Below are 126,878 nucleotides of genomic sequence, written 5' to 3'. Positions count from 1 at the left end.
CGGCAGGCGCGGGACGTGGCGCTGCTTTACCGGGCGCTGCTGGCGCAGCTCTGGGCAGTGCTGGGCGAAGCCGTGCCCGCCGGGCGCCCGTACCCGCCGTTACGCTCCGTGATCCGCGTGCTGGAGCGGGAGGAAGAGGCCGACGCGCGTCACGCGCCGGGCACGCTGGGACGACCGCGCGGCTTGCGTCGGCGGTGGCGCGAGGCGGTGGGGCGGGCGGCGGGCGAGAGGTTGGCGCAGGCGGCGGCGGCGGGCGCGGGGCTGGGCGAACGGCTGACGGCGGTGGCGGCGAGGATGGTGGGGGACCTGGGGGTGGTGCGGCGCCACGTGGCGCCCACGTACCCCCCCGCGTACGACGCCTTCGGGGTCTACGCCCGCGGGTACCACCGGGCGCTGGCGCAGCAGCTGGGCGCCGTGGCGCAGAGACCCCTCGCCGTGCCCGACCTCTACCTGCTGCTCGACTGGCACAGCAACGCCTACCCCAGGTGAGACACCCCCCCGGCACCCATGGCACCCCCCGGCACCCATGGCACCCCCTGGCACCCAACAGCACCCCCCGGCACCCATGGCACGCCCTGGCACACAACGGCACTCACTAGCACCCATGGCACCCACCAGCACCCATGGCACCCCCTGGCACCCACTGGCACCCCCCGGCACCCAACGGCACCCACTGGTACCCACTGGCACCCACCAGCACCCAACGGCACCCACCAGCACCCACTGGCACCCATGGGAACCCACAGGAACCTGCAGCATCCATGGCACGCCAGGCACCCACTGCCACCCCCCCGACACGCTGGGCACCCCAGTGCCCCCCCCGTCACCCCCCCCGTCACCCCGTGCCACCCCCTGTGTCCCCCCCCAGGCACCCCGAGGGCCGTCCCTGGGCAGAGGTGGGTGCTGGGTGCCCCGCGCCAGCCCGGGCGGGTGCTGTGAGGTCCCTGTGCCCCCAGGGAGGTGCTGGGGCACCCCGAGGTGGGGGCCCTGCTGCAGGCGCAGGCGCTGGGACCCCCGCTGCCCCCCGAGACCCAGCGCAGCCTCGAGAGCTCCTGCATCGCCGCCGTCAAGGTACAGGCACCGCGGCGGCACCGGGGTGGGCACTGGGAGGGGAACCAGCGGGCACTGTGGTGGCACTGGGAGGGGAACTGGTGGGCGCTGTGGTGGCACCGGGAAGGGAACTGGGACAGGCACCAGGGTGGCACTGGGATGGGAACGAGATGGGCACTGGGATGGGGACATGGTGGGCACTGGGGTGCACTGGGATGGGAACTGATGGGCAGTGTGGTGGCACGGGGATGGGGACCAGGATGGGGACATGGTGGGCTCCAGGGTGGCACTGGGAGGGGAACTGGGATGGGAACCAGTGGGCAGTGTGGTGTCACTGGGACGGGCACTGGGACGGGCATGGGGATGGGAACTGGGATGAGGACCAGGGTGGGGACACAGTGGGCAGTGTGGTGTCACTGGGATGGGAACGAGATGGGCACCGGGATGGGCACTGGGATGGGGACATGGTGGGCACTGGGATGGGCACCGGGATGGGGACATGGTGGGCACTGGGGTGGCACTGGGATGGGAACTGGTGGGCAGTGTGGTGTCACTGGGATGGGAACGAGATGGGCACCGGGATGGGGACATGGTGGGCACTGGGATGGGCACCGGGATGGGGACATGGTGGGCACCATGGTGGCACTGGGATGGGGAGCAGGATGGGGACATGGTGGGCTCCAGGGTGGCACTGGGAGGGGAACTGGGATGGGAACCAGTGGGCAGTGTGGTGTCACTGGGATGGGAACGAGATGGGCACCGGGATGGGCACTGGGATGGGGACATGGTGGGCACTGGGATGGGCACCGGGATGGGGACATGGTGGGCACCATGGTGGCACTGGGATGGGACTGAGATGGGCACCAGGATGAGAACCAGGATAGGGACATGGTGGGCGCTGGGGTGGCACTGGGATGGGAACTGGTGGGCAGTGTGGTGGCACTGGGATGGGGAGCAGGATGGGGACATGGTGGGCTCCAGGGTGGCACTGGGATGGGGACCACGACGGTCCCGGGGACGGTCGCAGGGCTGGGGGCTGTCAGGGGACCCCACGCCCGCCGTCCCCGGTGTCCCCAGGCGAAGGTGGAGGTGGCGGTGGCGCAGGAGCTGCAGCTGAGCGAGGACACGTGGGCGGAGGAGGCCACCAGCCAGGAGCTGCAGGAGGGACTGGCCACCCGCGTCACCGCGGTACGGGCACCTGCACCCGTGGGACACCCCACACACGTCCCCTGGGATGACCCACAGCCCCAGAGGGGTGCTGGGGGGGCCGGGCACCCCACGGAGATGCCAGGGTGCTCCAGAGGGACATCGAGGTGCCCCAGAGGGACCCCAAGGTGCCCCAAGGGGATGGGGGGTGGCCGGTGTCCCCCCAGGGTGGTGGCGACGTCCCCAGGGGACGGCGGGCGGGTGGCCGTGCCCCCACCCCCAGCCGTGCCTGTGCCCACAGCTGCTGCGGGCGCACGTGGACCGAGCCCCCCAGATCACCCCCGAATTTGGCATGGAGATGGCGCACAGCCTCCTGGGCGTGCTGGTGGCCTTCCTGCACAGGTGGGCACGGGGGGACACGGGGGGACATGGGGGACACGGGGGGGGGACGGGGGACACGGGGACACGGGGGGACACGGGGACATGGGGGGACACGAGGGCACAGGGATGGGGGGGGCACGGGGACGTGGGCACCGTGGGGGGACAGGGCAGAGCTGGAACGGCCATGGGGGGAGTGTGGCACCTGGGTGCTGGGTCCCTGGGTGCTGGGTCCCTGGGTGCTGGGGTCCCTGGGTGCTGGGTCCCCTGGGTGCTGGATCCCCTGGGTGCTGGGGTCCCTGGGTGCTGGGTCCCTGGGTGCTGGGGTCCCTGGGTGCTGGGTCCCCTGGGTGCTGGGGTCCCTGGGTGCTGGGGTCCCTGGGTGCTGGGGTCTCCGGGGTGCTGGGTCCCTGGGTGCTGGGGTCCCTGGGTGCTGGGTCCCTGGGTGCTGGGTCCCCTGGGTGCTGGGGTCCCTGGGTGCTGGGTCCCCTGGGTGCTGGGGTCCCTGGGTGCTGGGTCCCTGGGTGCTGGGTCCCCTGGGTGCTGGGGTCCCTGGGTGCTGGGGTCCCTGGGTGCTGGGTCCCCTGGGTGCTGGGTCCCCTGGGTGCCAGCACAGGTGACCCGTGTGGGTGCCTTCAGTTTCCAGCGGAAGGTGGAGCAGTTCCTGGAGGCCCCCGGCGAAGCCACCCCACCTGACGGTGCCACCGGCCGGGCCATCGTCCTGGTCAACTGCTGCCCCCCCTTCAGGTGAGAGCACCCCGTCCCCGGGTCCCTGGGGTGCTCGGGGTGCTCAGGGTCCCCAGCAGCACCCGCTGACCTCCCCGTGGCAGGACCTTCACCGAGCACCTGGCGCAGTTTGGGCACCCGGAGAGCGAGGAGCCCCGGCGCCAGGCCCACGCTGCCCTGGACAAGGTGACCCGGCTCTGCAACCACGTCCTCACCCAGCGCCTCTTCGAGGACCTCAAGGTGCCCCCGCGGCACGGGGCGGCCTGGGGAGGGGGCACCAGGGTGCTGGGTAGGGTGCCCATGGGTTGGGTGCTGAGCCAGGCGAAGCCCTTGGGTGCAATGGTCATGGTGCCCATGGGTTGGGTGCTGCCCCAAGGTGACACCCGTGGGTGCAATGGTCATGGTGCCCATCGGTTGGGTGTTGAGCCAGGGTGCCACCCATAGGTGCAATGGTCATGGTGCCCATCGGTTGGGTGCTGATCAAGGTGACACCCATGGGTGCAATGGTCATGGTGCCCGTGGGTTGGGTGCTGATCAAGGTGACACCCATGGGTGCAATCATCATGGTGCCCATTGGTTGGGTGCTGATCAATGTGACACCCATGGGTGCAATGGTCATGGTGCCCGTGGGTTGGGTGCTGATCAAGGTGACACCCATGGGTGCAATCGTCATGGTGCCCATTGGTTGGGTGCTGATCAAGGTGACACCCGTGGGTGCAATGGTCATGGTGCCCATTGGTTGGGTGCTGATCAAGGTGACACCCATGGGTGCAGTGGTTGTGGTGCCCATCGGTTGGGTGCTGCCCCAAGGTGACACCCATGGGTGCAATAGTCATGGTGCCCATCAGCTGGGTGTTGACCCAACGTGACACCCATAGGTGCAATGGCCATGGTGCCCATCGGTTGGGTGCTGATCAAGGTGACACCCATAGGTGCAATGGTCATGGTGCCCATCGGCTAGGTGCTGACCCAAGGTGACACCCATGGGTGCAATGCTCCAGGGTGGTCTCCCACCCCCTGGGCACCACCCGAGGTGCCACCCGTGGGTGCCGAGTCACCCACCCACCCCACCTATGCCCCCCCCAGCCCTACTTCAACAAGCTGATGAAGCGCAAGTGGCTGACGAGCTCCGACGCCTTCGACACCATCGTGATGCTCATCACCAGCTTCACCCAGAAGCTGCGCCCGCTGCGCCCCGAACCCTACCAGGTGGGCGCCGGGTTCAACGCCGGCGAGGTCGCTGCCGTCACCGGCGGCTTCTCCTGACCCCTTGTGCCGTAGGTGCTGGTGAGCGAGGTGCACCGACGGGTGCTCATCGAGTACGTGCGGCCGCTGCTCCAGGTCCGCTTGGTCTGCACCTCGGCCAAGATGCGCGCGCGGGTGGCCGCCCGCCTCGGCGACGAAGCCCGCCAGCTCCGCGAGCTCTTCAACCGCTTGGTGAGACCCTTCCCCACCCTATGCCCAGCACCCTTGGGTGCTCCTCGGGGGTTTCTTCTGGGGGGGGGGGTGCCATGCTGAAGGTTCCCCCCGCGCCGGGAAGGATTCCGCCTCGCCGTGGTTGGATTCGGTGGTGCCGCGGTTGAGGGAGCTGCTGGTGCTGGAGGACACGGCGGCGCTGCAGATGGAGGTGGGCGTCCTGGTGAGGGACTTCCCCGACGTCCGGTGAGTCGGTGGCACCCGCGGAGGGTCACCGGGGTGGGGGGTGGCGGTGGGGTGACGCGGCCGGAGGACCGGGAGCGCGGCGAGGTGAAGCCACCGAGATGCCACCACCCTGTAGGGACGGGAGAAGGACGCGGTGTCCCCACGGGGACCCCGATGCGCGGTGACAGGACGTGGCGTCCGTCCTTCCCGGCGGCCCCCGCCCCGTTGCCGGTCCCTCCTGGCCGCCCGCCGGGAAGCCACCGCGGCCACGCGCCAAGTCCCCTCCCCGGCCCCGTGTCCCACGCGCGGGCCTGGCAGGATGCGGCCATGGCGGGGGCGGGGGAGTGATGGAAGTGGGACCAGTCCTGGCTGCCACTGGGACCAGTTAAACCTGGGGGCAGGGGGGTGTGTAACGCTGCACCCCAAAAGGTGGGTGGGGTGTGGCACCCCCAAATCTGGGGGCATCGATGCGTTACGGAGCTGGGGGCGTTGCTGCGCCCCGAAGCGGGGTGTGTTGCTGCACCCCAAATTGGGGTGCATGCCTGTCCCCAAAGTGGGGTGCATTGCTGCATCCCAAATCGGGGTGCATGTCCACCCCCAGACACGAGTGCACGCCTCTCCCCAAATCAGGGCGCATCACAGCACCCCAAATCTTGGTGCATTGCTACACCCCAAATCGGGGTGCACGCCTCTCCCCGAATCAGGGTGCATTGCTGCATCCCAAATCGGGGTGCATGCCCGTCCCCAGACACGGGTGCACGCCTCTCCCCGAATCCGGGAGCGTCGCCGCACCCCAGCGCCGGGCACGCGGCTGCACCCCAAAACCCGTCTGCGTGCCTCTCCCAGGGCCGCGGGGTGCGGCGCGGCGAGCGCCCCGTCCCCTGAGCGTCCCCGTGGGTCCCCGCAGGAGGAAGCACGTGGCGGCGGTGCTGGACGTGCGGGGTCTGCGGGGCCAGGCGGCGCGGCAGGAGATCCTGGGGGTGGTGCGGGACCTGGAGCAGAGCGACGCCGAGCCGGGGCTGCCGCGCCAACGTGCCTTCTTCTCCGAGCTGGCGGTGACCCGCGAGGTGCGATGTCTCCCCTTCCACCTCCCGCGCCTCGCGCGCCTCTCCCACCTGCGCCTGCGCCGCCCGCACCCCCGCCCGCGGCCCTGAGCGCCCGCCAGACCGGGGTGCGTGCCTCCCTTGGACGTGGGTGCAACGCTGCACCCCAAAATCGGGGTGCAACACTGCGCCCAAAATCGGGGTGCGTGCCTCCCTTGGACGTGGGTGCAACGCTGCACCCCAAAATCGGGGTGCACGCCTCCCTGGGACGTGGGTGCAATGCTGCACCCCAAAATCAGGGTGCAACACTGCGTTCCAAAATCGGGGTGCATGCCTCCCTTGGACGTGGGTGCAACGCTGCACCCCAAAATCGGGGTGCAACACTGCGCCCAAAATCGGGGTGCATGCCTCCCTGGCATGTGGGTGCAACGCTGCACCCAGAATTGGGGTGCGTGCCTCCCCTGGACATGGATGCAACACTGCACCCAAAATTGGGGTGCGTGCCTCCCTTGGACGTGGGTGCAATGCTGCAACCCAAATCTGGGTGCAATGTTGCATCCCAAAATCGGGGTGCATGCCTCCCTTGGACATGGGTGCAACGCTGCACCTGAAATCGGGGTGCATGCCTCCCCCGGAGCTGGGTGCAACGCTGCACCCGAAATGTGGGTGCCTACCCCCCCCAAGCGGGGTGCATCGCCCCGGCCGTGCTCGGAGCCCCCCAGGACCGTGTATAAACGGTGTCGATGCTGTAAATTAACGCCGGGGCCCGTCCTCGTCCTTCGCTCTCGCTCCAGGGCCACGGGGAGGGGGGGACATGGGGAGGGGGGGGGGACACGGGGCCACCCCGTGCACGGGGGCAGGGGACACGAGGCCTTCCTCGTGCGGGAGCGTGTTCCTCGTGCGAATCCGTGCAAGGCCCCGTCCCGCGGTGGCCACTCCGGGTGGCGGGTGGGGGGGGGGAGGAAGGAAAGGGCCGCCGGCCGGGAAGCCACCGCGGGGGGGGACAGGGGGACACGACGGCCCTTCCCGGCACGGGGCACGGCGCGGGGGGACACACACACACACCCCCCCACCCACCCCCACGTCCCTCGGGCCCGCCGCCACCCCCAGCGCGCCGGCACTGCTGCCACGAGTTCGTCGGGTCTCAGCGCGTCCTGGCCAAGGGGGGGGCTGGGGGGGGGGTGGTGTGTGCCCACCGTGTGTCGTGACTGCGTGTCCCCATCGTGTCCCCCACACCCCCCCCGTGTCAAAAATAGGCGAGTGCCGGATCCGGCCAGGAAGGAGCGAGGGCTAAAAATAAGTGGCCCCGGCGCGGCCGTGGCGGGAGCGGGGCCAGGGTCACCGTCCCCCGTGCCGTGGGAAGGGGACGGCGGCGGCGGGGGCGGAAGCGGCAGCGCCGGGCGGGGGCGGCGGGAAGGGACGGGGACACCGGGGCGGGCGGGGGGGGGCACACGGGACGCGCGCGCGGAGCAGAGGGGGGGCACGGGGATGGGGACGGGGGGACGGGGGTGTCACCGTACCCGTGGGGACATGGGACCACGCAGGGACACGGGAACACGCAGGGACACGTGGGGACGGGGGTGTCATCATGTCTGGGGACGGGGATGGGACCACACAGGGACACGTGGGGACATGGGACCACGCAGGGACACGGGACACAGGAACACGCAGGGACACGTGGGGACATGGGACCACGCAGAGACATGGGACACGGGAACACGCAGGGACACGTGGGGATGGATCCCATCTCGTAGGGACACGTGGGGACATGGGACCACGCAGGGACACGGGACACAGGAACACGCAGGGACACGTGGGGATGGATCCCATCTCACAGGGACACATGGGGACATGGGACCATGCAGGGACACGGGACACAGGAACACGCAGGGACACGTGGGAACAGGGATGTCACTGTGTCCAGGTGCGTGGGGATGGGGATGGGACCACGCAGGGACACGTGGGGACATGGGACCACGCAGGGACACGGGACACAGGAACACGCAGGGACACGTGGGGACATGGGACCACGCAGAGACATGGGACACGGGAACACGCAGGGACACGTGGGGATGGATCCCATCTCGTAGGGACACGTGGGGACATGGGACCACGCAGGGACACGGGACACAGGAACACGCAGGGACACGTGGGGATGGATCCCATCTCACAGGGACACGTGGGGACATGGGACCACGCAGGGACACGGGACACAGGAACACGCAGGGACACGTGGGGATGGATCCCATCTCACAGGGACACGTGGGGACATGGGACCACGCAGGGACACGGGACACAGGAACACGCAGGGACACGTGGGGACATGGGACCACGCAGAGACATGGGACACGGGAACACGCAGGGACACGTGGGGATGGATCCCATCTCGTAGGGACACGTGGGGACATGGGACCACGCAGGGACACGGGACACAGGAACACGCAGGGACACGTGGGGATGGATCCCATCTCGTAGGGACACGTGGGGACATGGGACCATGCAGGGACACGGGACACAGGAACACGCAGGGACACGTGGGAACAGGGATGTCACTGTGTCCAGGTGCGTGGGGATGGGGATGGGACCACGCAGGGACACGTGGGGACATGGGACCACGCAGGGACACGGGACACGGGAACACGCAGGGACACGTGGGGATGGATCCCACCTCGTAGGGACACGTGGGGATGGGGGTGTCACCGTGTCCGGGAGCACGAGGACATGGAACCACACAGAGACACGTGGGGACGGGGGTGTCACCGTGTCCATGGGGATGGGGATGTCACCACGCAGGGACCCGGGGACACGGACCCACATTGTCCCCACGGTCCCTAAGTGCATCCCCGGGCACTGGGGACACACACACAGGACCCCCCCCGCCCTCCCGCAGGGTGTGCCCAGCGTGTCCTGGCGTGTCCTGGCGTGTCCTGGCGTGTCCCGTGTGCCAGCGCCGGCGTGAATCACCGGGCGCCTGACGTCAAGGCCTGGGGGGGAGGAAGGAAACTGCCCCCTGGCAGCGAGGCCGGGGGGGTCCAGGGGGACCCCCCCAACCCGGCAGGGCCAGCCCAGCCCCCCCACAGCACCCGACTGGGCAGGGACCTCCCAAACTGGGAAAGGACCCCCCCCAAACTGCTTAAGGACCCCCAAAATTGGATGAGAACCCCCCCCCCAAACTGGGAAAGGACCCCCTTGGACTGGGCAAGGACCCCCCCCCCAAACTGGGCAAACACCCCCCCCCCAAACTGGACAGGGACCCCCCAAACTGGTTCAGGATCCCCCAGAGTGGTTAAGGACTCCCCAAACAGCACCCCCCCCCAACCTGACCCCCCCCAACCTGACCCCCCCCAAACTGACCCCCCAACCTGACCCCCCCAAACTGACCCCCCCAAACAGCACCCCCCCAACTGACCCCCCAACCTGACCCCCCCAAACTGACACCCCCCAACTGACCCCCCCCAACCTGACACCCCCCCCAAACTGACCCCCCCCAAACTGACCCCCCCCAAACTGACCCCCCCAAACAGCACCCCCCCCAACCTGACCCCCCCAACCTGACCCCCCAAACTGACCCTCCCCAACTGACCCCCCCCAACCTGACCCCCCCAAACAGCACCCCCCCAACCTGACCCCCCCAACTGACCCCCCCCAACCTGACCCCCCCAAACAGCACCCCCCCAACCTGACCCCCCCAACTGACCCCCCCCAACCTGACCCCCCCAAACAGCACCCCCCCAACCTGACCCCCCCAACCTGACCCCCCCCACCCAGCACAGCCCCCCCCTTGGTTCTGGCGCCCCCTGGTGGCCACCCGCGGGGGTGCAGGAGTGGGGGCGGGGCTTGAACAGTGGGGGCGGGGCTTGAGAGGGTGTGGTCCTTGTATAGCCGGGGAGGGGGGAATGCCCGCCCATCTTTATCATTGATTGGCAGGCAGGTGGGCCAATGGGGAGACATCCCCCACAGGATCCATGTCCCCAAGGATGTGTGACCCATAGCTCCACGTCCCCAAGGATGTGTGACCCATAGTTCCATGTCCCCATGGCCCCATGTCCCCAAGGATGTGTGACCTATGGCCCCATGGATGTGTGACCCATAGCTCCATGTCTCCATGGGTGTGTGACCCACAGGCCCTGTGTCCCCATAGCTCCATGTCTCCATGGATGTGTGACCCATAGCTCCATGTCCCCATGGCCCCAAGGATGTGTGACCCATAGCTCCATGTCTCCATGGGTGTGTAACCCATAGCTCCATGTCCCCATGGGTGTGTGACCTATAGCTCCATGGCCCCATGGCCCCAAGGGTGCGTAACCCATAGCTCCATGTCTCCATGGGTGTGTGACCCATGGCCCCATGAGTGTGTGACCCACAGGCCCTGTGTCCCCATGGCTCCATGTCCCCAAGGATGTGTGACCCATGTCCCCAAGGACACGTGGCCCATGGGCTCCATGCCCCCAACCCACAAGGATCTCCCACCCAAGGGCTTCCTGGGGCACAAGCTCCACCATCTCCACAGCTTCATCGCCTCTTTGTCCCCAAGGACCCCATGACCCGCTGAATCTCCTCAACCCCAGAAGATTCCCCCCCGCCACCACCCCTTTCCTCCACACGAAACCCTTGGTGGCCACGGGCACGCTGTTGGGTTGCCGCCCTTCTGGCAAGAAAGAAGAGACACAGGGAGGGGTGGGGGCCGATCCGAAGCTGCTTTATTGGCCACGTTGGGATGGGTCGAGCGCGGACACAGGGGCCAAGCCGACCCCGGAACAGTCACAAATACAGCACAGGCAATAATAATAATTAATAATAATAAAAAATTAAACATCTCCTGGGGGTTGGTGGCCCCGCACAACAAAAATATATATATATATAATATATAGAGAGAGGACAGAGTCAACGCTGGCGAAGCTTGGTCACGAGAGAGGGACGGCGCGGGGTTGGGGACGCCGGAGCCACCGGCGGGACCCGTGCAGGGAGGGTGGACGGGGCAGAGCAGTTCACAGTTGGGTGGGGGAACGAGCGGGACGGGAGCCCACCCAACGTCGTGGGTGCTGGAGCGGTCACCTGGAGGCCCAGCATCAGCAGTGGGGCTTGGACCCACCAAAGGGGATGGGGACGCAGAGCGTGGGCACGGCGCACGGACACCCCACTCCCCAGGGGGATGGAGATTTGGCAGGGGCACCTCCAGGGTGATGGAGATGCTGCAAGGACCCCCACGGGATGGTGCAGATGTGGCACAGACACCTCTAAGGTCATGAAGGTGCCACAGGGACTCTCCAAGGGAGGTGGAGACACCTCTAGGGTGAAGGAGATGCCGCGTGGACACCCCTTCCGGGGATGATGGAGATGACAGACACACCTCCAGCATAACAGAAATGACACAGGGACCTTCCCAGGGTGAGGGAGATACAGCATGGACATCTCCAGAGTGATGGAGATGGCACAGGGACCCCTCCCAGGACAACAGATCAGGCACAGACACCTCTAAGGTGTCATAGATGCCACAGGGACCTTCCCAGGGTGATTGAGATCAGGCATGGACATCTCTGAAGTGAAGGAGATGCTGCATGAATCCCCATGGGACGATGGGGATCAGGGACAGACACCTCTATAGGTGATGGAGACACCACAGGGACATTCCCAGGGTGGTGGAAATCAGGCATGGACATCTCCGAAGGGATGGAGATGCTGCATGAACCCCCATGAGATGATGGGGATTGGGCACAGACACCTCTAAGGTGGTGGAGACAACAAAGGGACCTTCCCAGGTGGGCGGAGGTTGAGCAGGAGCATCTCCAAAGCAATGGAGATGCTGTGTAAAGCCCCATGGGATGACAGGGATTGGGGACAGACACCTCTAAGGTGGTGGAGACACCACAGGAACCTTGCCTGGGTGGTGGAAATTGGGCAGGAACATCTCCAGAGGGATGGAGATGCTGCGTGAACCCCCGTGAGATGATGGGGATTGGGGACAGACACCTCTAAGGTGATGGAGACACCACAGGGACTTTCCCAGGGTGGTGGAAATCAGGCATGGACATCTCCAAAGGGATGGAGATGTTGCATGAACCCCCGTGAGATGATGGGGATTGGGGACAGACACCTCTAAGGTGATGGAGACACCACAGGGACTTTCCCAGGGTGGTGGAAATTGGGCGGGAACATCTCCAAAAGGATGGAGATGCTGCGTGAACCCCCATGAGATGATGGGGATTGGGGACAGACACCTCTAAAGCATCTGGGATGCCGCAGGAACAATGGACACACATCACGGACACCTCCAACATCGCTGACGCCCCACATCCAGGCGCCTCAAGCTGCCCTTCTACCTCAACACCCCAACCTTTGGGCCAACTGATCAAAAAAAAAAAAAAAAAAAGGTGGTGGGAGGGGGGGAAAAAAGCCAAAAAACACCCAAAAAAGCCACCACCTGGGGAGGGAGGAGGTGCCCGTGCGTGACGGGAGTGGGGACCCACCACCCGCCCCGTTCACAACGCGAGGAGCGAGGGAGAATTCAAGGAGTCCGAGGACTGGTCGCTGCTGCTGCTCCGCTGATGCGAGGCTCCGCAGGTGGCTCCCTCTGGGTGGGTGAACACAAACGAAGACGTATAGGATGGGTTAGGTGGCCCTGAGGACACCCCGGGCGCGAAGCAGCAGCTGGGGAAGGGGCCCTGGGCGCTCGGCTGGAACGGACCCGGGGGGAGGAAGGTGACGGTCCCCGCCGACTCTTCCTTGCCCAGGGTGCTCACCTCGGCGGGGCCGGCACCCAAGGAGCCGACGTCCTCGAAGGGGAGCTTGCAGGCGGGGGCGTGGGCCACCAGGACAAACTCCAGACGTTCCTTCTCCTTCTGCAGCTCGGCGATCTCCGACTCCAGCTCGGCTTTCTCCTCCTCCAACTGGTCCGTCTCCTGGGGGGGGGGGGCAGCGGGGTGGCGTGAGACGGATGCCGCTGTCGTCGTCCCCCACCCTGACCCCGGGGACGTCACCCACCCATGGCCTCCAGGATGGGGTCCTTCCTCCCTCCAGCATCCCTGGGTGCCCATCTGTCCCCATCTGATGTCCCCTGCTCCTGGGGATGACATTGTCCCCCTCCACCATCCCTAGGTCTCCATCTGTCCCCTGCTCCTGGGGACGGCATTGTCCCCCTCCACCATCCCTAGGTCCCCCTCCCATGTCCCCTGCTCCTGGGGATGGCATTGTCCCCCTCCACCATCCCTAGGTCTCCGTCTGTCCCCTGCTCCTGGGGATGACATTGTCCCTCTCCACCATCCCTTGGTTCCCCTTGTCCCCTGCTCCTGGGGATGACATTGTCCCCCTCCACCATCCCTAGGTTCCCCTTGTCCCCTGCTCCTGGGGACAGCATCGTCCCCCTCCACCATCCCTAGGTCTCCATCTGTCCCCTGCTCCTGGGGACAGCATTGTCCCTCTCCACCATCCCTAGGTCTCCATCTGATGTCCCCTGCTCCTGGGGACAGCATCATCCCCCTCCACCATCCCTAGGTCTCCATCTGTCCCCTGCTCCTGGGGATGGCATTGTCCCCCTCCACCATCCCTTGGTTCCCCATGTCCCCTGCTCCTGGGGACAGCATCCTCCTCCTCCAGCATCCTTGTGTCCTCCTCCCATGTCCCTCACTCCTGGGGACAGCAATGTCCCCCTCCAGTGTCCCTCTACCGCCTTGCCCTCCATGTCTCCAGCTCCCAAGGAGATCATTGTCCCCTGCCAGTGTCCCTTGGTCCTGGGGACACTGTCATCCCCATCCAACACCCCCAGCTCCCAAGGACGTGCACCCGTAGGCATCATCCATCCCCTCCAGCACAGCCAGATCCTGGGGACATTGTCCCCCTCCAACATCCCTTGGTCCTGGGGCCACCACTGTCCCCATTTGATGTCCCCAGCTCCCTGGAATCGGGGTCTTCAGGCATCAACCCATCCTCCTGTGATGTCCCCAGCTCTGAGGCCATCATCATCATCCCCTCCCAATGTCCCTTGGTCTTCGGGTCACCACTGTCCCCATGTGATGTCCCCAGCTCTGAGGCCATCATCATCATCATCCCTTCCCAATGTCCCTTGGTCCTGGGGCCACCACTTTCCCCAGCTCTGAGGCCATCATCATCATCCCTTCCAAACATCTCTCAGTCCTGGTGCCACCACCGTCCCCAAACGTTCCTGGTGACCTGCCCCCACAGACCACGACCGTTGGGGACACGGCCACCCCTCCACCACCCCATAGACCCCCCCCCATCACCCCACCCAGCCGTGGTGACATCACCACCCACCCACCCCCCTCGGTGCGTCCCCGAGCTCTCACCGCCTGCAGCCGATCCGTCAGCTCCCGGCGCCGGTTACGGCACTTGGCCGCTGCCAACTTGTTCCTCTCCCGCCGCACCCGGCGCTTCTCCTCCTCCTCCGGCGTCAGCTACCGAAAGGCACGGCACCGTCAACCAGCCGTCCCCCACGGTCCCACCACCCTTTGGGTGCCCACCCCACCCCACAGGACCGGGGACCCCCCCCCCCGACACACACACACACTCACTCACCGTCTCCTCGCGGCTACGCCGGGGTCGTGCGCGGGTGGGACGCGGCGGTGGCGGCGGTGCCGGCGCGGTGGCGAAGGCGCCCATGCCCGGCGTGGAGTAACTGGGTCCCGGGAGGTCGTAGGGATCGACGGGGGCGGCGTGCGGGGGGTGCGCCATGGGTGCCCCCCCGGGGGGCTGCGACTGGGCCACCGAGGAGATGAGGGTGGGCTGCACCAGCCACTGCAGGTCCTGGCTGGTGGTGATGGCCGTCACCGTGGGCACGAAGGAGCCGGGCATGTCCCCCAGGCCGCTGCACTCCTGCGGGGACACGAGGACGGGGGGGGACACACACGGGGAGGGGGGGTCAGAGCGGCACGGGGGCACCCAGGGGCGGTGGGGGGCACCGCTGCCCACGCACCCTGCGCTGAGGTCTGGCGCCGACGCGCAAGAGGTCCTCGTGCGCCTGGTGCCGACGTGCAAGAGCTCCCTGACGCTGATTCACAACATCCTTGTGCCTCCGGCACCAACGTGCAAGAGGTCACTGGTGCCAATTCACAACATCCTTGTGCCCCCAGCACCAACGTGCAAGAGGTCACTGGTGCCAATTCACAACATCCTTGTGCCCCCAGCACCAATGTGCAAGAGGTCACTGGTGCCAATTCACAACATCCTTGTGCCCCCGGCACCAACGTGCGAGAGCTCCCTGACACCGATTCACAACATCCTTGTGCCCCCAGCACCAACGTGCAAGAGGTCACTGGTGTCAATTCACAACATCCTTGTGCCCCCGGCACCAACGTGCAAGAGGTCACTGGTGTCAATTCACAACATCCTTGTGCCCCCGGCACCAACGTGCGAGAGCTCCCTGACACCGATTCACAACATCCTTGTACCCCCGGCACCAACGTGCAAGAGCTCCCTGACACCTATTCACAACATCCTTGTGCCCCCGGCACCAACGTGCAAGAGCTCCCTGGCGCCGATTCACAACATCCTTGTGCCCTGGCACTAATGCACAACACCTTCAGGTCCCTGGCACCAACGTGCAACACTAGTGCCCCGGCACCAACGCACAATGCCCTCATGCCCCGGCACTGATGTGCAAGAGCTCCCTGGCACTGATGCACAGCATCCTTGCGCCCCTGGCACCAACGTGCAAGAGACCCCCAGCACCAACACACGACACACTCGTGCCCTTGGCACCCACATGCAAGGCTCCCTGTCCCCTTGGCACCCACGTGCGAGTGCCCCCCCCAGCACTGATACACGAGACCCTTGTGCCCTGTTGCACGAGGCCCCCAGCACTTGTGCACCAATGTGCAAACGGCCCCAGCCCACGAGTGACCCAGCTCCTGGTGCCCCCCCCCCCGGGGACACTCCTTCTGCCTCCAGCTGTTTGCAGCTGGCAGTGCCCCCCCCTTGCACGCTGGCAGGGCACACGGACCCCCCCAAATCCCCCCGGGGACCCAAATCTCGCGTGGAACTGAGTGGGGGTGGGCACACTGAACCCCCCCCCCGTTTCCCAATTGACCGGGAAGGTTTGCACTGGGACAAGTATACATTCCCCCCCCGCCACGGCTGCACCAGGACGTGCATGGGGGGGTGTGTGCATGTATCACCCCCCCCAATTTCCACGGGTGGGGGGACTTGAACCGCCCACAAACCGGCTGCGGGGGGGGGAGAGGGGACACGCACTCAGCACCCCCGGTTACACCGCGAGGAGGAGGGGGGAGGATTACGCGCTGCCCCCCCCCCCGCTTGCACCGGGCCCGGTTGCGTGGGGGAAGCACTAAACCACGCGTGAACCGAGCCCCCCCGCACCGGCAGAGGGGGAGATGTCAATCACCAGCGCGGGGGGGCGTGGCCAAACAATCAATCAGCGCGGGGAGGCGTGGCCTAGCGCCCGAGGGGGCGTGGCCAATCAATCAGCGCGGGGAGGCGTGGCCTAGCGCCCGAGGGGGCGTGGCCTCCCGTTCCTTAGCAACAAGGCGGAGGGTGTGGGGGGGGGAGGGGACGGGCGTCCGCCGCGTTCCAAAATAAACCCGCGCGCGCCGTACGTGCGCCGCGTCATCACGGAGGGTTCCAACGCGTCACGCGTTTACGCACGACCCCGCCCCCTCGGTGCCCGCCGCCGCCGCCTCCTCCCCCGGGCCGGGACTCACCTGCGCGGCCGCCGCCGCCGCCGCGGGGCTCCCGAAGGAATCGACCGAGGAAAGGTACTGGGATTCGGCCGAGGGAGAGGAGCTGCAGCGGGAACCCGAGTCGTAATCACCGGGGAAACCTTGGTACATGGCCCCGGGGGCGCGGGGGCCGCCCCGCCACGCCAAGGCTGCGGGTCAGGCTACCGGCATCCCGGGTTAACCGAGAGCACGGACAACCCCCCCCGCCCCGCTCCCCCTCCGGCGCTTCTCTCTGCTCCTCCCGCCGGTTTAGGGTGACGGTGTTGGCGGGGGGGGGGGGCGGGCCGGTGCGTGTGTCTCTCCGGTGGGAAGTGCCGGTGCGTTCGTCCCAGGCTCCGGTTTGCCGGTGCAAAGTGCCGGTGCGCCGCTACGAGTCCCGGTGTACGCGTCCCAGGCTCCGGTTGGCAGCTACAAAGTCCCGGTGCGCTGCTACAAGCTCCGGTGCATCCGTTCCCAGGCTCCGGTGCGCCTCTACAAGCCCCGGTTCGCCAGTACAGAGTCCCCGTGCAGCCGTCCCAGGCTCCGATTCGCCGCTACAAAGCCCCGGTGCAGCGCTCCAAACCCCGGTGCATCCGTTCCCAGGCTCCGGTTCTCCGGTACAAAGCCCCGGTGCGCCTCTACAAACCCCGGTGCGTCCGTTCCCAGGCTCCGCTTCGCTGGTACAAAGTCCCGGTTACGCCGTTATAAGCCCCGGTACATCCGTTCCCCAGGCTCCGGTTCAGTCCGGTGCAAAGTCCCGGTTGGCCGCTATAAGCTCCGGTAAATCCCTTTCCCAGGCTCCGGTTTCCAGCCGCTACAAGCCCCGGTACATCCGTTCAACGTCCCTGCTCCGCCGGTGCCAAAGTGCCGGTAAACGCTCCCGCCGCTTCCCCCGGTCTCCGCTTTTTATGAATGAACCGCTCACCGCCGCGCCGCCGCTTTATACGGCGGCGCTCCGCCCCCTGCGCTGACGTCACGCCCGCCGCCGCCGCTGCTCCGAGCCCCCCGGGACCCCCCGGACCCCGCAGTCCCCGTCGCCGCCGTTACCGCTGCCGTTCTGCGGCCCCGGGAGCCGTCGCCGCCGTTAAGAGGCTCCGCGGCGGGCGGGGAACGGGGGGGATCCCTCGCTCCGCCCCTCCGGAGTTCCTGTGACGCAATTAGCCATATATGGGCTTGTCTCAGAGTGTTTGTTTGGTATCCTAGCAATGACGTCACAGGGAATCCCTTCGCCGCCGCCGCCGCCGCCGCCGAAACACGTATTAATAGAAACGGGCGCCGCGGTTCTAGAAACGGCCTGAACCGTCCGGGGCGACGGCCCCGCACCCCCGGTAACCCCCCCCAACCCCGGGACCCCCCCCCCCACGCGAGACCCCCTCCCCACCCGGTGCCCCCCCCCCCCCCGGGTGAGCCCCGGTACCCCCTTTCCCCCCGGTAACCCGCCCCCGGTGCTCCTTCCCCCCCCCCCCCCGGTAACCCCTCCGGTAACCTCTCCCCTCCCGGTGACCCCTCCCCACGCGGTGACCCCTCCCGGTAAACCCCCCCCCCGCCCCAGCACGTCCTGGGGTGGGGGTGTCCCGGTAGTGGGGGGTGGGGGGATGACACCGGACTGCAGGACCCCGGTACCGGAGCACCGGGACGTTACCGGGACCGAGCAGTGAGTCACGGCGGAGGAGGGGGGTGTGAAGGGTGGCGGTCCCGGGGCACCGGGAATTTTCCCCGGGAATGTTACCGGTACCAGAGTGCAGAACTCCGGGGGGGGGGGGGTGTCCCGGTACCGGGCCAATGGGAACTCCCCTCCGGTGTGTTACCGGACTGCAGAGCATCGCGGGGGGGTTGTGCCGGTACCGGGCATTGGGACCCCCCCACACACCTCCGGGATGCCACCGGGGCTGGGCTGCAGAGCACCGGCGAGTCTCCGGTACGGGGTGGTGGCACACCGCGGGGGGGGGAAGGTTGCCGGTACCGGGGTGCAGGGGTTACTACCGTCCCCATCCCTCGCACTCCCGGGACGGGCACGGGGAGGCCGGGGGGGGCAGGGGGGTGTCCCGGTACGGGAGTGTCGGCAGCCAGAGCCCCCGGGGGGGGTCCGGTTCCTTTAGAGGACCGGGGGTGACACCGGAGGCTGATGTCACCGGCGGGAACCGGCGCTGAGTCACGGCGGGGCCACGGCGACCGGGGGGCGGGGGGGGACCGTTCCCACGCCCCTTCATTCATTCATTCATTCATTCATTCATTCATTCATCCCCCCCTCCGTCATTCATTCATGCCCCGCCCCCAGCTCGGGGGGGCGGGGCCGAGGGTCGCAGCCCCGGTTGTCCCCGCCCCCCCGCGGCCCCCCGGGTGTCCCGTTCCCGTCCCCCCCGCATCCCGGTGCTCCCCGGTGTCCCCGGCCCCGGGTGTCCCCAGCCCCGGTGCTTCTGGTCTCGGGTGCCCCCGGTCCCGGTGTCCCGGCACGGTGCTCCTGCTGCCGGGGGGCCGCAGCCCCGGGGGTCCCGACCGGGCTCTCCCCGGTGTCCCCAACCCCAGTGTCCCGGTCCCCGGTGCCCCGGCCGGGCTGTCTCCTGTATCTGGGCCCCGGTGTCCCGATCTCTGTGGCCGGGCTCCGGCCGGGCTCTCCCCGGTGTCCCCATCCCCGGTCCCGGTGTCCCATCCCCGGTGTCCCCATCCCGGTGTCTCCATCCCCAGTCCCGGTGTCCCATCCCCGGTGTCCCCATCCCGGTGTCCCATCCTGGTCCCGGTGTCCCATCTCGATCCCCGCATCCCCGGTGTTCCCATCCCGGTGTCCCATCCTGGTCCCGGTGTCCCATCCCCTTTCCCCTCATTCCCGGTCCCGGTCCCCCCATCCCCGGTGTCCCATCCTGGTCCCGGTCCCCCCGTTCCCATCCCCGGTGTTCCCATCCCGGTGTCCCATCCCGGTTCCCCCATCCCCGGTGTCCCGGTGTCCCCATCCCGGTCCCCCCATCCTGGTCCCGGTCCCCCCCATCCCCGGTGTCCCCCATCCCCGGTGTCCCCCATCCCCGGTGTCCCCCATCCCCGGTGTCCCCCATCCCCGGTGTCCCCCTCCCGCCGTCCCGTCCCGTCCCCACGTGCCGCCGCCGGAGTAAACACGGCGCGTGTCGCCCCGGCGACGGCGTTCCATGCCCCTGACGTCACCACGTCCGGCGTCCTTTGTTTACGTCGCGCGGCAACCGCCGTACCCTTGGCAACGAGAGAGGGGGCGTGGCGAGGCCGGAGGGGGCGGGGTCAGGGTGAGGGGGCGGGGTCTGCGCCGCGGGATTCCCGCGCGTTTCGTTGGGCTGGAGGGGACACGGGGGGGGGGGGGAACACGACACGGGGGGGTGAAAACACGACACGGGGGAGGGGACACACGACACGGGGGGGGACACCCAGGCGTCCGGGCTCCCCCGTTGCCCGGCTGCTGAGTCAGCACAGCCCAACCCTGCAGCAGTGGGGGGGACCCGGTGCCCCACTCGTGTCCCGCGTGTTCCCTCACGGCCCCTTGTGCCCCGCTCTGTCCCCGCACAGACCCGTGTCCCCATGGCCCCGCGTGTCCCTTGTGCCTCCCCGTGTCCCCTCATGTCCCTGTCCCCCCGCCCTCCACGCCCCCCATGCTCCCCCCCCGTATCCCCTCCCACGCCCCCCCACGCTCCCCCCCCCCGTGTTCCCCCCACGTCCCCCCGTCCCCACACCCCTTGCACAATCAAGCCTGGCTGTCACAAGAGTTTTTATTAAAGTCTGACACACACCCCCACGCAGGTGGGGTGGGGGGAAGGACACAGAGCGGGGACAAAACCCCCACCTCCCCCGAGTGACCCCCCCCACGCAGGGTGGGAGGGATGTGGAGAGACCCCTCCCACAGCCCCCCCCCCCAGCTGTCACCTCGCGGGGGGGGGGACACACGGGGGGGTCACTGCGGCTTCGCTTTGGCACTCGGGAGCTTGGCCTGGATCCTGGGGGCAGAGCAGAGTTGGGGGGGTTGGGGCACCCCAAGACCCCCCAGGGACACCCGTGGGTGGGGTTGGGGTCCCCGGGGGGGGGGGTTGAGGTGCAGGAGGCAGGCTTTGGGGGTGCAGGAGGTGGGTTTTTGGGAGTGCAGGTGGGTGATTTTTGGGGTGCGAGAGATGGGGGTTTGGGGTGCAGGGGGTGGTTTTGGGGTGCAGGGTGGGTTTTTGGGGTGCCCTCACCTGGCTCGGAGGTGACCCAAGTGGTTCCTCACCAGGCTCACGTACTGGTCAATCTGGGCCTGGGGACATCGAGGTCATGGGGGGGGGGCAGAGGGGCACCCCTTGACCTGCCCCACTGTCCCCTGTCCCCTCCCCGTGTCCCCCCCCCCCGTGTCCCCATACCTGGTGGTGCCGGTAGAGCACGGGGAAGGTGAACGCGCCGATGACGCCTGGATGGGGAGTACCACGTCACGCCAGGGCCCCGTCCTGTCCCCCCGTCCCCACGCCACCCCCCCTGTCCCCAGGCACGCCTCGTGTCCCCCACGCCTGTCCCCTTGTCCCCCGGCCATATCCACACCTTGTCCCCTGTCCCCGTGCCGCCTGGCAGCCCTCCGCCTGTCCCCAGTCCCCGTGTTGTCCCCTGGCACTGTCCCCTGTCCCCATCCCATGTCCCCATCCCACGTCCCCATCCCAAATCCCTGTCCTCACGTCCCACCTGTCTGTCCCCTGTCCCCATCCCATGTCCCCATCCCAAATCCCTGTCCTTGTGTCCCATCCATCCCCCATCCCACATCTGTGTCCCACATCCCCATCCCCTGTCCTCGTGCTGTTCCTGTCCCCGTCCCCGTGCCACCCCCATCCCCATCCCAGTGCCATCCCCGTCCCCATCCCAGTGCCACCCCCGTCCCCATCCCAGTGCCATCCCTGTCCCTGTCCCCGTGCCACCCCCATCCCCATCCCGGTGCCACCCCCATCCCAGTGCCATCCCCGTCCCTGTCCCCGTGCCATCCCCGTCCCCATCCCGGTGCCATCCCCATCCCAGTGCCATCCCTATCCCCATCCCAGTGCCATCCCCGTCCCTGTCCCCGTGCCATCCCCGTCCCCATCCCGGTGCCATCCCCGTCCCCATCCCGGTGCCACCCCCGTCCCCATCCCAGTGCCATCCCTGTCCCTGTCCCCGTGCCACCCCCGTCCCCATCCCGGTGCCATCCCCGTCCCCATCCCGGTGCCATCCCTGTCCCTGTCCCCATGCCACCCCCGTCCCCGTGCCACCCCGGTGCGGTACCCGCTCCCAGCAGCGTCAGCCCGTTGCAGACAGCCCCCACGTAGGTCAGCAGGTAGAAGAAGAAGGCGAACTGTGGCCAGAGCCCGGCGTCACCGTCACCATCACCACCCCGGCTGCCCCCCATGCCACCAGCGTCCTTGTGCCCCACGTCCTCAGCACCCCTCCGTGCCCTCATGCACCTCATGTCCCCCTGTCCCTCAGTGTCCCTTGTCCCCCCCCACCCGTGTCCCCATGCCCCCCACATCCCCCCCGTGTCCCCCACGTTCCCCCCGTGTCCCCCACGTCCCCCCATGTCCCCAAAGCCCCCCTCGTGCCCCCCAAGTCCCCATGCCCCCCATGTCCCCCCCGTGTCCCCCACATCCCCCCGTGTCCCCAAAGCCCCCCTCATGCCCTCGTGCCCCCCCGTGTCCCCGTTCCCCCCCCCCAGCCCCCCCGCAGGGTGACGGTCACCTTGAGGGACTCGGGGACGCTGTGGACAAGGAAGAGGCGGGTGAGGGTGCGGGTGGCGGCGGCGAGGTGCTGGGCCAGGCGCCGGGCCCAGCGCTGCTGCTCCTCGGGGCTCAGCCCCACGGCCCCCTCCCACTGCGTCCTGCACGGGGACGGGGACCGATGGGGGGGGGACGGGGACACCCCGCGGGGGGGGGTGGGTGAGGATGGCAGGGTCACCCAGGATGAGGGATGGGGACGGCAGGGACACCCCACGGGGCTGGCAGGACTCCCCTCCCCAAGGACAGGGACCCCCCCCAAGGACAGGGACACCCCCACGGAAAGGGACCTGCCCCCCCCAAGGACAGGGACCCCCGCAAGGACAGGGACACCCCCAAGGACAGGGACACCCCCACACTAAGGACAAGGACACCCCCCCCCCATGGACAGGGACACCCCCCCCTAAGGACAGGGACCCCCCCCAAGCACAGGGACACCCCCACACTAAGGACAGGGACCCCCCCAAGCACAGGGACCCCCCCAGCACAGGGACACCCCCAAGCCCGGGACCCCCCCAAGCACAGGGACCCCCCCCAAGGACAGGGACACCCCCAAGCACAGGGACCCCCCCAAGCCCGGGACCCCCCCAAGCACAGGGACCCCCCCCAAGGACAGGGACCCCCCCAAGCACAGGGACCCCCCCCAAGGACAGGGACACCCCCCCAGCACGGGGACCCCCCCCAAGCCCGGGACCCCCCTAAGCACAGGGACCCCCCCCAAGGACAGGGACCCCCCCAAGCACAGGGACCCCCCCAAGCACAGGGACCCCCCCCCAAGGACAGGGACACCCCCCCAGCACGGGGACCCCCCCCAAGCCCGGGACCCCCCCAAGCACAGGGACCCCCCCCAAGGACAGGGACACCCCCCCCCAAGCACAGGGACCCCCCCAAGCACAGGGACCCCCCCCAAGCCCGGGACCCCCCCAAGCACAGGGACCCCCCCCAAGGACAGGGACACCCCCCCCCAAGCACAGGGACCCCCCCAAGCACAGGGACCCCCCCAGCACAGAGACACCCCCCCCAAGCCCGGGACCCCCCCCAGCACAGGGACACCCCCCGCCAAGCACGGGGACCCCCCCAGCACAGGGACACCCCCCCCCCCCAAGCCCGGGACCCCCCCCAGCACAGGGACACCCTCCCCCCAGCACAGGGACCCCCCCAGCACAGGGACACCCCCCATGGACAGGGACACCCCCCCCCCAGCACAGGGACACCCCCAGCACAGAGACACCCCCCCCCAAGCCCAGGACCCCCCCAAGCCCGGGACCCCCCCCAGCACAGGGACACCCCCCCCAGCACAGAGACACCCCCCCCCCCCAAGCCCGGGACCCCCCCCCGGCGGTGACAGTGCCATGGGGGCAGGGCCCGTCCCCGCCCGGGGTCCCCGGGGTGCCACTCACCGGCACGGGTGCTCGGGGGGGCGCCGGCGCAGCGCCCCCAGGGTGAGGCGGTGCAGGCGCAGGGGCAGGGTGACCCCCAGCACGGCCAGCGCCCCGTAGGCGCCCACGCTGACGGCGCTGAACCGCGCCAGGCACCCCAGGGTGCCCAGCACCCCCGCCAGCGCCAGCGCTGACCGGCCCGGCGCCCGCCAGTACAGCAGCTCCCACACTGCGGGGACACGGCGCTGCGCCCAGTGCTCCCAGTGCTCCCAGTGCTCCCAGTGCTCCCAGTGTCCCCAGTGTCCCCAGTGCTCCCAGTGCGCCCAGTGCTCCCAGTGCTCCCAGTGCCGCCCAGTGCTCCCAGTGTCCCCAGTGCTCCCAGTGCGCCCAGTGCCGCCCAGTGCGCCCAGTGTCCCCAGTGCGCCCAGTGCTCCCAGTGTCCCCTCCGGTGCCTCCCAGTGCGCCCAGTGCTCCCAGTGTCCCCAGTGCCGCCCAGTGCTCCCAGTGTCCCCAGTGCTCCCAGTGCCGCCCAGTGCGCCCAGTGTCCCCAGTGCGCCCAGTGCTCCCAGTGTCCCCTCCGGTGCCTCCCAGTGCGCCCAGTGCTCCCAGTGTCCCCAGTGCCGCCCAGTGCTCCCAGTGCCGCCCAGTGCTCCCAGTGCTCCCAGTGCGCCCAGTGCGCCCAGTGCGCCCAGTGTCCCCTCCGGTGCCTCCCAGTGCTCCCAGTGCGCCCAGTGCTCCCAGTGTCCCCAGTGCTCCCAGTGCGCCCAGTGTCCCCTCCAGTGCGCCCAGTGCTCCCAGTGCGCCCCTCCGGTGCCTCCCAGTGCTCCCAGTGCGCCCAGTGTCCCCTCCGGTGCCTCCCAGTGCCTCCCAGTGCTCCCAGTGCGCCCAGTGTCCCCTCCGGTGCCTCCCAGTATTGCCTCCAGTACTTCCCAGTGCCTCCCAGTGCTCCCAGTATCCTCTCCAGTGCTCCCAGTGCGCCCAGTGTCCCCTCCGGTGCCTCCCAGTGCTCCCAGTGCGCCCAGTGTCCCCTCCGGTGCCTCCCAGTGCACCCAGTGTCTCCCAGTGCCTCCCAGTGTCCCCTCCGGTGCCTCCCAGTATCGCCTCCAGTACTTCCCAGTGCCTCCCAGTGCTCCCAGTATCCCCTCCAGTGCTCCCAGTATCCCCTCCGGTGCCTCCCAGTATCCCCTCCAGTGCTCCCAGTATTGCCTCCAGTACTTCCCAGTGCCTCCCAGTGCTCCCAGTATCCCCTCCGGTACCTCCCAGTGCCCCCCAGTACCTCCCAGTGCCCCCCCCCGAGCCCCCCTAGTGTTCCCAGTGTCCCTCCAGTGCTCCCCAGTGCCCCTCCAGCACCTCCCAGTGCTCCCAATGCCTCCCAGTATCCCCTCTAGTGCCTCCCAGTGCTCACAGTGTCCCCCCCCGGGCCCACTCGGTGTTCCCAGTGTCCCTCCAGTGCTCCCCAGTGTTTGTGCCCCCCCCCCCATTATCCCCTCGAGCCCACCGGGGCCCCTCCAGTGCTCCCAGAGCCCCCCCAGTGCCTCCCAGTGCTCCCCCCCGCCCCGAGCCCCCTCGCTGCTCCCAGTGTCCCTCCAGTGCTCCCCAGTGCCCCCCCAGGGACCCGTCGAGCCCCCCCAGTGCTCCCAGAGCCCCTCCCCCAGTGCCTCCCAGTGCTCCCAGTATCCTTTCCAGAGCCCCCATGCCCCCCCCCCCCCGCCAGCACCCAGCTGTCCCCAGCCCGAGTGACAGCCCCAGGTGCGGGGACGGGGAGCACCCACCTTCCCCCCCCCCTCCTCGGGGTGCTTCCCCCCCCATGGGTGCCCCCCACACCCACCTTGGCCCTCCATAGCTCCCGGGGGTGCTGCTGGGGGGGGGGACACACGACTTTGGGGGGGGGCACCCCTATTTTTAGCCACCAATCGCACCCCGACGCCTGGGTCCACCCCGCAACCGGACGCCTGGGTGCCCCCCCCCCCCCCACGTGGGTGCCCCCCCCCGCCGTGGGTGCCCCGAGGCTCTGATTGGCCGCTCACCCAGGACATCAGCTCCCAGCGGGCTCGGTGATTGGTCGGGGGGCGCCGGGGGCGGGTCCGGGGTGGGGGGCGCGGGGGGGGGCGGGCGTGGGGCTCCCACTGCGGGCGGGGGGGGCAGCGTGGGCGGGGGGGGGCCCGTGGGTTCTGCTGCTGCGGGAAAGGACGGGGAGTGGGGGGGGGGGGGGGTCATGTCCGGCCCGAAACAGTGTCCCGGCACCCCCATGGCCCCGATCCCCCCCCCCGGGACCTCCCGTTGCCCTGAGACCCCCCCCGTCGGGCCCCCCCCTTGGGTACCCCATCACCCCCAGCCCCCCCCGGACCCCTCATAGCCCCAAGCCCCCCCTTGGGGACCCCCCATTGCCCCAAGCCCCCCCGTAGGGACCCACCATGATCCCCCAACACCCCCCTCAGGGAGCCCCGGGGCCCCCCCATGGCCTCAGGCTGCCCCCCCCCCCAGGGTGCCCCATCACCCCGAGTCCCCTCCATGACCCCCCCCATACCCAGGCTCATGGGGGTCTCCTCGGTCTCAGGACCCCCCAACTCCGGCAGGGCACCCCCAACCTCCAGCTGCCCCTCGGGAGGGGCTGGGGGCTCCTCGGGACGCTTTGGGGGGGCCCTGGCAGCCAAGTGGGGGTCCGGCCCCCGGGGGGACCCCCCGGGGGGCCCCGAGCTCAGGCGGGAAGAGCGTCCCCGACGGGAATCTCGACGACAGCGGGGTCCTGGCTCGTTGTGGGGACCCCCTCCCCTAAAGGCGATGTAGGAGAAGGTGAGTTCCCGGGGGGATCCCCGGGGTCCCCCCCCCGCCGCCGTCGCCCCGTCTTCATCCTCATCCTCCTCTTCCTCCTCGGGGGGCTCCGGTGCCGCCTGCAGCTCGGGGAAGTCCGACTCCTCATTGCCACCTTGGGGTGGGGTATTTTTTGGGGGGGGGGTGTCAAAGGGGGGGTGTCGGGGTATCCCCCATGGCCCCTCCTCCCCAAAGTTGCACCCCAAAATGGGGGGGCTCAGCCCCACTCACCCTCCGTGGAGTCTGGCGTGGTGGAGGCCGTGGATGGAGCCTCTTCTGCGGGGGGAGCAGAGGGCATGGGGGGCTGTGGGCACCCCCACCTGTGTCCCTGCCCCCCCCAGTGCCCCCCCAAGTCTGCTCCTACCTTCCCAGTCCCTGTGCTCCCCCCCGCCCCCCCAGTACCCACTCCAGACACACCCTGCCCCATGTCCCGTCCCCGGTGTCCCTGTCCCCCAGTGCCCCCATCCCCGGTACCCCCATCCCGGGTACCCCCACCCCCAGCCGCTCCCCGTACCCCATCCCCGGTACCCTCATCCCTGGCCACTCCCGGTGCCCCCATCCCCAGGGCCCTCATCCCAGGTACCCCCATCCCAGGTACCCCCAACCCCAGCTGCTCCCCGTACCCCCATCCCCAGTGTCTCCTGGTACCCCCATCTCTGGTACCCCCATCCCGGCTACCCCCATCCCCAGCCAGTCCCGGTGCCCCATCCCCGGTACCCCCATCCCCAGCCACTCCCGGTGCCCCCATCCCCGGTACCCCCATCCCCAGCCACTCCCGGTGCCCCCATCCCCAGGGCCCTCATCCCAGGTACCCCCATCCCGGCTACCCCCATCCCCAGCCACTCCCGGTGCCCCCATCCCGGCTACCCCCATCCCCAGCCACTCCCGGGTACCCCCATCCCTGGTACCCCCATCCCCAGTGTCTCCTCATACCCCTATCCCGGGTACCCCCAACCCCAGTACCCCCATCCCCAGCCACTCCCGGTGCCCCCATCCCCGGTGCTCCCATCCCGGGTACCCCCATCCCCGAGACCCCCATCCCGGTCCCCCCAGCCCCGGGACCCCCATCTCCAGCCACTCCCAGTGCCCCCATCCCCGAGACCCTCATCCCGGGTACCCCCATCCCGGGTACCCCCATCTCCAGCCACTCCCGGTGCCCCCCATCCCGGTCCCCCCATCCCCAGCTGCTCCCGGTCTCTCCATCCCCCGCCCCTCCCGGTGCCGCCGCCCCAGACAGCTCCGTCCCCGGTCCCCCGGCCCCGGCCCCTCCCGGTTCCCTCATCCCGGTCCCCCCATCCCCGGCCCCTCCCGATGCCGCCGCCGCCGCCCCTCCCGGTTCCCGGTTCGTACTGCAGTGGGCGAAGCCCAGGACCTGCCCCATGGCGGCGGCCCCCGCATGGGGCTCCCGGTTCCCCTCGGCCCCGTTACTCCCGGGCCGGCCCCGCCGCGCATCACCGCGACGCCATGGCGGGGCCCGCGGCGGCGGCGGACAAAGGGCGGCGGCGGCGGCGGGGGGGGGCGGAGCCCGGGGCGGCGGGGGCGGGGCCAGGGGCGGGGCCGCACCGGAGAGCCCGGAACCGGGCACCGGGTTACCGGCACCGGGAACCGGCACCGGGGCCCCCCAGTCCCCCTCGGAGCCCCCCGAGCGCCTCCCAGCACCTTCGAGACCCTCCCCAGTATGTCCCAGTGCCCCCCAGTATCCCCCAGTACCACCTCAGAGACCTCCAGTGCCCTCCCAGAGCCCCCCAGTATCACCTCAGAGACCCCTAGTGCCCTCCCAGAGCCCCCCAGTACCCCCCAGTATCACCTCAGAGATGCCCAGTACCCCCCAGTACCACCTCAGAGACCTCCAGTGCCCTCCCAGAGCCCCCCAGTATCACCTCAGAAACCCCCAGTGCCCCCAGTACATCCCAGTATCACCTCAGAGGCCTCCCAATGCCCTCCCAGAGCCCCCCAGAATCACCTCAGAGACCCCCAGTACCCCACCAGTACCCCCCAGTATCACCTCAGAGACCCCCAGTGCCCTCCCAGAGCCCCCCAGTACCGTCCCCAGTGCCCCCCAGTACCAACTCGGAGCCCCCCAAAGCCCCCCAGTACCCCCCCCGGAGCCTCCCCAGTACCTCCCAGTGCTCCCAGTCCCCGGAACTGGAGAGCTTTGGGGGACACTGGGCAGGGGGGGAGGGGGCCACCCGATCCGTTGCCCTTTTAAGGACGCGGGGGTGGGGCCCGCTCTGCCGCCGTTACCGGGAGGGGCGGGGCCTCGAGGGGGCGGGGCGTCACCGCCTGCCGGGACCGGCCGGTCCTCCCCCCCCCCCCCCGCCAGTACCGGAAGGGCCCGGCCCGGCACCAGCGCGTCGCCGCCAGCATGAGGTGAGCGGCCGGGGCGGGGGGCACCGGGAGCTGGCACCGGGGGCGCTGGGCAGCACCGGGAACTGGCACTGGGGGCACTGGGCAATACTGGGGGTACCGGAAAGCACTGGGAGCACGGGGGACCACTGGGCAGCACCGGGAACTGGCACCGGGGCTACCGGAAAGCACCGGGAACTGGTACCGGGAGCACCGGGAACTGGCACCGGGGCTACCGGAAAGCACTGGGAACTGGTACCGGGAGCACTGGGCAGCACTGGGAACTGGTACCGGGAGCACTGGGGAGCACTGGGCGGCACCGGGAACTGGTACCGGGAGCGCTGAGGGTACTGGGCAGCACCGGGAACTGGCACCGGGGCTACCGGAAAGCACCGGGAACTGGTACCGGGAGCACCGGGCAGCACCGAGAACTGGCACCGGGGCTATCGGAAAGCACTGGGAACTGGTACCGGGAGCACTGGGCAGCACTGGGAACTGGTACCGGGAGCACCGGGGAGCACTGGGCGGCACCGGGAACTGGTACCGGGAGCGCTGGGGGCAGCACTGGGAACTGGTACCGGGAGCACTGGGGAGCACTGGGCGGCACCGGGAACTGGTACCGGGAGCGCTGGGGGTACTGGGCAGCACCGGGAACTGGCACCGGGGCTACCGGAAAGCACCGGGAACTGGTACCGGGAGCGCTGGGGGCACCGGAAAGCACCGGGGGCTGGCACTGGGGGTACTGGGAGCTGCTACCGGAGGGTACTGGGGGCACCGGGAGCACTGGGGGGCACCGGGGGGTACTGGGAGCACGGGAATCACCAGGAACTGGTAGTGGGAGTTTGCACTGGGGGCACTGGGGAGCACCGGGAACTGGTACTGGGGAGCACTGGGAGCACCGGGAAGTGGGACTGGGACTGGGAATACCGGGAAGGGGCACTGGGAGCACCGGGAAGTGGCACTGGAGGCACTGGGAGCACCGGGAAGTGGGACTGGGACGGGGAATACCAGGAAGTGGCACTGGGAGCACTGGGCTGTGGGACTGGGAGCACCGGGAAGTGGCACTGGAGTCACTGGGCTGTGGCACTGGGAGCACTGGGCTGTGGGACCGGAGGCACTGGGAGGACCGGGAAGTGGTACTGGGAGTACTGGGCTGTGGGACTGGAGCCACTGGGAGCACTGGGAAGCGGCACTGGGAGCACTGGGAGCCGCCCCGGGGGTGGGGGTGGGTGACAGCGGGGACCCGTGGGTTCCCCCTCCCCACGCGTGCCGTCCCCGCTCCCTGCCCGAGTTTCCCCGTGGGGTGGGGGGGTGTCAGGTCGGCCCTACACAAACACAGCCCCCCCCCACGCGTGTCCCCCCCACCCGGATGTCCCGGCGGGGGGAGGGGCAGCGCACCCTAAGGAAGTGGGGGAGGGGCAGCCCGGACGCCCGGGTTCCCCGTGGAGAAGAGGAAGGAAAAAGGGGGGGCACGGGGGGGGTGGGGTGTGTTGGGGTGCTCCTGTGGGTTGGGTGCTCGAGGAAGGGGGGAGGGGAAGCGCGCCCATGGGTGCCCCACGGCTGGTCCTGGGGGGGGCCCCACGCGTGGGGGGTGTCCCCAAACCTGGGGTGTCCCCCCACACACACCCAGGGTTTACTCGTGTATAGGGGGTGTCCCCACGCAGGGGGGGTCCCACCCCGTGGGGGTGCCCATGTTGGGGGGGACACCAGCACCCGGGGGTGCCCGTGCTGGGGGGGTCCAGCACCCGTGGGGGGGCCCACGCCGGGGGGTTCAGCACTCGCTGGGGGGGGGGGTCCTGCATCCCGTGGGGGGGGTCCATGGTGAGGGGGGGGTCCCACTTCATGAGGGGTGCCCATATTGGGGGGTCCAGCACCCGGGGGGGCCTGCACCCAGGGGGGTCCCACTTCAGGGGGGGTCCAGCACCCCGTGGGGGAATCCATGCTGGGGGGGTCCTGCACCCAGGGGGGGGTCCTGCACCCCGTGGGGGTGCCCATGCCGGGGATCCCAGCACCCAGGGGTGCCCATGCCAGGGGGTCCTGCACCCCGGGGCGGGGGGGCCATGCTGGTGGGGTCCTGCACCCAGGGGGTCCCACCCCATGGGGAGACACCCCTACCGGGGGGTGCCCACCCAGCATCGCCCCCCCCGCCCCGCAGCGAGACGGTGCTGTGCAGCACCCGGGCGGTGGTGCTGCTCTACGATGACACCCACAAGCAGTGGGTGGCGGCGGGTGGGGGTCCCCAGACCCTCAGCTGCGTCCAGCTCTACCACAACCCCAGCGCCAACGCTTTCCGCCTGGTGGGGCGCAAGATGCAGCCCGACCAGCAGGTGAGGGTGCCCCGGGGCACCCATGGGTGCCGGGGTGGGGTGGGTATGGGGTCATGCTGAAGGTGGGAGGGGCTGTGGGGCACCCACGGGTGCAGGGGCTATGGGGTAATGCTGGGCATGGGGCATCCTGGGGGTAGGGGGGAATGCTGGGGGTGTGGGGGGCTGTGGGGCACCCGTGGGTGCAGGGTTCTCTATGGGGCACCCATAGATATGGGGGTTCTCTATGGGGCACCCATGGGTATAGGGGTGCTCTATGGGACACCCATGGGTGCAGGAGGGTCTACGGACCAACACTGGGTATAGGGTGGGCACGGAGCACCCACGGGTGCTGTAGAGACTATGGGGGCGATGCTAGGCATGGGAGTGCTTAATGTAGCACCCATGGGTGCAGGAGGGGCTATGGGGCAATGCAAAGCATGACGAGACTCTCTGGGGCACCTGTGGGTATAGGGGGTGTCTCTGGGGCACCCGTGGGTGCAGGAGGCTCTCTGGGGCACCCGTGGGTGCAGGAGGCTCTATGTATCAACACCGGGCACAGGGTGAACACGGGGCACCCATGGGTGCTGTAGAGACTCTGGGCCAACGCAAAGCCTGAGGATGCTCTATGGGGCACCCATGGGTGCGCTGCCTCCCCCTCCCACCCCTGTGGGTGCCCTTAGGTGGTGCTGAACTGCCCGCTGGGGCGGGGGCTGCGCTACAGCCAGGCGACCCCCCAGTTCCACCAGTGGCGGGAGGCTCGCCGGGTCTGGGGGCTCAGCTTCGGGGCCCCCCGCGAGGCCGCCCTCTTCGCCGCCGCCGTGCTGCGAGCCCTGCAGGCGCTGGAGGAGGGTGAGTGGTGGGTGGGTGAGTGGGGGGGGGCACCTATGGGTGGCCTGACCCCCTGACTTTGCCTTGTGTCTGTCGTGTGTGTTGTCCGTGTGTCCCCCCCCCGCCCTGCCCCCCCAAATCCAGGCACCCCGCTGTCCTGGCCGGACCCCGATGGTTTGGCTCCGGAGGAACCCGAGCAGCAGGAGAGGTGGGGGACCCCCAAAGTGGGGGTGCTGGGGGGGGGGGGCAGCATGATGTTGGGGTGCCAGGGGGCCCCCCCGTGCTGGGGGGGGCTGTGGGTGCTCACCCTTCACCCCCCCCCAGGCAGGTGCTGGAGGAGCCCGAGCGCCGCGTGGCGGCTGCAGGTGGGTGATGTGGGGTGGGGGGGTCCCCACGGCTGATCTCCCCCCAACACTGGGGATGGGACCCCCCCCTCCACCCCAGGACACCCCCTAAACCACTCCCCCCACCCCCACCAGGCACCCCGGCCGTGCCCACTGGAGGCCCCCCGCCGCCTCCTGGCCCCCCCCCCGCCCCCAGGGCCCCCCCCACCCCCTGGCCCCCCGCCAGCCACGGGGGTCCCACCGGCCCCCCCTTTGCCAGCGGCGACGGGTGCTGCTGGGGGGGCGCCCGGGGGGGGCTCCGGCTTCGCCGCTGCCATCGCGGGGGCTAAACTCAGGAAAGTCGGCAAGGTGAGGGGTGCAATTTGGGGGGGGGGGGGAGGCAATAACTTGGCGGGGGGGGGGCTCTGCATCACCCCCGTTTCTCCTGGCAGGACGAGGCACCGGGTGCGGGGGTCCCCCCTGCACCCCCCAAGGGCGAAAGTGCCCGGGGGGGGGCCGGGGGGGGGTTGATGGAGGAGATGAGCGCCATGCTGGCCCGACGGTGAGGGGGGGGGGGGTACCCCACTCTGCCCAGCAGCCCCCACCCCCAAGGTGGGGGCATCCGTCTGCCCACGCTGACCCCCCCTTTGCCCCCCCCCAGGAGGAAAGCCACCCTGCAGGGGGACAAGCCAGTGCCAAAGAGGGATGAGGACGTCACCAGCGTGGGTGCCCCCCCCCCACTTTTTGGGGGACCCCCCCCATTGGGGGGGGTGTGCTGCGTGTGCCCCCCCCATCCCATTCCCCCTGCTCCACCACAAGGGCAATGAAACCCCTCGTACTCAGATGCTGGGGGACACGTCACGCGTGTCCACCCCACGCGTGTCCACACACACACACACACCCCGACCCCGCTTTCTGTCCCCGCAGGACGAGGCGGAGCCGAGCACTAGGACCCCGGGGCAACCAGCGGGTGAGTGCGGGGAAACTACATTTCCCAGCGTGCCCCGCGGCCCGTCCCCGGGGCAGGGCATGCTGGGAAATGTAGTCCGGCAGGCGTGGGGAGGGGGAGCCTCCTTTAGAGGAGGGGTTTTGGGGGGGGGGGTCGCTGAGCCCCCCCATCACCCGCTGCCCTCTCCCCGCAGAGCCCGTGCGGAGGCCCTGGGAGAAGGCTAGTTCCACGCTGCCCAGGTGGGTTTGGGGGGCTGGAGGGGGGGTCTCTAGTACCCCCAGAGGAGGATTGGGGGGGGGGGGCAGGTTGGGAGCACCCAAGATGAAGGGCACCCAGGGAAGACTGGGGGGGGGGGGGTCCCCAACTTATTTCTGCCCCCACCCCAGGATGAAGTCGGCTGTCCCAGCTGCCCCCGCCGACCCCCCCGGCCCTGCTGATGAGCCCGACCTCGAGCGAATCAAACAGGTACTGGGGTCGGGGGGGTGTTGGGGGGGGGACACGGACATAATGGGGGGTCTCCCCACATCCCCTCACCCTGTGCCCCCCCCCCCCCCCAGGAGCTGCTGGAGGAGGTGCGCAGGGAGCTGCAGAAGATGAAGGAGGAGATCATTGAAGGTGTGGGGGGGTCATGGGACAAGGGAGGGGGGGAACAGGGCACTGGAGGGGTGGGGGTAGTAGGGGAGGGGCAAGCACTTTGGGGGGGCTCCAGGTGGGGTAAGTGGGGGACCCTCCATGACATTGCATTCCCCCCCCTCCCTCCCTCAGTGTTCGTGGTGGAGCTGCGGAAGCGGAGCACGCCCTAACTCCCCAGCCTGGGGGGGGGGACTGGGGGGGTTCCCCTTGTTCCCCCCCCCCCCCCATTTCACCCCCTCACCGCCCTGTGGGGGGTGGGGCTCCAGGCCGGACCCCCCCAGGCTGTGCCTTACCGACTGGGAGGGACCAAAGCCACCCTCCCCCCACTGTGCCCCCCCTCACCGCTAGTTTGGGGACCCCCTTTTTTTATACTGGGGAGGGGGGGGGAATAAGAGAAGCCCCCCCTCCACCCCCCCGGGGTCTTTTTTATGCCACTTTTGGGTTTTTTTCACCTTTTTTTTTTTTATTTTAGAGGTGGGTAGGGGGGAGGTTGGGGGTGTCCCCCCCCCTCCCCTCCCCGAATAAATGCGGTTGTTTTGTACATGATACCTGTGTCCGTGACACCCGTGGGGACCCCACCCGTGGGGGGGGGCTTTGCTTTAATAGCATGTGCCAGCCCCGCCCACTCATCCTAGCCCCGCCCCAAGCAGCTCCCCACCAATCACAGCCCAGCCAGGGCTTAGGCCCCGCCCCAGCTCTTGGCTCCACCCTCCAGCTCCCCACCCCATGCTCCTGGACACGCCCCCTACACTTGCCCTGCCCACAACCCTTAGCTCCACCCCAAGTACCACCCAAAAAAGGTCAGGCCACGCCCCAGCCCTTAGCACTGCTCCAATCCTCACTGCTGAAGCACCAGGCCCCGCCCCCAAGCGCCATGCTGCCTGAAGCCCCGCCCACCGCCACTAGCTCCACCCCCTGGTTACCGCCCATCAAAAAAAACCTGCCCCCCAAGTGGACACACCTGAAGGCCCGCCCTATTCCAGGCCCCGCCCACCGCCATTAGCTCCGCCCCAAGCGGCCATTCACCCGAAAGCCCCACCCACCACGGTGGGCAAGCCCCACCCCTCCCACTTCCAGCAGCCTATCACCGCCACCCGCCCCTTAAAGGAAACCGCGCCGGGAAGAGCACGTGGACGCTTTTAATGGCCGGGCCCAGCGGGGGCGTGTCCTGAGCCTTCAACTCCGGGGGCGTGGCCTGCGGCGGGGGCGTGGTCAGAGCCGGCGGGGGCGTGGCCGGGGGGCAGGCGCGCCGCCATGGCGTTCAGCTCCTCCTGCAGCCGCTCCAGCCGCTCCCCCACCTCCCGTAACGCCGCCGCCTGCTCTTCCTCCCGCCGCCGGGCCTGTCCCGACTGCCGGGCGTATTCCAAGTAGAGGCAGAGCCCTCCCACGCCGAACACGATCGCTTCCCCGAGTAGCTCCGCTCCTAGTTCCGCCGCCGCTTCTTCGTTCAGCGGTTTGACCGCGGCGCCGCGGAAACCCATCAGCCGCATCTTGGCGCGCATCTCCACCCAGTGATACACTGCGGGGATGGGGGGAGAGCGGAAACCGGCAGGGAGCGGCGGGGCACCGGCAAGGCTCCACCCCCCGCCCCCCCCCTTCCCCTGTTCCCACGGTGCGTGTCCACCCCCCCACCCCCCCCCCCCCCCCCGTGTCCGTCCCCCCCCCCACTCACGCTGCGCGGGCGGGAGGCAGATGTAGGTGCGGAAGAAAGGGCTGGCGCGCGCCCCGGCTTTGATCCGGGCCGCCAGGGGGCGGCTCAGCTGGCGCGCGCCCAGCGTCAGCAGCTTGGCCAGCGGGAACGCGCCCGCCACCATCCTGCGCCGCGCGCTGCGTGACCTCACCGCCGCGCGACCCCGGGGCCGGCGGGAGGGGAGGGGAGGGGGGGCGTGTCCTACTCGGCCGCTCGGCCACGCCCCCTCGCTGGGACTGGGGCGGGTTCTGCTCGGCCACGCCCCCTCGCTGTGGCTGGGGCGGGATCTGCTCGGCCACGCCCCCTCGCTGGGACACGCCCCCCCCCTCTTCGCTAAGGCGCGCGCCCGGGCAGCCGCGGGTAGCGCTGGTCACCCGTGGGTGAGCTTGGACACCCACCCCACCCCACCCCCCCCCCCGGGTGACGCTGGAGCACACGTGGGTGGCAGTGGAGCACCCCTGGGTGACGCTGGTGCACACGTGGGAGACAGTTGAACACCCGTGGGTGAGCTTGGAGCCTTCTGGGTGATGCTGGAACACTCGTGGGAGATGCTGGAACACTCGTGGATGACATTGGACCCCCCCCCGGGTGACGCTGGAGCACCTGGGGGTGATGCTGGATGCTCCTGGGTGACACTGGAGCACCCGTGGGAGACACTGGAGACCCCTGGGTGACACTGGAGCACTCGTGGGAGACACTGGAGCACTCGTGGGTGATGTCAGACCCCCCCCGGGTGGCACTGGAGCACCCATGGGAGACACTGGACCACCCGCAGGTGATGCCAGACCCCCCCCGGGTGACACTGGAGCACCCATGAGAGAGTCTGGAACACCCGTGGGTGATGCTGGACCCCCCCCGGGTGACACTGGAGCACCCACTGGTGACACTGGTGCCCCACTGGGTGATTGTGGGCCTCCCCAAGTCACTCTGAAGCACCCGTGGGTGATGCTGGAGCCCCCTGGGTGACACTGGAGGACTCGTGGGTGACATTGGAGCACCCGTGGGTGATGTTGGACCCACCCGGGTGACACAGAATCTCTCTGGGTGACACTGGAGCTCCCGTGGGTGACCCAAAAGTCCCCCGGATGACCCTGAATTCCCCGTGGGTGACACTGGAGCCCCTTGTGTGACATAGGAACACTCGTGGGTGACACTGGGGCTCCTGTAGGTGATGCTGGTGCCCCCTTGAGTGACCTTGGACCCCCGTGGGTGACCCTGGACCACCCCCCCTCCACCCCCCTCGGGAGGGACACTGGAGCCCCAGGATGTGTGGGGCAGCCTCCCGGGTCCCCCACTCGAGACGTGGGGCAGGCTCCACGCTTCCACCGGGTCACGTTGCTCCGACTGAGCCCCCCCCCTCCCACCCCCACCCGTGCCCCCGCCCCTCCCGGGGGCGGTGCCACCGGAGCCGGTGCCGGTGCCCCGAGGGCGGTGGAACCCCACGCACAACCGGTACCGGGGATCCCGGGAGGGGGATCGGGAGGCACCGGGGGGAGAGCAGGGGGCACCGCAGGGGCCCACGGGGGCGTCGGGGTGAAGCGTGGGGGGGACAGGTGGGCAGCGGGGGGGGGGGACACACGCGTGGACCCGGGACACGGGGGGGTGGCTCCGGGAGGCATCGGCATCGCCGGGGGGCGTGGAGGGGGGGGTCGGGGTGAAGTGGACGGGACATAGGGGCACTTTGAGGGGCAGCGGGGGACACGCGTGGGAGAGCCGGGACACAGCGCGGGGGGGGGCGGGCAAGGGACACCGAGGTGGCACCGGGAGGAACCGGCATCACCGGGGGGGGGGACGGGACGACGGGGGGGGGCGGCGGCTGCCCACCCCCCACAACGGCTGTCCCCGCCCACGGTCCCCACGCGTGTCCGTGGACCTGTGTGTCCCCCGGTGCAGCTCCCCGGCAACGAGCGCGTCGGGGGGGGGGGGGGGCAGTGCCGGTAACGCGGGGGGGGACGACACACAGAGCACCGGCCAGGAGCCACCGTCGCCATCATGGGCCACCGGGCAGCGGCCCCCCCACTGCTCAGCCGGGTCCTGCGTGGGGCAGAGGTGAGACATCCCCCCACAGGAACCCCCCCACTATCACCCGTGGGGTTCCCCCACACCCTGGGACACCAACCCCCCCCCAGATCCTCCCATTGCCTCCTCGGGACCCCCACACCACCGGGAGCCACCCCAGCTGCCACCGGCAGGACGTCCCCCCCACTCAGGACCATGGTGGCCCCATGGTGGCCCCAGTCATGGTGGCCCCATGGCGGTGGCCCCATCATGATGAACCCATGGTGGCCCCAGTCATGGTGGCCCCATGGCGGTGGCCCCATCATGATGAACCCATGGTGGTGGCCCCATGGTGGTGGCCCCAGTCATGGTGGCCCCATGGTGGTGGCCCCATGGTGGCCCCAGTCATGGTGAACCCATGGCTGTGGCCCCAGTCATGGTGGCCCCATGGTGGTGGCCCCATCATGATGAACCCATGGTGGTGGCCCCATGGTGGTGGCCCCAGTCATGGTGGCCCCATGGTGGTGGCCCCATCATGATGAACCCATGGTGGTGGCCCCATGGTGGTGGCCCCAGTCATGGTGGCCCCATGGTGGTGGCCCCATCATGATGAACCCATGGTGGTGGCCCCAGTCATGATGAACCCATGGTGGTGGCCCCATGGTGGTGGCCCCAGTCATGGTGGCCCCATGGTGGTGGCCCCATCATGGTGAACCCATGGTGGTGGCCCCATGGCGGTGGCCCCATCATGGTGGTGCCCATATGGTGGTGGCCCCACAGTGTTCGCCCCAGCCACATTGTCCCCACGGTGGTAACCGCAGCGGTGACGACCCCATCATGGTGCTGTCCCCGGCTGTGGTGGCCCCCAACTGTGGTGGCCCCATCGCGGTGACCCCACGGTGGCCGTGTCCCCCCCCCCCCCTCGCCGTGTCCCCTTGCAGGAGGACCGCTCAGCCCAAGCCACGCTGGCCGCCTGGCGCGAGTACCGGCACGCCTGCGAGCTTCGCCTGCGCCTCGATCCCCCGGCACCCGGTGAGCGGGGACAGGGTGGGGGACGCTTGGGGTGGGACGGGGACATCGGGGGACACCCTGACACCCCCCCCCTGCGCCCCCAGGACCTGTCTGCAACCGCAGCTTCGACATGTACGCCTGCTGGGGGGACGCGGCGCCCAACAGCACCGTCACCGTCCCCTGCCCCTGGTACCTGCCCTGGCACCACCGAGGTAACGGGGACGGGGATGGGGGTGGCACCCACCCCTGGGTGCCCCCCACCACCCCTGGGTGCCCCCTCCCGGGTGCCGCGGAGCGACGGGCCGGGGTGCTCAGTGCAGGGCGGGGTGGTGGCTCGGCGCTGCGGACCCGACGGGCGGTGGGTGACGGACGAGACGGGGCGACCCTGGCAGGATCATTCGCAGTGCGAGGACCTGGCGCAGGAGCAGCCGCTGCAGGTGGGGGGCTCGGTGCCGCGGGGTGCCGTGGGGTGTCGTGGGGTGCTGTGGGGTGCCGTGCCATGGGGTGCTGCGGGGTGCCATGCCGTGGGGTGTCGTGGGGTGCCGTGGGGTGCCGTGCCATGGGGTGCTGCGGGGTGCCGTGGGGTGTCGTGGGGTCCTGTGCCATGGGGTGCTGTGGGGTGCTGTGCCGCGGGGTGCCATGGGGTGCTGTGGGGTGCCGCGCCGTGCCGTGCTGGGAGGTGCCATGCTGGGATGTGTCCCGCTGCCGTGCTGTGCTGTGCCCTGTGCCGCGCTGTGCCGTGCTGCGTTGTGCACCACGCCGTGCCGTTCCTTGTGCCACGCTGCGCTGTGCCGTGCCCCGTGCCGTGCCGGGCTGACACGTGTTGTGCCCCACGTTGTGCCGTGCCACGCGCCATCAGGCTGCGCTGCGGCGTGCTGCGCCGGGAGCTGCTGGGCTGCGCCGTGTCATGCCGTGCCGTGACACACACCGGGCTGCGCCACGCTGCACGGTGTTGCACTGTGCACCATGCCGTGTTGCACCTTGCCATGTTGCGTCGCACCGTGCCCTGCTGCGCCGTGCAACGTGCCATGCTGCGCCGTGCCATGCTGTGCTGCGCACCGTGCCGTGCCGTGTTGCACCCTGCCACATCCTGTTGCACCATGCCGTGTTGTGCCGTGCCCTGTTGCACCGCATCGTGTTGCACCATGCTGTGCCCTGTTGCACCGTGCCATGTGCTTTTGCACCGTGCTGTGTTGTGTTGCACCGTGCCGTGCCGTGTTGCACCGTGCCACATCCTGTTGCACCGTGCCGTGTTGCACTGTGCTGTGCCGTGTTGCACCGTGCCGTGTTGCGCTGTGCCATGTACTGTGCCGTGTTGCACCATGCTGTGTTGTGTTGCACCACGTCGTGTTGCACTGTGCCGTGTTGTGCCGTGCCATGTTGCACTGTGCCGTGTTGTGCTGTGCCATGTTGCACCGTGCCGTGTTCTGTTGCACCATGCCGTGTTCTGTTGCACCGTGCCGTGCCATGTTGCACCGTCCCGTGTTGCGCCCATCCCACGCCAGCGCGCCACGCTGCACCGTGCCCCGTACCATGCCCCGTTGCCCCACGCTGTGCCCTGTGCCACCTCCCTGTCCCCGTGTCCCCCCGTGTCCCCCTGTGTCCCCCCGTGTCCCCGCAGCGGCAGGCCTGGCTGCTGGAGCAGTTCCGCCTCCTCTACACCGTGGGTTACTCCCTCTCCCTCGTCGCCCTCCTCCTGGCGCTGCTGCTGCTCCTGCTCTTCAGGTACGGGGCACCCATGGGTGCTAGCGGGGCGCCTATGGGTGCTGCCGCCCACCGCCCTTCATCCCGCAGGCGCCTGCGTTGCACCCGCAACTTCATCCACGCCAACCTCTTCCTCTCCTTCATGCTGCGGGCGGGCGCCATCCTGACGCGGGACGCTCTGCTGCGACGGCACCTGCACCCCGGCCCCGGGCACCCTCTGCAGCTGCTGGGTCAGCAGGTGGGCACCCAAGGGTGGGGGGCACACATGGGTGGGGGGCACACATGGGTGGGGGGAGGTACCCATCAGAGAGGTCCCATCAAGGGGGGCACCCATGGGCGGGGGGCACCCAAGGGTAGGGGGCACCCATGGGTGGGTGGAGACACCCGTGGGTGGGGACACCCATCAGAGGGTTTCCATCAAGGAGGGCACCCTTAGGTGGGTGGGGGCACCCATCGGAGAGTTCCTGTCAAGGAGGGCACTCATGGGTGGGGGGGGGGCACCCACGGGTGGGGACACCCATTGGAGAGTTCCCATCAAGGGAGTCACCCATGGCGGGGATAGCCAAGGGTGGGGGGCACCCATCAGAGAGTTCCCATCAAGGGGGGCACCCACGGGTGGGGACACCCATTGGAGAGTTCCCATCAAGGGGGGCACCCAAGGGTGGGGGCACCCATCAGAGAGTTCCCATCAAGGGGGGCACCCAAGGGTGGGGGCACCCATCAGAGAGTTCCCATCAAGGGGGACACCCAGGAGAGGGGGCACCCACGGGTGGGTAGAGGCACCCATTGGAGAGTTCCCATCAAGGGGGGCACCCAAGGGTGGGGGCACCCATCAGAGAGTTCCCATCAAGGGGGGCACCCATGGTGGGGATACCCAAAGGTTGGGAGCACCCAAGGGTGGGCGCTGGTCCCACCACGCCGCCGGTGCCACCCTGATGGCGGTTGCACCTGCGGCGTGGCGTGGCAGGCGGTGGCAGGGTGCCGGCTGGCCCAGGCGGTCACCCAGTACTGCGTGGGTGCCAACTACGGGTGGCTGCTGGCCGAGGGGCTCTTCCTCCACAAGCTCCTGGTGCTCGCAGCCTTCTCCGGCGAGCGCTGCCTCCCCGCCTTCCTCCTCCTCGGCTGGGGTGAGCCTGGCCCCACGGGTGTCCCCCCCCCGACTTGTGTCACACCCCCACCTGTGTCACACACACCCCTGGTGACATCCCCCCACCCGTGTCACACCCCCACCCATGTCACACACACCCCCATCCCCCCACCCGTGTCCCCCCCCCGACTTGTGTCACACCCCCACCTGTGTCACACACACCCCTGGTGACATCCCCCCACCCGTGTCACCCCCCCACTTGTGTCACACCCCCACCCGTGTCACACACACCCCCATCCCCCCACCCGTGTCACCCCCCCACTTGTGTCACACCCCCACCCGGTGACACCCCCCATCCGCCCACTCATGTCACCCCCCACCTGTCACACCCCCACCCGTGTCACACCCCCACCCGTGTCACACACACCCCCATCCCCCCACCCGTGTCACCCCCCCCACTTGTGTCACACCCCCACCCGTGTCACACCCCTGCCCATGTCACACACACCCCCGGTGACACCCCCCCACCCGTGTCACACCCCCACCCGTGTCACACACATCCCCGGTGACATCCCCCCACCCGTGTCACCCCCCCACCCGTGTCACACCCCCACCCGTGTCACACACATCCCCGGTGACACCCCCCCACCCGTGTCACACCCCCACCCGTGTCACACACATCCCCGGTGACATCCCCCCACCCGTGTCACCCCCCCACCTGTGTCACACCCCCGCCCGTGTCACACACACCCCCATCCCCCCCACTTGTGTCACACCCCCACCCGTGTCACACCCCCACCTGTGTCACACACACCCCCATCCCCCCACCCGTGTCACCCCCCCACTTGTGTCACACCCCCACCCGTGTCACACCCCCACCCGTGTCACACACACCCCCATCCCCCCACCCGTGTCACCCCCCCCACTTGTGTCACACCCCCACCCGTGTCACACACACCCCCGGTGACACCCCCCCACCCGTGTCACACCCCCACCCGTGTCACACACATCCCCGGTGACATCCCCCCACCCGTGTCACCCCCCCACCCGTGTCACACCCCCCCCAGTGACACCCCCGGTCCCTCCAGGAGCCCCCGTGCTCTTCGTGGTGCCGTGGGTGGTGGTCAGGTACCTCTACGAGAACGAGGGGTGAGGCTGCGGGACCCCCCCCCACCCCGTCACCCATTTGTCACCCCCGGGGGACGCTGATGTCCCCAAGGGGGGGGGGGGAAGGGACGTGGGTGCCCGGCTGAGCCCCCCCCCCACACCCCCGGTAGGTGCTGGGAGAGGAATGAGAAGGCGGCGGTGTGGTGGATCATCCGATGTCCCATCCTGATGGCCGTGGCGGTGGGTGACACCGGGGTGGGGGGGGGACACACGGTGTCCCCCCTGCTTTGGGGGGGGGGGGGGTATGGGGGGGTGTGTGTGTGTGTGACACGGGCGGTGTCCCCAGGTGAACTTCGTGGTGTTCGTGCGCATCGTCCGCATCTTGGTGGCCAAAGTCCGGGCGCATCAGGTGTCGCGGGGGGACACCAGGGTCAGGTGGGGACACGGGGTGTGCGGGGGGGGCACACACACACAACACACCCCCCCCCCCCGCCCCCGAATGTGTCCCCAGGGGGGGTCCCCATCCCCAGGGGGGGGGTCCCATCACCGGGGGGGGGTACCCAGGGGTGTCCCATCCCCGGGGGGGTCCCATCAGTGGGGGGGTCCTATCACCGGGGGGGGGGGGTCCCCAGGGGTGTCCCATCACCGGGGGGGGTCCACATCACCGGGGGGGGGGGTGTCCCCAAGGGTGTCCCCCATCCCCAGGGGTGTCCCCATCCCCGGGGGGGTCCCATCAGTGGGGGGGTCCTATCACCGGGGGGAGGGGTCCCCAGGGGGGTCCCCATCACCGGGGGGGTCCCATCACCGGGGGGGGGTCCCCAAGCATGTCCCCAGGGGTGTCCCCAGGGGTGTCCCCAAGGGTGTCCCCCATCACCAGGGGTGTCCCCATCACCAGGGGGGGTCCCGTCACCGGGGGGGGGGTGTCCCCGGGGGTGTCCCCATCCCCAGGGGTGTCCCCATCACCAGGGGGGTCCCCATCACCAGGGGGGGTGTCCCCAGGAATGTCCCCGAGTGTCCCCGGGGGGGTCCCCAAGTGTGTCCCCCCCCCCCAGGCTGGCCCGCTCGACGCTGACGCTGATCCCGCTGCTGGGGGTGCACGAGGTGGCCTTCGCCCTGGTGGGTGAGGGGCAGGGGGGGGGCACCCTGCGCCTGGTGCGGCTCTGCCTCCAGCTGCTGCTCTCCTCCTCCCAGGTGGGGGGGCCGGGGGGGCGTGGGGGGGCGATGGAGTGGGCGTGGGGGGGTGTAATGGGGGGCCGGGGGGCGTGGGGGGGCGATGGAGTGGGCGTGGGGGGGTGTGGGGGGCGATGGAGTGGGCGTGGGGGGTGCAGTGGGGGACCGGGGGGCGTGGGGGGGCGATGGAGTGGGCGTGGGGGGTATGGGGGGGTATGGGGGGGCGTGGGGGGGTGTGGGGGACAATGGAGTGGGCATGGGGGGGTGCAACGGGGGGTGTGGGGGGCGATGGAGTGGGCGTGGGGGTGCAATGGGGGGCCGGGGGGCGTGGGGGGGCGATGGAGTGGGCGTGGGGGGGTGGGGGGGGCGATGGAGTGGGCGTGGGGGGGTGCAATGGGGGGCGTGGGGGGTATGGGGGGGTATGGGGGGGCGGGGGGGGTGGGGGTGGGGTGTGGGGGACAATGGAGTGGGCATGGGGGGGTGCAATGGGGGGCGTGGGGGGGGCAATGGGGGGGTGCAATGGGGGTGCAATGGGGGGGCAATGGGGGGTGTGTGCACATGGGGGTGGTGTGACCACGTGCACCCACATATCTGGGTGCCCCCCCCCCCCCCAATCCCCAGGGCCTCGTTGTCAGCGTCCTCTACTGCTTCGTCAACAAGGAGGTGCGTCACAGCGCGTCGCGACATGTCGGGGGGGGGGGGGGGGCACGACACACGACGGGCATGTCGTGCGGTGGCGTGCCATGTCGCGACACGTGCCGGTGCCTGCAGGTGCAGGCGGAGGTGCGACGTGGGTGGCAGCGGTGCCGTCTGGGTGCCCCCTGCCCCCCCGTGCCCCCCCGCGCCCCCCCCCGTGGCACCCGTCGCTACGTGGCCGTGGGGGGGCAGCGCCCGGCACCCTCCGATCCCGGGGGGCACCCGATCGCCGAGAGCTGCTGCTGAGGGGGGGGCACCTTTGGGTGCTGGGGGGGCGTCAAGGGGGGGATTGGGGGTTCCCCTGACACCTTGGGGTGCTGGGGGGGGTCCCTAATGCACTGGGGTGCTGGGGGGGGGGGCAGGGGGTCCCCAACACCTTTGGGTGCTGGGGGGGGTGTCAAGGGGGGATTGGGGGTTCCCCTGACACCTTGGGGTGCTGGGGGGGGGGGGGTGTCCCTAATGCACTGGGGTGCTGGGGGGGGTCAAGGGGGGATTGGGGGGGTCCTCTGACACCTTGGGGAGCTGGGGGGGGGGTCCCTAATGCACTGGGGTGCTGGGGGGGGGGCAGGGGGTCCCCAACACCTTTGGGTGCGGGGGGGGGGCAGGACCTTGACATCTTGGGGTGCTGGGGGGCGGGTCCTCAATGCACTGGGGTGCTGGGGGGGGGGTCGAGGGGCTTGGGGGGGGGTCCTTGACACCTTGGGGGGTGCGGGGGTGTCGCAGGGGCATCCCCAGCTTTGTACCCTAAATAAACACGTGACACCCACGCGTGGCTCCTGTGAAATCGCCGTGGGGGGGGTGGGACACGACTGGGGGGGGGGGGGGCCCGCTTGGGAGTGTCACTGGGAGGGCACGGGTGGGTGGCACTGGGTGCTACTGGGCTGTCACAGGTGACCAGGGCTGGGTGTCAGTGGGGAGGGTCATTCAGGGTGCCACTGGTGACCTGCGTGGGGGGTGTGTGGGGGTGTCACTGTGGGGAATACTGGGGTGTCACTGGGTGATGGCAAAACCGTGTGTGGGGTGACCAGGGGCGTGGAGGGGGACACACACACACACCCCCCCACACCCCCCCCCCAGTTCCACGCGTAGACTGCGCCTCCCAGCGCACACCTTTGCGCATGCGCGGAGTCTTCGGGGACTACAACTCCCAGCAGCCCCCTCGCAGCGCATGCGCAGAGCGCGGCGGCCGTGCGCGCATGCGCGGGGCACCCCGGAAGCGGCGCGGAGAGGCGGAGCGGCCGCGCCCGGCACCTGCCCGGTGAGCGGGGGAGGGGCGGCGGCACCGGGCGGGGCCCGGGCCACGGAGGGGGGGTGTGTGTGTGAGGGTGTGTGTGGGGGGAAGCGTGGGCGTGGGCGGGCGGGGCCCCGTGGGCGTGGCGGGGCCCTGCGGGGCTGTGGCGGAACCCCCGGGGCCGGTGGTCGGTAACGGCCGCTGGGCCGGGGGAAGGCCCCCCCCACCCCCCCACCCCCGCGTCCCTCACCGGGAACAGGCGTCTGCCACTCGTGACACACCGAGGGGATGAGGCGGCGGTACACCGGGGTAGTCCCACCCTTGACATATCGGGGGGGGGGGCGGGACGCGGCTCCGCGCCCGTGGGACACCGGGGACGGGAGTGCCCGCGCTTTGCGCTCGGGGACGGTGCTGTCCTCGTCTTGCGCGAGGCCGGGGCCGCGTCCCTGTGTCGCGCGTGGGGACACGCGTGTCCCAGTGTTGCGCGGGGAGGGGGGGGCGAGCGGGTGCGTCCCCGTGTCACACCTGGGGCGGGGACAGGCCCGGCCTCGCGTTACCCACGAGGGTCATCGGCTCTCCCTCCATGCCCCCCCGCCCTTCCCCGGGGAGGTGTGTGTCGGGCTGGGACACCCCCCCCCCCACCCCAGCCCCACGCGTGACCGTGTCCGCCCCCCTCCCATCCCCGCGGCCCGGGGGAGGGCGGGGCCACCCGGCCACACAGCCCTCGCAGGCCCCGCCCCACCGCCGGCCACGCCCCCCGCCCGCCGCGCTGCCGCCGTCCATATATAGGCATGGCCCGAACGCAGCTCTCTGATTGGCCGCCGCCTGGCGCGCGGGGCCTGTCACCAAACGGCTACCGCCGCGGGCCGTTAGAAGGGGCGGGGCGTTTTAAAGGCGGGGCCACGCCCCCCTGCGGGCCGCGCCGGAGGCGGCTGTGCCGGGGAGGGGGCGGGGCGTTCGGGGAGGGGGCGTGGTTTAGGTGCGTGTGGGCGGGGCCTTCGCGAGGGGCGGGGCGTGGGATGAGTGTGCAACGGGGGGGGGGGGCGGTGACCCCGGGAACGGGAATGGGGATGGGAACGGGAACGGGAATGGGGATGGGAACGGGAATGGGGATGGGAATGGGAACGGGAATGGGAACGGGAATGGGAATGGGGATGGGGATGGGAATGGGAACGGGAATGGGAACGGGAACGGGAATGGGAACGGGAATGGGGATGGGAACGGGAATGGGAATGGGAACGGGAATGGGAATGGGAATGGGAATGGGAATGGGGATGGGAACGGGAATGGGAATGGGAATGGGGATGGGGATGGGAATGGGGATGGGAACGGGAATGGGAATGGGAACAGGAATGGGGATGGGAATGGGAATGGGAATGGGAACGGGAATGGGAATGGGAATGGGGATGGGAATGGGAACGGGAATGGGAATGGGAACGGGAATGGGAATGGGAATGGGGATGGGGATGGGAATGGGGATGGGAACGGGAATGGGAATGGGAACAGGAATGGGGATGGGAATGGGAATGGGGATGGGAACGGGAATGGGAACGGGAATGGGAATGGGAATGGGGATGGGAACGGGAATGGGAATGGGAATGGGGATGGGGATGGGAACGGGAATGGGGATGGGAATGGGAATGGGAACAGGAATGGGGATGGGAATGGGAATGGGAATGGGGATGGGGATGGGAATGGGGATGGGAACGGGAATGGGAATGGGAATGGGGATGGGAATGGGAATGGGGATGGGAACGGGAATGGGAATGGGAACAGGAATGGGGATGGGAACGGGAACGGGGATGGGGATGGGAACGGGAACGGGGATGGGGATGGGAACGGGAACAGGAACGGGAATGGGAATGGGAACAGGAATGGGAACGGGAATGGGAACAGGAATGGGAATGGGAACGGGAACAGGAATGGGAATAGGAATAGGAACGGGAATGGGAATGGGGATGGGAACGGCCCCTTTAACCCTGCCAGCCCCATGGTGTCCCCAGGAGGCCCACACCAGCCCCACACCCGCCCCGCACCCCCCCCCCCCCCACCGTCCCCATACCTTCCCCATACCTTCCCCATACCATCCCCATACCATCCCCATATTGTCCCCATACCGTGCCCATACCATCCCCATACCGTCCCCATACTGTCCCCATACTGTCCCCGTACCATCCCCACACCGTCCCCATACTGTGCCCACACCGTCCCCATACCGTGCCCATACCGTCCCCATACCGTGCCCATACTGTCCCCGTACCATCCCCATACCGTGCCCACACCGTCCCCATACCGTGCCCATACCGTGCCCATACTGTCCCCATACCGTGCCCATACTGTCCCCGTACCATCCCCATACCGTGCCCATACCGTCCCCATACTGTTCCCATACCATCCCCATACCATGCCCACACCGTCCCCATACTGTTCCCATACCATCCCCATACCGTGCCCATACTGTCCCCATACCATCCCCATACCGTGCCCACACCGTCCCCATACCATCCCTATACTGTGCCCACACCGTCCCCATACTGTCCCCGCCAGCCCCACTAACACCCTTTCTCTCCCGGCAGGCCTGGGCACGGGCGCCGGCAAGCCCGCAGCAGCGTCGGCAGCGTCGGCAGTGCCATGCTGCCCTGATGGAGCCCAACGCCTTCCCCCAGCTGCAGCTCTGGTGCCCGCGGCCCTTCGGCACTTATTCCCAAAACAAACCATGCCCCGGTCCCGGCTCTGCCAAGAAACCCTTCTCCTGCCGTCCCGCCGAAGAACCCGCCGGAGCCCGGGCCCCCTCCGAAAACACGCCGCCGGCTCCCGCCGACGCGACCCCGGCTCCCCCGGCGTCGGCAGAGGAAGGTCGGGTGTTGCTGGACACGTGGTACGTCATCAAACCGGGCAACACCAAGGAGAAAGTGGCTTTCTTCGTGGCTCACCAGTGCGGTGGCGGCGGCAGCAGCGGCGGCGGCGGTGGGGGCCGCGCCAGCACCATGAAGGTAAAAGGCAACTGGGGCAGCGATAGCTCCAAAGCCAAGCGGCGCCGACGCTGCCACGACCCCGCCAAGAGCAAGCCAAGCCCGGCGTGGGCTACCGGCGGCAGGGACCCGGCTTGCCAGCATCCCGGCGAAGCGTCTGGCGCCGCCGGCGAAGCCCCCGACTTGCTGTCGGTGGCAGAGATGGTGGCTTTGGTGGAGCAGAGGACGGCGCTGGCGTTGCAGAACTTCCCCCGGCCCTGTGGCGCTCCCGCCGCCCCGGTTGTCTTCGTGGAGGCGGCCAGCGGCGAAACCAAAGCGCCGAATGGCTCCGATTGCAGCCGGGTGGCCGAAGCCGTTGCCCACTTCGAGTCACGGCAACGGGAACACGGCGGCGCCCGACCCAACGGCTTGTGCCGCCCGGGCGCCGAATGCGCGGCGGCGGCGGCGGCATCGGCGCCGGGTCACGGCGAGGTACGCATCGCCTTCCGCATCTCCAGCGGTCGCGAACCTCGCGCCGGAGCCGCCGCGGCTGAACCGGGTGCCGTCGGGCGGCCCAACTGCGTCTTTATGAGCTGCGGGACGGCGAGCGGCGGCGGTAACGCCGGCGGTCGCGCCAAGGACAAGATCACGTGTGACCTCTACCAGCTGATCAGCCCGTCCCGCGACGCGCTGCCCAACAACGTGGAGTTCCTCCTGGCCGCCGCCGGTCCCAAAGGGGATGGCGACGGCCCCGACGTGGACATGGGGTGCGGCGAGGGGTCAGCGACCGCCGTCAAGCCGGAGACGGGCGATGGAACCGGCGAGGGGTCGTCGGCGTCGTCGCGGGATTGCGCCTCGGGTTTCCACGTGGACGTGGTGGTGACGGGGGTGGTGGACCAATGTGTCTTCTTCGGCAAGGACAGCGCCAAGAAGATGAAGGAGGAGACGGTGCGGCTGCCGGTGGCGGCGCAGGAGGACCCGCCGCCGGGGCAGCTCTTCCTCCTGCCCGTCCCCGAGGAGACGCCGACGGCGGAGGACACGGAGGCTGGCGAGGAGCCGTCGGCTGTCCCCGACCCCTCGCTTTGCCGGTTGTACCGTCACGTCTCCCACGACTTTTTGGAGATCCGCTTCAAGATCCAGCGGCTGCTGGAACCTCGGCAGTACATGCTCCTCCTGCCGGAGCACGTCATGGTGAAGATCTTCAGCTACCTGCCCACCCAAGCGCTGGCCGCCCTCAAGTGCTCCTGTCACTACTTCAAATCCATCATCGAGACCTTCGGGGTGCAGGCCACCGATTCCCGCTGGAACCGCGACCCCCTCTACCGCGACGATCCCTGCAAGCAGTGCAAGAAGCATTACGAGAAAGGGGACGTGTCCCTGTGCCGGTGGCATCCCAAACCCTACCACCACGACCTGCCTTACGGGCGATCCTACTGGATGTGCTGTCGGAGACCCGACAAGGAGGCGCCCGGTTGTAGGGTGGGCTTGCACGATAACAACTGGGTGCACCCGGCCGCCCGGCGCGACGACGGCAGGTGAAGGGACGAACGCCAGAGGAGGGGGGGGACACGACGGTGGTGGATCTTGGGGAACGTGGAGATGGGGTTGGGGGGGGAGGGAGGGCGGGGGGGGGGAGTGGGGAGGTTGTCCGCGGCGGTGGAAGAAGAGGTGGAAAAAAACAAAACAAAACAAAACAAAAAAAGGAAGAAAAGAAATCATCAAATGCCAAAAGAAAGGAACAAAGTGGAAGGGGGGTAGGGAGGGGTGGGGTGTCAGGGTGGAAGGTGACATCCTTGTCTGGGGTGGTGGCCACATGGAGGGTGATGCCTCTGTGGAGGGTCATGACCACGTGGAGGGTGGCGACCCCATGGCGATGGCCTCAACCGGGGTGATGGCCCCATGGAGGGTGGTGGCCCCATGGCGATGGCCTCAACCGGGGTGGTGGCCCCATGGAGGATGGTGGCCCCATGGAGGGTGATGGCTCTGTGGAGGGTGGTGGCCCCATGGCGATGGCCCCAAATGGGGTTGTGGCCCCATGGAGGATGGTGGCCCCATGGAGGGTGACATCTCCATCTGGGGTGATGGTCCCATGGAGAGCAATGGCTCCATGGAGGGTGATGGCCTCTGTGGAGGGTCATGACCACATGGAGGGTGGTGGCCCCATGGCGATGGCCTCAACCGGGGTGATGGCCCATGGTGATGGCCCCGTGGAGGGTGACATCAGGTCCATGGAGGGTGGTGGCCCCATGGAGGGTGACATCAGGCCCATGGAGGGTGACATCAGGCCCATGGAGGGTGGTGGCCCCCTCCGGGGTGACATCAGGCCCATGGAGGGTGACATCAGGCCCATGGAGGGTGGTGGCCCCATGGAGGGTGACATCAGGCCCATGGAGGGTGACATCAGGCCCATGGAGGGTGGTGGCCCCCTCCGGGGTGACGTCCTGTCTGTGTGACGTCCCCACCCGGGTGACCTCCCCATCCAGGGTAACGTCTCTGGGGTCACGTCCTGCTCCTTCTGAAGTGACACCCCCCACACCCCCCAGGAGATATCTGCGGTGACATCACACGTGGAGAGTGACATCACCACTGACAGTGACACCCGCCCCGCGTTGTCCGTACAGACGCGTGTCCGTACAGGCGCGCCTGCGCATGCGCGAACTTCTGCCCCGGGCCGCCGCGCATGCGGAGCCCGCTTCGCGGGGCGAGGGCGTGGCCTAGCGCGCAAGTCCCGCCCCGCGCCCTATCAGCCGCGTCCCCGTCACAGGTGCGGTCACGCCCCCGGGGAGGCCTCGCCTCCCTCCCCAGGAGGCCCCGCCCCCCGCGCCATGCGGAAGGGCGCCGGTGGTTCCCGCCGGGCCCGGGCCGCGGGTTCGGGTCCCGGTCCCGGCCCGGTGCTGGTGCCGGTCCCGGTCCTGGGTTCCGGGCTCTGCCCGCGGTCCCGCCGCTGCCCCCGGCCGCTGCTGCCGCTCCTGGCGCTGGCGGCTGCCGTCGCGCTTCTCTACGTCGTCTGGCCCGGCGGGGAACGGGGCACTGGCCCGGTGAGTGAGGGGAGGGGATCGGGGGGGAATCCCGGTGGGTCTCGGGCAGGGGGTCCCGGTGGGGGGTCCCGGGGAGGGGATGCCCGGCATGTCCCCCGGAGCCCCCAGCCCCCACGGGGAACCCCCGCCCTCCCCAGGGCCCCCCGCTCCTGTCAGGACCCCCCAATCCTGGAGGCACCCCATGGATCCCGGGGCACCCAGACCCCCCCCCCGCCCCGGGGCCCCCAACATCCCCCGGGGCCATCAGCCCCCTCCAGGCTCCCCAGGACCCCCCCACCCCATCATGGAGCCCCCCCATGGGCCCCTCAGACCTCCCCCGGGGGGGGGGGGGCAAAATCCCTCATCCCCCTCCCTGACTCCCCCCCACCCCGACCCCATCACTGGGGCACCCAACGCACCCATGGGCACCCCGCGAGCCCTCTCCCCGGGCCCCTCCAGGGACCCCCAAACTCCCCTGAGGGACCCCAATAACCCACCCCCCCCACCCCCAGGACCCCCCCGGCCCCCACTCGGAGCCGGCTCTCCGGGCACTGCTGGGGCGGCTGGATCCCACCCGCCTGCGGGACGCCTTCCTGCGGCCCCTCCTGCGGGAACGGGTGCCGGGGGGGCCGGGGAGCCGTGCCGCCCGCCAGGTAAGACCCCCCCCCCCCCCAAAATAAACCCTAGGGTACCCCCCCCCCCCGTGCTGCTCACCGCAGGGGGGGCACCCTGGTCCCCGCAGCACATCATGGGGCGTTTGGGTGCTCTGGGGGCCGCCTGGCACCTGGAGCTCGACGCCTTCCAAGCGGCGACTCCCCACGGACCAGTGACCTTCACCAACGTGGTGGCCACGGTGGCCCCCGCCGCCCCCCGCCGCCTGGTCCTCGCCTGTCACTACGACACCAAGGTTTTGCCCTCCGGGCCTGGCCAACAGGTTTTTTTGGGGGCCACCGATTCAGCCGTACCCTGCGCCATCCTCCTGGAGCTGGCGGCCGCCCTCGACCAGCCCCTGCGGCGCGCCAAGGACGGGGTGGGTGATGGAGGGTGGGCCTGGGCCTCGAAACACACCCCCACCCCGGGACACCCCGGGTTCCCCATGGACCCCCCCAGGATGGCTGGGTGTTGCCTCAGAACCCCCCCCCCAGATGCTTAGACCTCCCCCCAGACCCCCCCCGGATGCCTGGAACCCCCCCCCCAGATTGCTGGGTGTCCCCCCAGGACCCCCCCCCCGGATGCCTGGGTTCCCCCTGGACACCCGAGTCCCTTCCAATCCCCCCCCTCCAGGACTCCTGGGTCTGTCCTGACACACCCCCCCCCCCAGCCCAGGACACTCGGGTCCTCCCAGGGTCACCTGGGTGTTGTGTCCCCCACCCTGGGACCCCCCTGGGTCACCCCCCCCCCCCCCGACACCGGGGTCCCGGCAGGGCGTGGAGGTGACGCTGCAGCTGCTGTTCCTGGACGGGGAGGAGGCCTTTGGGGACTGGAGCGCCACCGACTCCCTCTACGGCGCCCGGCACCTGGCTGCGCGGATGGCCGCCACCCCCCACGGGCCCCGCGGCACCCAGATCACCGCCATGGTGGGTGGCACCGAGACTGCGGCGGCTGGGGGCACCCGAGGGTGGTGGGACAGCAGTGGGTGGTCTGGTGGCACCCAGGCGCGGTGACATGGCGTTGGCACAGCCGGGACAGTCCCACGGCATCTGAGAGTGGTCGTCCCCGTGCCGGTGTCCCCATGGCCGTGCCGGTGTCCCCAGAGCCTGCTGGTGCTGCTGGACCTGCTGGGCGCCCCCCACCCTGCCATCCACAGCCACTTCCCCCGCACCCACCACTGGTTCCTGCGCCTCGTCGCCATCGGTGGGACACGAGGATGGGACAAGGGGATGGGATGGGATGTGGTGGGACACGGGGTTGGGACGGGATGTGGTGGGACGTGGGGACAAGGGGATGGGATGGGACGGGACGTGGTGGGACACAAGGACGGGGACAAGGGGACAGGGATGGGATGTGGTGGGACATAAGGATGGGGATGGGACAGGAGTGGTGGGACACGGGGACAGGGTGGGGACAAGGGGATGGGATGTGGTGGGACACAGGGATAGGGACAAGGGGATGGGGACGGGGCGGGACGTGCTGGGACACGGGGATGGGGTGGGATGGGGACAGGGATGAGAGACGAGGCGGGACCCAGGGTTGGGACAGGGATGGACCCGGGGACGAGGGCTGGTGGTGACACGGAAGGTCCTGTCCCCGTGTCCTGTCCCCGTGTCCTGTCCCCGTGTCCTGTCCCCGTGTCCTGTCCCTGTGTCCTGTCCCCGTCCCAGAGCAGCGGCTGCGGCGTCTGGGGCTGCTGCACGCCCCCCCCCGGGCCCAGCCCTTCTTCCGCCTCAGCCCGGCCCCAGGACCCGTCGAGGACGACCACGTCCCGTTCCTCCAGCGAGGTGACGTCTGTGTGTGTGTCCCCCCCCCCCCCCGCACCGGGGCTGCTCCACTCCCGTGGCCCCTGGGAGGAGCTGGGGGGGGGGGTGTGTGCAGGGTGACACGTGTGTGTGTGTGTGTGTGTGTGTGCACGTCCCTCCCCCACCGTGTCCCCGCAGGCGTGCCCGTGCTGCACCTGATCCCCACGCCCTTCCCACGCGTGTGGCACACGCTCGAGGACACCGAGGACAACCTGGACCCCCCCACGGTGGAGGACCTGTGCAAGATCCTGGTGGCCTTCGTGGCCGAGTTCCTGCAGCTCTGAGCCCCCCCCCCCCATGTCACCCCCCCCCCCCCGTGGGGACGCTGGGCAGCGCCCGGAGCCACCAGTAAAGGGTTCGGTGACCGACACCGCGTCCTGTGCCGTCACCTGCCGGGGGGGGGATGACACCTCTGGGGAGGGGGACGCGATGTGTGGGAGCAAGAGAGCAATTGGGGGACCCTGGTGCACTATTGGGGTGACTGGGGGAGTCCCAGGAGCACTACTGGGGTGACTGGGGGGGTCCCAGGGAAGGTTTTGGGGGTCCTCGGGGGCCCCAGGAGCACTATTGGGGTCTTCAGGGACCCCCAGAGCATTACTGGGGTGATTGGGGGGGCCCCCAGGAGCACTATTGGGGTGCCAGGGGGGTCCCAGGGAGGGCTCTGGGGTCTTTAGGCACCCCAGGAGCATTACTGGGGTGACTGGGGGTCCCTGGGAGCACTATTGGGGGCTGCAGGGACCCCCAGAGCACTATTTGGGTGCTGGGGGGGGTCCTCAGGCGCACTCTTGGGGTGACTGGGGAGCAGCCGGAGCAGGGCCCAAGCCCCTCCCCGCTCAGGAACCCAAGATCCCAATTCCTCCAAAAATACCAATTACAAAAAGAACAAAAAATCCCCCATTTTATTGCTTGTACCGTACAAATTTGAGGGTAGGCGAGAGCTGCCGGCTGGCCACTGCCACCGCGCCGGGGCCACCGCGGCCACCACCGCCTCGTCGAGGGGGGGGGGGTGTCATTCCCTTCCCCACTCCTGTATTCTTTTTTAAGTTAATTCAACTCAATTTGGGCAACTAGGAACTAAGTAAGAAAAAGCGACTTTTCTCGGTTCCTCCCCGCAGGGAAGCGGCACCAGGCACCAAATTCCTACCTCCAAACCGCGGCGTCGGCTGCGCCACGAGATGCCGGGCGGCAAGTCCAGCTTGTCATGGGCCCGGCGTGCCGGTGCGGGTGCTGCGGCGAAGGCGGCGCTCCCCAAACGCCGCGTCCCACCGGCGTTGTGCCGCGTCCCACCGGCGTTGTGCCGCGTCCCACCGGCGTTGTGCCGCGCTGGCGCGGTAACGGTGGCGTCTACCGTCGGGCGCGGATCAGGCAGCCGGGGATGTCGCGTCGACAAAAGCCCCGTCCCTCCGCGCTGGGAGCGTTCTGGTGCTGCCGTTGTTCACCGGAGGACGTGGCCGGCGTGAGCGAGCCCGGCGTCACCGCGACTCTTGGCTTTAAGGCACCGGAGAAGCCAAACTATTGCTTTTAGGGTCGTGTTTTCCTTAGGGCCGCGGCGTTCCCCCTCCGCCGATTCGGTGGTTACGGTTGGTTTTCGGTTGCCGTGAGTTCAGTTCGGTTCAGAGCAGAGCCGGGAGGATTTGAGGGGCCCCGCGACAGTCTCGGGGGTTTCCCCCCTTCTTGGGGCAGCCGGATTTGGGATCCCAGCCGCGGTTCTGGTTTGTTTTCCCCTCCCTTCCGCTGTCGAAACAGCTTCTCTCCCAACTGGGAGCAGTGGGTTTTACTGGGCGGAGGGTTGGCCGAGCTTTCTGGGGGAAGGGGGGGTGTCAAGGCCACGGGGGTTGGTTTAAAAAAGCTGCGAGCACTTCTAGGAGTTTTAAAAAATAAAAATAATAATAATAATAATTAAAATCAAAGCAGTCCTAGGCTAGGGGCAGGAGGCGCAGCTCGGCGCCACGGAGCAAGAGCACTTGGGAGGGGTCCGGCTTCCAAAAGGCGCCGCAGCGCGACACCGGCGAGCCGCAGCATCCCGCTCCCCGGCTGCCGGGCACGGAAGGGAAATTCCCCCCCCCCCCCGCCTTGCCGTGAGCGAACCCCCAAACCCTCCTCCTCCTCCTCGGAGGCCAAATCCCGCTGCTGCCGGTTACTCCCGTATGCTGGCGGAGTAGGAGAACTGGGGGAAGTGCGTCCGCTGGTCGTTCTCCAGGGAACCCATGTTGTCATCTGCAAAGCCAGGGACTGCTTTGAGGGCGAGGAAGATGCTGACGAAGGCTCCCCGGGGCGTTCGCAAGCTTCCCCCGCTCCCCCCTGTGGCGGAGATGCCACCGAAGCCGCCCAAAACTTCGTGAGAGGGACCCTGAGCTTTTATAGAGGCGTGACGGCGATGCCACCGGCCCCTCGGGTGACACCCAGCACCACGGCAGTCACAGGAGGTGGCATGAGGGGGGGTCAGGTCCCCATTTCGGGGCGCTATCGGCACTCACAGCGATCCGGCGGCGTGATGGTGATGGATTGGGCGGTGAACTCGTCGTCGAAATACCGCGTGTCGATCTCGGACGTCACTTGGGGCTTGAACGGCGGCACCAGCTGACGGAGAGCAGGAGAATTTCACTCGCCGGCGGCGCGCTGAGCGCCCACCCGCCCCCTTCAAAACTCTCCCTTTCCCCTTCCTACCTTCTTCTGAACCACGTCCTGCCAGTTGACGGGGGCGAAGAAGCGATGCTCCATAACCTCCTTGGCGTCACTGGGACCTCCGCCGAGCCTGCAGTCACCGAGAGGCACGTCCGGAAACGCCGGTAAAGCCGCGGGGTTCCCTCCCCGGCCGCCCCCGGCGGATCCTCACCTCTGTTTGGGATCTTTCTTGAGCAGCCCGGCCAACAAGGATTTGGCTTCGGGGCTGAGCGTACGAGGGAAACGGATTTCCTCCATGAGGATCAGCTCAAAGAGACGTTCGTGGTCCTGGTTGTAGAAGGGGAGGCGGCCGCACATCATCTCGTACATGACGACCCCCAGGCCCCACCAGTCCACAGCGCGGCCGTAATCGTTGTCCTCCAGGACCTGCGCGGGGAGGGGGGAAGATGAAGGATACGGTGCCGACGAGGCTGAAGAACCCGAGGAGGGAGAAGGGAAACCCGTTCTAGATACAACCCAAGTCGTTTGGGAATAACCTCCACGGAAAAAAAAAAAGCCAAAAAACCTCTTTGGCACAAGATTTTTGGGTGCGGGAAAAGCTTTAAGTACCTCCGGAGCCAGGTACTCGGGAGTGCCGCAGAAAGTCTTCATGGTGGCTCCATCCGTGATGCCTTCCTTGCAGAGCCCGAAGTCGGTGATTTTGATGTGGCCGTCTTTGTCCAGCATGAGGTTTTCCAGCTGGGGAAAAAAAAAAAAAAAAAAAATAGCAGACGGGCGGGAGAAAAGGTCTGGAGCTGAGCAAAGTTGGGAGTGCGACGCTCGGTCGGCTGAAACCCTTCGAGGAACCTCAGGGGGATTTTTTAGGGGAGCTGGGAGTGACTCCGCACCCCCAAACTCCAGCCTGGGAAGATTAAAATTGTGCTGGCGCTGAGGCAGGGTGAAGGCGGCCGCTTACGGACGCCGTTGCTGCTGGGCTGGTACCTTGATGTCCCTGTACACCACGTCCCGGGAGTGCAAATACTCCAGTGCAGAGACTATTTCTGCGCCGTAGAAACGGGCTCGGTCCTCCGTGAAGACGCGTTCTCTTGAGAGGTGGAAAAACAGCTTGAGGGAAAGAGAAAAAAAAGAAAAAAGTAAAAAGTAAAAAAAAAAAAGAAAACAGCTGATCAACGAGCACTTAAAAAAAGAAATCCCTGGTGAAAACCCGGGTTAATCGCTCTCAGCATGCAGCTAATGCGATCATGTGCGCTAAGCGGTCAAAATATCGATGCCTCCTCCCTTTCCGCTCTGCTTGCAGGGGGGAAAACGCCGCTGCGTGTCGTCTGCGAGAGGGGCCGTGCCGTGGGCTGCGTTCCCCATGCGAGGAAAACGTGTCGGGGCTGGGGAAACAAAGCCGGACACGAGCGCAGGGTAAAGGAGCCGGAGGTGCTGCGGTGTCCGTGGCTCCCTGGGTGATGAGGAGGAGGGTTCCCGGGGGTCCCGCTTCCTCCCCTGGAGAGCGAGGAAGGCGAGCGAAGGGCTGGGAAAGCTCTGGGCGAGAGCAGAGCTGCGCGCTCTGCCTCCGGAGGGGAGATTGTGGCATAAATTGTCCCCTAAACGAGTGATTTAGGTCCTTCCAAGCCCCTGGAGGGGGGAACGTCGGGTTTTAAGCTCCCACCTCTCCGCCATTGGCGTACTCCATGACAAAGCAAAGGCGATCGTTCGTCTGAAAGGCGTATTTCAGCGCCTGAAAGAGGGGGGGGAAAGAAAGAAAAAAAAAAAAAAGGGCTTGGAGAAGCAGCAGGGCTTCCAAAGGAAGCAGTGAGGGGAAGGGACGGGTCAGTTTTGGGGTGCCCCTTTGCTCCTTCGCTGCTACTTACAGTGAGGAAGGGGTGCCTAGTGTTCTGCAGCACCCGGCTCTCCGTAACAGTGTGCGCCACCTCGTCCTGCAAAGGGAGGAGAAATTAAAGCATCGTTTCTGGATAATCAGAGATTGTTTTTCACCGCTGCCAGCTATTCCCAGAAAAACAAAAATAAAAAGGAAAAACCAGGGATGGGAGCTCGAAACGCCGACCTCTGCCCTGTTTTCATCCCCGCGGGGAGAAGGGTTTACTGGTTGGATTGTCCGGATGAGGACGCGGCCGCGCTACATCCCCCAAGAGAACGGTGAACAAGTGGATTCCCTGGCGTCACCCAACCGCGTGTTACACCACGCGCCCCGGAGTTTGGAAATTAGGATAATTCCTGGAATCCCCCAGTATTTAGGGCACAGCAGGAACCGGGCATCGCTCAGCAGCTTTGGAGATGGGTTCTGAAAGCCATCCCGACGTTCGGGGGGGGTCGGACTAGATGATTTTTAAAGGTCCCTTCAACCTAAACGATTTTGCGATCCCCTAAGCCCTGCCGGCTCCCGACTCTCCCCCTCACGCCCCGCTGAGGATCGGCACATACTTTCGCAATGATGACCTCTTTCCGTAGGATTTTCATGGCGTAATAGCGGCCAGTGGCCTTTTCCCGCACCAAGATGACTTTGCCGAAAGTTCCCTTTCCCAGGAGCTTCAGGTAATCGAAATCGTTCATGGTCTGAGGAGAAACGGGCAGACGGAGGTGAGAGTTTGCGGCGTGGGCGAGTGGGATCCGGGATGGGAAAAGGATTTTCCAGGCTATTTCACCCGCAATTATCCCGGTGACAGCGGACACCACCTCCCTCATTGCTCGGTGGTCCCAACCCGCCGCAATCCTGCTTGCGGCACGCACCGGTGCCACGCCGGGGGTGACTTACGGCCTTGGCGCGGGTTTTGCTGACGGCCACCTCCATCTCCTCGGCGCCGGTGGTGTCGTTAGGAGATCCGCATTTGTAATCCATCGCGTCCGTCGCTGGTTCCTGGTTCTTCAGGCTGTTTGCTACCGTCTGGATGGCTCGCATCCATTCCTCGCTACGGAGGGAAATTAAAAAAAAAAAAAAAAAAAAGGGGGGATTGTCGGCACAGGAAGGCGGTGAGGATCATCGAGGGGGGCTGCGCGCGCCCCTCCAGCCTTTGCAGGCAGCTGGGAGTCACAGCTGAGAGATTTTGGGGCTCTCCTCCAGCTAGGATCAACGCGATGCGCCCTTTATCCCAGACTCCCAAAGGAAGGGGCCGTCCCGTGCGCCTACCGCTCTTCGGGAGAGTCCACGTGGAAAGTCCTCTCGATGACCGTCGTCCACTGCAAGCATCGGATGACGAAGGTGTTGGGTCGAGGCCGCTCAGTCTTCATCAGCTGGCACTCTGCGAAGGTTCAAAAATTAATTAAAAAAAAAGGGAAGAGGATGGTTTGGGAGCAAATTTCCTCATCCCTAACAGCATCGGGGATGAAGATAACCCAGCGCGACGCCGGCTCGTAACGGCGGACAGCCCCCGAGGCCACCCACGCCAACGTACCCGCTACCGAGAAGTTATTCAGAGGCGGCAAGCTGTGGTCGGACGTCTCCGGCCGTTCCTTGTAGCCGATGAAGGAACCATCGCTTTTCAGCAGGAAATAGCGGGGACGCCACGTTTTGATGTATTCCCCTGCGAGAGGGAGAGGGGGCATGGGAGGGGTGGTTCAGGGCAGGACCCCTCGTAGAGGGGGGGGTCGCGTTGCTGAGACAGCAAATTAAGCAGCAGAAGGATCCTTTGTAGATGGAGATTTAAGCGGATGGGTTTTTTCGGGCTGTTTCTAGGAGCTGCTTCAGAGAAGCTCCTGCAAAAAGCAGCCGGCTGCTGTAATTTAGGAGAGGTGCGAGCAGCGGGTCAGCCTGAAACACGCTCACTCCAAAAAAGCTCCTTCATCCTTCCCCCGGCAGCTCCAAAATTGACCTTAAGCAGCCTCGGCAGCTCCAGATAAAGAAATACCATCGGAGGGAGTCCCTGGCTTCGCTCTCTCCGGCTATATTTGTCCGGAAGAAGGAAGAATCCATGAAACTGCTGGACACAGGGATCCAGCTTGGCTGCCGGTGGGAGAAAAGCGGGCTTTGACGCCTGCTCCCCTTGCAAACCACCCTCAGCAAGGGAAGGAAAAATAAGAGCCACCTTCAATGGGTCTAAAAATAAAACCCCACGCGCGCAGCTGCTACAATGCCGCGACGTTCCCCGTACACAGCTAAAAATAAAAGGGCTGGCTGGGGGTCTCGCCACAGGGCCACCGCAGCCGGTGGCTCGGCAAACCGGGTTAGAGGGTCTGCGAGGAGACATTAGGGTTGTCCTCCGGCTTCCCAACGCGGCAAGGAATTAAAAACGACGGGGGATTTGCTCGCACCACAGAGCGAACGCCGGTGCCGATTGCCGGGAGAGCCGCCGAGCCAGGAGCAGGAGAAAGCCAAAGCGGGAAGGTGGCGGTGGGTTTTGGGACGCCCTGAGGTGCCAAGGTACCTCGCGCCCTGTTTTTGGGTGAGGAGAAGCAGCGACACCCCCCCCCCCCACCGCCATGCATCGGGGAAAGGTTAAAATCCCCGGTAACTGGAAACCAGAGCTCTCCTTTCCTGGCGGCAGCTGCAGCGCCGGATTCCCCGCGGTGACCCGGCCTTGGAGAGATGCCACCGCCGCTGAGCTGGCTCCCCAGCTCGCCCCCCTCACCTCTCTTGTGCAGCCAGCCCTCCTTCACGACCGACACTTCGTTCATGGTGGTGCCGCGGGCTCTAACCCCCTCTCTGCCGCGGGACCGGGAAGGTGGCGGCTAACGCCGGCGGCTGCGGAAGAAGCGGTGAGAGCGGAGACGACCTGCGGGAGAAGAAAGAGTTGCTCAAAGAAAGCCGGCAAAGCTCCCGATGCTTTTCTTTCCCCTCCATCGAGGGGAGGCAGCCGGTTTCAGCACGAAGCCACCCCCACACGCCAATTACAAACTCCTCCGCTGCACCAGTTTCCCCCCCCAAAAAACCACCCCAAAATTAAAAAAAAAAATCAGTGCGGCGGCCTCGCAAACCTGGAGATGCCGGGACGGAGCAAGTTTGTCGGCATCATCCCTTTACCTGTCCGCTGCGCAACGAGGGATTAAAACCCTCGGGAGGGTTGGACGAGGTTGGGGGGGGCGGGGGGCACAGTCCCTTGCAAAACAAACAGCTAGAGAAAAATTAATCGGAGTCACCTGACAGGATTAACTCCCCAGGCTCCGAAATCCCGCTGCGCCGGGCGACGGGAGGCGTCAGGACAAGGGGACGTGCCACATCCCGGTGGTGGCCGGAGGGGACTGCCCCCCCCCCCCCCCTCGGGTTTCCCCAAAGTCACCTTGGACTCGCTGCCCCCCAGATCCCTCAGTTTTAATCAGGGTAAAATAAACCCCAACCCCATAAACTTACAGCCAAAAAGAATTTCTCTCCCTCGCTCCTGTAAACCTGTCCGTGCCTTCCCGATGGGAAACTGTGTCCCCCCGCCATGAGCATCTCATTTTGGGGAGGAGGATTTTGGGGATTCCGTTCATCCCCGAGGCTCCTCCGCTCGCCCGGGACACGGGGGAGGCAGTCAGGGTGATTCGGGCAGAACAAATACAGGCAGAATCCCAGCAGCGCACGGAGCTAACATTTCTCCAGCTGCTGAAGGGGCAATCTCCAAACGGATCTGCTCCCGGATGAGCTCCGGCACAGACCTCATGGATGTTAATTAAAACGGAAATAAAAAGCTCGCTGCAGGAAAGGGATCTAATTAATTTCGGAACCGGCCCCGAGAGGCCGAGCCTGCTGCGAGTGTCCCACGAGGGATCTGGACCGCAGATACCAACGAGAATGCAAGACGCTATAATAAAAAACAATAAAAAATCCCCCAAATCATGAAAAACAGCCCCTAAACGAGCGATTTGACAGGGATGGAGGTTGAAAGATTTTGGGATTGGCTCATCCCGCAGCCGAGAGCTTCGTTTGGCGTGGCAGAGAGGATCCGGCGCATCCGCGGCACCGGAGGCAGGTAAAACACGGATGCGACCAGCAGCAGAGCAAAGATGTTTTCGGTGAGGTCTGAGCATCGCTCATTCACATCCGGGGCATGTTTCTACACACTAATTACCCCGGCTGCAATTAAACACCTTCAATCGGTCGTACCGAACCTTCGATTATATTTTTGTGCAAAGCAAAGGACAGCGAGGTTCTCGAACCCAGAGCCTGCTGACTTCTCCAAGCCGACGCCAAATTATCCTTCAACGGCAACATGAAAAAAAAAATACGGTGTTGGTTTAAAAAAAAAAAACCAACCCAAACCAAATTGTTGCTTTTTGGGTGTGTTTAAAGATAATTTAAGCGGGAGAATCGCAATTCAGGACTTGCCGGCAGCTTGAAGCATCAAACCCCGAGGTTCCCTCCTCGTCCTCGCGGGCACCAGAGGATTTTTAACGTGATCCTGCCGGCTAACGAAGAACGGGAAGAAGCAGCGGTCATTAGACACATTCTCCAAGCCCTGATCGTTACGGTTATTTCCAACGACGGACGGGGATTGTATCTGCCACCGAGGGATCCTGACAGCCCCGCAGATGCCGCGAGGGCGGTTTCCAGGCACGCACACCGAAAAGTGGCAATTTAAAAAAAAAAAACAAAAACAAAACCCAACAAAAAACCACCACCACAAAAAAAAAAAAAAAAGAAAGAAAGAAAAAAGAAAGATTTGCATCCCGGGGACGAGCGACGAGGAGCTTTCCGAGGAGGTTTGGTGCCGAAAGCCGCAGGGACGGGCAGAAGCCAGGGGTGCGTGTGTGTCCCCCCCATGGCGGGGGGCTGCGGCTGTTACTCACCTCACTCGGGGGGTGCTGCTGCTTCTCCCTTGGGGGGGTGTGGGGGGGGATACTGGGGGGTCCCCAGCCAGCAGAGGTGCCCCCCAAACCTGTGGCAGGTGAGGGACAACCCCCAAACCCCAGAGGCCCACAAGGAGCCCCCCCAAACCCAACCCCCCCCCCCCACCTCACCCCCCTGGGCCCTCCGAGCCTGCCAGGGCCCCCACACATCGCACCCCTAGGATACCCTCCCCAAGCCTGCCAGCCCCCCCAGTCTCCCCCACCTCAGGGCCTTAGGACAGGCCCCCCCAATTCTGCCAGGGCCCCCCATCCTGCACAGGCACCCCCAAACCAGGACAGACCCCCCCCCCCCCGCCAGCGGCGGGTGGTTCGGTCCCCCCAGCATCCCCTCCCCGTGGCGGGCGGGCGCATCGCAGGGGCCGGGGGGGGGAGGCGGGGAAATACGGACTCCCTCCCACCCCCCCTCGCACTCCGCGGGTGGTGCGGTCCCCGCGGCGCCCCTCAGGAGACGGGCGGGTCCATTCGGCCGCGCGAAGGGGGGGCGGAAGGGGGGGGGTGGCGGCGCCGCGCACCCCTGACGGAGGAGCGCGGGTGGTGCGGTCCGCGCGGTGCCCAGCGGGGGGCGGGCGAGACCATTGCGCGACGCGGGGGGGAGTGGGGGGTGTGCGGTGGTGTGGGGGGAAGCAGGGCCGGCTCCTCACCTGTCATGGACGCCGCAGGCTCCGCCGGACGCTCATCCCGGTAGCGGTGGGGCTTCCCCCCCCCCCCCGGTCCCCCCTCCCCGTTCCCCCCTCCCCGTTCCGCCTTATCAACACCGCCGGCGCCCGCGCTCCCGGAAACCCCGCCCGCTCCGGGCCCACGCACGCAGGAAGCGAAGACGGACGGGGAGGAGGTTGTGTGAGTGGGGGGGGGGGGGACACGACACGGGGGGGACGGAGAGGGAAGGACCCCGCTCGCCGCCCCGGGGCCGCACTGCGCAGGCGCCGCGCCGCCGCCTCTCACTGCGCATGCGGTGCGGGGGCAGCGCGCCTGCGCGGATTGGTTGGGGAGGGTGGGGGAGCGCCCCGCCTCCCGCTGCGCATGCGCATCTCGCACGACGACGCCCCCGCCCGCAGAGGGGCGGAAGCACCTCGCGTTTCCCTGGTTCATTTGCATAAATTTAAATACATTTACATAAATTCGCACCGCCGACCACCCACGCGTGGCCGAGGAGCGTGGGGACGGTGCTTGACGCCCACAAGGCCCACGCTGAGGAGCAGTACCCACCCGTGGGTGCCCCATCCACCCATGGGGGTGCAGCACCCACCCATGGGTGCACCGAGCTGCCCCAGTCTCAGCACCCTGGGGTGATTTGGGGGCGGGGGGGGTCCCGGCCACGGACCCAGAGAGGGGGTGGGGTGCTCAGTCACACCAAAAAAAGAGCCATTTCCACGCTTTATTGAAAAAAAAAAAAAAAAAAAAAAAAAAAAAAAGCGGCTCCCCTGGGGGGGAGGGCCGGCAGCGATGCAAAAAGCCAAAATTTGGGAAACCGCACTCATTTTCACACACCAAACGAGGCCCGAAGCACAAAGAAAACCTCCCAAAACAGCGTAAAATAACAAAATTAGTGGTTTTTCGTATTAAAAACACTCACCGTTACGGCCCCGACACACCACACAGCTGCCTCCGTCCCCGTTTTGTCGTTATTTTGGGGAGAAAAAAGTCTTTTTCAGGGTTTGCAGCGATGCCTGACACCCCCCCCGCCGGTGATGTCATCAGAAATAAATTTAGGAGGCAACAAATTTTGGGGGGGGGGGAATAAATAATTTCAGTAAAACCCCACAGCGGCCGTTTCAGGTTTCGCAGCGGGACGAGTTCAAGCCTAAAGGCGGCGGATTGAAGGTGTCGCTTAAATTAAGGCAATTCGGGGAATTTTTTGAGTCCCGAGTGTTGGTTGGGTGGGGTTTTTTTTGAAGCTTTTGGGGTTTTTGTTGTGGGGGTTTTTTTTTTGAGGCTGCTCTGAAATCCTTAGAAATTAAGAATCCCGGCAGCAAGCCGCTGCTCCGTAGTGATTTTGGTGCAAATTCCTAAATACAGGGGGGGGAAAAAAACCCTGCGGAGAAGGAGAAAAAAAAAAAAGAATAGGGAGTACCTCTCTCTCTGTGTGGAGTTTTCCAGGTCTGAATTCCTAAATACAGGAAAGAACCTGCAGAGGAGGGAAAAATAGGGGAAAAAATAAAGGTTTTGGTGCTGGTAGGAGATGGAGAGCGACGATTTGGCCTCGCGCCTGCCAGTTTTGCAGGCAGGGATGCCCACCAGGCAGGAAATCTGTCGGGAAAAGCTTTTTCCCCCCCCCTTCCCTCCGCTGTTTTCCTGTGGGATTAGTGTTTCCCTGCAGGATTAAGCTTTTCCCTACGGGATTAAGCGTCTCCACGTGGGATTAAGCGTCGGTTTTCCCCGCGGGATTAGCGAGGAGGAAGGCAGGACGAGAATCTGCCGGTTTTTTAAGTGAATTAACGGGGACGGGATAAGCGGAAAACCGTCGGCACGACCTGTCCGGTGTGGGAAGATGCGTTTCGGGATCAATCCGGTTTCTTCCCCAACCGTTTAAAGACGCTAACGGCGCCGGCGTTGTCCATCTGAGCACCGGGAGTGTCGCTGGTGCTGCTCACCTTCCCGCACCCCCAGGTCCTTTTGATCGTCACCCGAAATTCGGGTTCGTTTTTATCCTTCGTGCTGGTGACGACGCCGTCCTGGGGTTCAACCGGCGCCGCGCCGCCGATTTTGGATGCCGCCGGTTGCGGTTTCACCGTCATACGGATACCGGCGACGTTCCTGTGACCGAGACGCTGGACGGCGGCGGTGACGGTGACCGGTTTGGCTTCCGAACCAGCGGCTTTCGTCGCGACGGCGGTCTCTCCCGGTTCGGCGCTTTCCTTACGGGGAGGTTTGGTGAGTTTTTTTAACACGCCGGCGTACTGGAGAACGGAGCAGTCGTCGTCGCTCTCGGTGGCTTTGTCCCCAACGGTCCCCAAAGCGTCACCCAGTCTGCTGAAGACCCCCGTGGGCTGGGAGACAAGAACCCCGTCAGTACCCGCACCCCCATTTTCGGGTGCTTCCCTTTCCCCTTCGCTCCCCAAATTCTGCCACCGCGACGGAGGAGAGGGGGACGCCGACCTCGCCCGCCAAGTGTTTCGGCATTTAACGACGCAAAAAGCCGCCCATAGCAATTAAATTAAACGATTAGGCTATAAAGCAGATTTATAAATCATCCATAAAATCATCTTCCCTCTTATTTTTCCGGAGAGGCTGAGCCTGCAACTTGTTTTACACCCCAAAACTTCTGCGCTGAGGTTTTTACCCCCAGAGGAAAGAAAAAATAATCTCCTAAATCCCCAAATAAAGAGCTTTTTGCCTCCAGATGAGAAAATAAAAACGAAAACCCTTCTCGCATCCTCTCACCTTCCCTCCCGTGGTCGTATCCGCTTTTGCCTCGGCTCCCAGCCGGTCGAAGACGGATGTCCTCTGCAGACCTGTAGTTTTTCAAGAAAACGAGGGGGGTGTTTTGGAGGTTTCCCCAGAAAAACGAAACGCCGAGGCAAAAATAAAATCCGCTCGATAAAAGCGGGCGAGCAACCACCCTTCTTCTTCTTCCTAAGGCTTAAACAGACGCGAGCGGAACCTTCGCAGCTCGCGGCAGGTCGGAATAACGCAACTTCTACCCGATAACTCTCTCTGGATATGAAAATCCTCGTGGGATTTGTTCACGATGGGCTAAACTGGGGCTACACTGGGCTTCTGGAAGAGAAAACGAAGACCGAATTCCCCCGTCGGTACCTTTGGCTGCTTGCTGCTCCAGGATTTTCTTTGTCCTCGGCGTGGTGCCCTTGGGCATGTTGATGATGTATTTCCCTTCCATTTCCGCCGTCACCCGGCGGCGTTTTACCGGGATCGTTGGATTTTCGTCTGCCGTTTCGCAGAAACCTGGTGGGACGAAGGAAGGACGAATCGAGAGCTCTCGTTCCACGAAAAGGGGTGGAAGGGGTTTACGAAAACCCTCCGTCCCGCCGTCCGCCTCCCCCAGAAATGACGTTGTCTCTTCATTTCAGAGACATTTTGTGCGATAGCTCAAAAAAAACCCCAAACCCCGTAGCCAGAAGCAAAGCAGCTGTTAAAATTCAACCTGGGAAGGGCGTGTAACGGGAAATAAAAAGGAAAAAGCAACTTTTCGGCTTTGTTTCCACTGGGATCCGGCGTTTTCCCTACCTGCCTTCGCAGCGGCCAGTTTGTTGGAGACGGTGACGGAGATTTTGGAGGCGTGGGGCCGTTGTCGGAGGGGGGCGGCAGGAGGCGAGTCTCTGCTCAAGCTGTTGGCGATCATCCGGCTGGCGGCTGGAAGGGGAGGACAGCGCGGTGGAGGAGAGGTTTTAAACCCCCCAAAAAATGCGCGACAAGCGTCCGTCTCGTCGGCTAAATTCGAGAACGGTCCTTCCCCGGGATCGTGGGGAAGGCAGCGGTCGTTTGAACCCTCCATCGAGATAATTAACGCACTTCGTTAATCAAGCGAGGGGGTTTAATCTCCCAGAAACCTCCCGCCCGCGCTCACCGCTGCTGGCGTTGCGGCGCAGCTCGGCTTGAACGCCGGGGGAGCCGGGGCAGAGCAATTCGGTGGCTGCCTTGCACATCTCCTGAAGGAAAAAAAAAACCACGGAAAAGGGGGTTTCCCCCAGGTTCTTCGGAGGCAAACGAGGAGCCTCAAGGCAAAACTTTGCTGCTAAAGGAGCCGGCGAGGCTTTACCGGCATCGGCGAGGCTTTACCGGCGCCGCTTTTGGCGTTACCGTACCTGCCTGTACACGATTTTGGCGTGTTTGAGGATGGCGATGATGTCTCCCACCACTGTGATGCCCAGTTCATTCATGATCTCCTTGTTCAGATCCATCAACATGTTCTTCTGGATCCTGCGGTGAGGAAAGACCCGGCTTAACGAGGTCTCCCCTCGTTATGAGCTCTGATTAATTAAGCTTTGAGCGAGGTATCCCCCTCACCACCCTCATAGAAACAGCACCGATAACCAAAAAGAAGCTCAGTGCAGCTGAATAACTAACATAACTAATTAAGGAGCAGGATAATCAGTTAATTCCTTCCTTTCCCCTCATTCAGGGGATCTTTCGGTGCTATTTTCCCCCCCATGATGTCATGAAAAGCTGCCACCTCATCGCTGACCTCACCTGTTATCCACAAACATGACAGCGTAGTTGACGGCGGGGCCCGGGGGGATCCCGGCTTCCTTGAAAAACTGAATCCATTCGGATGTCGCTGGGGAGAAGGAAAAAAAAAAAAAAAAAAAAAAGAAAAAAGCCGTGGCAAAAGAAAAATGAAGTGGGTATGGAAAAGGGGGTGGGGCGGTCGCCTGGGTTTCGGCAGGCGCCGGCGGTGAGGCTCGTTCCGGGAATTCGCAGCTGTCGTTGCACGATTAACGGGATCAGGAGGAAAATGGCTCCTGGGGAGGGGGGTGGGGATGGTCTCCCGGATGAAAACGCACAATTTGAGGGGTTTTTTGAGCAATTTAGGGCGAGTTTTGGGCGGCAGAGGGCGGGGAGGGGAAGCGTCCCTTACCCATCGTGACGGACACCATGGTGCAGGAGCCGCAGGACGCCGGCACGGGTCTAGGCAGCGGTGCCGGGAGCAGCCTGCCCGGTGAGAGAGCGGCCGTGAGGCCCCGTGACGGGCAGTGACGGGGCTGCTGCTGGCCCCCCACTGCACCTCTGCCCCCTTCTCCTGCCCCACACACCCTCCTCCTGCCCCACAGAACCTTCTCCTGCCCTCCTGCCCCCTCCTCCTGCCCTCCTACCCCCTCCTCCTGCCCCACACACCTTCCTCCTGCCCCACCGACCTTCCTCCTGCCCCACAGAACCTCCCCTTCCCTCCCGCCCTCTCCTCCTGCCCCACACACCCTCCTCCTGCCCTCCTGCCCCCTTCTCCTGCCCCACACACCTTCCTCCTGCCCCACCGACCTTCCTCCTGCCCCACAGAACCTCCCCTTCCCTCCCGCCCTCTCCTCCTGCCCCACACACCTTCCTCCTGTCCCCTCCTCCTACCCCACAGACCCTCCCCTTCCCTCCTGCCCCTTCTCCTGTCCCACAGACCCTCCTCCTGCCCCACAGACCCTTCTCCTGCCCCACGCACCTTCCTCCTGCCTCACACACCCTCCCCTTCCCTCCTGCCCCCTCCTCCTGCCCCACAGACCCTCCTGCCCCCTCCTCCTGGCCCTCCCGCCCCCTCCCCTGCCCCCCTTCTGCCCCACACCCCCTCTTGCCCCCCCTCCTGCCCCTCCCGCCCCCCCAGACCCTCCGTTCCCCCCTCCCGCTCCCCCCTCACCTCTCCGCTCCCGCCTCGTCCCATCCCGCCGCCGCCGGGCCGGACCCCACCGGAAACAGCGGGCACGGAGCGCCGGAAGTGACCTCGCCGGCCGGCCCAGCGCGCCGAGGCGGGGTCCGCTCTAGGCAGCGGCGGCGCGGGACGAGGTGAAGGGAGGGGCGACCATAGAGATCTGGAGGACCGAGGGCGCCCCCCTGCGGACGCAGGTGTCTGTGGTACGGGGCGGGCGGGGGGCACCGGGGGCCGCAGCCTTGAGTGGGGCCCTGGCCCTAAACCCGGGCCTAAACCCGGCCCTGGCCCTCAACCCGGCCCTAAACATGGCCCTGGCCCTCAACCCGGCCCTAAACATGGCCCTAAACCCGGCCCTGGCCCTAAACCCGGCCCTAAATGTGGCCCTAAACCCGGCCCTGGCCCTAAACCCGGGCCTAAACCCGGCCCTAAACCCAGCCCTGGCCCTGAACCCGGGCCTGAACACGGCCCTGGCCCTAAACCCGGCCCTAAACCCGGACCCGGCCCTAAACCCGGACCTGGCCCTAAACCCGGGCCTAAATCTGGCCCTAAATCTGGCCCTGGCCCTAAACCTGGTCCTGAATATGTCCCTGGTCCTGAACCTGGCCCTAAGCATGGCCCTGGCCCTAAACCCAGCCCTAAACATGGCCCTGGCCCTAAACCTGGTCCTAAGAATGTCCCTGGTTGTTTAACTTGGCCCTCAATAAGTCCCTGGCCCTAAACTCGGCCCTACGCCGGGCCCTGGTCCTAAACCCAGTCCTACGTATGTCCCTGCCCCTAAACAACACCCAAACATCACCCTGGCCCTAAAGCTGCCCCTAAACTTCATCTTAACCCCAAAACAGCCCTGAACCCCCCCAAAATTCAGCTGAACCAGGGGGGTGACCCCAGACCCAGCTTAACTCCCCCTCAGCCCCTAAGCCAGCCCCCCCCCCCCCAAAACAGGGCAGGATTTGGGGGGGGGGGTGTGCCTGGTCCCTGGGCTCAAGCCCTCCCTTATTTTTGGGGTCCCCGAGGCACAGGGGAAGGGTCCCAGCAGGATGTTGGGGGGGGGTGCCTGCACCCCAAAATTGGGGTGCCCCACCCTATTCCTGTGAGGGGGTCACAGCCCCAATGGTGGGGGGGGAAGGGGGAGGACCAGGCACTTCCCCTCCCCGCCCCACACGCACGTGAGCACCCCGATCCCGTGAGTCAGCCGGGAAAAGCCTCTGCCCCACCCGGGTTTCTTGGTTTTTTTTTTGGGGGGGGGGTCTCTTTCCTTATCCGTACCCCGAAAATCCCGGCTGTGCTTCACCCCAGGGGGGGTTTCGCCTGTCCGGGCACGTCGGGAGAAACCGGGTTTGTTCTGTTCCAGTGTCGTACCGGGATGAAGCCTGGCGGCACCTACAAGCAGGTAATGGTGCTGGCGGCACCCCGAGACCCCCCCAAATTGGGGGTCGTGGAGCTCCCTTCCCCCATCCTGGCACCCCACAACCCCAAAATGGGGCACCCCATAGCTCCCTGCCCCATCCCAGCACCCTAAAAATCCCAAATTGGGCTGCTCCCTAGGCCCCTGCCCTGCCCGGCACCCCACAACCCCAAACCGGGGCACCCCGTGCCCCCCATTCCCGCACAGACCCTGCACCCAGTGGGGACCTCCAGCAATATGGGGGGGGACCGACACACTTTTCCCTGGGGACCCCAGACATTTTGGGGTGGATTTTACCCCCAAACCAGCCCCCACCCTGGTTCGGGGTTCCCCCCCGCACCCCAATTGTCTGCCCCCCGTCGCAGCTGGACCCACTGGAGGACCGTGGGGTGCAGCCCACCCGCTTCCCACCGAAGGTAACTCCCCTGGTGTCCCAGGGAGCCGGCTTTGGTGCTGGCTGGATCCGGTGCCATCCCTCGCCGGATCCCCCTGGTGTTGGGGGGGGTGACTCTAAACCCCATAAATTAATTTATTCCTTAATTTCAGGGCACCGACACCCCCTCTCCATCGCTGTCCTCCCGCAGCGTGTTGCTCTCCGCCATCCTCCTCGCCCTCTTCGTCCTCATCTTCTTCCTCTTCATCGATCTCCGGCTGAGCTCAGCCCTCCGCCTTGGCGCCGGCGGTGACGCTGGTGGCGACGCCGGATCCTGCGGTGACGCGTGCCGGTAAGACAATCTATGGGGAGGGGGTGTGCGATGCTCCCCTGAGACCCTTGGCGTCCCGGTGCTACCGTCTCACCGGCGCCGCCGAATTTTTGCCGTAGGATCGTCCTGGTGGAGAGCATCCCAGAGGGAATGACCTTCAGCGAGGGTTCCGTGCCGAATCCATCCACCTTCTCCACGTGGAAGAACCTCTTGGGGACCGTCACCCGCAGCCTGGACATCGCTTCCTTCTACTGGACCATGACCAACGAGGACACACGGACGCACGAACCCTCTGCCGTCCAGGTCCGCGCTGCCGGCGTCCGGCACGCACGGCACAGCTCCGATTCCGGTGCACGAACCTGGCGCTGGCTGCCGTTTTCTCGTTTTTAATCATTTCTGCTTTTTTTTTTTATTGGCTTCAAACCACATGCTGATTCAGGGTGAACAAATCCTGGAGGAACTACTCCAATTATCCCAGCGCGGCATCACTGTCCGAATCGCCGTCAGCAGCCCATCGGCAAAATCGCCCCTGAACGATCTCCAAGCACTGGAGCAGAGTGGTGAGTGATGGAAAAACCCCCAAATTGAGGTTTTTTTGGGGGAGGTGGGGGGGATTTTGAGTGGGAGACGCCCAACTCGTGGTCGTGCAGGTGCCGCGGTGCGCACCGTCGATATGCCGCGGCTCACTGGCGGCGTGCTGCACACCAAGTTTTGGCTCGTCGATGGCACCCACCTCTACGTTGGGAGCGCCAACATGGACTGGAGGTCTTTGACCCAGGTGAGCAGCACCATCGCGCCGCCGGCTGGTGCCGAACCTGTGCCAAACGGCGCCGGGGCTGTCCCAAAACCAACCTCCCGTCCCCAGCAAGGGATGCTCGATGCCGTAAGATGGGACTTAGGGCATCGGAGAGGGATGATGGCACCGTCCAGTGATGTGACAGTGCCACCGTGCCGCTCGCCGCAGGTGAAGGAGCTCGGCGCCGCCGTCTACAACTGCAGCTGCTTGGCCAAAGATTTAGGCAAAATCTTTGAAGCTTATTGGGCTCTTGGCATTCCCGGTGCTTCCATCCCAGTACCGTGGCCGGCAAATTATTCCACCACCTTCAACATGGAGACGCCGTTGGAGTTGAAGCTCAATGACACCGATGCTGCCGTCTACTTCTCGGTACGTCCCCAATCCGCTGTGATTGGTTTTCCCGGTGCTGAGGATCGGCTGTGCCGGTGCTTGATCCATCTCCGATGATTCCGGTAGAGCTCCCCGCCGGCTCTCTGTGCCACCGGTCGGACTCAGGATCTCGGCGCCCTCCTCAACGTCATCGATGCCGCCGAGGACTTCGTGGACATCGCGGTGATGAGCTACCTACCCACCACCGAATTCTCCCACCCTCAGAGGTTCGTATGGTGCTATGCCGACCCTGGTGTGCCAGCGCCGGTAACACCTAACTGCTTTCCCTCCCCAGATTTTGGCCGGCAATCGATAACCGGCTGCGGAAAGCCGTCTTTGAACGCCGGGTCAAGGTTCGGTTGTTGGTGGGTTGTTGGCGGCACAGCCAAGCGACCATGTTCCCCTTCCTCAAATCCCTCGCCGCCGTTGCCGATAATCGGACCCGCTACAGCGTGGAGGTGGTGGGTATCGCGGCGTGACCGTGGGGTGCCGGCGAGCGATGTTTCAACGGGTGACGGTCTCCTCGCTCCCCGCAGCGGCTTTTCATGGTGCCGACGAGTGCGGCGCAAGCCCAGATCCCCTACGCCCGGGTGAACCACAACAAGTACATGGTGACGGAGAAGGCGGCGTATATCGGTGAGCGCGGCGTGAGTGGCGGTGCTGCCGTGCGAGTCGCTGCCGGCTGCTAGTGACGGTGGCTTGGGGGCGGTTTTTGGGGTGTCTCCTCCACCCCCGTATCTCCTCGCAGGGACATCCAACTGGTCTGGCGACTACTTCATGCAGACGGCGGGATCGGCGCTGGTGGTGAACCAGACGGTGAGCCAAACCGGTGCCAACACCAGCACCATCCGGGAGCAGCTGCAGGCGGTTTTTGAGCGGGATTGGAGCTCCCAGTACAGCGCCGACATCGAGGATGCCGAGCAGTGGGAGAGCCTCTGTGGCTCCCGTTAGGTGCCGGGGAACGGGCCAGCGGTGAACCACAGGTTCTGGTTTTGCCAAATCTGACTGTCCCGCTCCGATTTGGGGAAAAAACCCAGAAAAAACAGAGTTTTTCTGGACTTTGCGTTGCTCTTACTGAGTTATCGAGGTGGGTGGTCCTCCACACCGCGGTGATGGAGAACACCGGGCTTTTGCCGAACGCTGTGCCAGAACCGGCAGGGAAGCCGGGACGCTCCTCGAGTCTCGGCAGTGCCAAAGCCATCCTGGCAAAGAATCAGGCGAAATGCTCGGTTGTTGGCAAACCATTTATTAGGGGATCATTGCAAGAACCGGTGCCGGTAGCTTCTGGCACGGTACATCCCGGTGCGTCCCTGGCTACGTTCTCCTCTGCTGGCATGGTGCCGGGTTTTGGTGGTCGGGGTGACCGAAGGTGAGGAAGAGAAAGGTCTTTGGTGAGCTCTCAGCTGCCAGGGTGTTTGCCAGGGTTGCCACGGCGGCTCAGCGGTGCCGTTGGGGTTGCCGGCTCTGTGCCGGGAGGAGCGTGCCAGGTACGGCAGAGGGGTCCCAGCCCAGCCCCTGGAGCCCGTCCTCGGAGACGGGGATGGGACACGGGGGCTTGGGGTCGCGCCGCGTCACCGGAGCTCTCTGCGGGGGAGGAAGAGCGTGGGGAAGGGGTGAGCGGCACCCGCGGTGGGGTGCCCACCCCTCGGTGGGAACCTGGGGCACCAGGGACCCAAAGCTCCTGGGGGACACAAAGCACCCGAGGGACCCCAGAAACCCCCCCATGCCCACGAGCCCCCGCCCCAACGTGTGTGTCCCCCCCACCCCGTGGCCGTACCTTGGCGTGGGGCGAGGTGTACGGTCTTCCAGGCGGGTTCTGTGCCGCGATGCCACCAAAGACCGTGCCACCATCGCAGCGGTCGCGCTGCTCCCGTCCGCCGGGGGACCCCAGCACGATCAAGTTACTGGCGGTGGGCTCCGTCTTGGGACGCCGGTGATGCCGGCGGTGCCGGGTGCCGTAGTGGGTGGGGATGGGGGCTTGGCAGGCGTCCTGCCGGCTCTTGTCACTGGTGTCCCCAACCGGCTCGGCCAGGCTGAGCCCATCCATCTGGGCGATGGCCTTCTGGATGCTGCACCGGCTGGCGGGGATGAAGGCACCTTCCTCCGTGCCAGGAAAGTTCTCAACCGTGCTGGCGTCTTTACGGGATGCCCTCAAGTCGTCTTGGCAGAGCTGGTAGTACCGGGTGGCCCCGAAGCTGGACTTCACCTGCTGCAAGGAGATGAAGGGATGCTTGAGGGCAGCGCTGGGCAGGATCCTCTCGTGCGAGTCCCACGTGAGCATCCTCTTGACCAGCTCCACCATCCCGTTCAGGTCACAGCGCTCGGCCAGCGCCTCCTGGATGGGATAAGACACCGGGTGGATGTTCGCTGCCGCCAACTGATCCAGTGAGGAGAAGACATACTTCCTCCTCTCGATTGGCTTTGCCATCTCTTTGTCTGGTGGTTTGAGCTGCCAGGAACCGGTGGGATGTGGCACTCGTTGGAAGAAGGACCACGTCTTCCGGGCGGCACAGAGCAACTCACCCCGCGGTAGCCCCAAGGTGGAGCAGATGTAGCGGACCTGGTCGTACTCGTTGACACCTGGATAGAGTGGCCAACCCAAGTGAAGCTCAGCCACCACGCAACCCAGAGACCAGACGTCCACCTTCTCGCAGAAGGGCAACCCCAACAAGATCTCCGGTGCCCTGTAGAAGCGGGATTGGATGTAGGGTTCCGTGATGTGGCGGACCTCAGTGAAGATGCTGGCCGAGCCAAAGTCGATGAGCTTGACACGGAAAGGATAGCGAGCGTGGTCCACCAGCATGATGTTCTCTGGCTTGAGGTCGGCGTGGATGATGGAGAGCTCCTTCAGCTTGACCAAGGCCGCCAGCACCTGCGCCGTGATGGTACGGATGTGCCGGACGGGCAACGGCAAGAAGTTGTTCTGCTTTTGGAAGTCAAAGAGGTTTTGCTCCAGCAGCTCAAAGACCAGGTAGGTACAGGCGCCATCACCGAAGGACTCGAGGAAACGGACGACGTGCGACTCCTCCGTGTCCACCTCCCGCAAGGCCTGCAGCAGCCTCAGCTCATTCTTTGCCACCCGACTGTGGTGGCCTTCATTCTTCAGGATCTTGATGGCCACCATCTCCCCTGTGCTCCTGCGCCAACCCTGGGTCACCTCCCCGAAAGTCCCCTTCCCCACCATGGCCACCACGTCGTAGTGCTCAGCACCCACCACCAGCGTCCCCATGGTGGGTTGGCTCCTCGTCGGGGGCTTGGGAACCCCCCACTCGGCACCCGACAGGGGCTTGGGACACCCAACTGCCTCAACCTGACCCCCAACAGTGCTGCCGGTTCCGGCATTGCCGTGACGACACCTTCTGTTGTTGACGTCACCCCCAGGAGCAACCGCTCCCCTGCGTAAGGGACTGCAGCCCGGGTGGAGGAACCTCCTGAAACCCATCCCTGGCCCCCCAAAACCCATCCCCAGCCCCCAAAACCCATCCCTGGCCCCCCAAAACCCATCCCAGGTCCCCCAAAATCCATCTCAGCCCCCCAAAGCCCATCCCTGATCTTCTGAAACCCATCCCCGGCCCCCCAAAGCCCATCCCCGGCCCCCCAAAACCCATCCCCGGCCCCCCAAAATTGATCCCCGGCCCCCCAAAACCCATCCCCGGCCCCCCAAAACCCATCCCCAGACTCCCAAAACCCATCCCCAGCCCCCAAAACCCATCCCCGGCCCCCCAAAACCCATCCCCAGCCCCCCAAAGCCCATCCCCAGACTCCCAAAACCCATCCCCAGCCCCCAAAACCCATTTCCAGCCCCAGAAAACCCATCCCCGGCCCCCCACAACCCATCCCTGGCCCCCCAAAGCCCATCCCCAGACTCCCAAAACCCATCCCCGGCCCCCCAAAACCCATCCCCAGACTCCCAAAACCCATCCCCGGCCCCCCAAAACCCATTTCCAGCCCCCCAAAATCCATTTCCAGTCCCAGAAAACCCATCCCCGGTCCCCCACAACCCATCCCCAGACCCCCAAAACCCATCCCCAGACCCCGTAGACATTATTTTTACTTTTATTTTTATTTTTTGGGGGGGGGTTAACATTTATTCCAGCTGAGCCAAGAGCAAGGGGTCATGGTGGGGGGGAGATGCCACAGTCCGTGTGTGTGTGTGTGTCCCGGTTAATATTAACACCTGGAAAATGGGCAAAAAAGCTTCAAACAGCCCCAAAAATAAGATGGATTAGGAATTTCTTGGGGAGTAGGGGGGGGTTAAAGAGGCTCTGGGTGAGCAATTGATGCTCCACCACCCCGTCACTGTTTCAGGGGCTCCCCAAAGAGACACCCCCCCCCCCCCAATGCTCGGGGGTGGGGATTCACTGCTCACCGCAGGGTTGGGGGCTCAGCGCCAGCTTAGGCAGCTGAAATTTAGGGGTCCCCTCACCCCCAAAACCCCCCAGATTGAAGCGCGGGGTGACTTCCATCGTCACCGGCCGTTGGTTAAATTCAGGGTCCCCGGGGGAGAGCTCGACGTTGGGTAACCGCATCTTCCCCCCCTTGGGTTGGGTGATGGGGGGCTCCGGCGGGGACCCCCCAGGGGAGAAACCCACCCTGGGCACCCAGCGCCGGCGCCGGGCCTTGCCCTCCGCTTCCCCGTTGACGTGGGGATGGGGGTCCACCACCCGGGTGTCTTCTCCTTTCTCCTTCGGCTTCACCAACACCAACACCGCCTTCTTCACACTGCCCATCCTCATCCTCCCCTCGCCTTCCAACCCGCTCCCGGCAAAACCTGTGCCGAATTTTGGCAATTTGACCCTAGACTGGCGTCCCGGTGCCGTATCCTTCCTGGTGGTCTCCTCCATCCCATCCATCCCTGGCGGTGCCAACTCCAACACCGGCACCTTCAATGCTGACACACCGGTGGGTTTCGGTATCTTCCCACTTCTTGGATCCTCCGGTTCTTTTCCCAGCACAGTGAAGCCCACGGCGGGGATGGTGAACCGGGGGGTCAACGGTTGCGCCCCCTCATCACCCATCGCCCCCTTGGTTTTCAGCTTCAACCAGATCGTGCCGGGAGACTCTGGCACCTTCCTTCCTGCCGTGCCAATGCTCAAGCTCTCGGCGCTTCCCCCGCGTCTCATCATTTTGGGGTCCCCACCGATGCGGATATCGGGGCTGGATCCCCCAAATTTTGGCAACTTCACCCCTCCACCCAGCTCCGGCCCAGCGGGGAGTTTAGGCAACGACGGCACGCGCCGGCTGCCTGTCGCTGGCAGGGCGATGCCCACCTGCGGTACCCGAAGCCGGGGGGTCCTGGGGGACCCCGGTTCCACCGACGACCTATCGTCCCCCCCCAGCCCCCCGATTCCCACCTGTGGCAGCTTCATCACTGTGCCGGCATCCTGGGGACCCTCCTCACCGCCGGCACCCTTGTCCCCATCCTTGACACCGAAAGGTGCCAGGGATAATTTGGGGACCTTCAGCTTGGCACCGGCGGCACCAACTGTCCCCAAAGCCAGGTCTAAGGCCACCGCGGGACCGGTGACAGCAATACCGGGTGGTGCTGGTGCAGCTGCGCCGCGGGACACCGGGGAATGCCCGTTGCCGTCGCCGCCCATTTTGAGCTTGGCGAGGGACAACCCAAATCGTGGCAGGGTGAATTTGGGGGGTTTGGGTTTGGCGCCGGTTGCCGGCACGTCCCCGGTGAGCCGTGCCGGGGTGGCGATTTCCACCGCTGGCAGTGGTGCCGTGGGCTCCAGCTCCAGGCTGAGCTTTCGGAGCCCTTTGGCAAACCTGGCCGCCACGTCCGGCATCACCGCGGCATCCCCCTCATCCAGCGCCGCCGCAGCACTGGCACCTGCTGGCAATGCCAAACCCACATCGACGCGTGGCACGGCGATATCAATGGACGGCACCGCCGGCGCCGGGAAGGTCAACCGAGCCGGTGCTGCCGGCGGTGACTCTGACCGCCGTGCCGGCAGCTTCACCTCCAACCGCGGTTGCCCGCTGGCGATGGCCAGCTCTGGTTTGGGCACGCTGAGCTCAGGGACCAGCTCCACGGTGGCGCTGGGGACCGCGATGGTGATGGAGGGGACACGGATGCCGGCGAACCCCCCTCGCGTGCCGGCGTCCCCCTCCTCATCCTTCCCCGGGGCCGTGCCGAAATTTGGCAGCTTGGTTTTCAGCACGGGGCTCCCCTCACGCTTATGGCTGCTGCCGGGGGTGTCTCCCTCCCCCAGCTTGATTTGGCGTTGGTTTACGGTTGTGCTGGGCTCCTGCATCACCGCCGGCAGCGGCAACGCCGGCACGGCCACCTCCAACCGCGGCAGCCGCAATGCCGGCTCCTTGGCTTGAGGGGCGGTTGGTGGTGCCGCGCCGGTGAGGCTCAGCCCCACGGTAAATTTGGGTGCTGCCACCTCCATGGCTGGTAACCGGGTGCCGGTACCCGCTGGCACCTCGGCGGCAATGCCGGGAACCTCCGGTTTCACTGGCGGCTCCTCCATGGACGGTGTTTTTCCAGCCGCCGCTTCCTTCACCGTTAACCGGGACGGAGTCGCACGCGGTCGCTTGGACTCCGCCGCCGGCGGCACTGCGGTGGATGTGGCAGTCGGTGCTGGTTCAGCCGCGCTGTGGCTCTTCACCAGCTTGGGGAGCTTGGGGAGGGCTAACTCCACGGCCACGGCGCTGGCGGGTGCCGCGCTCGCTGCGCCGGGTGCCGACAGCGGCTTCTTGGGGGGTGTCAGGATCGGGATGCTCTGGGGGGGGGGGGGCAGATGGGACCTGGCACCCACCACACCCAGGCGTGCACCCCTCGGGACCCCCGAGCACCCGGCGTCCTTGGGGACCCCCCCAAACTTCCCACATCCTCTGCATCCATAGGGACCCCCCCAAACTTCCCACCTCCCTCCCCCTGCATCCACAGGGACCCCCCCAAACTTCCCACATCCTCTGCATCCACAGGGACCCCCCCAAACTTCCCACATCCCTCCCCCTGCATCCACAGGGACCCCCCCAAACTTCCCACATCCTCTGCATCCACAGGGACCCCCCCCAAATGTCCCACATCCCTGTCCTGCATCCACAGGGACCCCCCCAAACTTCCCACATCCTCTGCATCCACAGGGACCCCCCCAAACTTCCCACATCCCTGTCCTGCATCCACAGGGACCCCCCGAAATGTCCCACATCCCTCCCCCTGCATCCATAGGGACCCCCCCAAACTTCCCACATCCTCTACATCCATAGGGACCCCCCCCAAATGTCCCACATCCCTCCCCCTGCATCCACAGGGACCCCCCCAAATGTCCCACATCCCTCCCCCTGCATCCACAGGGACCCCCCCCAAATGTCCCACATCCCTCCCCCTGCATCCACAGGGACCCCCCCAAACTTCCCACATCCCTGTCCTGCATCCACAGGGACCCCCCGAAATGTCCCACATCCCTCCCCCTGCATCCATAGGGACCCCCCCAAACTTCCCACATCCTCTGCATCCACAGGGACCCCCCCAAACTTCCCACATCCCTGTCCTGCATCCACAGGGACCCCCCGAAATGTCCCACATCCCTCCCCCTGCATCCATAGGGACCCCCCCAAACTTCCCACATCCTCTACATCCATAGGGACCCCCCCCAAATGTCCCACATCCCTCCCCCTGCATCCACAGGGACCCCCCCAAATGTCCCACATCCCTCCCCCATCCCTCCCCCTGCATCCATAGCCCCCCCCAAACTTCCCACATCCCTGTCCTGCATCCATAGCCCCCCCCCCAACCATCCCTGTCCCGCATCCGTCGGGACCCCCGAGCATCCCGCATCCCTGTCCCGCATCTGTCGGGACCCCCGAGCATCCCGCATCCCTGTCCCGCATCCGTCGGGACCTACCAGCCTGGCCACCTTCCCCTGCTGTCCCTCGCCGCCGGTGCCGGTGCCGCCGGGGGGGATGCGGGCGCCGGGCGTCCGACGCCGGAGGCAGAGCGAGACCTTGCAGGACCTGGCACCCTCCAGCACCCGCACGACGTCCTCGGGGGGGGCCCCCTCGAAGAAAACCCTGGCGCTGAGGAGCCGGTCGCCTATAGGGGCCACAGGGGCTGTCACCGAGTGCCATCCCCCCCCCGGTCCCGTGTTTCCCCCCAAAAATCCGGGTGGGTTTCGGGGACCCCTCACCTTGGTGGATGCGCGGGGATTTGGGCGCCTTGGCGATGTAGAGGCCGTGGCGGTCACGGGCCACGGCGATGCCCGTCACCCCGGCCTCGGGCGGCGTCTCCAGCTCCACCAGCTCCGGGTGCTCCTATGGGGCAGAGTTGGGGGGTGTGTGTGGGGGGGTGGGACCTGGCCCTTCCCCCCTGCCCCGTGCCGTGCCCCGCCGCCCACCGCGAGCCTCACCTCCATGGAGGGGATGAGGGGGGTCCCCTCCTCCGGGGGGGGTCACTGGAGTCGCGGGGGGGGGACACAGGCGATGGCTGGGGGTGCTCCGGCGCCTCAGGCTCCTGCAAATGGGGGGCACAGACCCCAACTCCCCGTTGCAGCCCCCCGTTGCAGCCCCCCACCCTCCTCCCCTGCCCCGCATCCACAGGCAGCCCTAGACCGGGGGGGGGGGGCCCCCCTCTTTTCCCATCCTGCACCCCAAAACCACTCCGCCGGGATCCATCGAGACCCCCCCCCCCCTCACCTCCCGTCTCCTTCCCGCTTCGGCGCTCCGACGGGAACTGGTCGTGTCCCCTACGCACGACCGGGATGGGGGGACCCGGGCGTCCAGGGCCCCCCCTAAAAGACAACCCAGGCGTCCGGGCTCCGCATCCCACACCGGCTCAGCAAAGGTCACCAGCTCCGCGCCGCACACACCCCATCTTTGGCATTGCACCCCAAACTTCCCGCTGGCACCCACGCGCTGGCAGGACAAGGGGGTCCCTTGTCCTGGGTCCCCCGTCCCACCACCCCAAGGGAATTCCTGGAATTTGGGGGACTCAGCAGAAAATCCCGTGGGACGGAGCGTGGCGCGAGGCTGGATTCGGCCGGCCGGACCTGAGGTCCCAGCGACGGCAGCTGGGGACGCATTCTGCAAACTGTGTCCCCTCCCCAGGTCTGTCCTTGCGCCGGTGTCGGTGCCTGCTTGCACAATCTGCACGGGTGCACGGGTGCACAGCTGCAAAGGTGCACGGGTGCAAAGGTGCACGGGTGCACGGGTGCAAAGGTGCACGGGTGCACGGGTGCAAAGGTGCACGGGTGCACGGGTGCATGGGTGCATGGGTGCACAGCTGCAAAGGTGCACGGGTGCACGGGTGCAAAGGTGCATGGGTGCACGGGTGCATGGGTGCACGGGTGCAAAGGTGCACGGGTGCATGGGTGCAAGGGTGCACAGGTGCAAAGGTGCATTGGTGCAAAGGTGCATGGGTGCACGGGTGCAAAGGTGCATGGGTGCACAGGTGCAAAGGTGCATCGGTGCATGGGTGCAAAGGTGCATGGGTGCACAGGTGCAAAGGTGCATGGGTGCACAGGTGCAAAGGTGCATCGGTGCATGGGTGCAAAGGTGCATGGGTGCACAGGTGCATGGGTGCACAGCTGCAAAGGTGCACGGGTGCACGGGTGCACGGGTGCAAAGGTGCATGGGTGCACAGGTGCATGGGTGCACAGGTGCAAAGGTGCACAGGTGCATGGGTGCACAGGTGCATGGGTGCAAACAGGCATGGGTGCACAGGTGCAAAGGTGCACGGGTGCACGGGTGCATGGGTGCACAGCTGCTGGGGTGCAGGAGTGCAGGAGCGCATGGGTGCACAGGTACATGGGTACTGGGCTGGTGGGGTGCAGGGTTTGGGGAGCACCCCTGGGCTAGGGGGGGGATAGCACCCCTGGGACTCCCAATAACACTCCTGGGACCCCCATAGCACCCCAGAACCCCCAAAATACCCCTAGGACCCTCACAGCACCCCCAGGACCGCCATGGCACCCCCATGAACCCCGAAACACCCCTGGAACTCCCATGGGAGCCTCAAAGCACCCCTGGGACCCCCCTTGGGACACCCACCACACCCCCAGGGTCCCCGTAGCACCCTTAGGACCCCTAAAGCACCTCTTGGATACCCATAGTGACCCTGAGACACACCCCCCCCCCCCAAAGCACCCCTAGGACCCCTATAGCACCCTAGGGACCCCCATAGCACCCCCAGGGGAGCCAGGATGCCTGGATCCTCCCCCTCCCCCCAAGAGCTGAGCAATGTGCTGACTCAGCAATCCCCGCCGGCAGCACCCATGGGCGAAGGTGGACGCAATGAATGGAACAATTGATGGTGCGACGGTGCGGGGGCCCTGGGGAATTCAGCAGCACCCGCTGCACCCACCCGAAGCCCTAAGGAGGTGGATGCCGACACCCTGCGTTTTTCCCTGGCACCCAAGGGTGCTGTGCAGCCCCCCCCCCCCCCCCGGCAGGGCTGAGCACCCAGGGGTGCTGCGTGGCTCCCCAAAAACACTCAGGGGTGCTGCAAAAATCCCCTCAGCACCCAGGGGTGCTGCAAGACCCTCTAGCAGGGCTCAGCACCCTGGGGTGCTGCATGACCCCCTGCCGAGCACCCATGGGTGCCCCCCCCCCCCCATGCAAACACCCGGTGCCACTCGGCACAGGGTGGGGGATGGATTCAGCAACCGGGGACCGAAATGCTCGAGCTGCTTGGATGCTTTTTGGTACAGAGGCGATGAATAATATTATTTTATTATGAATCATCATCGTCATCGTCGTCATCATCGTCATCATCATCATCGCAGCTCCTGGGCTGGGGGGGGGAGAGGGCAGAGAAATTTCAGGGCTGTACCCCCAGTCAGTGGTTAACGGCCCCGGGTGGGACAAACGGGGCTGGGAAATGCTCAGAAAAGGGTCGTTGTGGTGGTGCCGCCGCGTGCCGGTAACGGTGATGCGGTGCTGCGGGGTGATGCTGTCGTCTGTCGGTACCGGTGATGCCGTACCGTGGGGTGATGCTGCCGTCCGTCGGTACCGGTGATGCCGTACCATGGGGTGATGCTGCTGTCTGTCGGTACCGGTGATGCCGTACCGTGGGGTGATGCTGCCGTCTGTCGGTACCGGTGATGCCGTACCATGGGGTGATGCTGCCATCCATCGGTACCGGTGATGCCGTACCGTGGGGTGATGCTGCCGTCCGTCGGTACCGGTGATGCCGTACCGTGGGGTGATGCCGTCGTCTGTCGGTACCGGTGATGCCGTACCGTGGGGTGATGCTGCCGTCTGTCGGTACCGGTGATGCCGTACCATGGGGTGATGCTGCCGTCTGTCGGTACCGGTGATGCCGTACCGTGGGGTGATGCTGCCATCCATCGGTACCGGTGATGCCGTACTGTGGGGTGATGCTGCCGTCTGTCGGTACCGGTGATGCCGTACCGTGGGGTGATGCTGCCATCCATCGGTACCGGTGATGCCGTACCGTGGGGTGATGCTGCTGTCTGTCGGTACCGGTGATGCCGTACCATGGGGTGATGCTGCCATCCATCGGTACCGGTGATGCCGTACCGTGGGGTGATGCTGCCGTCTGTCGGTACCGGTGATGCCGTACCGTGGGGTGATGCTGCCATCCATCGGTACCGGTGATGCCGTACTGTGGGGTGATGCTGCCGTCTGTCGGTACCGGTGATGCCGTACCGTGGGGTGATGCTGCCACGCTCGTTGCTGCCCCCGGTATCGTCATGCCAGTGCTGAAGCCGGATCACCCAGAGCGGGATCACCCAGAGCGGGATCACCCAGAGCAGGATCACCCAGAGCGGGATCACCCAGAGCGGGATCACCCAGAGCGGGATCACCCAGAGCAGGATCACCCAGAGCAGGATCACCCAGAGCGGGATCACCCAGAGCAGGATCACCCAGAGCGGGATCACCCAGAGCAGGATCACCCAGAGCAGGTCGCACAGGATCACGTCCAGGCGGGTTTGGGATCTCTCCGGAGAAGGAGACCCCACGAGCTCTCTGGGCAGCCTGTCCCAGGGCTCGGTCACCGCAGAGGGAAGAAGTTTTTCCTCCTGTTCAGACGGAACTTCCCGTGTCCCGGTTTGTGCCCGTTGCCCCTTGCCCTGTCGCTGGGCACCACTGAGCAGAGTCTGGCCCCATCCTGCTGACCCCCACCCTTTAGATATTGATAAGTGTGGATCAGATCCCCTCTCAGCCTTCTCTTCTCCAGGCTAAACAGCCCCAGCTCTCGCAGCCCTTCCTCACACCAGAGATGCTCCAGGCCCTTCCTCATCCTCGCAGCCCTTCGCCAGACTCTCCCCAGTAGTTCCCATCTGTCCTGAACTGGGGAGCCCAGCACTGGACACAGAACTCCAGATGTGGCCTCACCAGGGGGAGGAGAACCCCCCCTGGACCTGCTGGCCACGCTCTTCTCAATGCCCCCCAGGTACCATCAGCCTTCCTGGGCACGGAGAGCACCACGGGCTGCCCAAACGGCGCCTTACATCCCTCTCCCTGCCCACCAGCATCCAACCTCCAAACCAAAAACCTCCAGCCCCTGCTCCCAGGCCAAAGGTGCCAGCCCCAAAACGCGTGCCTGGCCTCAAACCTCCCTCAGCACCCTCGCACAGCCCCACCGACACTGAGGATGCGTGTTTTGGGGTTGCGTGGCAAGGGTTTGGTAGCTGGGGGTGGCTTCTGCGAGAAGCTTCTAGAAGTTTGCCCCATGTCCAACAGAGCCAACGCCAGCTCCGAGACGGACCCGCCGCCGGCCAAGGCTGAGCCCATCGGCGATGGTGGCAGCGGTGCTGGGATAACAGAGTTAAGAAGGGGGGGAAAAAGGGGCAGCAGGGTGAGAAGATGTGAGAAACTCTGCAGACACCAAGGTCTGAGCAGAAGGAGGGGCAGGAGGTGCTCCAGGCGCCGGAGCAGAGATCCCCCTGCAGCCCGTGGAGATGACCGTGGTGAGGCAGGCTGTCCCCCTGCAGCCCATGGAGGATGATGATGGTGGAGCAGAGATTCCCCCTGCCACCCATGGAGGATGATGATGGTGGAGCAGAGATTCCCCTGTAACCCATGGAGGATGATGATGGTGGAGCAGAGATTCCCCCTGCCACCCATGGAGGATGATGATGGTGGAGCAGAGATTCCCCTGCCACCCATGGAGGATGATGATGGTGGAGCAGAGATTCCCCTGTAACCCATGGAGGATGATGATGGTGGAGCAGAGATTCCTCCTACGACCCATGGAGGATGATGATGGTGGAGCAGAGATTCCCCTGTAACCCATGGAGGATGATGATGGTGGAGCAGAGATTCCCCTGTTTTGGTAATAAATTGGATGAATTTTTCTGGAAGTTGAGGCTGTTTTGGCCGTGACGATAATCAGCGAGCGATCTGCCCCCGTCCTTCTCTCGACCCACCACCCTTTCGTCAGAGCTTCTCCCCCCTGGCGAGTTAAGGGGGCGGGGGGGGATGGAGCGGCTCTGGGGGGCACCTGCCTGAAAATGTTTATCATTTGGGGGCGAGACGTCGTGTTAAAATGGGGGGGGACGCACACAAATACAGGGGGTGGGGGGTGTCTCCGCCACGGGGGGGGGGCCTCAGCGGGGGCAGAAGCAGAGCTCGCAGGGACGGGGGATGTTGGTGATGCCGCTGACGTCGGGGCGCAGGTCGAGGCGGGGGCGGCCGGGGGGGTGACGGAGCTGGAAGCGTTGCAGGATGGCGGTGAGGAAGAGGAAGAGTTGAGCCCGCGCCAGGCTCTCCCCCAAACACATGCGTTTTCCTACGGGGGAGAAAAGAGGGGTCACTTTGGGGGGGGGGGGATCCCCCCGTTGCATGAGGGTGGGGGGGTCTTGGGTCGGTACCCACCTGCGGAGAAGGGTATGAAGGCTTCGCTCTTCCTGAACCCCCCTTTTTCATCCAGAAAATGACGGGGGTCGAAGGATTCGGGGTTTTTGAAGTGCTGGGGGTCGCGTAGGACCGAGCTCAGGACGGGGTAGATGGTGCAGCCCTGGGGGGGGGGGGGAAGAGAGAGAGAGGGGGGAAACTGGGGGTGACCCCCCCCAAAGCCCCAAACCCCTCCCCAGGGCGGGGGGGCGTAATCAAGAATCACCCGTCGCTAATCAAGAATTACCCGTTGCTAATGGAAAAACGGGGCTGGGCAACAGCTAATCAATGATTAACGAGCGATCGATGAGCCCGTTGTGCAATTAACAATCAATGATTAAGCGCACAGTGCCGGCGATCATCACGGGCGGGGGGTACCTGATGGTTCTCGGGTTAATAGCCGTTATAGCTATTAATATTATTACTATTATAGTTTTATTATTAATATTATAGCTATTAATATTATTGATATTATAGTTATTATATTATTATAGCTATTAATATTATTACTATTAGTTATATTATTATTAATATTATAGCTATTACTATTATTAATATTATAGTTATATTATTATAGCTATTAATATTATTAATATATTAATAGCCGTTAATAACCCGTTAATAGCCGCAACGAAGGAACGTGGTTAACGCTTTCCGATCCACAGCGTTGGCGGAGCGTCGTGCAATTAACGGCCCGGTAACCGATTCATTAATTTAACCTCGCCCTAACGAGCGGTACCTTGGGGATGGTGAAGCCGCCGAGTTCCGTGTCGCGTTTCACCATCCGGATAAAACCGAGAGGGACGAGGTCGAGGAACCGCTGCGCTTCGTGGAGGACGGCGTCGGTGTAGGGCATGGCCCCCCGATCCCGTAGCGCGGGGGTCCGCTCCGACCCCACCACCCGCTCGATTTCCTCCTGCACCTTCCCTGGGGTGGGAAACGGGGTTGGAAGCTGGGGGGGGTGTGGGGGGTGTTGTGTGGGGGGGGGTGGGGGGGGGTGGGGGGGGTCATCCCCACCCAGGGACACCCCGCACCCATCGCCGCGTCCCACCTGCCACCTCGGGGTGCTCCAGCAGCAGCATCAGGCAGTAGCGGAGGGTGATGCTGGTGCTCTCCGTCCCGGCCACGAACATGTCGAACACCGTCATGTGCATGTTGTCCCGCCTGAAAGCCGTCCTGGGGTTCCCCTTCTCCTGGATTTGGGGGGGGGGGGCAAAAAAAAAGAGGGGTGGGGGGAGTTGGGGTGCATCCGGCAAAGGCGTCCACAAAATTCGGGGGGGGGGCTGTGAAATCCCGGGTCGCCTTGTGGCTCCCCCCCCCCCCCGATGATGCTCGAGGTCCCGTCCCTTCGTCCCCCGCGTGCCCCCAAGATGACGCGCGGGATTGTGCCCCCCCCCCAAAATGACGCCGGGGGGCCCCCGCTGCCCCCCCACCTGCTCCATCCTACGGAGGAAAACGTCCACAAAATCCCGGGGCGACGCCGAATCCAAGGTGGCCTCGTGCTCCACCACCTTCCTGGCCAGGAATTCGTGCATGAAGGAATTGTTCTGGAAAAAGGTTTTGTGGGGGCCGGGCAAAAGCTCCATCAGGCTGGGAAGGAAGTTGTAGAGCTGCCGGGAGAAAAGCAAATGGCGCGGTGCCGGTGAGGTGGCGTGGTTCCGGTGAGGCCAGGGGCAGAGATGCAGCACCCCCCCACCGCCAAAACCCACCCCCCCAAAAAAAAAAAAAACCCCAACCCCTCACCTGCCCGGCGATGGAGCTTTCCAGGTGGAAATTTTCGGCGAGGCGCTTGAGGACTTGGCGGTACTCCTCGTTGTCGTAGCCGAAGCGCTCGCCGAAGAGGATGCGGCAAATGGCGTTGCCCACGGCCGCGCTGAGCAGCGTGGCGGGGTCGAAGGGCTGCCCTGCGGCGGGGTGGGGGGGGACACGACGATGACACGGTGATGACGGCAGGGTTAGACCCCCCCCCACACACACCCCCACACACACACACTTCCTGGTCCCGCCGCGGTCCCGCCGCGGTCTCGCCGCCCACCTTTGGTCCGCGCCAGCTCCCGCAGCAGCATCCCAGTCTCCTCCTGGACCTGCTCCTCCACGGTCCTCTTGCCCATGCCGAAATCCCGCAGCGCGGTGAGGGCGAAGCGCCGGGTCTGCACCCACATCTCCCCGTTGCTCATGAAAATGCCGAGATCTTTACTGGCTTTGTCCACCAACGGGAACCGACCCCGGTCGGTGAATTCATCCCCGCGGTTCACCAGCACCTCTCGCACCAACTTGTAGCCGAAGACGACCACCACCCGCTCCGAGCCGAAGCGCAGGGAGAAGACGGGGCCATATTTCTCGCTCAGCTGCGGCACAAAGCGACACCCCCTCGCTGTGGGTTGTGGCACCCCGGGGTCTCGGCATCGGCACCCCGGGGATTTTGGCATCGGCACCCCAGGGGTCTCGGCACCAGCACCCCAGGGGTCTCGGCATTGGCACCCTGGGGTTGGCATCGGCACCCCGGGGGTCTTGGCATCAACACCACGGGGATTTTGGCATCAGCACCCTGGGGATTTTGGCACTGGCACCCTGAGGGTCTCAGCGTTGGCACCCCAGGGTGTTTGGCATCAGCACCCCAGGGGTCTTGGCATTGGCACCCCAGGGATTTTGGCACCAGCACCCCAGGGGTCTCAGCATCGGCACCCCACGGATTTTGGCACCAGCACCCCAGGGGTCTCAGCATCGGCACCCCGGGGATTTTGGCACCAGCACCCCAGGGGTCTCAGCATCGGCACCCCGGAGGTCTCGGCATTGGCACCCCAGGGATTTTGGCATCGGCACCCCAGGGGTCTCGGCATCGGCACCCCGGGGGTCTCGCCCCCCCCGCTCACCTTGCGGAAGGTCTTGCAGGTGTCGGCAGCCCTGACCTGCAGCAGGTTCCCGATGACCGGCAGCGCCGGCGGCCCCGGCGGGTAATTTTGGTTCCGTCGTTCCTTTTGCCACTGGGCAACGAGGGTGGCGACCGCCAGGACGAGGAGGAGGATGATGGTGACGGTGCCCACCGGTTCCATGGCTGCTGGCGCTGGGCTCGGCGGCGAGGAGCGAAGTCTGCCGGCAGCGGGGAGGTTGTGGCGGCACAACCAGGGCCACCGGGCGGTCGATGACCTTGAGGACGTTGCTGGGAAGGCGACCTGCTCGCGGCGCGCGTCAGGGAGCTGGGCAAAAAATGGGACCCTGCCCTCACCATGCCGTCGTGGGTGCCAGCAGCGCTGAGTACGCTGAGCACCCTGAGCTGCCCCCTCGCTGCAACCCCCGTCCCCTCGCTGCAACCCCCATCCCCTCATTGCAACCCCCGTCCCCTCATTGCAACCCCTGTCCCCTCATTGCAACCCCCGTCCCCTCATTGCAACCCCTGTCCCCTCATTGCAACCCCTGTCCCCTCGCTGCAACCCCCGTCCCCTCGCTGCAACCCCCATCCCCTCATTGCAACCCCCATCCCCTCATTGCAACCCCCGTCCCCTCATTGCAACCCCTGTCCCCTCGCTGCAACCCCCGTCCCCTCATTGCAACCCCCGTCCCCTCATTGCAACCCCCATCCCCTCATTGCAACCCCCGTCCCCTCATTGCAACCCCTGTCCCCTCATTGCAACCCCTGTCCCCTCGCTGCAACCCCCGTCCCCTCATTGCAACCCCTGTCCCCTCGCTGCAACCCCCGTCCCCTCATTGCAACCCCCGTCCCCTCGCTGCAACCCCCGTCCCCTCATTGCAAACCCCGTCCCCTCATTGCAACCCCCATCCCCTCATTGCAACCCCCGTCCCCTCATTGCAACCCCCGTCCCCTCGCTGCAACCCCCGTCCCCTCGCTGCAACCCCCGTCCCCTCATTGCAACCCCCGTCCCCTCGCTGCAACCCCCGTCCCCTCATTGCAACCCCCATCCCCTCATTGCAACCCCTGTCCCCTCATTGCAACCCCTGTCCCCTCGCTGCAACCCCCGTCCCCTCATTGCAACCCCCGTCCCCTCGCTGCAACCCCCGTCCCCTCATTGCAACCCCTGTCCCCTCATTGCAACCCCCGTCCCCTCGCTGCAACCCCCGTCCCCTCATTGCAACCCCTGTCCCCTCATTGCAACCCCTGTCCCCTCGCTGCAACCCCCGTCCCCTCATTGCAACCCCCGTCCCCTCGCTGCAACCCCCGTCCCCTCGCTGCAACCCCCGTCCCCTCATTGCAACCCCCATCCCCTCATTGCAACCCCCGTCCCCTCATTGCAACCCCTGTCCCCTCGCTGCAACCCCCGTCCCCTCATTGCAACCCCCGTCCCTTCGTTGCAACCCCCGTCCCCTCATTGCAACCCCCGTCCCCTCGCTGCAACCCCCGTCCCCTCGCTGCAAACCCCGTCCCCTCGCTGCAACCCCCGTCCCCTCGCTGCAAACCCCGTCCCCTCGCTGCAAACCCCGTCCCCTCGCTCCAACCTCTGTCCCCTCGCTGCGAATCGTGTTCTTTTGCTGCAAACCCTGTCCCCTTGTTGCAAACTTTATCCCTTCGCTGCCAACCGTGTCCCTTCGCTGCCAACCCCGTCCCCCCTCTGCCAGCCCCGGGGCCGGGCACACGGTGCCCTTGGCAGCCGCTGGGAATTTCTGCCGGCTCTGGCCGGAGCACCCGGGATCCCGCAGCCTTTGGACCCGCAGGCTGCAGCCATGGGCGGGGGGGGCTGAGCCCTTGGGGGGACCCCGAGCCCTTGGGGGGACCCTGAGCCCTCGGTCCCAAAGCTGAGATGGAGCCGAGGAGGAGGAGGAGGAGGAGGAGGAGGAAGGTCTGGCAACCCCTCTGCACGGCCTCGGTGCTCGGATTTGGCTCTTTGGGCTCGGCTTGGGGCTTTGCACGGCTTTGCACACTCTGTTGTTGGCTCAGGGCTTTGCATGGCTCTGCACGCTCTGCACACTTGGCTTGGGGCTTTGCACGGCTCTGCACACTCTGCGTGCTTGGCTTGGGGTTTTGCACAGCTTTGCACACTCTGTGTTGTTGGCTCGGGGCTTTGCACAGCTCTGCACGCTCTCTGCACACTCGGCTCAGGGCTTTGCACGGCTCTGCACACCCTGTGTGCTTGGCTGGCGGCTTTGCACGACTCTGCACACCCCACTCAGGCTTTTGCACGGCTTTGTACGCCGATGGGGTATGGGGGACGCAGGTGCCGTACTGGGGTCCCGTCCCCTTGCACCCCGTGTCCCCCCAGGATGATACTTGGGGTCCCGGACCCTCCCACCCCCCACGCCGCGCAGGTGACGCCACAACCACTTTGAGTTCACCGGACGCTTTATAGGGCCAGTGCCCGCACTGGGATGGGGGGTCCCGGTGCTGGGGGGGTCCCGGTGCTGGGGGGGTCCTAGTGCTGGGGGGGGCCCCGGTGCCAGGATGGGGGGTCCCGGTGCTGGGGGGGTCCCGGTGCTGGGGGGCTGTGGGGGGGTTCAGCGGGACACCATGCGGAGCTGGTAGATGGGGGGGATGTTGGCGAAACCGCTCTCCAGCGGGGCGCTGGGCAGCTGCGCCGGCGGCACCAGCGGCTGCAGGCGAAGGCTCTGCAGGATGGTGGTGAGGAAGAGGAAGAGCTCCATCCTCGCCAAGGCCTCTCCCAGGCACACCCGCTTCCCTGCAAGCACAAAAAGGGGGGGCGTTAAGTGTGGGGGGGGGGATTGCGGGACCCCCCCGGGGTGCAGGGGCCCCCCGCTCTCCGTCGCCGGCGGTACCGGAGGAGAAGGGGACGAAGGCTTCGTTCTTCTTGAAGCGTCCGTTCTCGTCCAGGAAATTCGAGGGGTCGAAGGTGTCGGGGTGTTTGAAGGCGGAGGGGTCGTGCAGGACGGAGCTGAGCAGGGGGTACACGTCGGTGTCCTGGGGGGGGCACGGAGCGGGGGGGGTCAGCGGCGCGGCAGGGGGCACGCACCTCCATGGCCAGCGTGCGTGGGGCAGGGTGCACGGGGAAGTGTGCATTTAGCAAATGTGCGTGCAGCAGCGTGCACAGGGAAGTGTGCATGGGGCAGGGTGCACGGGGCAGGGTGCACGGGGAAGCGTGCGTTTAGCAAATGTGCGTGCAGCAGCGTGCACAAGGCAGCGTGCACAAGGCAGCGTGCATGGAGCAGGGTGCACGGAGCAGCGCGCTTCCTCTCGTGCTCGCGTTTTCCCGCGGGGAGGACACGGAAGCGTCCCCGTCCCCGTGCCGGCACCTTGGGGATGAGGTAGCCACGGAAGAGGATGTCACGGGTGACGGCGTGGGGGACGTTCATGGGGATGAGGTCACTGTAACGCTGGATCTCGTGGATGACGGCGTCCGTGTACGGCATCCGGCTCCGGTCCTCGATGTTGGGTGCACGATCGCGACCGATCACCCGCTCGATCTCCTCGTAGACCTTCTCTGCGGCCCCGGGGATCCCGTTCAGTGACACCACGGAGCGTGCGGGGGTCCCCGTGGGTGGGCGTGCACACACACACACACCCCCCCCCGCTTACCTTGCACGTCCGGGTGTTTCATCAGCATGAGGAAGCCGTACCTCAGCGTGGAGCTGACGGTCTCCGTCCCGGCGAAGAAGAGGTTGAGGGTGGTCAGCTCCAGGTTCTCCGTGTTGAATGCCGAGGAGGGGTTGTCCTTTTCCTGGGGACGGGGGACGTGCGCCGCGTGTGCGAGGGAGCCGCAGAGTGCGGCAGCACGGGGGAGAGCACCCCTGGGCGTGCGAGGGAGCTGGGTGCAGGGAGCACCCTTGGGCGTGCAAGGGAGCTGGGTGCATGGGAGCACCCCAGGGTGCACGGGAGCACCCCTGGGCATGCAAGGGAGCTGGGTGCAGGGAGCACCCCTGGGTGTGCAAGGGAGCTGGGTGCAGGGAGCACCCCTGGGTGTGCAAGTAAGCTGGGTGCACAGGAGCACCCCAGGGTGTGCCCAACCAAGCTGGGTGCACGGGAGCACCCCTGGGCGTGCAAGGGAGCTGGGTGCAGGGAGCACCCCTGGGTGTGCAAGGGAGCTGGGTGCAGGGAGCACCCCTGGGTGTGCAAGTAAGCTGGGTGCACAGGAGCACCCCAGGGTGTGCCCAACCAAGCTGGGTGCACGGGAGCACCCCTGGGCGTGCAAGGGAGCTGGGTGCATGGGAGCACCCCAGGGTGCACGGGAGCACCCCTGAGTGTTCACAACCAAGCTGGGTGCCCGGGAGCACCCCGGGGTGCAGGACCCCCCCCCACCTTCTCCATCTGGAGCAGGAAGCAGTCGATAAAGTCCCGTGGGAGCCCCGGCTCCAGCGTCTCGGCGTTTTTCCGCACCCGACGGGCGATGAAGCTCCTCATCCTCGCCAGCAGCCGCGGGATCTTGGTGTGGGGGCCCGGGAGGTGCTTCAGGAGGGTCTCACCCATCTCGTAAAACTACGGGAGAAGGGTCAACGCCGGCGTCGGACCCCCCACCCGCCCCGCCCCACCGTCCCGGCACCCACCTGCGACCAAGGGGTGCTGAGCTCCCGAAAACTCTCGTTCATCATCTGGAGCAGCTCCAGGAATTCCTCGTCCCGATAATCGAAACGATTCCCGAAAACGATGGAGCAGATGACGTTGGAGACGGCGCAGCTCAGCAGGTACGTGGGGTCGAAGGGTTTTTCTGGGGGGGGCGGGGGGGGTCTTAGCACCCAGGGAAGCTACCCCCACCCTGACACCCCCCCCCCCACACTCCTCGGACCCACCTTGGGTGCTGCGCAGCTCCCGCAGCAGGACCTGCGCTTCCTCCTGGATCCGGCCCTCGATGCTTTTCCGTCCCATCCCGAAATCCCGCAGCACCGTCAGGGAGAAGCGGCGCAGCTGGCGCCAGCGCTCCCCGTTGGAGAACACCACCCCTGGGGGGGGATGGACACGGGGGGGTGAGCACTCTGCGGGGAGGGGGGCACCCGGGGGGGGGGGCACCCAGTGGGGGGGCACCCAGTGCATGGGGGGCACCCAGGAGGGAGGGGGCACCCGGGGGGGGGGCACCCAGTGGGGGGGGCACCCGGGGGGGGGCACCAAGGAGGGAGGGGGCACCCGGGGGGGGGCACCCAGTGCATGGGGGGCACCCAGGAGGGAGGGGGCACCCGGGGGGGGGAGCACCCAGTGGGGGGAGGGGGCACCAAGGAGGGAGGGGGCACCCAGTGGGGGGGGGGCACCCAGTGGGGGGGCACCCAGTGCATGGGGGGCACCCAGGAGGGAGGGGGCACCCGGGGGGGGGGCACCCAGTGGGGGGGGCACCCGGGGGGGGGCACCAAGGAGGGAGGGGGCACCCGGGGGGGGGGCACCCAGTGTGGGGGGGGCACCCAGTGGGGGGGCACCCAGTGTGGGGGGCACCCAGCGGGGGGGGGGGGCACCCAGTGCATGGGGGGCACCAAGGAGGGAGGGGGCACCCAGTGGGGGGGGGGTCACCCCATTAGGAGGGGGGGGAGCACCCATCAGCACCCATCGCAGCCCAGCCACAAGCGCCCACTCAAGCAGGGTCTGGGTGTGGGGGGGTGTGGGTGGGTGCCAGCACCCATCCGCTCAGCACCCACGCGTGGGGTGCCCCCCCCCCCACCCCCTGCCCGCCCCCCCCTCACCGTGACCCTGGAAAGTCTTCTCCACCGTGGGCATGCGCCCGCGTCCGGCGAAGGCGTCGGCGTTCTCCACCAACGCCTCCCGCACCGCCGCGTGCCCCCGCAGCACCACCACGCGCCGCGCCCCCAGGTACACGGTGAAGACGGGGCCGTAGGTCTGGCTCAGCTGGGGGGGGGGGGACACAGGGAGAAATGGGTGATGGGGGGGGGGGGGTCCCCTTGCACCCACCCCCCCACGCACCCCCCCCAGACCCCCCCCACCTTCAGCAGGGACTGGAGGGTGCGGGAGGGGGAGATCTGCAGCAGGTTGCCCAGGAGGGGCAAAGCGGGGGGGCCGGGGGGCAAACGAGCCGCCCGCCGCCCCCCCCGGAAAGCGAGGAAGAGGAGGAGGAGGGTGAGGAAGGCCAGGAGCAGGAGGAAGGTGCCGCTGGGTTCCATGGCGGCTGCGCCCACCCCCGCCGTGCCCGCAGCTATTTATGTGCGACGGCCCCCCCACCCCACCCCCCGGCGTTGCACAAGCGGCCGCGCTCCCTGCTTGCACCGTGACACGCCCTCGCACGGCCACCGGCCCCGGTGTGGCCCCGTGCGCGGCCACGTGGCCCCGTGCTCTGGTGCATGGCCCCGTGCCACCAGTGCATGTCCCCGTGCCCCAGTGCACGTCCCCGTGCATGTCCCCGTGCCACTGGTGCACATCCCTGTGCCACTAGTGCACATCCCTGTGCCACTAGTGCATGTCCCCGTGCCCCAGTGCACGTCCCCGTGCATGTCCCCGTGCCACTGGTGCACATCCCTGTGCCACTAGTGCATGTCCCCGTGCCACCAGTGCACGTCCCCGTGCATGTCCCCGTGCCACTGGTGCACATCCCTGTGCCACTAGTGCACATCCCTGTGCCACTAGTGCATGTCCCCGTGCCCCAGTGCACGTCCCCGTGCATGTCCCCGTGCCACTGGTGCACATCCCTGTGCCACTAGTGCACATCCCCGTGCATGGCCCCGTGCCACTGGTGCACATCCCCATGCCCCGGTGCATGTCCCCATGCACGTCCCCATGCCCTTGTGCCCACCTTGCACGTGGGGGTGCTCGCCGGGGCGTACCCCGGTGCCAGGCAGCCCCGTGCCCCCCGCAGCCCCCCCAAACCCGTCTGGCGGGTGGGCAGTGAGGAGGAGGAGGGTGGGCGCCGTGGGGCGGCACCGCCGGTCACCCAACAGCCGGAGTCGCGGCGAAGGGGCTGCTGCGGCACCGACCCCCCTGGGAATCGGCCACCACCAGCGAGTGTTGCACAACCGGCCTGGCCCTCGCACGTGGACTGGGAAGTGACAGAGCTGCGGCAGTGCCCGGTGTGCAAACACCGCAGGTACCGGCACGCCAGCCGGCACGGGGCCCACACGTGCGCGGCCCCGTGCCCCGGTTTGTGTCCCCGTGCCCTCGTGCGTGTCCCTGTGCCCTGGTGTGTCCCTGTGCCCTGGTGTGTCCCTGTGCACGGCCCCGTGCCCCTGTGCACGGCCCCATCTCCCCACTGCCCATCCCTGTGTGCCTCGTGCACATCCTCGTGCCCTCGTGCACGGGGGGCGCAGCCCCGGCCGCAGAGCCTGGAGGGGACGCAGGGACAGGATCCGGTGACCCCCCCGGCCAGGAACAGCTCAGTGCTGCCCAGCCGGCTCGCAGCACGGCACGGCACGGCACGGCACGGCATGGTGCAGTGTGGCATGACACGGCACGGCATGGCATGGCATGGCACGGCATGGCACAGTGTGGCACGGCATGGCATGGCATGGCATAACACAGCACGGCGTGGCACGGCACGGTGTGGCACAATGCGGGATATCATGGCATGGCATGGCACAGCATGGCATGGCATAATGTGGCACGGCATGGCATGGCATGACACAGCACGGCATGGCATAACGGCACGGTACGGCATAACACGGCACAGCACAGCGTGGCACGATGCAGGATATCATGGCACGGCACGGCACGGCACGATGCGGGATATCACAGCGCGGCACAGCACGGCATGGCACGATGCGGGATATCACGGCACAGCACGGCGCGGCACGGCACGGCGCGGCACGGCACGGCGCGGCACGGCGGTCTGGCCAGGCGGCACCGGAGGGCTGTGGGGACACGCGGCCCCGCTCGGCCTCGCTGCAGCTGGGCTGGCGCGCGCCGGCGGCCTGATGTCAGCCCGTGCCGCGCCAAAGCTGCCGTCACCGCTGCCCAACACCGCGCCCGGCCAGAACCGCTGCCGGATGGGCGCCTGGGGACCCCCACGGCACCCCACGGCACCCCACGGCACCCCACGGATCCCCAGGGGTGCAGAGGGGGGTGGGTGTGGGGGGATGCCCAGGGGTAGGGAGGGTGCTGGGGGGGAGGGGGGTGCAGGGGGGTGCTCGGGGGGGTGCAGAGGGTGGGTGCAGACCTCGTGTACCCCAAACCCCTGGCGCACCCCAGCGTCCCGGGTGACCGCGGTGGCGAGGGCAGGACGGCTGCCCCCGAATGCGGCCTCGCTGGCCCGGGGCCCGCGGCGTCACCGGGAGCGCGGCCAGTTCCCAGCGGCGGGGGCCGGGGGGGGGGACAGTGACGTAACGGCAGTGGCGGGGTGGGGGGGGGGACGACACCCTGGGGGGCTCCGGGACCCCCCCAGTCCTGGGGTGGCCGGGGGGACGGACGGACGGACACCCTGACTCAGCCTGCGGGTCCGCCCTGTCCCCACCCTGGGGTCCCCACCCTGGGGTCCCCACCCCGTGTCCGCGCCCCGGGGTCCCCAACGTTGTCCCTGTCCCCACCCCCGGTCCCCTCCCTGGGGTCCCCACCCCGGGTCCGCACCCATCGCTGTTGTCCCCACGTCCCCACGCCGGGTCCCCACTGGAGGGGTGCACCTGGGTGCTGGGGGTGAAAAGTGGGTGCTGGGGGTGCAAACTGGGTGCTGGGGGGTGAAAACTGGGTGCTGGGGGGTTCAATTGGGTGCTGGGGGGTGCAGCTGGGTGCTGGGGGTGAAAAGTGGGTGCTGGGGGGTGCAGCTGGGTGCTGGGGGGTTCAATTGGGTGCTGGGGGGTGCAGCTTAGTGCTGGGGGTGCAAACTGGGTGCTGGGGGGTGCAGCTGGGTGCTGGGGGGTGCAAACTGGGTGCTGGGGGGTTCAATTGGGTGCTGGGGGGTGCAGCTGGGTGCTGGGGGGTGAAAAGTGGGTGCTGGGGGTGCAAACTGGGTGCTGGGGGGTGCAAACTGGGTGCTGGGGGGTTCAATTGGGTGCTGGGGGGTGCAGCTGGGTGCTGGGGGGTGAAAACTGGGTGCTGGGGGTGAAAAGTGGGTGCTGGGGGGTGAAAACTGGGTGCTGGGGGTGCAGCTGGGTGCTGGGGGTGCAAACTGGGTGCTGGGGGTGCAAACTGGGACCTGCACCGCAGGTGGGGGGGGCCCCGTGGTGTCACCAGCCCAAAGCAGCAACTCGGGGGCGGCAGGAAATTCCTCCGGCGCGGAAGCACCAGGAATGCGCCGACGCTGGCGTGAGCCCCGGTGCCGCAGCCTCGCACGACGCCGGTGGTGTTGCACGAGGCCCAGTGGCGTCGCGCGGGGCCCATCGGCGTCGCACGGGGAGTACTGGCGCGGCACGGGGCGTGCAAGCCTTGCGCGAGGTGCGTTAGCCTCGTGCAGGGCACGTCGGTGTCACGCAGGGCACGTGAGCCTCGCACGGGGCGTGTTGGTGTTGCACAGGGTGTGCGGGTGTTGCACGGGCTGCGCAAGCCTCGCACGGGGCACAGTAGCCTCGCACGGGGTGCGTGGGCATTGCACGGGGCACGTTGGTGTTGCACGGGCTGCGCAAGCCTCGCACGGGGCACAGTAGACCTCGCACGGGGCGCGTGAGCCTCGCACGGGGCACGTTGGTGTTGCACGTGGGCATCGGTGGGGCGTTACAGGGGCCTCGGGGGGGACCCCAGGATCCCCCTCCCCACGCGGGGGGGGGGGCTGAGCCCGTGCAAACTCCTCACACCCAGGACAAGTGTCCCCACGGTCGCGGGGGTCCCCGGGGTGGTGGGGGGGTCCCCATTGGCGGGGGGGGGCAGGAGCAGGAACTGGAGCTGGGGGTAAAAATAACCGGGCAGAAAGTCCCGGCGGGGGGGTGGGGGGGGGCTGCTGCTCCCGCCGGCCCCTTCCCCTTTCGGTATGAGACGGGGAGGAGGAAGCGCCCCGGCCTCGATGTTGGGGTGTCATCCCCCCCCCCCGCACCCCGGTTCCTGTCTCAGGCCATTGCGGGGGGCTGGGCACCACCGGCCCTGGGGGGGGGGGGGGTCACACCCCAAGGCTGGGGACCCCGAGTCGTGCCTGAGTGTCGTGTCCATCCCCCCCCCTCCGGGTGCTTCCCACATCTGATTTGGGGTCCCCCCCCGGTCCCACTTTGAGGTCCCCTCACTCCATCCCACCCCCGTTGGGTCCCGGGGTCCCGGTTCAGCCCCCCCAGTCCCTGTTTGGGGTCCCCTGGCCCTGGGTTCAGCCCCCCCTCGGTCCCTGTTTGGGGTCCCCCCAGTCCCGGCTTGAGGTCCCCCCATTCCATCCCTCCCTGTTTTGGGGGTCCAGGTCCAATCCCCCCCGGTCCCGGTTTGGGTCCCCCCCCGCTCCAGCCCTCCCCGTTCGGGTCCCCCCAAAGCCGCTCCACCCCCCCCCCCCCAGGCCTTGTTCGGGGTCCCCCGGTCCCAGTTCAGCCCCCCGGTCCCTGTTTGGGGTCCCCCCACTCCATCCCTCCCTGTTTTGGGGTCCCCCGGTCCCACTCCATCCCCCCTGCTCCCGGTTTAGGGTCCCCGTGGTCCCGTTTTGGGGTTCCCCCAGTCCCGGTCCGGCTCCCCCCGGTCCCTCTCCATCCCCCCTCTCCCATTTCGGGGTCCCCCCCCCGGTCCCTCTCCATCCCCCCACTCCCGTTTTGGGGTCCCCACGGTCCCGTTTCGGGGTCCCCCCCCGGTCCCTCTCCATCCCCCCACTCCCGTTTTGGGGTCCCCACGGTCCCGTTTCGGGGTCCCCCCCCGGTCCCTCTCCATCCCCCCACTCCCGTTTCGGGGTCCCCCCCGCTCCCATTTCGGGGTCCCCCCCCGGTCCCTCTCCATCCCCCCACTCCCATTTCGGGGTCCCCTCCCGGTCCCGTTTCGGGGTCCCCCCCCGGTCCCTCTCCATCCCCCCTGTCCCATTTCGGGGTCCCCCCCGGTCCCTCTCCATCCCCCCACTCCCGTTTCGGGGTCCCCCCCGCTCCCATTTCGGGGTCCCCCCCCGGTCCCTCTCCATCCCCCCTCTCCCATTTCGGGGTCCCCCCCCGGTCCCTCTCCATCCCCCCACTCCCATTTCGGGGTCCCCCCCCGGTCCCGTTTCGGGGTCCCCCCCCGGTCCCTCTCCATCCCCCCTCTCCCATTTCGGGGTCCCCCCCGCTCCCATTTCGGGGTCCCCCCCCGGTCCCTCTCCATCCCCCCACTCCCATTTCGGGGTCCCCCCTCTCCCATTTCGGGGTCCCCCCCCGGTCCCGTTTCGGGGTCCCCCCCCGGTCCCTCTCCATCCCCCCCCGCTCCACCCCTCCGCCCCCCCCATCCCCCTCGGGCGCGGTCGGTTCGTCCCGGCAAAAACTTTCCTCCTCCTCCGCCATCCCCGTCCTTCCTCCTCCTCCTCCTCCTCCTCCTCCTCCTCCTTAACCCCTGCCCGTCCCGGCACGGCGGGGCGCAGCCGGCGGCTCCGTTTCCCCCCGGTGGGTGCCGGTGGGTGCCGGTGGGTGCCGGTGGGGGCGATGGGGGGGCCCAGCCCGGTGCTGTTGGTGCTGCTGGCGGCCGCCGCCCTGGGCTCGGGACCGGCCCCGTCCGGTGAGTGGGGGGGGGGCGGGGGGAACGGGACACACACGACACGCGTGGGACACCCCGAGGGCTGCGGGGGGGGGAGGGGGGGCGCAGGGGGGGAGGGGAGAGGAGCTTTGGGGAGGGGGGGGTTGGGGGGTGGAGAGGCAGGTTTGGGGGGGCGCCCCCTTTCCGAGGGATCTTTTTTTTGGGGGGGGGGGGCACGGGGGAGGGTCCTTTTGAGGGGGAGAAGGGGCCCCTGGGGGTCCCCGCCGTGCCTCAGTTTCCCCGGGGGATGCTCCGGGCCCCCCCCCCCCCCCGCCCCATACCGGGGCCTGGCCCCCCCCAAGCAGGGAAAAGGGGGGGTGCGGGGCAGGGGGGGGACACTCGCTGTCCACCCCCCCCCCCCGGGGCCACCGCCCGTCCCCGCCGTCCCGGCCAGACATCTGGGGCTGGTTATGGCCGGGGGGGGCGGTGACCGTGGCCGCTTCCCCCCCCCCCACCCCGGCCCGGGGCGGGGGGCAGATGCCGGGGATGCCTGAGGGCTCCCGGGGGAGCGGGGGGCCCCCGCGGCGGGGCCGTGACCCCCCACTTCCCTTCCCACGCCCCGCAGCGGCCCCCCCCACCCCCCGGGGGACCCAGGTGTCCGGGACGGTTCCGTGTCCCCCCCCCCGCCCCGTTTGGGGGGTGCTCGGGGGGGGAGGGGGGGGGCTGTGGGGCAGCAAGGGGTCTGGGGGGGAAGTGGGGGTCCCGGAGGGTGGGGGGGTCCCAGGGAGCGGGGGGGTTGCGAGGGGCGTGGGGTGTCCCGGGGGCTGTGGGGATCCCCAAGGGAGTGGGGGGTGTCCCAGAGGGTGGGGGGGTCCTGGGGGGAAATGGGGGTCCCGGGGTCAGGGGGGTCCCGGGAGATGTGGGGGTCCCAGGGACAGTGGGGATCCCCGAGGGCAACGGGTGTCCCGGGGAGGGGGGGGTGTCCCAGAGGGTGGGGGGACCCGGGGGGGCTGCGGGGGTCCCAAGGGGGGGGGTGGGGGTCCTGCTGAGGTCCGTGTCATCCCCGTGTCCCCCCCCCGCCAGCCCTGTGGTTCCTGGAGAACCCGTCCAACGTCACCTCCTCGCTGGGCAAGACGGTGCGACTGCGGTGCCGGGTGCGGGGGGCCGGTGAGCCCCCCGAGATGGGCTGGTGGCGGGACGGGCACCCGCTGGAGTTGGCCGATAGCGACCAGGCCCAGGTGCCGCTCAGCGAGGACGTCTGGCTGGCCACCAGCCAGCTCAGGTGGGCCACACCGCCGCACGCCGGGCGGCACAGCCGGCACCGCGTCGCACCGCGCCGTGTCCTCCTGTGCCGTGTTGCACCACGCTGCGTCGCATCGTGCCGCGTCGCACCGCACCGTGTCCTCCTGTGCCGTGTCCTCCTGTGCCGTGTTGCACCGTGACACATCGCATCGTGCCGCGTCGCACCGCACCATGTCCTCCTGTGCCGCGTCGCACCGCGCCATGTCCTCCTGTGCCGTGTCCTCCTGTGCCGTGTCCTCCTGTGCTGCGTCATACCGTGCTGCACCGCGTTGCGCCGTCTCGTGTTGCCCTGTGCTGTTTTCCACCGTGTTGTGCCGTGTTGTACCGTGTTGTGCTGCGTTCCACCGTTCCGTGCCACGTTGTGCCGCGCCATGCCGTGTTGCACCGCGCCGCGCCACATTGCACCGTGCCGTGTTGCCCTGTGCCGTGTCGCGTCGTGCCGTGCCATACTGCGCTGTGCTGCGTTGCATCGTGGTGCGCCGTGTCGTCCTGCGCCACGTTGCGCCGTGCCGTGCCGTTGCCCTCTGCTGTGGTGTGCTGTGCTGTACCACGCCGCGGTGCCTCACGCTGCGTTGTCCTGTGCCATACTGCACCACACCACGCCGTGCTGTGCCGTGCCGTGCTGTGCCATGCCGCGCCGTGCTGTGTTGCTCTGTGCCGTGTTGCCCCGTGCCACGTTGCTCCATGCCATACCACGTCGTGTTGCATCGTGCCGTGCCATGTTGTGCCGTGCGGTGCCGTGCGGTGCCGTGTGGTGCCATGTAGTGCCATGTTGTGCCATGTTGTGCCGTGCGGTGCTGTGCGGTGCCGTGTGGTGCCATGCTGTGCCGTGCGGTGCCATGCGGTGCTGTGTGGTGCCATGTGGTGCCATGTTGTGCCATGTTGTGCCATGCTGTGCCGTGCGGTGCCGTGCGGTGCTGTGTGGTGCCATGTGGTGCCATGTTGTGCCATGTTGTGCCGTGCTGTGCCGTGCGGTGCCGTGTGGTGCCATGCGGTGCTGTGTGGTGCCATGTGGTGCCATGTTGTGCCATGTTGTGCCATGCTGTGCCGTGCGGTGCCGTGCGGTGCCTCACGGCACGGTGCCCCGCAGCATCCCGGCCGTGCAGCTCTCGGACGCGGGGCGTTACCGGTGCTGGGCGCGCGCCGGCGGGGAGCAGCTCCTGTCCACCGAGGCTCACCTGGAGCTGGCGGGTGAGCGGCAGCACCCACGGGTGGGGGGGGGCACCTTTGGGACCCCCGGCGCCCCGCTGACACACACACCCCCCCCAAATTCCCAGGGCTGCCCTTCTTCTCGGAGGAGCCGCAGGACCTGGAGGTGGGGGTCGACACCCCCTTTAACCTCAGCTGCGGCGCCCGGGGCCCCCCCGAACCCGTGCGGCTGCTCTGGCTGCGGGACGGGGCCCCCCTCAACTCCCTGCTGGACCCCCTGGCCAGAGCCCCCTCCACGCTGCTGGTCCCCGGTGAGAGGGATTGGGGGGCAACGGGGGGTGGTGGGTGAATGGGGGGCAATGGGGGGGTCAGGACGAAGCAGGGTTTGGGGGTGACGGGGGGCTCGGGGGGGCCTGAGGGGGTTTGGGGGGGGGGGGTCGGCCATTCCCGCCCAGCCACGCGGGGAAGGGGGGGGGGGGGCGGTCCCATCCCGAGTGACTCAGCCCGGGGAGGGGGGGGACAGCGGGTGGCCGGAGGTGACGCCACTCTGAGTCACTCGGGGGACCCAGGCGTCATGGCAGCCCCCCCACCCCCCCCACCCATCGCTGGGAGCGGGACCCGGGCCAGGGGCTGGGGGGGGCCACGGGGGGGGGGGGGGCTGCACCCCATGGGGACCATGGGCTGCCTGGTCTGGGGGTCCTGTGTCCCCCCCTCCCCGTGTCCCCCCCTCCCTGTGTCCCCCCTCCCTGTCCCCCCTTCCTGGTGCACCGGCACCCCCCATGCACCTGCACCCCCCCCCGTGCACCTGCACCTCCCCGTGCACCTGCACCCCCCCGTGCACCTGCACCCCCCCCCATGCACTTGCACCCCCCATGCACCTGCACCCCCCCCGTGCACTTGCACCTCCCCGTGCACCTGCACCCCCCGTGCACCTGCACCCCCCCGTGCACCTGCACCCCCCCCGTGCACCTGCACCCCCCGTGCACCTGCACCCGCTTGTGCCCCACATTCCTCGTGCACACCCCCCCCTCCTGGTGCACCTGCACCCCTCAGGCCATGCGAAGGAGGGGGACCCCCCCCCCAAATCCTCTCCCCCCCCCCGTGCCCCCCCCAGGCCTGAACCGCAGCAGCTCCTTCTCCTGCGAAGCCCATAACGCCCGCGGCGTCGCCACCTCCCGCACCGCCACCGTCACCGGTGAGTGGGGGGCACTCGGGGGGGGGGGGGGGCCTGGGGGGGAGGGGGGGGCCGGGTCCCGCTCACCCCTGTACCCCCCCCCCAGTGGTACCCCAGCGCCCCCGAAATCTGGGGGCGGTGAGGAGGGGGCCGCGATGGCTGGAGGTGACCTGGGAGCCGGGGGCCAGCGGGGAGACCCCCCTGCACCTCTGCACCGTCCAGGTATGGGGGGGGACATGGGGGTACGGGGGGCACGGGATTATGGGGGGGCAGGGGGGGCACGGGGGGGCATGGGGAGCACAGGGGGCACGGGGTTATGGGGGGGCAGGGGGGGCACAGGGGGGCATGGGGGGGTACAGGGGGCACAGGGGTTATGGGGGGGCACGGGGGGGGCACGGGGGGGTGTCCCCATCAGGGGTGTCCCTGGGGTCAGGGTGTCCCTGAGGTCAAGGGCATCCCTGAGGTCAAGGTCTCCCCGGGGTCAGGGGTGTCCCCAGGGTCAAGGGTGTCCCTGGGGTCAAGGGCATCCCCAAGGTCAGGGTGTCCCTGGGGTCGGGGTGTCTCTGGGGTCAAGGACATCCCCAATGTCAGGGTGTCCCCAGGGTCAGGGGTGTCCCCAGGGTCAAGGGTGTCCCTGATGTCAAGGTGTCCCCAAGGTCAGCAGTGTCCCTGGGGTCAAGGGCACCCCCAAGGTCAAAGTGTCCCTGGGGTGACAGTGTCCCTGGGGTCAAGGGCGTCCTCGGGGTCAAGGGCATCCCCAAGGTCGGGGTGTCCCCGACATCGGGGCGCCCACGTGGTCGGGTTCGGGGGGGGGGGGGCTCCCCGCCGCCGTGTCCCCGCAGGCAGTGGGTGAGGACGAGGACCTGAGCAGCGTCCCCCCGGGGGGGTTCTACAACCGGGTGGTGCCGGTGCCCCCCTTCGCCCACCGCATCGAGGGGCTCCGGCCCTTCGCCGCCTACCGGGCGCGGGTCTCCTGCCGCAGCACCCACGGCCCCTCGCCCTGGACCCACTGGGTGCCCATGGCCACGCTGGAGGGCGGTGAGCCGGGGGGCGGTGGGGGTGTTGGGGGGCTGGATGTGGGGGTCCCCATGGGGCTGCGGGGGGGGGGGAATCCCCATGGAGGGGGGGGGGGGTGTCCAGGCATCCGGCTGCCTGGGTCCCCCGGTGACACCCATCATCTCCCCCCCGCCCCCCCGCAGTGCCGGGGGCCCCCCCCGAGAATGTGACGGCGGAGCGGGACGGCAGCCGGGCGCGGGTGCGGTGGGCGGCGCCGCGGGGGCACCTGAACGGGGTGCTGCGGGGGTACCGGCTGGCTTACCGCAGCGCCCGCGCCCCCGAGGTGCGGCCTGACCCCCCCCCTGCACCCCACTGTACCCCCTTACACCCCACTGCACCCCACTGCACCCCCTTCACCTCACTGCACCCCGTTTTGCTCCCCTGCACCCCTGCACCCCCCTGCACCCTGCTGCACCTCACTGCACCCCTTCTTCACCTCACTGCACCCCACTGCACCCCCTTCACCTCACTGCACCCCACTGCCCCCCTATTGTCCCCCCATTGCCCCCCCTTACCCCATTGCCCCATTGCCCCTCGTTGCCCCCCATTGCCCCCCGTGCCCCCTTGCCCCCCATTCCCCCCCTTACCCCATTGCCCCCCGTGCCCCCCATTCCCCCCTCACCCCGGTGCCCCCCATTGCCCCCTGTGCCCCCCATTCCCCCCTCACCCCGTTGCCCCCCATTGCCCCCCGTGCCCCCCATTCCCCCCCTTACCCCATTGCCCCCCGTGCCCCCCATTCCCCCCTCACCCCGGTGCCCCCCGTGCCCCCCGGCAGGTGGTGGTGGACGTGGGGCTGGCGCAGGAGAAGACGCTGGAGCTGGCACCGGCCGTGCAGAACCTGTCGGTGCGCGTGTCCCCCTACACCGGGGCGGGGGACGGGCCCTGGAGCCCCCCCGTCCTGCTGCCGGCCCGTGAGTGACGGCACCCCCTCCCCGGCACCCCCCCCTTTGTCCTCGCGCCCCGCGTCAGTGTCCCCTCGTCTCGCTGATGTCCCCGATGTCCCCACAGCTGGAGAGACGCCGCTGGAGACGCAGCCGGGTGAGGAGCTGCAGGGACTGGGATTGGGATTGGGATTGGGATGGGGATTGGGGTGGGATTGGGGTGGGATTGGGGTGGGGTGGGATTGGGATTGGGAGGGGGATGGGATTGGGATGGGGATTGGGGTGGGGATGGGGATTGGGGTGGGATTGGGATTGGGAGGGGGATGGGATTGGGATTGGGATGGGGATTGGGGTGGGATTGGGGTGGGGATGGGATTGGGATGGGATTGGGGTGGGATTGGGGTGGGGATGGGATTGGGATGGGATTGGGATGGGATTGGGGTGGGATTGGGGTGGGGATGGGATTGGGATGGGATTGGGATGGAATGGGATTGGGATGGGATTGGGGTGGGATTGGGGTGGGGATGGGATTGGGATGGAATGGGATTGGGATGGGATTGGGGTGGGGTGGGGATTGGGATGGGGACTGGGATAGAATGGGATTGGGGTGGGGTGGGGATGGGGTTTGGGGTGGGATGGGGATTGGGATGGGGACTGGGATAGAATGGGATTGGGGTGGGGTGGGGATGGGGTTTGGGGTGGGATGGGGATTGGGATGGGGACTGGGATAGAATGGGATTGGGGTGGGGTGGGGATGGGGTTTGGGGTGGGATGGGGACTGGGATAGAATGGGATTGGGGTGGGGTGGGGATGGGGTTTGGGGTGGGATGGGGATTGGGATTGGGATGGGGACTGGGATAGGATGGGATTGGGGTGGGGTGGGGATGGGGTTTGGGGTGGGATGGGGATTGGGATTGGGATGGGGACTGGGATAGGATGGGGATTGGGGTGGGGTGGGGATGAGGACGGGGATGGATGGGACAGCAGGGGCGGGGGCCAGGCAGTGGTGGCCGTCCCCCCCCGATGTGCCGCCGTCCCCCCAACGTGCCGCCCCCCCAGCAGTGCTGCCGGCTCCGGGGCTGGCCCGGGGCTGGTGGCTGGCGGTGCTGGCGCTGGCCATGCTGGCCGGCCTGGCCCTGGCCATGGGCGTCCTGGCAGCGCGGCGCCGGCGGAAGGAGACGCGGTTCGGGTGAGCGGGGGCCCCCCCCCACCCCCCGGGCACGGGACGCCCCCGCGCCACCTCCCCGCTCCGGCTGCAGCCGCCTGTGTCCCCCCAGGGAGGCCTTCGCGCCCCGCGGGGAGCCGGCGGTGCAGTACCGCGTGCGCAGCTCCTACAGCCGCCGCACCACCGAGGCCACGCGTGAGTGTCCCTGGCCCCCGCCGGCGTGTCCCCGCGCACCGCGTCCCCACGTCCCTGTCCCCCCATCCCCCTGCACCACGTCCCCCTGTCCCCCCACACTGCGTCCCCCTGTCCCCCTGCACCCGTCCCCAGTGCCATCCCTGTCCCCGGCTCCCCGGGGTGGCACTGGTGCTGGCGGTGGTGCCGGTGCTGGTGGTGCCAGTGGTGGTGCTGGTGGTGGTGCTGGTGGTGCTGGTGGTGGCAGCGCTGGTGCCAGTGCTGGTGGCGGTGCCGGTGTTGGTGGCGGTGGCAGTGCTGGTTCCGGTGGCGGTGCCGGTGCTGGTTCTGGTGCCGGTGGCGGTGCCGGCGGCGGTGGCATCTCCCCGTCCCCGCAGTGAACAGCCTGGGCATCAGCGAGGAGCTGAAGGAGAAGCTGCGGGACGTCATGGTCGACCGGCACCGCGTGGCGCTGGGCAAGACCCTGGGCGAGGGTGGGTGCCGGTGGGGGTCCCCCTCCCGTGGGACACCCCAAAAGCGGGGTGTGTGTGTGTGCCCCCCCCCCTCCCCGTGGCACCCCCGGACCCCCTTCCCTCGTCCCGCAGGGGAGTTCGGCTCCGTCATGGAGGGGCAGCTCAACCAGGACAACTGCGTCCTCAAAGTGGCCGTCAAGACGATGAAGAGTGAGCGCAGCCCCCCCACACCCCCCGAGACCCCCCCCCCAGGACCTTCCGGGGGTCCCCCCCTGATCTCTACGTGTGTGTGCGTGCGTGTGTGTCCCCCCCCCCCAGTCGCCATCTGCACGCGGGGGGAGCTGGAGGATTTCCTCAGCGAGGCCGTCTGCATGAAGGAGTTCGACCACCCCAACGTCATGAGGCTGATCGGTGAGGGACCCCCACGGGGAGGGGGGGACCCCCACGGGGATGAGGGCGGGAACCCCGTGGGGATGAGGGCGGGAACCCCGTGGGGAGGGGGTGCTGCCAGATCTGCACCCCACAAAGGTTCTACACCCCCTGGTAGGGTCTGTACCCCTGGGGGGGGGGGGGGGCCTGCACCCCAGATTGGGGGCTGCACCCCAGATTAGGGGCTGCACCCCAATAAGGGGCTGCACCCCAATAGGTCTCAGCACCCCAACAGGGGTCTGCACCCCACATTGAGTCTGCACCCCACATTGGGGTCTGCCCCCCTGAATTCGCGTCTGCACCCCGTTTGGCTTCTGCCGTGCTTTTTTTTTTTTGGGGGGGGGGGTGTCCCAGGCATACGGGCGGGGGCTGACCCTCGGGGTAGGGGTGTGCCTGCAGAGTTGGGGTGCTGAGGGGCTCCCCGCGCCCGTCGTCATCCTCCCGTTCATGAAACACGGGGACCTGCACAGCTTCCTGCTCTACTCCCGCCTGGGGGACAGCCCCGTGGTCAGTGGGGGGGCCAGGGGGGTCCCGGAGCCTTCTGGGGGGGGCTCAGGGAGGGTGGGGATCTGGGGGGGTGCAGGGGGGGGAGGATTGGGAGAGTTTGGAGGCGGCTGGGGGGATTTGGGGTTCAAGGGGGCTCAGGGAGGTGGGGGGGGGTCAAGGGGGGCAGGGGGGGTTAGGGGGTGCGGGGGGGTTGAAGGGCTCTGGGGGGGCTCGGGGGGGTGGAGGGGGCTGGGGGGGGTTGATGGGGGGGTGAGGAGGTGGAGGGGGGGGTCCCTGGGGAGGGGGGGGCCCTGGGGGGGGGTGTCTCTGGGGAGGGGGGGTCCCTAGGGAGGGGGGGGCCCATGGAGGAGCGTGGGTGGGCTCAGGCGGGGTGCCCCCCCCCAAACCCGCCCCCCAGGCGCTGCCCCCGCGGAGGCTGGTGGGGTTCATGGCCGACATCGCGGCCGGGATGGCCTACCTGAGCCGCAGGAACTTCGTGCACCGGGACCTGGCCGCCAGGAACTGCATGTGGGGACCGGGGGGGGACGGGGGGGCGCGGGGGGTATGGGGGGCATGGGGGGGTGTGGGGGTATGGGGGGGCACAGGGGGATATGGGGGGACAGGGGGCATGGGGGGATATGGGGGGACAGGGGGGTATGGGGGGACAGGGGGGTATGGGGGGGTATGGGGGGCATGGGGGGTATGGGGGGACAGGGGGGTATGGGGGGGTATGGGGGTATGGGGGGCACAGGGGGATATGGGGGGACAGGGGGCATGGGGGGATATGGGGGGACAGGGGGGTATGGGGGGACAGGGGGGTATGGGGGGGTATGGGGGGCATGGGGGGTATGGGGGGACAGGGGGGTATGGGGGGGTATGGGGGTATGGGGGGCACAGGGGGATATGGGGGGACAGGGGGCATGGGGGGATATGGGGGGACAGGGGGGTGTGGGGGGACAGGGGGGTATGGGGGGGTATGGGGGGCATGGGGGGACAGGGGGACATGGGGGGATGGGGGGGCACAGGGGGGTATGGGGGGACAGGGGGTATGGGGGGACGGGGGGGCACAGGGGGGTATGGGGGGACGGGGGGGACATGGGGGGGTATGGGGGGACATGGGGGGACAGGGGGATGTGGGGGGACAGGGGGTATGGGGGGACGGGGGGCATGGGGGGGTGTGGGGGTATGGGGGGGCACAGGGGGATATGGGGGGACGGGGGGCATGGGGGGATATGGGGGGACAGGGGGGTATGGGGGGACAGGGGGGTATGGGGGGGTATGGGGGGCATGGGGGGACAGGGGGACATGGGGGGACGGGGGGGCACAGGGGGGTATGGGGGGACATGGGGATATGGGGGGACGGGGGACATGGGGGGACATGGGGGGACGGGGGGGTGACAGGTGACCCCCCCCAGGCTGGACGAGCGCCTGCGGGTGTGCGTGGCGGATTTTGGGCTCTCCAAGCAGATGGGGGGGGGCCAGTACTACCGGCAGGGCCGGGTGGCCCCCGTCCCCGTCAAGTGGGTGGCCCTGGAGAGCCTGGCCGACCGCGTCTACACCACCAAGAGCGACGTGGTGAGACCCCCGGCCCCCCCAGGCACCCCCAAAAGGCACCCCCCAAAGGCACCCCCCCCAAAGGCACCCCCCCAAAGGCACCCCCAAAAGGCACCCCCCAAAGGCAACCCCCCCCAAAGGCACCCCCCAAAGGCACCCCCCCAGGCACCCCCCCAAAAGGCACCCCCCCAAAGGCACCCCCCAAATGCACCCCCCCAGGTACCCCCCCAAAGGCACCCCCCCAAAGGCACCCCCCAAATGCACCCCCCCAGGTACCCCCCCAAAGGCACCCCCCCAAAGGCACCCCCCAAATGCACCCCCCCAGGTACCCCCCCAAAAGGCACCCCCCCAAAGGCACCCCCCCCAAAGGCACCCCCCCCAAAGGCACCCCCCCAAAAGGCACCCCCAAAAGGCACCCCCAAAAGGCACCCCCCCAGGCACCCCCCCCAAAGGCACCCCCCCAAAGGCACCACCCCCCCCCCACCTCCTGGCCAACGGGAGGGGGGATCTGGGGGATCCCAGTGGGGCACGGGGGGTCCTGGGGGGTACTGGGAGGATTGGGGGTGTGGGGGGATCTTGGGGGGGTCCTGGGGGGATCAGGGGGTGTGGGGGGATCTTGGGGGGGATCCTGGGGGGGGTTCTGGGGGTGTCGGGGGATCCCAGGGGGGTGTGGGGGATCCTGGGGGGGGGGGTGTCCTGGGGGGATCCCGGGGGAGGTTCTTGGGGGGGTTCTGGGGGGGGGGGGGGATCCTGGGGGGGTCCTGGGGGGGATTCCAGGGGTGTGTGGGGGATCCTGGGGGGATCTCGGGGGGGTCCCCAGGGGAGGTTCTTGGGGGGGATCAGGGGGTGTGGGGGATCCTGGGGGGGTCCTGGGCGGATCCCGGGGGGTGTGGGGGATCCTGGGGGTGCGGGTGGGTCCCGGGGGGTGCAGGGGGGTCCCAGGACACAGGCGGATGCCCCCCCCCCCCCCCCCGCAGTGGTCCTTCGGGGTGACGATGTGGGAGATCGCGACGCGGGGCCAGACCCCCTACCCCGGCGTGGAGAACAGCGAGGTCTACGACTACCTGCGGCAGGGCCACCGCCTGCGGGCCCCCCCCCCTCTGCCCCCCCCACCTGTGAGTGCACCCCCAAACCCCGGGGACCCCCGGCAGCCCCCACAGACCCTCTCAATACCCCCCAATCCCCTTGGGACGCCCCTCAGCCCCCCCCCAAGCCGCCCCCCCCCCCCCCCCCGGGTGCCTCAAGCCCCGTGAGATCCTGACACCCCCCCCCCCCCCGGCTGTTTTGGGGGTGTCGCCCCCCCCCCAGATACGAGCTGATGCGCCGGTGCTGGGCCGTGGACCCCCGGGAACGACCGAGCTTCGAGGAGCTGGGGGGGGCCCTGGGGGCCACCCTAAGGGGGCTGCCCCCCCCCACCCCCCCGGACCCCCTCTACGTCAATATGGAGGAAGGGGGTGCCGCTGGGGGCCCCCCCACCCCAAACAAAGATGGGGGGGATCCCCCGGCTCCCCCCACACCCCCCCTGCCCGAGGGGGCTCCCGGCCGCTACGTGGTGTGTCCACCCCCCCCCGAGAGCGGGCGCCCCCCCGGGGACCCCCCGGCCCCTTGTGCCGCCTCTGAGGAAGGGGCTTGAGTGGGGACCCCCCCCCCCCAGCTGCCTCACTGCCAGGGCCCCCCCGTGCCTCTCTGCTCGCTGGACGGACTCGGGGTGCCCCCCCCCGAGGGATGGGACCCCCCCCAGGTACTAGGGCACCCCAGGGACCCCCCCAGGACCCCCCCAGGTACTAGGGCATCCGGAAGACCCCCCCGCGAGGGATGGGACCCCCCCCCCAGGTACTAGGGCACCCCAGGGACCCCCCCAAAGGGCAGGGACACCCCCCCGGGGCCCCCCCCATATATTAGGGCATCCCGGGGACACCCCCAGGACCCCCCCCAGGTACTAGGGCACCCCAAGGACACCCCCCCCCAGGAACCAGGGCACCCCGGCCCCCCCCAGCCCCCTCCAGGTACCAGGGCACCCCGGCCCCCCCCAAAGGGCAGGGTCCCCCCCCCCATACATTAGGGCATCCCAGGGACCCCCCCCCCCCGGGACACTTCCAGATTCTTGGGGCATCCTGCCCCCCCCCCCCCCCAAAGGGCAGGGACCCCCCCCCAGCACCGAGCCCCCCCCCCCCGGGACCCCTCCAAAGGCCAGAACCCCCCGCCCCCCCCTTGCCGGCCCCCCCCCCCCGCACTTTACGCGGCCTCGGGACCCCCGGGAGGGGGGTGACCCGCTGGCTGCCCCCGGGGGGGCCCCCATGCCCCCCCCCCCCCCATAAAGCCCCTTGTCCCGCATCCGCCTCGGCTGATTTTGGGGGGGGGGGGGGGGGGGCAAGGGGGCGGGGCTTGGGGTTCGGCCTGAGCTCGGTCCGCAAAGCGCCCGGGTTTCGGCCAATAGGAGTGCTGCGCTATTCTCCCGCCAGCCAATAAGAGGCCGGCTTTCGTTGCTAGGCAGCGCGCGGGGGGCGGTAGCACGCGTAGACGCCGCCGGGCTTCCGCCAATGGAGCCGCGCCCGCCCCAGCCCGCCCGTGGCTCCGCCAATGGGAAGTGGTAGCACAGCCTCGGGCCCGCCCCCCCGGCGGCCAATGAGGGCTCCGCTCGGCTCTCCCCGCCCTCCGTGCGAGAGCAGCCAGTGGGAAGTGAGAGCTATCCTCGCGGGCCCGCCTTCGCCTTGACAGGCAGGGAAGCCGGCCAATAGAAGTGCAGGGTGGGCGCCGCGCCGCTCTCATCGCTATTGGACAGAAGGCCGCGTGCGCCCGCCCTCTCGCCGTATCAATGAAGTCGGCTCCCGAGGGCTGGCCCCAGCGGCGCGGAGGGAGGAGACAAGTCCCCTTCCGTCCAATGAAGGGCCGCGTTACAGCGTCACTCCCACTCTCTCCCAATGAGCGCCCGCTTTGCAAAGCGGGACTGAGCGGGAGCTGGGCGAGAGAGGTGGAGCCGGCTCGGAGGGGCGGGGAAAGCGCGTAGCCCAATGTAAATGCGCGTTACAGGCGGCGGCGCGGCGAAGGACCAATGGCGGCGCGTTTTGCAGAGCGGCGCGGGCCGGGGAGGGGAGGAGGGCGATGGCGGCCATTTTGAGCCGGGCCCGTCGGTGGCGCCTCGATGGCCGGGCGGCGGCGGCGCTGAGCGGCGGGGCCATGGACGTGCGGCGGCTGCGGGTCAACGAGCTGAAGGAGGAGCTGGGCCGCCGCGGTCTGGATACCCGCGGTCTCAAGGCTGAGCTGGCTGAACGGCTACAGGCGGCGCTGGAGGCGGAGGAGGCCCGGCGGGGGCCCGGCGCGGCCGGTGGGGACCAGGCCCCCGACGGACACTGTAAGGGACGCGGGATGACCGGGACTCCGCGCTGAGGGACGGATCGGGTCGGGCCCCTCTCCCCCTCGGGTGGCCTCCGGCGGGGCCCAGTTCGCCCCCTCCTCCAGGGGCCCGGTCCCCCCTTCCCTGAGGGAACGGACTCCCCGGTCCCCCCTTCCCTGAGGGGCCCTGGACACCCCAGTCCCCCCGGGTCCCCCGTTCCCTGACGCCAGTCCCTCCTTTCCCTCAGGGATCCGGTCTCCTCAGTCCCCCCCGCCTTCCCTGAGGGTCCCTCCATTCCTCAAGGACCTGAACCCCACATTCCCTCAGAGGCCCGGCCATTCAATCCCCTAATTCTTTCAGGTGGGGTCCCCCTGCTTCCCCCTCCCTGAGGGGATCTGTCCCCCCCAGTTTTTCTCGGGGTACCTCCCCCTTCTCCCCTCTTCCAACAGGAACCTGCGCCCCTTCTGCCATCTGGGTCCCTCCGGGGACCCCACTTGTCTCCCCCCACACTTTGGGCACCCCTGACAGCGGCTTCACTTCCCTGAAGGCTGCTGGGGCCAAGCAGGGCCCCCCCCCCATCAATGCTGGGGTCCCCCCCATCAATGCCGGACCCTCCCCCCCCATCAGTGCCGGGCCAGCATCGTGTGTGTGTGTGTCCCCCAACTCTGATCTGGGGGTGCTCAGTGAGGAGCTGACCCCGGGGAGGGGGGGTGTTCGCATCCACTGGATGGGCTGTCACCCGCAGAGCGGTGCCGGGACCTCGAGGCTGGGGGCTTTGCTGCGGGGCAGGGGGTATGGAGCTGGTGGAGGGGGGGGGCCGGCGTATCCCCCCCACCGTCCCCCAGGGAGCAGCTCTCTGCCGTCGCCGTTCCTGTGCCGGCGGCTGTTCCCCCTCGCGCCGCTCTCGCCGACTGCTTTAATTTAAAAAACGAATCCTTCTGCCGCAGGTGACCGTCGGGGCGCGGACTCACCGGGGGATCCCCTCGGTGAATTCGGGGCGAGCGCGACAGCGGATCCCTCATCCCCGCGGGGTTGCTGACGCCCGCCGAGTCCCCCCCTCGCGCCCCATCTGTCCTCTTTTCTGACTAAACCGGTAACGTTTGACTTATTTCCCGCTTTTTTTTTTTTTTGTTCTTCCCCCTCTCCGAAGATGGCATCGACAACAACAGCCACGCCAGCGAGCCCCAGGGCTACCAGCCCTACGATCACGGTGGCCTCAAGCCGGACGCTGAGCCCGGCTACGAGAGGAGACCGTTGGACCAAGAGCACCCCGTCCTGCACCAAGGTAGGGGAAGGAACCGGCGGCACCGCGGCCGTGCCGGTTTGGATCTTGCCGTTTACCGTCCCGCTCGTTGTTTCACCCGCAGAGATGAAGCTGCCGGAACCGAAACCTGAAGACCCCCCTGCTCCCTCTTACACTGTACCCCCTCCCAACTACAGCGCTCCTGCTCCCCCCTACAACATCCCTCCGCCCCCCACCTACAATGCACCCCCGGCCGGTTACGGCGCGCCGCCGACCGGCTACACCGCCCCGGCATACAGCGCGCCGCCGGCCGGCTACAGCGCCCCGGCTCCGGGTTACAGCGCTCCCCCCTCCGCCTACAGCACTCCTCCCGCCTACAGCACCCCCCCACCCACCTACAGCACCCCTCCCGCCTACGGCACCCCCCCACCCACCTACAGCGCCCCGGTTCCCCCCACCTACAACGCTCCCCCGGGCGGTTACAGCGCGCCGGATCCCGCGCAACCCCGGCCGCCGCAGCCCCTTAAGCGACCGTACGAGGAGCAGCGCGGCCGGGGTTACTACGAACACCGCGAGGACAAGAGGTGAGCGTACCCCGAAGCCTGCTGCGCTGAAATTGGGTTGCCCCCCCCTCGCGCCGCGCTGAGCCCTCCCCGTCTCTTCTCCAGGGGCCGCTCGCCGCAACCGCCCGCCGAGGACGAGGAGGAAGATTTCGACGACACGCTGGTGGCCGTCGATACTTGTGAGTAGCCCGAAAGCGGCGGCGGGGGGGCAGCGAGGAGAACGCACACTCCCCCCTCGTTAGTTTTGGGGGATCACCAACCTTTTTTCCTCCTTCTCCTCCGCTTTTAGACAACTGCGACCTGCACTTCAAGGTGGCGCGGGACCGGTACAGCGGTTACCCCCTCACCATCGAGGGTTTCGCCTACCTCTGGTCGGGCGCCCGCGCCACCTACGGCGCGCGGCAGGGCCGCGTCTGCTACGAGATGAAGGTGAGCGACGCGCGGTGCCGCCGGCTCCCGGCATCCTCGCCGTTGTTTCCGACCTCCCCGCTGCCTCCTTTTATTTTTTTTTTTTTTTGTGTGTGTGTGTGTGTGTGTGTGTGTGTAGGTTAACGAGGAAATCTCCGTTAAACATCTGCCTTCCACGGAGCCGGATCCCCACGTGGTGCGGGTGGGCTGGTCGTTGGATTCCTGCAGCACCCAGCTGGGTAAGGGGGTGCAGCCTGCCGCCCACGCCGCGGTTTTGGGGGCTCCCCCCGCCCTCTACCCGAGTGCAGCCCGGCTGTTCTGTGTCCCCCCCCCTCAAGGTGAGGAACCGTTCTCCTACGGCTACGGCGGCACCGGCAAGAAGTCGACCAACTGCAAATTCGAAAACTACGGCGAAACCTTTGCCGAAAACGACGTCATCGCCTGTTTGGTGGTGAGTTCCCCCTACGCGGCCGCCCGTCGGCGCGTGGCTTCCCCCCCCCGAGGTTCTCACCACCGTCCCCGCCGCAGGATTTTGAGTGCGGCGAGGAGGTGGAGATGTCCTTCATGAAGAACGGCAAATGGTTGGGGGTGGCTTACCGGGTACGGAAGGAGCTGCTGGGCGGCCGGGCCCTCTTCCCCCACGTCCTGGTGAAAAACTGCGCCATCGAATTCAACTTCGGGCAACGAGAAGACACCTACTTCTCCGTCCCGCCCGGTTTCACCTTCATCCAACACCTACCCGTAGCCGAACGCGTCCGCGGCACCCTCGGCCCCAAGAGCAAAGCCGAGTGCGAGGTGCGGGGGCTGCCGAAATCGGGGAGGGGGGGGGGCAGCGGCGGCCGTGCGTGGAACCGCGGTTACGCCGTCTCCTCCTCCTCCTCCTCCTCCTCCCAGATCCTGATGATGGTGGGGTTACCCGCCGCCGGGAAGACGACGTGGGCCGTGAAACACGCGGCCGCCAACCCCTCCAAGAAGTACAACATCCTGGGAACCAACGCCATCATGGATAAAATGAGGGTGAGGCGGCGCCCGCGCGGCGTCACCGCGGACGCCGGGGCCCCTGAATGGCGTCACCGTCTCCTCTTCCTCAGGTGATGGGCCTTCGTCGCCAGCGCAATTACGCCGGCCGTTGGGACGTCCTCATCCAGCAAGCGACGCAGTGCCTCAACCGCCTCATCCAGATCGCCGCCCGCAAGAAACGCAACTACATCCTCGACCAGGTACCGGCATCGTGAGGCGGCCGGGACCGTCCCTTGGCGCCGAAACCCCGGCGAAGCCCGTTTTCCGCCCGTTTCCTTCGACAGACCAACGTCTATGGCTCGGCGCAGCGCCGAAAAATGCGTCCGTTCGAGGGTTTCCAACGCAAAGCCATCGTCATCTGTCCCACCGACCAGGATCTGAGGGATCGCACCGTCAAACGAACCGACGAGGAGGGAAAAGACGTCCCGGATCACGCCGTGCTGGAGATGAAAGGTGGGATCGCCCCCGCCAGGGTCGGGAGGAGGAAGGGGGGTTGTTCGGTTTGGGGTTGGTTTATTTTGGGGGGTGGGGGGGTGGGTTTGTTTGGGGGTTTTGTTTTGTTTTGTTTTTTCTGTTGTTTTTTTTTTAGCGTTTTCACCCGTTTTGACGACGGCGCAGCTAATTTTACGCTGCCGGAGGCGGGAGAATTCCTGGACGCGGTGTTGTACGTGGAGCTGCAGCGGGAAGAGGCGGAGGCGCTGGTCCGGCAGTACAACGAGGAAGGGAGAAACGCCGCGCCCCCGCCCGAAAAACGTTTCGACGCCGCCGGCGGCGGTGCCGGCGCCGGCGGACGCCCCCCGGCTTTTCGCGGTCGCGGTTTCCAACGCTTCGAAGGTCGCGGGGGGGCCGCCGCGCCCACCGCCAGGGGCAATTTCCAGAACCGCGGCGGCTTCCGCGGTGGCGGGGGCGGCAACGGCGGCACCGGCACAGGTAGGGCTTCCCCTCACCCCAAAATCCCCCCCCGGCCCCGTGCCATTTTTTGGGGGGTCCCGCCTCTTACTTTACCCCCCTCCCGTAGGATTTAACCGCGGTGGTTACGCCCCCAACCGCTGGGGTACCAACAACCGCGACTCCTCCGCCGCCAACAACCGCGGCGGTTACAACCGTAACTCACAACCCACCGGCGGCTACAGCCCGGCTCGTGGCGGCGGCGGCAACGCCGGTTACAAAACCGGCGCCGGTAACCCCCAAACCGGCACGGCCCCCCCAAATTACGGCCAGAGCCAACAGGTAACACACGCCCCCCCCCCCACCTTTTTGGGTGCCCCCCACCCAGCACCCTCGCGCCCCCGGTTTAACCGCGCACCCCCCCTTTTCCCCCGCACCAGGGTGGTTACGGCCAGGGCAGCTACACCCCCACCGGTTACGGCTACGGCGGCTACGGCGGCTACGGGCAGAGCTACCCCCAGCCCCCCCCGGCAGGCGGGCAGAGCTACGGGCAGAGCTACGGGCAGTACCAGCAGGTGAGGGGTTTTGGGGGGAAAAATGCCGGTTTTGGGAGCGGGAGGAAAAAGGTTGATTTTTTTTTTTTTTTTTTGGAGGTGGGGAAAGGGGGAATTGCTGGTTTTGGGAGGGCGGGGGTAGAGTTTGGGGGGGAAAATGGTAATTTTGGGGAGGAGGGGGGTGGGATTTTGGGGCGATAGCTCGGGTTTTGGGAGGATGGGGGTGGGGTTTTGGGGGGGGAAAGGGTAATTTTGGGAGGAAAAGCCGTTTTTTGAGAAAGTAGGGATGGGATTTGGGCGTGAAACACCCGTTTTTGGGAGGGAGGGTGTGGGGTTTTGGGGCGATTGTCCCATTTTTGGGAGGATGGGGTTTGGGGAAGAAAATGCTGATTTTAAGAGGAAAAGCCCTTTTTGGGAGATTAGGGAGGGGGTTTTGGGGTGAAACACCCGTTTTTTGGGAGGACGGGGGTGGCATTGTGGGAGGAAAATGCCAGTTTTGGGTGGAAACCCCCTTTTTGGGAAGGATGGAGATGGGGTTTTGGGGTGAAACTCTATTTTTAGGAGGACACGGATTGGGTTTTGGGAGGAAAATGCCAATTTTGGGAGGAAGGGGATGGGATTTTAGGAGGAAAATGCCAATTTTGGGGAGGGAGAGGGGGAGTTTAGGGTGAAACCCAGTTTTGGGAGGAAGGGGATGGGGTTTTGGGGCAAAACTCCTATTTTTTGGGAGGACGTGGATGGGATTTTGGGAGAAAAAATGCCAATTTTGGGGGAGGAAGGGGATAGCTTTTGGGGCAAAACTCTTACTTTTGGGAGGAAGGGGATGAGTTTTGGGGTGAAACTCCTATTTCTGGGAGGAAGGGGGTGGGCTTTGGGGTAAAACCCCCAAATTTTGGGAGGATGCAGATGGCATTTGAGGAGGAAAAACGCCGTTTTGGGGGAGGAAACCCCCCCTTTTTGGGAGGAAACCCCCCTTTTTGGGAGGAAAATCCCTTTGTGGGAAGATGGGGGTGGGATTTTGGGGTAGAAAACCCCTTTTTTTTTTGTCTGGGGAGGGTGATGTGGGGGTGTTGACCCCCCCTCTCCCCCCTCCCAGTATGCCCAGCAGTGGAACCAGTACTACCAGCACCAGGGCCCCTGGCCCCCCTACTACAGCACCTACGACTACAGCGGCTACGGCAGCTCCCAGGGGGGTGCCAGCACCCAGTGACCCCCCCCGTCCCCATCCCCCCCCAAAACCATCCGGGTTTGGTTTTTTATTATTTTGGGGTTTTGTTGGTTGGTTGGTTGGTTTTTTCTCCTCCATCTGTTAAAAAAAAAAAAAGATTATTTTTAACCTCAAAAGAGACTCGGATGATCAGACCCACCCCCCACCCCTCCCTTTTTTGGGGCCCCGTTTCCCTTTTTTGGGGCCGCATCTCCCTTTTTTGTGCCGTTCCCCCCTCCCCTTTTCCTTATTTTCACCCGTTTTCACCCATTTTCGGTGCCTCCCGTTGGGCCCATTTGGCCCCCCTCCTTCCGCCCCCCCCCCCCCCTTCCAGGTTGGGGAATGGCCGTTTTACAGGAATTTTACGCTGCTTTTTTCTTTTTTTTTTTCTTTTTTTTTTTCCCCCCATTTTTGGGGTTTTTTGGGGTTTTGGGCCCCAAGTTTTTACCACCCCCTCCAGGGGAGGAAGACAAAAAAAACCAACAAAACAATAAAAAAAAAAAAAGAAAACATCCCAAACAGGCCGTTCGATTGCCCCGTCATTTTGGGGTGAATTTAGGGCTTTTTGGGTGCGACCTTTGACCCCCGTGGGGAGGGAAGGGGGGGGAACCGAAACGCCCCGGAACCTTCGGTGCGTGGTGGGGGGGAGGGTGGGTGTGTCGCCTTTGCTGTTCCCGGAAGTGACGCAGCGGCGGGACGGAGGCGGCGGCGGGTGAGGCGCGGCGCGCGGGGCGGTGTCGCATTTAAACGGGGTCGGGTGGCGCCGCGCTGCGTCCGCCGGGGGGGGGGGGGCGGGGCGGGGCGGGGGGCTGAGGGGATTTTGGGGGGGGGAAGCCCCGCCATTCCTCCCCACCCGTCCCCTGAGGCCTGCGGGAGGCTCCCGGCCCTTTGTGTCTCGGTTCTTGGGGATTCGGGGTTCCCTCGGCTTCCCTGAGGGGTCCCCCCCTTTTCCTGGGGGGTTTGGGGTCCCCTGAGGGGGGTCCCCCCCGTTCTCTGAGGTGTTTGGGGCTCTCTGAGGGGTTCCCCCCCTTTTCCTGAGGGATCTGGGGTGTCCCCCCCTTTTCCCTGAGGTGTTTGGGGCTCTCTGAGGGGTTCCCCCCCTTTTCCTGAGGGATCTGGGGTGTCCCCCCCCTTTTCCTGAGGGATTTGGGGTGTGCCCCCCTTTCCCTGAGGCGTTTGGGGTTCCGAGGGGTGTCCCCCCCCTCTTCCCTGAGGCCTATGGAGTCCCATGAGGGGTCCCCCCCATTCTCTGAGGAGTTTGGGGTCCCCTAAGGGGTTCCCCCCCTTTTCCTGAGGGATCTGGGGTGTCCCCCCATTCCCTGAAAGATTTGGGGTCCCCCCTCTCCCCTTCCTTTCCCCCGGGCCCTTGGGGATCCTCCCTCTTTCTCGGGGTCCCCCCCTCTTTCTTGGGGTCCCCTCCCCTCATCCCTTTGGGGTTCCCCCTCCATGTCCCCAGGGTTTAACCGTGCCCCCCCCCTCGTCCCCAGGCAGCACCCACCAGCAGCCGAGGGGCACCCCAAAACCAGCACCCACCCACCCCCACACCGCCTCCATGGCAGTGGAGCCGGACCCCATGGCAGGGTGGGACCCCAAAAGCGAAGGGGACCCCAAAAATGAGGGGGACCCCACAGCGGTCGAGGGGGACCCCGTATCCCCAGAACGGGACCCCAAAACATTGAAGCGGGACCCCGTGTCCCCGAAGAGGGACTTGGCTGCGACGTCGGACCCCAAAATATCAAAGTGGGACCCCAAAATACCAAAGCGGCACCCTACGTCCCCAAAGCGGGACCCCAAAATATCCAAGAGGGACCCCACGTCCCCCGCGCGGGACCCCACGGCAGAGGGGGACCCCCTCTTCCTCGATGGTTTCACCGGGGTGCTGGGGACCGAACGCTGGCGCCCCGAAACCGGCCCCTCGGGGCGCCCCCGCCGCCCCCCCGCCCGCACCCGTCTCCGCAACCGCCGCTACGCCGCCCTGCGACAGCTCATCCAAGGTTTGGGGGGGTCCCTGGGGGGGGGGGGGTCCCCGATATCCTTATGGGATACCCAAGGTCCCCAAGGCAGGGGGGTTCCCCATTTCCCTATGGGATCCCCCCCAATTTCCCATCAGGTCCCTAAAATTCCCCCCCAGGATTTTCCCCAGGTCCTCACGAGGGCTCCGGGATTTGGGGGGGGGGGTTCCCCAGGTTCTTTTTTTGGGGGGTCCCCCTTAGTTTTCTGCAGGCTTTGGGGGGGGGGGTCCCCTGTGTCCTCCCTCAGGTTCCCTTTGGCTTTGGGGGGTCCCCCGTTTCCCCTTGGACTTTGGGGAGGATCATGTCCTTTTGGGAAATTCCTCTTGGGGGGGGTGGGATGTCCCCCATTTCCCCCTGGGGTTTCAGGGTCCCCCCATGGGATTTGGGGACACACACCCCCCCCCGGGGGTTTCAGGGTCCCCCTTATCCTTTCAGAGTGTTGTGTTCCCCCCCCCCAGCTTTTTTTTTTTGGGCTCCCACATTCCCCTTTGGATGGGGGGGGGGCTCCATTTCCCCTTTATTTTTTTATTTTGGGGGTGCCCCCCATTTCCTTTGGGGTTTCTGTGTGCCCCCCATTTTAATCTGCCCCCCCCCCCATCTCACCCCTCCCGCAGACGGCGAATACTTCAGCGAAGAGGAGATGCGAGCGCGGGAACCCCTCCTCTACCAGCACTACATCGGGCAGTATCGGGGGGTCGAGCCCCTCCCTGGGGATCCCCAGGGCACCCCCCATTTTTTGGGGAACCCCCCCGGTCCCCAATCGCTGACGAATTTGTTGCTGCGTTCGGTGGAGGAGGCGGCCGTACAGCAACGCCTGCGCCGCCAGCGGCTGCGGGACGGCGACAGCGGAGGTCAGTCGGGGTCCCCAGGGGTTTTGGGGGGGGGGGGGGGGTGTGGAAGTGTGGGGGTGGGGTTTGTTGGGTTTTTTTTGGGGGGGGGGGGGGGGTGACACCTCTGTGCCCCCCCCAGAGGAAGAGGAGGACGATGACGCGGACCCCTGGGTGCCCGACGCGGCCGAGCGGGCGATGCTGCGGGAGGAATTCACCAGCCGAATGTACCAGCGCTTCTTGGACGGGGAGGATGGGGACTTCGACTACAGGTGACACCCCCGGGAAGTTCGGGGGGGGGGGGGGGCCCCAAATTCCTAACACACACCCCCCCCACTGAGCCCCCCCCACGTCCTGTCCCCCCCAGCCAGGTGGATGAAAACCCCGACTTGGACAACCTGGACATCGTCTCCCGGGACGCCGAGGAGCGATATTTCGACGAGGAGGAGCCCAGCGATGCCCCCCAGCTTGAGTAGGGCCCCCCCAAAATGAGTAGGGCTCCCCCAAAATCAGTAGGGCCCCCCCCCAAACGAGTAGGGGCCCCCCCAAACCAAAAAACATCCCCCTCCCCGAGGCTGGGGGGGGGACGGGACACACAGGGCTCGGGGTGTTTTCCACAGGGAAGCCCCGGGGGGGGGTGTGGGGTGGGGGGGGGGGTACGTGACCACACCCCGCATTCGTCACGGCCGTGGGGGGCCCTGTGAGTCACCCCACAGTGTGTGTGTGTGGGGGGGGTGTCACCCCACGGCCCCCCCCCACCCTGGGCTGGGCTCCTGTGGTTTCCCATCTCCTGCCACCCCCCCAGAGCTGACTGCGGCTCACAGTGGGGGGGGGGGTCCCCAGGCAGCCAGGGCCCCCCCACGGCTCCAACCACAGCCCCACGCCCTGGGGATGTGTCACCGCGGGTGCCCCCCCCGCTTCATTTGGGGGGGGGGCTATTTCCTGGCCCCCCCCTCCCCCGGAAGAATATTTTTATCCCTTCCGCCCCCGCGGGGGCCGGACGCCGGCAGGATGGGGTTGGGGGGGGGGGGCACGGGGCGGGGGGGGCCCCTGTTGTTGTGTGTTGTGTATGCGCCCCCCCCCCCCCCCATTTCTGCCCCCCCCCCCGCTAAACAGAAAGCGGAAGCTGAGCCAAAATCCCCCAACAACAACAACAAAAACCCCCAAGAACCGGCTAAAAATTAAATAAGGGTTTTTTTTTTTTTTGGGGGGGGGTTGGTTTTGTGGGGTTTTTTTTGGCGTAGGCGCCGGGGGGGGGGGTGGGGGGGGGGGTGGTCAGGAGGTTTTGGGGGGGTGTTGTGGGGGTTTTTTTTTGGGGGGGGGGTCAGCTGCATTTGCAGGCGCGCACCACCATGTTGGAGAGCTGCTCCACGCGCGCCTTGCGCCCCACGTAGTAGACGATGGGCAGCGGCTCCAGGGTCTGGGGGACGCAGCACGGCGCCGCCGAGGCCCCCGGGTTGTGTTGGTTGTACAGCGCCAGCACCTGCACCCCCAAAAAAACACCCCCAAAAACACCCCCACGTCAAGGGGGGGCGGGGGGGGGGGCCCTGGAGACCCCGCTTGGGGGGGAGGGGGGGGGGGGTGATGGGGCTTGGGTGCCTCCCAGCCCACCCGTGGGTGTCCTCAGGGGTTCAAGTGGCTGAGGGACCCCCCCCCCAAGGGACCCCCCCATCTCCCCAAAGGGCCCCCCCCCCCAAGGGACCCCCCCATCTCCCCAAGGGGCCCCCCCATCCCTAAGGGAACCCCCCATCTGCAGGGGACCTCTCCCTCCCCAAGGGACCCAAGGTGACCCCCCCCCCCCATCCCTAAGGGACCCCCCTGTCCCTAAGGGACCCCCCCCAAGAGACCCAAGGTGCCCCCCTGTCCCTAAGGGACCCCCCTCTCCCCAAGGGACCCAGGGTGCCCCCCCCCCCAATCTCTAAGGTACCCCCCTGTCCCTAAGGGACCCCCCCCATCCCTAAGGTGCCCCCCTCATCTCTAAGGGACCCCTCTTGTCCTTAAGGTGCCCCCCCCATCCCTAAGGGACCCCCCCCATCCCTAAGAGCCCCCCCCATCCCTAAGAGCCCCCCCCAATCCCTAAGGTGCCCGTCCCTAAGGGACCCCCCCCCCCATCCCTAAGGTGCCCCCCCCGTCCCTAAGAGCCCCCCCATCCCTAAGGGACCCCTCTTGTCCTTAAGGTGCCCCCCCCGTCCCTAAGGGACCCCCCCGTCCCTAAGAGCCCCCCCATCTCTAAGGGACCCCTCTTGTCCTTAAGGTGCCCCCCCCGTCCCTAAGGGACCCCCCCCATCCCTAGGAACCCCCAGCACCCCCTTCCCCTCTCCCCTCTCCCCTCTGCCCCAGCACCCCCAGCCCCCCCATGCTGGGCTCCCGGCCCCCCCCGGCCCCCCCAGCCCCCCTGTGCAGGGCCCCCCCGTGCAGGGCCCCCCCGGCCCCCCACCTTGGTGTACTGGGTGTCTGCGCTCCAGATGTAGGGGCAGGGCCCCATGCAGAAGTTGGCCATGTAGCCCTTGGGCTCGTGGATCCACTTCCACTGCAGATCCTTCCGGAAATCGATGTACAGCGGCCGCACGCAGCAGTTCTTCTCCTCCGTCCTGGGGCGGGGGGCGGGAATGGGGGTTCAGGGGGGTCCCCAGCCCTCCCCGGGGGGTCCCCAGTGCTTCCTCCCGGGGGGGATTCAGGCGTCCCTGGGGGAAATCGGGGGTCCCTGGGGGTCCCAGCCCTCCCTTGGGGGGACACAGGGGTTCCCGAGGGTCCTCAATCTTTCCCGAGGGGGTCCCCAATCTTTCCCGAGGGGGTCCCAGCCCTCCCCGGGGGGGCACGCGGGGGTCCCCAACACTCCCCAGGGGGGGCCCAAGCATCTGAGTGGGGGGGACACCCAGCCATCCCCAGGGGAAATCGGGTGTCCCTGGGGGTCCCCAGTCTTCCCTGAGTGGGGAGACGTGGGTCCCTGGGGGTCCCCAATCCTCCCTGGGGGGACATGGGGGTCCCCAGTTTCCCCGGGGTGGACATGGGGGGTCCCTGGGTGTCTCCAGTCCTCCCTGGGGGGACACAGGGGTCCCTGCGGGCCCCCAATCTTTCCTGAGGGGGGACACAAGGGTTCCCTGGGGGTCCCCAACCCTCCCTGAGGGTAATCCAGGAGTCTGTGGGGGTCCCCAACCCTCCCTGGGGGTCCCCAGCTTCTAGCAGGGGGACACGAGGGTCCCTGGGGGTCCCCAACACTCCCCGGGGGGGGTGACCTGGTGTCCCTGGGGGTCCCCAGCCCTTTCTGGGGGGGGCCCTGGGGGTTCGCAACCCTCCCGGGGCTCCCTGAGGGACCCAAAAGTCGGGGTACAAGCCCCCCCCTCCCAGAGTGGGGGGGTCACGGCGGGGGGGACACGCCGGGGCGGGGGGTGCTGACCCGAAGCAGTAGTCGGTGTCGAGGGCTCGGCGCCGGCGGGAGCTGTGGAGTTCGTTGGCGCGGTCGGGGGGCAGCGACATGGCCAGGACGTACGGCACCCGCCGGTGCTTCTTGGCGATGCCCTGCATGTCCCCCCGCTGCTGCTCGAACCCTGCGGGGACAGGGGCTGGCACCGGGGGGGGGCGCACACAGAGGGACCCCCCCAAACCTGATCCCGAACGGGGAGGGGGGTGTCGTACCTTCGATGATGACGCGCATGTCGTTGGCGTCGCCGGCGCTCTGCTCGCAGGGACAGTGGACGCTCAGCTTGAACATGCCCAGGGGCTCTGCGGGATTTTGGGGGGGGGGGGGGGGTGAGAAGGGTCCGGGGGGGTCCCCTGGGTGG

The 126,878-nt window shown here is 67.1% G+C and overlaps 18 protein-coding genes across 35 annotated transcripts in view; 8 read left to right on the top strand and 10 right to left on the bottom strand.

Annotated features, from left to right (window-relative positions):
• Positions 1 to 6,727, top strand: part of EXOC3L2 (exocyst complex component 3 like 2) — an 8,878-nt gene extending 2,151 nt beyond the window's left edge. The window contains exons 3-12 of the mRNA XM_054808129.1: positions 1 to 485; positions 957 to 1,071; positions 2,128 to 2,238; positions 2,498 to 2,598; positions 3,214 to 3,321; positions 3,405 to 3,540; positions 4,387 to 4,509; positions 4,582 to 4,737; positions 4,841 to 4,962; positions 5,849 to 6,727. The exon at positions 1 to 485 is cut by the window's left edge and continues 146 nt beyond it. Of these exons, the coding sequence (XP_054664104.1) occupies positions 1 to 485; positions 957 to 1,071; positions 2,128 to 2,238; positions 2,498 to 2,598; positions 3,214 to 3,321; positions 3,405 to 3,540; positions 4,387 to 4,509; positions 4,582 to 4,737; positions 4,841 to 4,962; positions 5,849 to 6,095 (1,704 nt within the window). The 3' untranslated portion in view covers positions 6,096 to 6,727. The remainder of the gene's footprint in view (positions 486 to 956; positions 1,072 to 2,127; positions 2,239 to 2,497; positions 2,599 to 3,213; positions 3,322 to 3,404; positions 3,541 to 4,386; positions 4,510 to 4,581; positions 4,738 to 4,840; positions 4,963 to 5,848) is intronic.
• Positions 6,728 to 10,673: 3,946 nt separating this feature from the next.
• On the bottom strand, positions 10,674 to 17,982 carry FOSB (FosB proto-oncogene, AP-1 transcription factor subunit). 2 transcript variants are annotated; one of them, XM_054808227.1, is made up of 5 exons: positions 16,655 to 17,982; positions 14,514 to 14,810; positions 14,285 to 14,392; positions 12,725 to 12,883; positions 10,674 to 12,555 (listed from the first exon to the last, which is right to left on the bottom strand). In XM_054808227.1, exons 1-5 carry the CDS (start codon positions 16,781 to 16,783, stop codon positions 12,490 to 12,492), a joined length of 759 nt encoding a protein of 252 aa, XP_054664202.1. In that variant the 5' UTR covers positions 16,784 to 17,982; the 3' UTR covers positions 10,674 to 12,489. The 2 variants fall into 2 exon arrangements, with proteins under 2 accessions (XP_054664202.1, XP_054664201.1); XM_054808226.1 differs by having other exon boundaries at positions 10,674 to 12,883.
• A 2,376-nt stretch (positions 17,983 to 20,358) lies between these two features.
• Positions 20,359 to 28,244, bottom strand: RTN2 (reticulon 2). The gene is made up of 10 exons (XM_054808195.1): positions 27,906 to 28,244; positions 26,787 to 26,831; positions 26,272 to 26,670; positions 25,772 to 25,921; positions 23,766 to 23,973; positions 22,331 to 22,469; positions 21,881 to 21,950; positions 20,998 to 21,044; positions 20,836 to 20,894; positions 20,359 to 20,601 (listed from the first exon to the last, which is right to left on the bottom strand). The coding sequence occupies exons 1-10, from the start codon at positions 27,934 to 27,936 to the stop codon at positions 20,559 to 20,561; spliced, it is 1,191 nt and encodes a 396-aa protein (XP_054664170.1). The 5' UTR covers positions 27,937 to 28,244; the 3' UTR covers positions 20,359 to 20,558.
• On the top strand, positions 26,390 to 34,626 carry VASP (vasodilator stimulated phosphoprotein). Its single transcript, XM_054808196.1, is given in 15 exon segments — positions 26,390 to 26,537; positions 28,766 to 28,925; positions 31,057 to 31,228; positions 31,888 to 32,056; positions 32,180 to 32,243; positions 32,360 to 32,400; positions 32,515 to 32,558; positions 32,560 to 32,727; positions 32,811 to 32,920; positions 33,020 to 33,080; positions 33,286 to 33,328; positions 33,501 to 33,546; positions 33,694 to 33,772; positions 33,865 to 33,922; positions 34,073 to 34,626. Coding segments are annotated over 14 exon segments (1,098 nt in total). The 5' UTR covers positions 26,390 to 26,537; positions 28,766 to 28,920; the 3' UTR covers positions 34,111 to 34,626.
• Positions 34,627 to 35,063: 437 nt separating this feature from the next.
• Positions 35,064 to 35,793, bottom strand: OPA3 (outer mitochondrial membrane lipid metabolism regulator OPA3). The gene is made up of 2 exons (XM_054808197.1): positions 35,613 to 35,793; positions 35,064 to 35,459 (listed from the first exon to the last, which is right to left on the bottom strand). Exons 1-2 carry the CDS (start codon positions 35,752 to 35,754, stop codon positions 35,080 to 35,082), a joined length of 522 nt encoding a protein of 173 aa, XP_054664172.1. The 5' UTR covers positions 35,755 to 35,793; the 3' UTR covers positions 35,064 to 35,079.
• A 1,782-nt stretch (positions 35,794 to 37,575) lies between these two features.
• Positions 37,576 to 44,649, top strand: LOC129198641 (gastric inhibitory polypeptide receptor-like). Its single transcript, XM_054808105.1, has 13 exons — positions 37,576 to 37,679; positions 38,570 to 38,660; positions 38,744 to 38,851; positions 38,955 to 39,076; positions 40,261 to 40,364; positions 40,434 to 40,581; positions 41,311 to 41,470; positions 42,519 to 42,579; positions 42,708 to 42,777; positions 42,884 to 42,972; positions 43,590 to 43,728; positions 44,329 to 44,370; positions 44,479 to 44,649. Exons 1-13 carry the CDS (start codon positions 37,623 to 37,625, stop codon positions 44,647 to 44,649), a joined length of 1,362 nt encoding a protein of 453 aa, XP_054664080.1. The 5' UTR covers positions 37,576 to 37,622.
• A 934-nt stretch (positions 44,650 to 45,583) lies between these two features.
• On the top strand, positions 45,584 to 55,957 carry FBXO46 (F-box protein 46). Of its 4 annotated transcripts, XR_008574509.1 has the most exons (8): positions 51,382 to 51,623; positions 52,115 to 52,255; positions 52,345 to 52,632; positions 53,027 to 53,179; positions 53,357 to 53,456; positions 53,924 to 54,040; positions 54,197 to 54,413; positions 55,174 to 55,957. XR_008574509.1 is itself a non-coding variant. In XM_054808110.1 (7 exons), exons 1-7 carry the CDS (start codon positions 51,411 to 51,413, stop codon positions 54,340 to 54,342), a joined length of 1,158 nt encoding a protein of 385 aa, XP_054664085.1. In that variant the 5' UTR covers positions 51,382 to 51,410; the 3' UTR covers positions 54,343 to 54,424. The 4 variants fall into 4 exon arrangements, 3 of the variants coding, with proteins under 3 accessions (XP_054664086.1, XP_054664084.1, XP_054664085.1); XM_054808110.1 differs by lacking the exon at positions 55,174 to 55,957 and having other exon boundaries at positions 54,197 to 54,424; XM_054808111.1 differs by lacking the exons at positions 51,382 to 51,623; positions 52,115 to 52,255; positions 53,027 to 53,179; ... (2 more) ...; positions 54,197 to 54,413; positions 55,174 to 55,957 and adding exons at positions 45,584 to 45,661; positions 48,211 to 50,120 and having other exon boundaries at positions 52,345 to 52,579.
• Positions 54,939 to 64,370, bottom strand: AKT2 (AKT serine/threonine kinase 2). Of its 4 annotated transcripts, none has more exons than XM_054808117.1 (14): positions 64,093 to 64,370; positions 61,255 to 61,398; positions 60,082 to 60,210; positions 59,817 to 59,928; positions 59,445 to 59,598; positions 59,114 to 59,245; positions 58,543 to 58,608; positions 58,341 to 58,409; positions 57,665 to 57,787; positions 57,293 to 57,421; positions 56,895 to 57,109; positions 56,726 to 56,813; positions 56,536 to 56,638; positions 54,939 to 56,275 (listed from the first exon to the last, which is right to left on the bottom strand). In XM_054808117.1, exons 2-14 carry the CDS (start codon positions 61,298 to 61,300, stop codon positions 56,196 to 56,198), a joined length of 1,446 nt encoding a protein of 481 aa, XP_054664092.1. In that variant the 5' UTR covers positions 61,301 to 61,398; positions 64,093 to 64,370; the 3' UTR covers positions 54,939 to 56,195. The 4 variants fall into 4 exon arrangements, with proteins under 4 accessions (XP_054664092.1, XP_054664095.1, XP_054664094.1 ...); XM_054808120.1 differs by lacking the exon at positions 64,093 to 64,370 and adding an exon at positions 63,392 to 63,411; XM_054808119.1 differs by lacking the exon at positions 64,093 to 64,370 and adding an exon at positions 62,714 to 62,816.
• A 442-nt stretch (positions 64,371 to 64,812) lies between these two features.
• Positions 64,813 to 69,805, bottom strand: C34H19orf47 (chromosome 34 C19orf47 homolog). The gene is made up of 9 exons (XM_054808121.1): positions 69,750 to 69,805; positions 68,988 to 69,061; positions 68,600 to 68,687; positions 68,215 to 68,329; positions 67,977 to 68,058; positions 67,637 to 67,762; positions 67,208 to 67,354; positions 66,833 to 66,903; positions 64,813 to 66,438 (listed from the first exon to the last, which is right to left on the bottom strand). The coding sequence occupies exons 2-9, from the start codon at positions 69,004 to 69,006 to the stop codon at positions 65,953 to 65,955; spliced, it is 1,134 nt and encodes a 377-aa protein (XP_054664096.1). The 5' UTR covers positions 69,007 to 69,061; positions 69,750 to 69,805; the 3' UTR covers positions 64,813 to 65,952.
• A 15-nt stretch (positions 69,806 to 69,820) lies between these two features.
• Positions 69,821 to 74,093, top strand: PLD3 (phospholipase D family member 3). Of its 4 annotated transcripts, none has more exons than XM_054808113.1 (12): positions 69,821 to 69,955; positions 71,113 to 71,151; positions 71,532 to 71,582; positions 71,713 to 71,891; positions 71,990 to 72,173; positions 72,310 to 72,430; positions 72,521 to 72,648; positions 72,835 to 73,035; positions 73,123 to 73,262; positions 73,331 to 73,496; positions 73,572 to 73,671; positions 73,784 to 74,093. In XM_054808113.1, the coding sequence occupies exons 2-12, from the start codon at positions 71,125 to 71,127 to the stop codon at positions 73,984 to 73,986; spliced, it is 1,500 nt and encodes a 499-aa protein (XP_054664088.1). In that variant the 5' UTR covers positions 69,821 to 69,955; positions 71,113 to 71,124; the 3' UTR covers positions 73,987 to 74,093. The 4 variants fall into 4 exon arrangements, with proteins under 4 accessions (XP_054664088.1, XP_054664090.1, XP_054664089.1 ...); XM_054808115.1 differs by having other exon boundaries at positions 69,837 to 69,964; XM_054808114.1 differs by having other exon boundaries at positions 69,852 to 69,964; positions 71,058 to 71,151.
• A 379-nt stretch (positions 74,094 to 74,472) lies between these two features.
• HIPK4 (homeodomain interacting protein kinase 4) lies at positions 74,473 to 76,264 on the bottom strand. The gene is made up of 2 exons (XM_054808103.1): positions 74,813 to 76,264; positions 74,473 to 74,619 (listed from the first exon to the last, which is right to left on the bottom strand). The coding sequence occupies exons 1-2, from the start codon at positions 76,262 to 76,264 to the stop codon at positions 74,473 to 74,475; spliced, it is 1,599 nt and encodes a 532-aa protein (XP_054664078.1).
• Positions 76,265 to 77,393: 1,129 nt separating this feature from the next.
• Positions 77,394 to 81,779, bottom strand: PRX (periaxin). The gene is made up of 5 exons (XM_054808102.1): positions 81,688 to 81,779; positions 81,402 to 81,505; positions 81,183 to 81,306; positions 80,901 to 81,088; positions 77,394 to 79,772 (listed from the first exon to the last, which is right to left on the bottom strand). The coding sequence occupies exons 2-5, from the start codon at positions 81,405 to 81,407 to the stop codon at positions 77,394 to 77,396; spliced, it is 2,697 nt and encodes an 898-aa protein (XP_054664077.1). The 5' UTR covers positions 81,408 to 81,505; positions 81,688 to 81,779.
• A 4,677-nt stretch (positions 81,780 to 86,456) lies between these two features.
• Positions 86,457 to 91,411, bottom strand: LOC129198648 (cytochrome P450 2H1-like). Its single transcript, XM_054808123.1, has 9 exons — positions 91,303 to 91,411; positions 89,724 to 90,047; positions 88,886 to 89,198; positions 88,594 to 88,754; positions 88,284 to 88,460; positions 87,902 to 88,043; positions 87,590 to 87,777; positions 86,833 to 86,974; positions 86,457 to 86,746 (listed from the first exon to the last, which is right to left on the bottom strand). The coding sequence occupies exons 2-9, from the start codon at positions 89,901 to 89,903 to the stop codon at positions 86,565 to 86,567; spliced, it is 1,485 nt and encodes a 494-aa protein (XP_054664098.1). The 5' UTR covers positions 89,904 to 90,047; positions 91,303 to 91,411; the 3' UTR covers positions 86,457 to 86,564.
• A 714-nt stretch (positions 91,412 to 92,125) lies between these two features.
• On the bottom strand, positions 92,126 to 97,121 carry LOC129198683 (cytochrome P450 2G1-like). 2 transcript variants are annotated; one of them, XM_054808191.1, is made up of 9 exons: positions 96,477 to 97,121; positions 95,416 to 95,578; positions 94,540 to 94,689; positions 94,297 to 94,457; positions 94,052 to 94,228; positions 93,332 to 93,473; positions 93,049 to 93,236; positions 92,575 to 92,716; positions 92,126 to 92,477 (listed from the first exon to the last, which is right to left on the bottom strand). In XM_054808191.1, the coding sequence occupies exons 1-9, from the start codon at positions 97,119 to 97,121 to the stop codon at positions 92,296 to 92,298; spliced, it is 1,950 nt and encodes a 649-aa protein (XP_054664166.1). In that variant the 3' UTR covers positions 92,126 to 92,295. The 2 variants fall into 2 exon arrangements, with proteins under 2 accessions (XP_054664166.1, XP_054664168.1); XM_054808193.1 differs by lacking the exon at positions 96,477 to 97,121 and adding an exon at positions 95,674 to 95,873.
• A 3,909-nt stretch (positions 97,122 to 101,030) lies between these two features.
• On the top strand, positions 101,031 to 112,855 carry AXL (AXL receptor tyrosine kinase). 3 transcript variants are annotated; one of them, XM_054808223.1, is made up of 20 exons: positions 101,032 to 101,242; positions 102,284 to 102,482; positions 103,593 to 103,693; positions 103,780 to 103,962; positions 104,766 to 104,846; positions 104,932 to 105,047; positions 105,668 to 105,863; positions 106,025 to 106,164; positions 106,657 to 106,792; positions 106,890 to 106,919; positions 107,825 to 107,951; positions 108,040 to 108,122; positions 108,497 to 108,592; positions 108,704 to 108,781; positions 108,890 to 108,982; positions 109,386 to 109,507; positions 109,905 to 110,014; positions 110,902 to 111,061; positions 112,018 to 112,155; positions 112,349 to 112,854. In XM_054808223.1, exons 1-20 carry the CDS (start codon positions 101,170 to 101,172, stop codon positions 112,658 to 112,660), a joined length of 2,574 nt encoding a protein of 857 aa, XP_054664198.1. In that variant the 5' UTR covers positions 101,032 to 101,169; the 3' UTR covers positions 112,661 to 112,854. The 3 variants fall into 3 exon arrangements, with proteins under 3 accessions (XP_054664199.1, XP_054664198.1, XP_054664197.1); XM_054808222.1 differs by having other exon boundaries at positions 107,822 to 107,951; XM_054808224.1 differs by lacking the exons at positions 102,284 to 102,482; positions 103,593 to 103,693 and having other exon boundaries at positions 101,031 to 101,242; positions 107,822 to 107,951; positions 112,349 to 112,855.
• A 1,272-nt stretch (positions 112,856 to 114,127) lies between these two features.
• Positions 114,128 to 120,762, top strand: HNRNPUL1 (heterogeneous nuclear ribonucleoprotein U like 1). 3 transcript variants are annotated; one of them, XM_054808200.1, is made up of 15 exons: positions 114,129 to 114,392; positions 115,525 to 115,659; positions 115,742 to 116,201; positions 116,286 to 116,359; positions 116,470 to 116,609; positions 116,728 to 116,827; positions 116,927 to 117,039; positions 117,117 to 117,383; positions 117,483 to 117,605; positions 117,680 to 117,808; positions 117,893 to 118,061; positions 118,227 to 118,538; positions 118,627 to 118,838; positions 118,937 to 119,071; positions 120,147 to 120,749. In XM_054808200.1, the coding sequence occupies exons 1-15, from the start codon at positions 114,143 to 114,145 to the stop codon at positions 120,258 to 120,260; spliced, it is 2,733 nt and encodes a 910-aa protein (XP_054664175.1). In that variant the 5' UTR covers positions 114,129 to 114,142; the 3' UTR covers positions 120,261 to 120,749. The 3 variants fall into 3 exon arrangements, with proteins under 3 accessions (XP_054664173.1, XP_054664175.1, XP_054664174.1); XM_054808199.1 differs by having other exon boundaries at positions 118,198 to 118,538; XM_054808198.1 differs by having other exon boundaries at positions 114,128 to 114,392; positions 117,893 to 118,538; positions 120,147 to 120,762.
• A 153-nt stretch (positions 120,763 to 120,915) lies between these two features.
• Positions 120,916 to 124,282, top strand: CCDC97 (coiled-coil domain containing 97). 3 transcript variants are annotated; one of them, XM_054808230.1, is made up of 5 exons: positions 120,916 to 120,969; positions 121,745 to 122,251; positions 122,884 to 123,120; positions 123,239 to 123,368; positions 123,464 to 124,282. In XM_054808230.1, the coding sequence occupies exons 2-5, from the start codon at positions 121,810 to 121,812 to the stop codon at positions 123,570 to 123,572; spliced, it is 918 nt and encodes a 305-aa protein (XP_054664205.1). In that variant the 5' UTR covers positions 120,916 to 120,969; positions 121,745 to 121,809; the 3' UTR covers positions 123,573 to 124,282. The 3 variants fall into 3 exon arrangements, with proteins under 3 accessions (XP_054664205.1, XP_054664204.1, XP_054664203.1); XM_054808229.1 differs by having other exon boundaries at positions 123,468 to 124,025; XM_054808228.1 differs by lacking the exon at positions 120,916 to 120,969 and having other exon boundaries at positions 121,430 to 122,251; positions 123,468 to 124,025.
• A 97-nt stretch (positions 124,283 to 124,379) lies between these two features.
• The window catches only part of TGFB1 (transforming growth factor beta 1), a 4,606-nt gene continuing 2,107 nt past the window's right edge, over positions 124,380 to 126,878 (bottom strand). The window contains exons 4-7 of the mRNA XM_054808131.1: positions 126,733 to 126,819; positions 126,494 to 126,644; positions 125,534 to 125,687; positions 124,380 to 124,579 (exon numbers count right to left, since the gene is read on the bottom strand). Coding sequence (XP_054664106.1) covers positions 124,421 to 124,579; positions 125,534 to 125,687; positions 126,494 to 126,644; positions 126,733 to 126,819 — 551 coding nt within the window. The 3' untranslated portion in view covers positions 124,380 to 124,420. The remainder of the gene's footprint in view (positions 124,580 to 125,533; positions 125,688 to 126,493; positions 126,645 to 126,732; positions 126,820 to 126,878) is intronic.

This window comes from Grus americana, chromosome 34, assembly GCF_028858705.1.
Source record: "Grus americana isolate bGruAme1 chromosome 34, bGruAme1.mat, whole genome shotgun sequence".
NCBI classification, from domain to species: domain Eukaryota; kingdom Metazoa; phylum Chordata; class Aves; order Gruiformes; family Gruidae; genus Grus; species Grus americana.
The sequence above is the reverse complement of the archived record's forward strand: the minus strand, read 5'-3'. Positions and strand labels throughout refer to the sequence as shown.

Bases quoted from the DNA above. Each gene is read 5' to 3' on its own strand.
- FOSB (XM_054808226.1), bottom strand. From the start codon at position 16,783: ATGTACCAAGGTTTCCCCGGTGATTACGACTCGGGTTCCCGCTGCAGC. The intron at 14,811-16,654 runs GTGAGTCCCGGC...GTGTCCCCGCAG, and splicing joins CGGCGGCGGCGGCCGCGCAG to GAGTGCAGCGGCCTGGGGGA. The intron at 14,393-14,513 runs GTGAGTGAGTGT...GCCTTTCGGTAG, and splicing joins GGCGTAGCCGCGAGGAGACG to CTGACGCCGGAGGAGGAGGA.
- RTN2 (XM_054808195.1), bottom strand. From the start codon at position 27,936: ATGGGGCAGGTCCTGGGCTTCGCCCACTGCA. The intron at 21,045-21,880 runs GTACCGCACCGG...CTCCCCATCCAG, and splicing joins GCTGACGCTGCTGGGAGCGG to GCGTCATCGGCGCGTTCACC. The intron at 20,895-20,997 runs GTATGGGGACAC...CGATGTCCCCAG, and splicing joins TGCTCTACCGGCACCACCAG to GCCCAGATTGACCAGTACGT.
- OPA3 (XM_054808197.1), bottom strand. From the start codon at position 35,754: ATGGTGGCGGGCGCGTTCCCGCTGGCCAAGCTGCTGACGCTGGGCGCG. The intron at 35,460-35,612 runs GTGAGTGGGGGG...CCATCCCCGCAG, and splicing joins CTGCCTCCCGCCCGCGCAGC to TGTATCACTGGGTGGAGATG.
- LOC129198641 (XM_054808105.1), top strand. From the start codon at position 37,623: ATGGGCCACCGGGCAGCGGCCCCCCCACTGCTCAGCCGGGTCCTGCGT. The intron at 39,077-40,260 runs GTGGGGGGCTCG...GTGTCCCCGCAG, and splicing joins CGCAGGAGCAGCCGCTGCAG to CGGCAGGCCTGGCTGCTGGA. The intron at 43,729-44,328 runs GTGGGGGGGCCG...CCCAATCCCCAG, and splicing joins TGCTGCTCTCCTCCTCCCAG to GGCCTCGTTGTCAGCGTCCT.
- FBXO46 (XM_054808111.1), top strand. From the start codon at position 48,277: ATGGAGCCCAACGCCTTCCCCCAGCTGCAGCTCTGGTGCCCGCGGCCC. The intron at 50,121-52,344 runs GTGAAGGGACGA...TGGTCCCCGCAG, and splicing joins GCCCGGCGCGACGACGGCAG to CACATCATGGGGCGTTTGGG.
- AKT2 (XM_054808117.1), bottom strand. From the start codon at position 61,300: ATGAACGAAGTGTCGGTCGTGAAGGAGGGCTGGCTGCACAAGAGAG. The intron at 58,410-58,542 runs GTAAGTAGCAGC...CCCCTCTTTCAG, and splicing joins CTAGGCACCCCTTCCTCACT to GCGCTGAAATACGCCTTTCA. The intron at 57,422-57,664 runs GTACCAGCCCAG...TTTTTTCCCCAG, and splicing joins TGGTGTACAGGGACATCAAG to CTGGAAAACCTCATGCTGGA.
- C34H19orf47 (XM_054808121.1), bottom strand. The intron at 68,330-68,599 runs GTGAGGTCAGCG...TCCTCACCGCAG, and splicing joins GTCATGTTTGTGGATAACAG to GATCCAGAAGAACATGTTGA. The intron at 67,763-67,976 runs GTGAGCGCGGGC...CTCCCCTTCCAG, and splicing joins GCGCCGCAACGCCAGCAGCG to CCGCCAGCCGGATGATCGCC.
- PLD3 (XM_054808113.1), top strand. From the start codon at position 71,125: ATGAAGCCTGGCGGCACCTACAAGCAG. The intron at 72,174-72,309 runs GTCCGCGCTGCC...ATGCTGATTCAG, and splicing joins ACGAACCCTCTGCCGTCCAG to GGTGAACAAATCCTGGAGGA. The intron at 73,263-73,330 runs GTTCGTATGGTG...TTCCCTCCCCAG, and splicing joins GAATTCTCCCACCCTCAGAG to ATTTTGGCCGGCAATCGATA.
- HIPK4 (XM_054808103.1), bottom strand. From the start codon at position 76,264: ATGGGGACGCTGGTGGTGGGTGCTGAGCACTACGACGTGGTGGCCATG. The intron at 74,620-74,812 runs GTACGGCCACGG...CCTCCCCCGCAG, and splicing joins ACACCTCGCCCCACGCCAAG to AGAGCTCCGGTGACGCGGCG.
- PRX (XM_054808102.1), bottom strand. The intron at 81,089-81,182 runs GTGAGGGGTCCC...TGGCCCCTATAG, and splicing joins ATCCCCGCGCATCCACCAAG to GCGACCGGCTCCTCAGCGCC. The intron at 79,773-80,900 runs GTAGGTCCCGAC...CCCCCCCCCCAG, and splicing joins AGGGGAAGGTGGCCAGGCTG to AGCATCCCGATCCTGACACC.
- LOC129198648 (XM_054808123.1), bottom strand. From the start codon at position 89,903: ATGGAACCGGTGGGCACCGTCACCATCATCCTCCTCCTCGTCCTGGCG. The intron at 88,044-88,283 runs GTGGGGGGGCAG...CCCCAAATCCAG, and splicing joins TCCTCCGTAGGATGGAGCAG to GAGAAGGGGAACCCCAGGAC. The intron at 86,975-87,589 runs GTACCGCTCGTT...CCCCCCCCCCAG, and splicing joins GCGGCTTCACCATCCCCAAG to GGCTGCACCATCTACCCCGT.
- LOC129198683 (XM_054808191.1), bottom strand. From the start codon at position 97,121: ATGCCACACTGCACCATGCCGTGCCGTGCCGTGCCGTGCCGTGCTGCG. The intron at 94,229-94,296 runs GTGGGTGCCGGG...CTTCTCCCGTAG, and splicing joins TCAGCACCCCTTGGTCGCAG to TTTTACGAGATGGGTGAGAC. The intron at 92,478-92,574 runs GTACCGCCGGCG...TTGTGCTTGCAG, and splicing joins CTTCGTCCCCTTCTCCTCCG to GGAAGCGGGTGTGCCTGGGA.
- AXL (XM_054808222.1), top strand. From the start codon at position 101,170: ATGGGGGGGCCCAGCCCGGTGCTGTTGGTGCTGCTGGCGGCCGCCGCC. The intron at 110,015-110,901 runs GTGGGGACCGGG...GACCCCCCCCAG, and splicing joins CTGGCCGCCAGGAACTGCAT to GCTGGACGAGCGCCTGCGGG. The intron at 112,156-112,348 runs GTGAGTGCACCC...CCCCCCCCCCAG, and splicing joins CCCCTCTGCCCCCCCCACCT to ATACGAGCTGATGCGCCGGT.
- HNRNPUL1 (XM_054808198.1), top strand. From the start codon at position 114,143: ATGGCGGCCATTTTGAGCCGGGCCCGTCGGTGGCGCCTCGATGGCCGG. The intron at 118,839-118,936 runs GTAACACACGCC...CCCCCGCACCAG, and splicing joins ATTACGGCCAGAGCCAACAG to GGTGGTTACGGCCAGGGCAG. The intron at 119,072-120,146 runs GTGAGGGGTTTT...CCCCCCTCCCAG, and splicing joins GCTACGGGCAGTACCAGCAG to TATGCCCAGCAGTGGAACCA.
- CCDC97 (XM_054808229.1), top strand. From the start codon at position 121,810: ATGGCAGTGGAGCCGGACCCCATGGCAGGGTGGGACCCCAAAAGCGAA. The intron at 122,252-122,883 runs GTTTGGGGGGGT...CCCCTCCCGCAG, and splicing joins CCTGCGACAGCTCATCCAAG to ACGGCGAATACTTCAGCGAA. The intron at 123,121-123,238 runs GTCAGTCGGGGT...TGCCCCCCCCAG, and splicing joins GCGGGACGGCGACAGCGGAG to AGGAAGAGGAGGACGATGAC.